The sequence below is a fragment of the Cupressus sempervirens genome, chromosome 7 (genome assembly GCF_028749045.1).
Source record: "Cupressus sempervirens isolate cs-2001-9-10 chromosome 7, ASM2874904v1, whole genome shotgun sequence".
NCBI classification, from domain to species: domain Eukaryota; kingdom Viridiplantae; phylum Streptophyta; class Pinopsida; order Cupressales; family Cupressaceae; genus Cupressus; species Cupressus sempervirens.
In genome coordinates this window covers 461,745,969-461,890,147 of record NC_143124.1, presented here as the reverse complement: position 1 = coordinate 461,890,147, position 144,179 = coordinate 461,745,969, and the positions used below count along the sequence as shown (strand labels likewise).

At 36.7% G+C, this 144,179-nt stretch overlaps 1 protein-coding gene and 1 long non-coding RNA gene across 2 annotated transcripts; both read left to right on the top strand.

Moving 5' to 3' along the window:
• The first annotated feature begins 40,897 nt into the window (after window positions 1-40,897).
• LOC149547547 (alcohol dehydrogenase-like 6) lies at window positions 40,898-135,692 on the top strand. Its single transcript, XM_089791693.1, has 10 exons — window positions 40,898-41,354; window positions 41,458-41,594; window positions 99,300-99,346; window positions 99,477-99,799; window positions 100,844-100,926; window positions 101,077-101,152; window positions 101,281-101,342; window positions 123,865-123,960; window positions 124,127-124,288; window positions 135,242-135,692. The coding sequence occupies exons 1-10, from the start codon at window positions 41,315-41,317 to the stop codon at window positions 135,350-135,352; spliced, it is 1,137 nt and encodes a 378-aa protein (XP_089647819.1). The 5' UTR covers window positions 40,898-41,314; the 3' UTR covers window positions 135,353-135,692.
• Window positions 103,619-104,459, top strand: LOC149547548 (uncharacterized). Its single transcript, XR_016353879.1, has 2 exons — window positions 103,619-103,728; window positions 103,972-104,459. It is a non-coding gene; the product is annotated as an uncharacterized LOC149547548 (long non-coding RNA).
• Window positions 135,693-144,179: the final 8,487 nt, after the last annotated feature.

The following is a 144,179-nucleotide window of genomic DNA, read 5'->3' as shown; positions in this document are numbered from 1 at the left end:
AGGGTTTAGGATCTATGTGGATGGTTACCTTAGTGCCATTATGTGAAAACTTGATGCACTAATAATATGTGGATGGGATGGCTTTCATGGTGTGAATCCATGGTCAGCCAAGAAGGATGTTGTATGGAAGGTTAAGATCAACTATGTGACAAACTATTTCCTAAGTGGTTGGGTTGACTCTGAGAGATAGCAAGATTGTTCCTTCAGTGGTGTGCTCCAAGTTATCATATGCTTTGATGGTAATGACCTCATTAGGGATATCTACCTTAGTGTATCTTGCCTATTTGATGAATTTTAACGTACATAGATTTAAAGCCAATCCATTATCTATCATGACCTGCTTAACCATAGAGTCAAAAACCATGATAGCTATGTGAAGTGGAAGTATATGGTTAGGTTCAACTATTGGGATGTCAGAGGCTTTGAAGGATAGAGCACATGATGTAGAAAGGTGGCTAACCAAGATGTAGAACTCGGTGGCATTTATGTTAGTGGGGGCACATGACTCATGGAGAGTACTATTAAGGATCTCTTGATAAAGTGGGCTTGTTCGTAAGAGATCTAGAATGGAAATTTGAGTTGGCATATTTCCAAGGTGTTGCAAGATATTATATTATGGTCCTAGTGGGGGTGATCCTAATGAAGGTGATCTCAATGGAGGTGGTCTTGATGGTATATATATAAACAGGCTAGCTATATTGAGTCAAGCTCATCGAGTAGTAATTGCACATTGGGCATCTCGGCCTTTGATATTTATAACATTGATAGAGGGCTCAACTTGTGAGATTCATCCGATAAGGTTTCCATAGTCCAAGTATGCTAAGGTGTAGTTCTAGGACTTGTCTCGGTTATCTCCTTGTTTTTTTTGAACATTGTTGGGTTTATTATTGATAGGAGTTTTGGTAAGTTCTTTTCCCGCGTTGGTGTTGTGAGGAGGAAAAGCATTTTGGTATATGAGTAATCCTAAATTTGGTGAGACTGGTGTCCCCACTATGATCTCTTTTTGATCAATAAGGTCTTGGACATAGTCCTTGAGTCGCATGCATTTGAGGATGGTATGTCCTTTGACACGATGGAATTTTCAAAACTTGTTATCTTTATACCAGGATGTCCTAGACTAATTTGGTTCAAAGGGTTCAAATAAGATTATCCTTGGCTAGTTTATCAAAGATTGCATCAAGGGGCTCCCCCAATGGGGTGTATACATGAGGTTGTCTTTGAATATGTGGTTTAGGTCTAGATAGCATTAGTCTGATTGTTTGGACATTGTGTTGATTATTCTACATAGGTGGTTGCTAATAGATTGGCGGTTGTTGTTGGTAAGGTTGTTGTTGACAAAATGTGGTGGGAATGTTAGCTGCTACCTTGATGACATGAACATATTGAGTGTCGTCAATGCCATTAGTAACTATGTTCTTTTTTTTATTCCAATAGCATGGTTTGTCATTTCTTGGACCTCGATCTTGGGTGTTTTCTTTCTAAATTTTGATGAAACCATCCTTGATGAGCCCTTGCTCAAGTCCCACACCTTTTTCCTTAATGACTTTATATGTTTGTAAACAATTCATAACCATGTGATGGGCAATACTAGGATGCACATTGTTAATAAACATTTTGACAAGGTTATGTTCAAGGATAGTACATGAGATTCTAGTTGTGAGAATTTTCCAATGTTGTAAGTTTTATGCAAGGATTTCACCTCCCTTTTTCTTAGTATGCACCAAGTCCACTACAAATAACTCAGTCTCAACTAGATGAGCATATTAAGCCACAAAGGCTTCAAAAAAATTAGCAAAGGTCTAAATGGTACCCTAGGATATATGGTAGAACCATTCAAGGGCAGGGCTCCCTAAGCTTTTCACAAAAATTCACATAAGGAACACATCATTATAGGCCACTTCTTGGTAGTGCATATAGAATTCCTTAACCTGCATAACTAGGTCACTTTTCCCTCTAAATTTATCAAACTTGGGGATATCAAAACATTTAGGAAAAAGTTTCATTCTGATGGTTTTGTTAAATGAATATGGGCAATCATTTTCAAATTTGAAAGTTTATATCCCATCCTTGACGGCTTTGAGAGCATTTTTCATCTCTTCCCATTCAGAGTTTACAAGCAGAGAAATGAGTGCCTCCAATCCAGGTGCCCCCGGTGTAGGATATGTAGCAAATTTTGAAGCCTGATATGGGAAACCTTGACTGCCATATGGTGGTGCCTAAAAAAGAGGTTACACTACTATTGGGATGGATGTTATGGGTGGTTGGAATGTAGTTTGGGCATATTGTTGCATCTACTGGGTAGATTGTTGTTAGGGAACATAGGTATGAGGTTGTTTCCCTACTAGATAATTCTATGGGAATGCCTAGGCATACTACTGGTGTGATGATTATGGTTGAAAAGATGGTAGTGTAGGTAAGACTTGGGCCATGCTTTGAGAGTGTATACCTTGCCTAATATATGTTGGTCGTGCTCCTACTTTAGAAAGTAACTACGTATTAATAGGTGCTAGGTAGTTGATGTGAGGAAGAGTGTTCATAGCTAGGTATTGCAATGGAAGGGTGATTTGGCCATTGATTAAGGGTGCCATACAAAAATAGTTGGTAATGGGTGGCAATGAATAGACTTGAGGAGGAAGGGATGAATGTGACTAAGATATGGGCATGGATGCAGTGCTAAAGGGGATACTACTGGTAGGCCCTTGTACTATACAAAAACTCCAAGGTCCTAAAGGAAATGAGGTTGAAGTACTTTGGCTAGTGACAAATGGATTGATAGTGATGTTGGGTGGGATGCAAGATGAAGTATTTGACCCTAATGGAGGCATTCTTGTAGTGTAATGGGATGTAGGTTGGATGTTTATGGTACTAGAAAATGGATTAGATGTGTTTTGAGATGGAAGGGAAAATTTAGTGTTACTAAGTAAAAAGGGGGTATGAAGTAGGGATAAGGATGGTGGAAGCAAATGTAGATGATACAATTATGGTTGGTTGGGATGTGGTGTGAACTAAGGGTTGATTATTCTGTGGAATGGAAGCAATGACCTAGGTTGAGGGAATATTCGGGTTTGCTAGTTCTACTTGTGTTGGTTGGTACCCACTATTTGGTGAAAAGAAAGGATCATGAGGAATAGATGACCTTGTAGATGGTGGTTGCCATCTAAATAGAGGATGTGTAGGATCTGTAATGTTGGGAGGTGGTGGTCGTCCAAAATCAAAGACACCAACATTGTCTCTTAAGAAGTTTGCCATGATGGTCTCCCTATTTTGATCTATGATGGTATTAACAATGGTTGTGTGTCCAGGTTGGCTCATGAAAGCATTAATATCTATTGAAGAGCTTATTTATTTAGGAGTTTTTGGTGGTGGATCCAGTGGTGTCATGGAAACTATGGGGCATGGTTGAGCCCTAGCTGTGCTACTACTAAGACTAGGATCCATGTCCCTCTCTTTTTGTTTATTCTTATTAAAACATGTGATAGGTGGCATGAAATTTTGATTTTACTAAGGATGATGATAAGTGTACTTGATAAGATGATTTATCTAGGTGTGACTAGAGATGAGGGATTGCCTAATATGCAAAGGAGGATGTGTGAAAATGTTTCTAGTGATATCTAGGAAGCCTAAGTGATATGGTACTAAGTAAAGGAGATTGTGTTTCCCTTAAGTGTGAGCTTGAGAATGTGGTGGTGATATCAAACCCTAAGGTAGCCTTATGACCTTTTGGAAGACAAATAGGGATCAAGTGTGTAGCCCAACCTTTTGCTTAAAATGATGTGGGACACAAATGATAGTTTATCCTAAACAATGCCTAGTTTAAGAATAACTATGATGGTGAGATGGATGGAGATTTTAATTAGGGAAAAAAAGCTTAAAGGGGTTATGCTAAATGCTTCTAAGTGTGGATTAAATAATGGAGGATACTAGGGTTTAATGATGCTTAATTTGGAGGATTCCTGAAAACCTAGGTTTGATAAAAAAAAGGGGAAGGAGATGATTCTATCAAATGCTTAAATGGGATGGTGGATTTATGTGAAAGACTAAGCCTATGAGGAGATAAGTTCACAAGTGTGTGTGGAAAAGGAAGGACCTAATCAAAGTAAGTAACACTAGAGTTATCGATAAGGCTAGGGTTGACACATCGTTGGAGGGTTAGGTTTTTAATTCTGTAATCCCACTTAGTTTGTAGTGCAATTTTTGTACCATTTGTCTCAACTTGGTCTAGTTTAGCAATCCTTGGGTTGGGAGTATACTTCTTGTGTTCTACTTCTATTTGCTTACAAACTGGTATTTGTGGAAGTTTGGCTTTTTTGAACTTGGTCTTGATTTGGCCTGACATGAGATAACTTGAGGAGATTTGATCACAACTATGGGTTTGTAGAGGCAATGACTATAGTTGGTATACCTTTTAACCTAGAGTTGAAAACATAAAATAGTTGAGGAGTAATTAGGTTTCAAGAGAATGGTGTGTTTATGCAAAAGGGGCAAAGTGCTTTGGGTTTTCTTCTTTAGGATGTAAGTAGTAAAGTGGAGCAAGCTAGGCTTAGGATTGTTGTGAATAAACTTTCCAAGAATCCTTTTGATCAAAGATAAGGATGACCTATTTTTGAAGATGAATGTTTTGTTTTACACATAAAGTTTTCGGTCAAGTAAGATGGGTAACAAGAGTATTCTGAAAAAGATAACTTTGGACCAAGGATAAAGAGGTTTGTTTGTAACTGGACTTTGTTAATGATTGTTTTTTAGAGATAATAAGGATAGTTTTGAAAAAGGTAAAGTTGAACTACCAAGACTAAAATTGTTGTGAATGGACTTGCTAACAACTATTTTTGAGATAATAAGGGTAGGACATTTTTGACGTGATGGATTATGAGCAAACAATTTCTCAAAGGACAAAGCAACTTTGAGAAAGAAAAACAAATGATCTCTTTAGCAAAAGGATTTGATAGTAACTATAGAAACTATGTAAGTTTTTACAAATGTTTTTCACGGGTCTTTTGCACAAATAAGACAATTCAAACACACTCTTTATCCCTAAGGTCAAATGTTGGTTGCAATATGCTATTCAATAACCCACAAATTGATGTCTCCTAATTCTAGTGCAATATGTCCCTCTCATCAAAGAGGTGAGTTGATACAAGAGTCGATCAACAAATGATACACATCAAAGAATCTTCAAGGCATGACAAATAGAAGTTCCCCTTCTGTGAGAACAACAACACTTGGAGATGAAACCCAAGTAGCCTTATGCCTCTACCAGGGGAGCACAATGGTGAGTAATCTTGGGGGATGTTGTTTCCCTTGCACCATGAATTAACATACCATGGATAAAATCATGATGACTAAAATAGGGTTGTAAATAGGTCTATGGATTCTCACCAAACGGTTGTTATGTATGTGATCCACTTAAGGATCTATTCTAGACATGTTGAAATTGTGGGAAAGTTTTTGCACCTCAGGCTACCCCCAGAAACACATTGCTCGAACTTGGGCAACAGAGCGAAAAAGTTTACCTTTCCCCTCATTTATATACCAGCCAAATTTTTACTAGTTTGAGCTTCTCACCAAAGGGGATGCACTTCCTAGAGGTGGATGAACTCGCTAGGAGCACTCCTAGGCTATTGCAGATGATCTTGCTAACAACTTTGGGTACATGCATCATGTACTTTAAGGTCTTAAGTTGTAGAAAATAGAGAAGAAAAAGATGTGCTAGAGGGCACAATCTCAAAACATGCAAGGTACTTGGTTCATTTCTATTTGGATGGTTTAGTGTATCCTAACAAACTAGTTTTTGAAGACACGTGATTTTAGTATTCAATTTGTTCATTTCCAACTTCACAATGATGGTCAATAAAGGAAATTATGTCAACAAAATTAAATCGATCAAGAAAGCTTTTAAAAAGAGATAATAAGAACAAGTTTACTCTTTGGACATTTGAGATTTGATGGATTTATTTTAAGCCCTAAAATGGAAGTGTTTTCACATAATGTTCTTTTGTAAATTAAATGAAGTGTTTATCACATTAGTTCAATTTTTAATACTTGACATTCAAAAGGGGATTTTTTTAATTAAACTATCCAAACATTCCAAACAATGTTCTAAGATTTAGACATGCATTCCATGAAAAAGTGAGAATTGCTCACTTTTAAGCATTTAAACATGGATTTTCTACCAAGCATTTAAGAAAACCTTCAAATACATGTTAGCATTCTACCCTAACAAATACCTGCAATAAAAAAATCAAAGTTTTGCAACTAGTTGGTCAATCCAGTGAACCCATAGGTTTAAACTGTGATCTCGTAGCACACAAACATAGCTAAAAAGTGGTGGGATTGAAGTTCAGAAAACTGGTGAAACTACCAAAAAATGGGTCACGGGAAGAAAGTAATAGAGTGATCCTACAAAACGACAATCTTGCAGGTTTATGGGGACATGTTCCCATTGACAGATTTATTTGTAGGTTCAATAGAGGAGGGAAAAAGTGGGGTATAATGGTTAACTAAATAGCTCAAGTATTTTTGGAGGTTTTTTTATAGTGATCCTCTTGGTAAAAAATGGCATACTACAAGAATGATGGGGGTTTTTTTAATGGCACGTTGTAGTGGGGTTTGGGGTAGATCCTGCCTTTGCAGGTTTGCATTCCTATGGGTTTAGGATCACGATCTTGTAGTTGCGAGTTTACAATTTCATGGTTGTGGGATCACAAACAAAGGGTGCTAAAATGTTGGTTAAACTGGAATTTGATCTTATGGCCGAGAGCACGATTCTTGGCAAGGGACTTTGGTGCCTACAAAAAATGTCAAAAGACCACCTGCATACATAAAAACACAAAACATTAGTTTGGTTAGTTCAAACATTAACAAGCAAAAGTGTGGTTATAGTGACTCGAATGTGGGGTCCCACTGGGCATGCCAAAATATATCATCTAATTTAGTAGTATAATAAGAGGAATTCTAACTAATAAAATATTCACAAAACTAAATAAGTTAACACTTGTAATAGGATGAGGCTATCACCAAAAGGAAGGCAAACCAAGAATGGCAAGCTCCTTGGATATAACCTATGATGACGAAGCAATGTCCTTGATGGATAGAGGATGTATGCTCATAGTGTGCTCAAGCTTCCAATGGATGGGTGTTTATCAAGTATGAGGGTGGATGGAAGATTCAACAATGGAGGTGAGGATGGATTTTAGTATGGTTATGGTGTAGAATAACTGAGATATAGTGGTCAATATAAGTTTGCATAAAAGCGGATGATATTTGTGAGAGGGAAGGGCTTTATTTATAGGCTAATGGGTAGTGAGATCGAGGGTTAGGATGAAAAGATGGAAGAATGGTGAGAGAGGGCTAGGATGCTTTGAAAGGAGAGCACATGGATTGTGCTTGTTTGTAGCCAATCAGGGAGTAACACTTGTCACAAGGAGGATGAGTGTGAGAGGATGGGATAATGGTTGGTCAAAGGGAGTAATGAGGGAGGAAGAGTGTGGAAGAGAGATGTAAGAGGCTTTTAATGGCATGTAAGAGCCATAAATGGGTTGTATTAGGGGTAAAGGTTGGGTTTAGGGTGTTTTTAGGGGTTTGGATAATATATTAAATGATTTATTTAATAAATGGGGGATGTGTGATTAAATTAAATAGATTTGAAGATTTATTTAATTTAATAGAGGAATAGGATTTTAATTGATAAATTAATTTTGGGTTATCATTTAATTTTATCACTTGGACTATAGTTAATTTAATTAATTAATTAAATACGAAAGATGATTAATTAATTAAATAATAAATATTTCATTAATAATGTCCTAGAAGATGACTAAATATGATTACCCAGTGGTGTAATCAAATTTAGGTGTCTACAGAGCCTAATCAGACTTGGAGGTTTATTTGTACAATTTCTCCCTAGATTATTTCTATGAGGGTTTGGGGGTAGCGCCCCCAAGACAAGGTCAATAGGTAATGCCCTAGGTGTGCTCCCTATTGTAGTACAGGGTGGGGTCGAGGGGCAATCCCCTGCAGGGGTTTTCGAGGGTAGTGCCTTCAAAGCCAAAAAATGACCTTCTATTGTAAAAGGTGTTGAATAGTATTTTTCTATTAGATGACTTATTCCAAACCTAATTTTTTAAGCATCAAAAAGCTTGTATAAAATGGCTAAGGGTAAGGGATTTCATAATGTATGGTGATATTGTAGTTTCTTGTGGTGGTATTGAGCTATAAGCGATTGTGGATTGTAATCACTAGACAATAATAATATTGGACTTGATATTGGTGGATGTATTCCAAGGATTGGGTGAACTATTGGCGCTCAAAATTGCCTTCTCGATTTTGAGCACCATTGAAAAAATCAAGCCCTTAAATGCTTTTAAAATGCATATGTGCTTGGTTGTACCCGGCTGTCCATTCGAGACCCCTAAGGTGTTTAATGCTTCTGGCACCTTCCATTCAGCCTGCCTACCTATTCCATATGGTCAAATCATCATTCTGAGCTATTCGGCAAAGTCCTGTTTTGAACAATTGGCAATCTTGCTTTTTCACTAAAGTGTCAAATAGCGATAGGAGGTTGTGTTTTCCATTGAATATCTCACACCCAGAAATGTATCATGACTTGTCATTTTGAGATTATCTAGTGTCCATACCCAAGAACCTACGTTTCAGATTTTGAGTCATTTTGAGTTTTTCTGACTAGGTTTTGAATCGCTCGAAGTTGGTCAGTTACTATTTTTCATGCCTTTGCACTTTGCACCTAATTTCGGGAATCCCTGTTTGACGTGATATAACTTTGACCCAATTGACTAAAATACTAAATTTCCTTTTGCATTGCATGGTAGACATTAAAGAGTTCCTATGTTTCAATTTTCAAGTCTTGATGAATCCGTTTGATCATTTTTCAAACGCGATTCCAAACGCAATTTATGACTTTTTACTGGTGTCAGCACTTGCAGATTTATCAGTACCCCTATTCGTGATGTTATAACTTGAAATTCATGATCGGCGAGATCAAATGGATTGTTCCCCTGTGTTTTCCACTTAAAATACTATAAATGTGTCAGTTTTTAAGCCTTGACGAATCCGTATGCACACTTTTCCAAGTCAATTCCATTCGCAAAAAATGCTTTTTGTCAGCATGTCCAGTCTGCAAATTCTGAGTAGTCCACTTTGAACGTCCGCCATTTGCGTTCTGTTATTTTTTATGAGCCCAAATCACATTTTCATACTATCCTCATGACAGAGAACCAACGCCCCGAGTTTCATTTTTCTGAGTGCTCATTTGCCTAGTTTTCTAGGCCAAATCCAAACCCAGTTTATGGTATTCTAACATGTTTGTTTGCAGGTAATTCTGAGCAGGCAACTTTAACAACGAATATCTTTTGACCCTGAATTTTTCGTAAGACAAGATTTGACAAGGTAGGAATATGAGGAACAGAGATTCAGTACTATTGATCTTAAAGCCCAGTTATCTGTTTGGATCAGTTTTTAAGGCCAGTCAACAAACCTTCTAGCACTAAATTGACAGTGTGCAGATCAGTGAAAAATGAGTTTTTAAGGATCAGTTAGTGCTCGAATTGGTTCCCAGTCAGTCTGGAAAGGTCAATGAATCAGTTTGAAGGTTCATTTGTTTGGGAACAAAATTTTTTTTAGCCGGACCCACTTTGGGGCCCGACCAATCTTGTCAGATTGACGTGATACTTGAAATTGAGATGTGGTATGAACAATGTTGTGAGCATCATATTGTTTATTTAAAAGATATGTTTGAAGATGGAAAAGTGAGGAAGTTTGTTCGTGTTCATCACTCTATTTTGTAGAAAGCAAACAAAATGTCTTTTCATGAATAGAAGGCCTCCACAAGTAGGCAGGCAGTTTGAAGAATAGGGGAACACGTAAGAGAAAGACTCTTCCCACTCAAGCATCCATTCCATGCATAAGGAGCCAAAGAGAGACTCTCACCATAAGGAGGAAACAGACAAGAAGCAGGGAAACCTCTGATAAATAATTTAACTCATGTTCTTATATTCAACGCATCAATGAAATTAACAATCTACCTGATGTGTTTGAAGTAATCAACGACAAGAGAAGGGTAGAAGTCAAAGCTAAAGATGCATAGATTTTCAAGCTTCAGGGGACATCAAATGAAATAGGAAGAAGTCTAACGCATAGAAGAGGTCAGCACTAGTAACAAAATGTATCACACTAGCCAAGAACAAAAAGAAGCCCCAACATGAAACGTCAGAGCAGCACCATGAAGGAGTGGAACAAACTGGTATGATAGAAGAGTAATCAATGCCTGTAGCGAGAAGATAGTTTGAGGCACCAATAAAGGACACTCCATAGCAAATGGAAAATGCAGCCAGTCAAAGAATATTTACACCAAAAATCTACACCATTAGCAAGCTGCCAACACAATAGGGAGAGCCATTTCGTGGAGAGGTGCTATGAAGACAGTCTACAGAGTAATACAAAAGACCAAGTCATCTATGAACAAAGAATCCACCAACACAAGAAGAAGACAGCATAGGCAATAAAGAATAATCAAAACAAGAAATGTATTCATTCATGCCTATGCCATAGCAGACTTGTTTAGTGCAAAAATGAAACATGAAGAACCACCCAGCCATAGCACATAAGAGGGAAAATGTGTTTTGTGGAAGTTCACCTTTTCGCAGGGGTCCTCACATTTTGCTTTGAAACCGCAAAAAGTAGGATGTTGACCTTGCAGAGGAGGCAGGCAACGTGCCAAAGGGACACAAAACCAGTCGTCCATGCATTCAGAAGAAGTTCCTCACCAAGAAAAAGCAGATTGGGAGTCGCCCATTCGAAACAGAGGAACCAAGATGAAGAAAAACAATGAGCGCAAGGGAAAACCTTTAAAGTCTTTTATCCCACATCGCCAGTGTGAGAATATTTTTTGATATTTAAATACTCAAACACATATATTATGTTGTGTATTAAAGACACGCATTTTTGAAGGGAAAGGGCGCAGACCTTGCCGTGGACCCCGTGGTTTGAGGATGACGTGGACGATGAAAAAGGTTGAATTTTGAGCAAAGACGCATGCGCGCTGAGGTGGATTCGGGAAAGGAGATTGCGACACGTGTCTTGATCGTCTGGCCATCGTTACCTTGCCATGCGAAGATGCTCGCTAGTTAACTATAGCGAAATAGTGAGGCTAACATGGCAACAGGTCTGGGAGATGATGATGTGGCAAGTGGTCCCGGAGTAGTTGGTGACATGGCGGATGATACAGATCGAGTAGCTAATCAGGAAGCGCCATGTGGCGCTAGTCAAAATAGGTTGACCCCAAAATCAGAGGAGGGAAGAGAAATTCAAAAAAGAAAAATAATAAAAAATATTATTTTTAATTTTTCTCTTTCAAGTTGGACATGCAAATTATTTTTTAATTTAAAAGTTTTTAAATTTAAAAGTTCTAACTTTAGAGATTGTTTTAAATTTTTGAAAAAATCTAAAGGATGTATAGACCTGATGTTCCTAGCAGGGGAGTCATTTTTGAAATGACTTTCAGGGGGTTTTTGATGAGCTAGATATGCACTCCAATATACCGCTAGAATCATGAGAATCCAAATTTTCCATTTTTGAAGTTAGTTTTTGCACAGGTGCTTCCTAGTTTGAGCTATAGCGAGAAACGTGAATTTTGGGGCTTCCTCAATGGAATGGGTAAAAATTTGAAAATCCAGTTAGGGGATTAGTAAAACTTGGTAAGAATGCAGTTGGAGTTCACGTTTCTCACATTCACTCAATTTAACCCGATTTTGCCAAACATTTCAATGGGTAAATCAGATATTGTGGTGACTCAGCAATGTTTCATCATTTCAACAGAGATATTGTGCAAATCAATTGCAGATAATGATGAAACAAGATCAGATCAGAATGGAGATGGAAGAAAGAAGTTTTTTAGTTACAGAGGATTGCATTTCAAATGGACACTTGTCACATGAAGATCAAATCCGAGATTCTTTCCTTTGCTATATCTTTCTATCTTTCATTGTTTCAAAGTTCCAATTTCTGGGAAGAAAAACTTCATTGCTGTGATACCATTAGGGATTCCAGTTTTTGCACTGTGAGACCATTGGTTCCAGTATTTTGACATGTTTCCATGACTGTGACACCATTTTTTCTTCAGCAAAACTCTCATGTGAACAGCATTGTAGAGATAATATAGATAGTTCTGAGATATTAGGTTGTTTCATGTTTTAATTTTATGCATCTGAATGTATAGTTTCAAGGAAATGAACACATATGAGCAACAATTTCACTAGTTTTTTTCTAGTTTTTGTCTCCTATCTTAGTAATCTGTAAGTCTTATGTGGTTTTGGAATAAAGATTTGAGACCCATTTGCATCCCTTTCAAGTTGTATGTTTGATGTATTTTGTTGTTGGACCAAAGGGCCAAGTAAATGCTCAATATGTTTAAACAAGGTTACTAGTTGTTTGAGAAGGATATTTTGTGAGAATGAGACCTGAATGAACATTGATGTCTGAATCACAAGGTAGTTGGATAGATCTGATGTCTGGGTATATGAGATACGTCCTGATGTCACAGATGTATGTTTTGAATTCATGGAATTGCCCAATGGATTAGCCACTGATCAGTTATAGGATCATTGGTTATACTATTGCATTTTTGAGGTTTTGTTGAATCAACATCTTTAATCAAATGAATTTCCCTTTAATGTTGAAGAGCTATAAACAAAATTCCCTCACTCAGCTTATGAATTTCATTGTTTTGCATCTAGCTACTGCAGATATATGTTATTTCATAAGTTATTAGGAGAAATATTGGTTTTGTCTGCTTCATAATAGATTCAGTGTATGCTTTGACAACTGGTACCATATAAGGAATCTGTAGGTTCACCCGCCTAGGTTTTGCAGAGCCTGAAGTGCAGAAGGAGTATAGCCTTACAGTTGGCCTGGTGTCTGAATGGATGTGTTGATAATGGGAGTTAGTTGCCCCTAGATGCGTTTTGTTCTCATCAGGGTAATTGGAAATGGGTAACATTTTCAAACACCAAAAAAATGGTGACTCTGTTGGGGAGTTGCATATAGAAAGAACCAAAATCTCTGCCATGAAACAAATTGGATATAGCATATCAATAGCAAGATGTGTTCCCTTTTCCTTGTTGAAGTTTCAGGTTCCCTAGTTAAGCTTTATTCATGATCAGCAGTAGGTTGTAAAATTGGATGAAAATTGTGTTCTATGACTGTCATAGGTCTATCTTCAATCAATCTAGTTTGTCAATACTGTTGAGAAAGTTTCAGAGTCAAAAATTCATTTATAAAGTGCAAATTCTTTTCAAGATGTCAGTGATCTGCAAGTTTCTCCTACATTGAAGGTTTGGTTCAGATTTGTCAAGTGACAAATTATGTTTTATTTCTCACCAAGTGTGAGTGGCGACTCTCAAATCTCTATACCAGTTTGTTCCTAGTTGATTTCATTGCAAAATTTTGAAGGACTTTCAGATGTATGGGTAGATCTGAGACTGTTGATAGATCTTGGAAAGGAAGTGTTAAATTCTTGATAAGTTTTAAAGTGTTGTTTAAAATCTGTTGTTATAAAGAATTGAAATATAAAAGTAGATCACAGGGCTAATTGTTATATTCCTCTTGCAAAGAGGTGGCAGCTCTACAAAGTTTTGACCAGTGGTGTAAAGGATTTTCAGTCTTGCACTTATGCCAGATCAGCAGATCGAAGTTTTCCATCAGCACTTGAGGTATTTTGGTTTTCATGTTTTCTTTTCATGAAAGTCAAATGTTAGAATCAGTGCCTCTATTCAGTGATTTTTAGCACTAGTAAGAAGAGGTAGAAACTTTGTTGTAAGATGGAGTCAGATCTCAGATTTGAGATTAGTCTACCAAATTCTGAGAGTTTAGAAACTGTGAGTAATAACATTACTATGTTGAATACAATGGTTTACAAAAGGATTGTAAATCTTATAAGAATTGAGGTAGGTGGTACTCAAGGTCTAAGTGTTGAACAATGTTATTTAAGGCTTGAATCAATAATCAGTAAGATGCCTTTTCATTGTAGACCTGAGGAATCTTCACTGCCTAGTGTTTTCCTTGATGTTCTAGTACCCAATTCAGTCAATTGGCCAGCACCTATTAGATTACAAAGAATTTTGCAAATTGAAAAATTCATTGAGGAGATGGAAGATGATGATTATAGATCTCATGAAATATCTCCTAATGATAATGAGTGTGCTGAAAGCCAAGGTAGTAATGAATACAATGAGTCCATAGAGCAAGATAATCTGTCTTCTGATTGTGAAGAGGTGGATTCAAATGTTAATGAATCAGGTAATAGCAATCAGCATAAAAAAGATGGATATAAAAGAAAAGATAAATTAAGTTACAGTACATATGAAGTTGAAGAAAGTTGTAACAACAATAGATCTAGTGATTGCCATGATAAGAAAGAATGTTGTAATAATTCTGATTTTCCAAATTGTTACACTAATGATATGCCTGTTGTAAGTTCTTCATGTTATCTAGATGACAATCACAGCCATGAGAAGATTTGTGAGGCAGTCTTCTTGAGTTTTGATGAAATCTCTATTTTGTTGGCTCGTGAGTTTGAAAAGCACGTAAGTATCTCTAAGGATCTTCATATGTTCTCTCATAATACTTTCTCATTTAGTCAAATCAATTCCCCAAAGTTTGATGTGGAAAAAGAGGTAGAATCTGAACAATCTTTGTTAGACTTTAGAGGTGTATATAACAGAACCTCAAATTTTTTTGCGCATGAAAATTTGTTGGATGTAGAGAATGTTGATGAAGGGAAGTTTAATGTTGTTTCAGATTCTTTTCATGTTGATCTTCTTGAACATTGTTTGATGTTTCATATGATGAAGTGGAAAATAGTGAGTGTTGTCCATCCGGTTATAGATTTTCTTCATGCACTGATAGGTCTTGTGAAGATAAGTTCGAGGTGTATTCTAATTTTCAGTTTGATGAAGAAGATGATGGTCATCAACATAGTTTGGATTAGTACTGTCAGAATGAGTTTTCAATTTTGGTGACTAATCAGTTATTTGAATGTGAAGAGGTTTCAGCAAAGGATAAATTTGATTCGATGAGTAACATGGTTGTAAGTAGGCAACGATCAGATTTCACATACTCTTCATTTATGGAGGCACAAGGTGAGTTACAAATTGATTCATGTAACTCGTTGAATGAAATATAGTACCAAGCTTTTGTGTTTCCAGTTGAAGGAATCCATGATTTAGTCAGTAGTGATCATTTTCAGTTTGATATCAGTTTTCATGGTCATGCTGATCCATATTTTCATAGTGAGCAAGGTGTAGATAGTATGTATGATTTTTATACGCACTATGAAGATGATAATAGCAGTTTTGTTTTGATTAACAAAGTAATTGAAAGTGTTGATATGATGGGTGAAACAAATAAGGATGAGAGTTACAGTTTTCCTTAGGAGAATGTGAATGAAAATAAGGTATATGATAGAGGTAAAAAGTTCTGAAACTTTTCAGTGGCCTGGGGCCATATCTTGTACATAGTTAAGAGTAATTTTCTTGTTTTCAATAAAGTTGTTGAGGAAGTTTTGCTATTCAAGTGTGTGGTCTGCTTCCTCCAAAGATCTAAAATCTTGCCATGACCGCAAGGGGCATGCATCCCCAGATAGAGCCATTATTGGCGCTCAAAATTGCATTCCCGATTTTGAGCACCATTGAAAAAATAAAGCCCTTAAACGCTTTTAAAAGGCATATGTGCCTAGTTGTACCCGGTTGTCCATTCAAGACCCCTAAGGTGTTTAATGCTTCTGTCACCTTCCATTCAGCCTGCCTACCTATTCCATATGGTCAAATCATCATTCTGAGCTATTCGGTGAAGTCTTGTTTTGAACAATTGGCAATCTTGCTTTTTCACTAAAGTGTCAAACAGCGACAAGAGGTTGTGTTTTCCATTGAATATCTCACACCCAGAAATGTATCATGACTTGTCATTTTGAGATTATCTAGTGTCCATACCCAAGAACCTACATTTCAGATTTTGAGTTGTTTTGAGTTCGTCTGACTAGGTTTTGAATCCCTCGAAGTTGGTCAGTTAATGTTTTTCATGCTTTTGCACTTTGCACCTAATTCTGGGAAGCCCTGTTTGACGTGCTATAACTTTGACCCAATTGACTAAAATGCTAAATTTCCTTCTGCATTGCATGATAGACATCAAATACTTCCTATGTTTCATTTTTCAAGTCTTGACGAATCCGTTTGATCATTTTTCAAACGCGATTCCAAACGCAATTTATGACTTTTTACTGGTGTCAGCACTTGCAAATTTATCAGTACCCCTATTCGTGATGTTATAACTTGAAATTCGTGATCGGCGAGATTGAATGGATTGTTCCCCTATGTTGTCCACTAAAAATACTATAAGTGTGTCAGTTTTTAAGCCTTGAGGAATCCGTCTGCACACTTTTCCAGGTGAATTCCATTCGCAAAAAATGCTTTCTGGCAGCATGTCCAGTCTGCAAATTCTGAGTAGCCCACTTTGAACGTCCGCCATTTGCGTCCTTTTATTTTTTATGAGCCCAAATCACATTTTCATACTGTCCTCATGACAGACAACCAACGCCTCAAGTTTCATTTTTTCGAGTGCTCATTTGCCCTGTTTTCTAGGCCAAATCCAAACCCAGTTTATGGTATTCTAACATGTTTGTTTGCAGGTAATTCTGAGAAGGCAACTTTAACAACGAATATTTTTTGACCCTGAATTCATCGTAAGATGAGATTTGACAGGGTAGGAATACGAGGAATAGAGATTTAGTACTGTTGATCTTAAAGCCCAGTTATCTGTTTGGATCAGTTTTTAAGGCCAGTCAACAGACCTTCTAGCACTAAATTGACAGTGTGCAGATCAGTGAAAAATGAGTTTTTAAGGATCAGTTAGTGCTCGAATTGGTTCCCAGTCAGTTTGAAAAGGTCAATGAATTAGTTTGAAGGTTCATTTGTTTGGGAACAAAAAAAAATTTAGCGGGACCCACTTTGGGGCCCGACCAATCTTGTCAGATTGACGTGGTACTTGAAATTGAGATGTGGTATGAACAATGTTGTGAGCATCATATTGTTTATTTAAAAGATATGTTTGAAGATGCAAAAGTGAGGAAGTTTGTTCGTGTTCATCACTCTATTTTGTAGGAAGCAAACAAAATGTATTTTCATTAATAGAAGGCATCCACAAGTAGGCAGGCAGTTTGAAGAATAGGGGAACACGTAAGAGAAAGACTCTTTCCATTCAATCATCCATTCCATGCATAAGGAGCCAAAGAGAGATGCTCACCATAAGGAGGAAAGAGACAAGAAGAAGGGAAACCTCTAATAAATAATTTAACTCATGTTCTTATATTCAACGCATCAATGAAATTAACAATCTACCTGATGTGTTTGAAGTAATCAACGACAAGAGAAGGGTAGAAGTCAAAGCTAAAGATGCATAGATTTCCAAGCTTCAGGGGAAATCAAATGAAATAGGAAGAAGTCTAACACATAGAAGAGGTCAGCACTAGTAACAAAATGTATTACGTTGGCCAAGAACAAAAAGAAGCCACAACATGAAACGTCAGAGCAACACCATGAAGGAGTGGAACAAACTGGTATGATAGAAGAGTAATCAACGCCTGTAGCGAGAAGTTAGTTTGAGGGACCAATAAAGGACACTTCATAGAAAATGGAAAATGCAGCCAGTCAAAGAAGATTTACACCAAAAATCTACACCATTAGCAAGCTGCCAACACAATAGGGAGAGCCATTTCGTGGAGAGGCGCTATGAAGACAGTCTACAGAGTAATACAAAAGACCAAGTCATCTATGAACAAAGAATCCGCCAACACAAGAAGAAGATGGCATAGGCAATAAAGAATAATCAAAACAAGAAATTTATTCATTCATGCCTATGCCATAACAGACTTGTTTAGTGCAAAAAAGCAACATGAAGAACTGCCCAGCCATAGCACATAAGAGGGAAAACGTGTTTTGTGGAAGTTCACCTTTTCGCAGGGGTCCTTACGTTTTGCTTTGAAACCGCAGAAAGCAGGACGTTGACCTTGCAGAGGAGTCAGACAACATGCCAAAGGGACACAAAACCAGTCGTCCATGCATTCAGAAGAAGTTCCACACCAAGAAAAAGCAAATTGGGAGTCGCCCATTCAAAACAAAGGAACCATGATGAAGAAAAACAATGAGCGCAAGGGAAAACCTTTAAAGTCGTTTATCCCACATCGCCAGTGTGAGAATATTTTTTGATATTTAAATACTCAAACACACATATTATGTTATGTATTAAAGACATGCATTTTTGAAGGGAAAGGGTGCAGACCTTGTCATGGACCCTATGGTTTGAGGATGACGTGGATGATAACAAAGGTTGAATTTTGAGCAAAGATGCATGCGCGTTGAGGTGGATTCGGGAAAGGAGATTGCGACATGTGTCTTGATCGTGCGGCCATCATTACCTCGCCATGCGAAGATGCTCGCTAGTTAACTATAGTGAGATAGCGAGGCTGACGTGGTAGCAGGTCTGGGAGATGATGATGTGGCAAGTGGTCTCAGAGTAGTTTTGACATGGCGGATTATACAGATCGAGTAGCTAATCAGGAAGCACCATGTGGCGCTAGTCAAAACAGGTTGACCCTGAAATCAAAGGACAGAAGAGAAATTCAAAAAAGAAAAATAATAAAAATATTATTTTTTATTTTTCTCTTTCAAGTTGGACGTGCAAATTCTTTTTTAATTTAAAAGTTCTGACTTTAGAGATTGTTTTAAATTTTTGAAAAAATCTAAAGGATGTGCAGACCTGATGTTCCTAGCAGGGGAGTCATTTTCGAAATGACTTTTAGGGGGTTTTTGATGAGCTAGATATGCACTCCAATATACCATTGGAATCATGAGAATCCAAATTTTCCATTTCTGAAGTTAGTTTTTGCACATGTGCTTCCTAGTTTGAGCTATAGCCAGAAACGTGAATTTTGGGGCTTCCTCAATGGAATGGGTAAAATTTTGAAAATCCAGTTAGGGGATCAGTAAAACTTGGTAAGAATGCAGTTGGTGTTCACGTTTCTCACATTCACTCAATTTAACTCGATTTTGCCAAACATTTCAATGGGTAAATCAGATATTGTGGTGACTCAGCGATGTTTCATCATTTCAACAGAGATATTGTGCAAATCAGTTGCAGATAATGATGAAACAAGATCAGATCAGAATGGAGATGGAAGAAAGAAGTTTTTCAGTTACAGAGGATTGCATTTCAAATGGACACTTGTCACATGAAGATCAGATCCGAGATTCTTTCCTTTGCTATATCTTTCTATCTTTCATTGTTTCAAAGTTCCAGTTTCTGGGAAGAAAAACTTCATTGCTGTGATACCATTAGGGATTCCAGTTTTTGCACTGTGAGACCATTGGTTCCAGTATTTTGACATGTTTCCATGACTGTGACACCATTTTTTCTTCAGTAGAACTCTGATGTGAACAACATTGTAGAGATAATATAGATAGTTCTGAGATATTAGGTTGTTTCATGTTTTAATTTTATGCATCTGAATGTATAGTTTCAAGGAAATGAACACATATGAGCAACAATTTCACTAGTTTTGTTCTAGTTCTTGTCTCCTGTCTTAGTAATCTGTAAGTCTTATGTGGTTTTGGAATAAAGATTTGAGACCCATTTGCACTCCTTTCAGGTTGTATGTTTGATGTATTTTGTTGTTGGACCAAAGGGCCAAGTAAATGCTCGATATGTTTAAACAAGGTTACTAGTTGTTTGAGAAGGATATTTTGTGAGAATGAGATCTGAATGAACACTAATGTCTGAATCACAAGGTGGTTGGATAGATCTGATGTCTGGGTATATGAGATACGTCATGATGTCACAGATGTATGTTTTGAATTCATGGAATTGCCCAATGGATAGGGCACTAATCAGTTATAGGATCACTGGTTATACTGTTGCATTTTTGAGGTTTTGTTGAATCAACATCTTTAATCAAATGAATTTCCCTTTAATGTTGAAGAGCTATAAACAGAATGCCCTCACTCAGCTTATGAATTTCATTGTTTTGCATCTAGCTACTGTAGATATATGTTATTTCATAAGTTATTAGGAGAAATAAGGGTTTTATCTACTTCATAATAGATTCAGTGTATGCTTTGACAACCGGTACCATATAAGGAATCTATAGGTTCACCCGCCTAGGTTTTGCAAAGCCTGAAGTGCAGAAGGAGTATAGCCTTACCGTTGGCCTGGTGTCTGAATGGATGTGTTGATAATGGGAGTTAGCTACCCCTAGATGTGTTTTGTTCTCATCAAGGTAATTGGAAATGGGTAACATTTTCAAACACCAACATGAACCACATGAAATCTTTGTGTCTTGTGGTCTCTTCTATGTGATCTATTATTTTCTAATATTAGTTATATTAGCATCTAATTGTTATTTTTGTCCATGATTAATCCTAACATATTAGTTTCTTGGCTAAGCAAAAAATAGGATGTATTTCACAAAGTACATCGAAAGCTGAGTATGAAGTAGCAACAAACAATTGCAATTATATCATGTGGATGAAGAAGATGCTAAAGGACATTGGAATAGAGTTTTCAAAACCTGTTATCATACATTGTGATAACACAAGTATAGTGAGTATGTTTAAGATTCTTGTGTTGCATATTTTGAGAGAGAAAGTTGCAGAGAAAGATCATATTGGAGTATGTGACTACAAAAGAGAAAATTTCATATATCTTTACAAAACCCTTTCCTAATACATTTGAGTATTTGTGAGGTAGGCTTGGGGTTATGCCCCTGCCTACTTCTGAGTAGTTGATGTAGAAAGTGCATTTTTCCAATGGTACAAAGCACTATTGTTTATTTGGACTGAATGTTGATGCTTCCAATATGGGGGAGTATCAATCATGAGCAGATTCATCAAGGAATCTTGGTAGTTGGTTTAGAATGGTGTCTTTGGACACTTGAGCTAATTAAAGACCTAGTGATGATTGACATGATGAATCCTTTGTCATTGATGCCAATGGGGGAGAAGTATTCATGAAAAAAATCCTCTAGCACAATGGGGGAGAAAGAGTACACGATAACATCTTCTATGAGAGATGTGTGTATGGGTAGAATTGTTCATGTATTTATTGATGTCAATAGTGAGAAACATTGAATGTGGAGAAGTTGTGAATAAACTCATAGAATATGGATTTCAAATTTGATTGATGAAGAGGATTCGAAAAGAAAAGAACACTAGCATTAGAGTTTGATTTGGTATTCTTGGAACTTAGATGTTTTTCATCTAACGGTATTCCTTTGGGGGAGTATCCTAAGAATTGCAGAGACTGTTTATGATTGACATGTTGCATTCATGGATGTGTTTGTCATTGATTTCAACATAGCATTGTCTCTCTGAATATTGACAGAGTAACAAACAAATAACAAGGTTATACAGACTATGTGTTGATGATCAGGTCAAGCACAGTTAAGGAAGTGTTCTACACTATGTCCTAATGAAGTAGACAAAAGTGTGTACATAGAATCAAAGATATGAAGGAAATATTCTTGATTTACAAAAAGATAGTATATAGATAGAGTACTTGAGAATCCATTTTTGGTGTTTGGATTATATCCCCAAATAGAGATAGAATCTTGATATGTGAAGTTGGATAGTGATAGTAGACAACCTAATGGTGATGTTAGTGAGTGTACAAGGATAGAGGTTGCACATATGAGAAGTTGTAAAAATTGTGAGCTGACAGTGTTGTGCAATTGTAAAATAAGTGTTTATCTTAAAGAGGTCATATTGTAATTAATTGGGAAAGCCTCAACGCCGACTCAAGGAATTATTTTGAGCACATGGTATAAAAGAAGGTTATTATCCTTATGATATAGGGTGGATTATACGAATTCAAGAATGTGTTATGAAAAGTATTTGGTAAATGTGAGTAAGTGATCCAAGGGATTATTGTATATGAAGTTCATCACCTAGTATTAAGATTAGAAGAGGTTTAGTCCAGTCAGGGAATAGAGAATGAGCTATACATTTCTATTATTCTATGAGGAATAATAGAGAGACCAGTTGGACAATGAGTTTAGTGGTCTTGCCCCTAAAGTTGTTTGGAGAGTAGGTCCTTCTGTCTTCTACAACTCCTAACAGGGTTGGAATCTCCTAAGAGGGATGCAAAGTCTCCTAATAGGGACTTATATGCACTGAATGTATTTCATTGGCTCCTAATATAGCCCATCCTTTTATAAGTAACTTTTATATTAGTACATCATTTTGTGGGTACCATCCCCACCGAGGTTTCCCTCTAATCAAGGGTTTCCCTAGTTAACATATCTGGTGCTATTGTGTATGAGTATCTTCTTATGGATGCTAATTATATTAATCACATGGTTAAGGATTAATAAGGTTGATAAATGTTTTAATAGTTGGGTAACTAATTCACCTCCCCCCCCCCCCCCTCCAATTCATCTTGATGGACTTTACTTTCTAACAAACCCCATTCTTTTGAAGGTGTACAAATTCTTCTTACCTTGATGGACTGCATCCCTGTCACACTGCCATGGTGTGCACAATAATAGATGGAAAGAATCTATAGGTACCACATCACAAAGTATCTTATCTTGATACAAAGCTATAGAAAATTCAACCCATGCTTGTTCATTTACCAGTATATTCTACCCTTTATTCAACCAGTTGACTCTATATGGATGAGTATGTGTTATTTTGTCAAGTTTTAACTTCTAGACTACTTACTGAGTCTATGATTACTTGATACACCTTTTTAAGGATATTGTATTGATCATAAATAATGCCCTTCTCTATTTAGGTTATTCTTTACTAGGTTCTCTAATCAACACCCTTTTGAATATGAGATTTTCTCCACTCTAAGATTCAAGGTTAACATTAGGTCGTCTTATGTTGCTAGGTTCCTCTTGTGCATATAGGATCTTCTTCTCACTTTTTCAAGATGAGGTCTTCTCTAGACACCTTTAGGTAGGGTGATCCAATTGACCACAATTATAACACTTCATATTTTTTAAGTGTGAGCTTCTTCCAAGGTTTCCAAACCTTCCTCTACCACCACTATTGGAAATTCTTCCTCTAATGTAATTACTCCTTTTACTAGTTTCACTACTTTGTTCCACAAGTTTGGAATCCCCTTGGTTCTTTGTTTCATTACTCCTTCCACCATACCCACCCCTATGAGTGCCTCTTGAATCTCTTCCTCTTCCTCTACATCTAGAACTAGAATCTTATTTCTTTTTGTTCTTCTCCTCCACTTTAAGATCTAACTGAAAATATTTATGGACAGTATTAGGATTCCACAAACTTATCTCCTCTTGTATGATCCATCTCAATCTACCCAAGCATCTTTCCACTCTAATGCTTTCATCTTCTTGAACCTTGGATCTCAGGCATAATTTTTGGAACTCTTCAATGTAGGAGACAATATCCATGTCTTTTCTTATGTAACTGTATCTCATAATCTTCAGGAAAATAATTCTCTTTGACTTTAGCCACCATAGCCTTCTAATTAGCTATTGACCTTTTGTTTTCTCTTTCCCTATCTTCTTGGAGGAATTTCCACAAGGTTGGGGTTGGTCCCCTCAACCTTGACTTTTCAACCTTCACCTTTTGAGCCTCTATGACTCCCTCACATTCAAAGTGGTTTTCCATTCCCTCTATCCATTCCATAGCTAGATCTGGATCTATTTTCCCACTAAACAAATGTATACCCTCAAGTGCTCTTCCACCTAATGCTTCGATGGATTTTAGAGGTTCTTATTGAAATGGAGGGACTAGTTTAGGGACCACATCATCAACATCTATAGCTTTGCCCTTGTTTTCACCATTATCCAACTTTTCCTTAACTTTATCACTTGTCTCTACAATTTCATCTAATTATATCCTCATAGCCTCTAGGGCTTCTTCTAGGAGTCTATTCCTCTCCTTTTGTTTAGTTACCTTCTTGGATAACTCTTCTTTAGTCACCATTATGGTTTCACTGATAGACTTAGACATATACAATGTCTTAGCCCAAGTCTTGTACTTGCACTATTCCTGCCTCTTGTAGGACTCTTCTTAGCTACTTCTAAAGCCACTTAGGGTTCTCTTAATGAACCTAACCCAAGAGGAATTTCTTCTTGATTCCCCTTCTTCAATGATCCTCACCTATCAAGTAGTCAATCTCCAACCCTTTCTTATCCCTTTCCAATTCCTAGGTTCAACCAACAACCAACAACCTAGGGTCAACACAAGTGACATATGGTGTAGTAGGGATTCTTCGCATGTCATTCTAATAGTTTTTAGGGTCTTTATGATTCCAAGACCCATAGTTTCATTAATGATCTCTACAAACCTTCTCTTGGCCTTGTAGCCTTGAGCGCCCAATTAAATCTCCTAATTGGCCTTTGCTACTATAACTAGAGAAACTTCCTAACAAGGTCCCAAACTAAGCCTAATTCCTAACACCCTTTTGGAAAACCTTTGAGATTTTCTTGGTTTTAGTTTCCCAACTCATATGTACAATACTTTTTCTAAATATCCCCTATTTCCAAGGATTTAAAGGATTTGGATCAGGTAGTCTTTACTTGTGATTTATTGGCACCTAAATGAACTCAACTGATCACCAAATATTGACCTAGGAATCTTGATTCATTACCCTAAACACATGTACTCCTAATTAGCACAAACCAATCCATTCACCATAGCTTCTAGCCTCTACAACTTCTTCAAACACCTAGCTAGGTACCACAGTCTCGCTTAGAGCTTTATTGGAAAATTGGCAAACCATGTCCAAATGCTCCCAAAATATTTACATGGTATGTACAATTCTCTACTTGATTCCAAGTGGACATAGGAGTTCAACTATTGGAAATCAAGATAAAGCCATTTCTTGACTAGTAGCTATGTATAATCTAGTAAATAGGGTTTTGTAAAAACAAATTACAAAACATATATCAAACCAATTAATTTTCAAAATCAAAAGGTGTAGGAAGAAAATAGAAAGAAAACACTAATTAACTATGCAACAATATTGCCAACTCAATCCATTGATGTGTGGAAAAGTGACTTGTTATTGGATTGAGAACATATTTCTTGTAGTGTTGATATCTCCAAACTAAAACTCCATACATACCAACACCAACCATTGTCCTCGGCTTGTAATTGTCTTACATAGTCTACTTGCATGTGCAAAAACTATAAAAACTACCATTTAACTACTTTTAGCAACGTTTCTCATTTGTTGTCAATGTTGTCATGACAACTTTGCAAAGTTGCAAATTTGTCATGAGCAACTTTTACAATTTTTACATTTTGAGTTCTTCTATCCTCAAAACCACTTCTAATGAATCAAGTTTTATTTAAATCTAGCCCTAAATACATTTTCACAACTTTTATAGTCCTTTTGAGGTCAAAGTTAACCTTTAAGCATTTGGACCCTATGTGAGCAACTTGTGCAAATACAAGCTTAATATTGCCAACTTATTAAACTACTAAGTGCCCATGATCTCTAGGTCTTCTAAACTAATCAAATGTGCTCTTGGGATTATAAAATAATCCCTTATTCACCTATGGTTTCACCATGACCACTACAAGCCAAAATTGATAAGTTAGAGGTGACCCATTCTCTACGTGCTCGCGCACCACCAACACTATGTTCTGACACTCAGTCATCACTATATGTTAGATTGTGGTGACTGATCAAGAAAGTACTATACATACTCCATAATTCTTTGGAGTTTGGGGCATCACCCTAGAAAAAATAAAATTTGAGCCCTATTTGATCGAGATTTTGGGCCAACATGTAATTATTAATTATAACCCTAAAATGACATAAAATACTTGTATAAAGGGGTTTAGGATTAAGTATTTTTCATTATGATGTGATGTGAAATTGGTTCTTGCGGTGGTATTGAGCTGTAAGGGATTACAGATTTTAATCAGGTTATAATCACTGGATTGTAATAAGATCGGACTTGTTGTTTGGTGGACGTAGCCCAGGGATTGGGTGAACCATGTCAAATCTTGGTGCCTTGTGTTCATTTATGTGTGATCTATTATTTTCTATTATTAGTTATATTTGCATGTAGTTTTTATTTCTGTCCATGGTTTAATCCTAACAAGTGGTATCAGAGCCTAGTTGTTTTTTAGTTATCCTCTGCAGGAAAGTTTCACGGTTGAGTGGGAGTCTCACAGTTGAGTGGGAGCAATGGCAGATGAGGGTAAGCTGAGGGTTGATAGGTTTAATGGGAAGAACTTCTAGTTATGGAAGATGCAAATGGAAGACTATCTATATCAGAAGGATTTATGGAAGCCATTGGAAGGCAAAGCCAAAAATCAAGGAACTATGTCAAATGATGAATGGAATCTTTTGGACAGAAAGGTACTTGGAAGCATTCGATTACGCCTAGCACCATTGGTGGCATTTAATATTACAAAAGAAAAGATGACAGAAGAATTGATGAAAACCCTAGTGACACTGTATGAAAAGCCCTCTGCTTCAAACAAGGTACTTCTCATGAACCGTTTATTTAATATGAAAATGGCAGAAGGTGGATCTGTTCCAGATCATTTAAATGAGTTTAATACTACTACTAGTTAGTTATCTTCTGTGGGTATCAACTTTGAAGAAGAAATTAGGGCTCTCTTGATTTTGTGTTCTTTGCCTGAAAGCTGGAATGGCTTGGTAATGGCTGTGAGTAATTCTATTCCTGGATCTAGTGCCCTAAAATATGATGATGTGATCAGTGCTATTTTAAGTGAGGAAACTTGTAGGAAAACCTCAGGTGGATCTACATCAGGAAGTTCTTTGAATCCACAAAGCAGGGGCATGATGACTAAGATAGGAAGTAATTCTAGAAATTATGGGAAATCAAGAGGAAATTCAAAGGGGAAGAGGTCTCATTCAAGAGGACTAAACAATTGCTAGTACTGTGGGAAACTAGGGCACAAAAAGAAAGATTGTTGGAATTAAAACAAAAATGAAGGAGATAAATCAAATGGAGACAAGGAGGCATATGTGGTAAGTAAAAAATATGAAGAGGATGCTTTGCTTCTGTCTTTAGAAAGTGTTGATGATTCATGGGTATTAGATTCTAGTGCTTCATTTCATGCTACACCTCATAGAGGTTATTTCATTGATTATGTTCAAGGGGATTTTGGGCTTGTTTATTTGGAGCATAATGAACCCTGTTAGATTGTTGGAAAGGGTAAAATTAAGAATAAGTTGCAAAATGGGAATCATTGGCTACTACATGAGGTAAGACATTCTCCAAGGCTGCGTAGGAATTTAATTTTAGCAAGGCAACTCAGTGATGAGGGTTGTGTAGTTACTTTTAATGATAAAAATTGGAAGGTTTCAAAAGGTTCCCTTGTAGTAGCAAAAGGTGTGAAAGTAGACACCTTATATCTTTGTATAGGTCATATTGTTCCTTCTACTTTGATTGTTTTAGAGAAAAATGAATGTTTAGGAACAATTGCTACAGTTGAGCAGGGAGAACAAATAACTACTGTAGATTCTGATACAGCACTGTGACACAACAGACTTGGGCACATGAGTGAGAAAGGTATGAAAGTACTTCATTCAAAGAAAGCTTTACCAGGTCTAAAATGTGTTAATATGGACTTTTGTGAAAGCTGTGTGTATGGAAAACAAAAGAGAGTGAGTTTTGCAAAGATTGGGAAGGAAAACAAAAAGGAGAAATTAGAGCTTTTGCATACAGGTGTATGGGGACCGGCTCAAGTATCTTTCCTTGGTGGCTCTCATTATTATGTTACATTTATTGATGACACAACTAGAAAAGTATGGGTTTATTTCCTTAGATAGAAATCTGATGTATTTCAAACTTTTAAGAAATGGAAATGCTTGGTTGAAAATGAGACTGGTAAGAAATTAAAATGTCTCAGATCTAATAATGGTGGTGAGTATTGCAGTCATGAATTTGAATATTATTGCTCCACTAATGGTATGTGTAGAAAAAAAATTGTTCCAAGGACTCCATAGGAAAATGGAGTGGCTGAACACATGAACAGGACTACAATGGAGCGCGCAAGGAGCATGAGGTTGCATGTTGGGTTGCCCTTATACATGTGGGAAGAGGCTATCAATACTTCTATATATTTGATTAATAGAGGTCCCTCTACTCCTTTGGGTTGTGGTATTCTAGAGGATGCATGGACTAGTAAGAAGGTGAGTTATTCTTTTCTCAAAACCTTCGGTTGTGAAGCATTTGTTCACATAGATTCTGAAAATAGAACCAAGCTAGAAGCTAAGTCAAAGAAATTTGTATTTGTTGGATATGGCATTAATGAATTTGGTTATAGGCTTTGGGATTTTGAAAATCAAAAAATTGTAAGAAGTAGGGATGTCATATTCAATGAGAAAGTGTTGTACAAAGATCTATTGCAGCAACATGAGAAGAAAGAAGATGATTATGTAGTGCTAGATGATACTCCAAAAGCTAATGTTCTAGCCATTCCTTGTGATGTGCAATAACCACAATAAAAAATACCACACACACCAGTGAATGTTAGACGGTCAACAAGGCAAATTAGACCTCCGCAAAGATTTTCTCCCTCTTTGTATTCTATTTTACTTACTGATGCTGGTGAACCTAAAAGTTATGATGAAGCTATGTAGGTGGATACTAAGATTTAGTGGGAGTCTACAATGAAAGATGAAATGGACTTTTATGCAAGTTTCCTACAGGTAAAAAGGCTTTACAGAATAAGTGGGTTTATAGGTTGAAAGAAGAGGAAGGAGGTAAGAAAAGATTTAAAGCCAGGTTAGTTGTAAAAGGATTTGCACAGAAAAAGGGAATTGATTTTGATGAGATATTTTCTCCTGTTGTTAAAATGACTTCTATCTGTACTATTTTAAGTCTTGTGGCTACTAAAGATTTGCATTTAGAGTAGCTTGATGTTAAAACAACCTTTCTTCATGGTGATTTGGATGAAGAAATATATATGGCTCAGCCATAGGGTTTTGAGGTTAAAGGTAAGGAGAACTAGTGTGCAACTTGAAGAAAAGTTTATATGGCTTGAAGCAAGCACCTCGGTAATGGTATCTAAAATTTGGCAGTTTTATACATGACCATGGATATAATTGGTGTCATTCAAATTACTGTGTTTATTTTTAGAGGTTGGATGATGATAGCTACATTATTTTATGTTTATATATTGATGATATGCTTGTAGTTGGGTCTAACATGGATCATATTAAGGGGCTAAAATGCCAATTAGCACATACATTTGCTATGAAGGATTTGGGGGTAGCAAAAAAAATCCTTGGTATGAAGATTTTCAGAGATAGGAAAAATAGAACATTAACGCTATCTTAGGCAAATTATGTTGAAAAGGTGTTGCAACATTTCTCTATGGAGAATGCTAAAGCTGTCAGCACACCTTTACCTAGTCATTTGTAATTGACTAAGGAGATGTGTCCGACGACACAGGAAGAGGAGGATAAGATGTCCAAGGTACCCTATGCTTCAGCTATATGAAGCTTGATGTATGCTATGGTATGCACTAGGCCAAATATTGCACATGTAGTGGGAGTCGTTAGCAGGTATATGAGTCATCCAGGCATTGAGCATTGGAATGCAGTCAAATGGATTCTCAGATATCTGAGAGGCACATCCAATAAGTGTTTACACTTTGGGGGCTCTACTATTGGTTTATAGGGCTATGTTGACTCAGATTTGGTAGGGGATATTGATACCAGGCAGAGTATTACAAGTTATGTCTTTACTATTGGTGGTGCAGCCGTGAGCTGGGTTTCTAGGTTACAGAATATTAATGCTCTATCCACTACAGAGGTAAAGTATGTTGCTGCTACAAAGGAAGTCAAGGAGATGATATGGCTTTAGTTCTTCTTAGTAGAATTGGGACATCCTCAGAAGGATAATTATTTGTTCATATATAGTTAGAGTGCCATTCATCTTGCCAAGAATTCAGCTCTGCATTCTAAGACCAAACACATACAGTTGCGATACCATTTCATTTGGTTAGTTTTGGAGGATAGGCAGTTAAAGCTGGAGAAGATACATACAAATGACAATCTAGCAAATATCTTGACAAAGGTTGTAACAAGGGAGAAGCTGAACTCCTCTTCAGCTTCGGTTGGTCTTCTAGATTGAACATGAATAAAAGAACAGTAGAGTCTAGGGTGGTTTGATCCAGTGGGAGCCCCATGTGGTAGTGCTATTGGTATAGGATCAGTCTCCAAGTGGGAGATTTTTGTTTAGTGTGGAGCCTAATCAGTCCCCAAGTGGGAGATTGTTAGATTGTGGTGACTGATTAGGAAAGTACTGTACATACTCCATAATTCTTTGGGGTTCAGGATTTTGGGCCCTATTTTATCGAGATTTTTGGCCGACATGTAATTATTAATTATAACCCTAAAATGGCATAAAAAAGGGTTTAGGGTTAGGTATTTTTCATTATGATGTGATGCAAAATTGGTTCTTGCAGCAGTATTGAGTTGTAAGGGATTACAGATTGTAATCAGGTTGTAATCACTAGATTGTAATAAGATCAGACTTGTTGTTTGGTGGATGTAGCCCAAGGATTGGGTGCACCACGTTAAATCTTGGTGCCTTTTGTTCATTTATGTGTGATCTATTATTTTCTATTATTGGTTATATTTGCATGTAGTTTTTATTTTTGTCCGTGGTTTAATCCTAACACTGTATTACTTATTCGCTACTATCTTTTCTTTCTTGGCACATACATTAATGCTCAATCAATACTGATGTTTATTCAACACTATATGTTATCATCTTATACTATCACTTGGTTGACTTTAGCATCACTCAACATAAACTTCAAGTTCCTTAATGTTCTACTCTTTTTCTTGGTCAAGCCTACGCATTTGGTTATTCTTTGATCACTTCTTCTAAGCTTCAATACTATTGCTATAAATAAGTATTTACTATTTACACTTACTTAAGTTTACTTAGGTTAATGCATATTTTATTATTTATTTATTAGTCACCTAGGAGCATGTGCACTTTTCTAAGTTGTCATGTTGACAACACAGGAGTTCACACCTTTTTTAAGCACATGGTGTCTACAACATCTCCACTTGAGATACACCTTGTCATTCTTATCCTATCATCTTGAATGATGGATAAGATGTGTGCTTAGTTGTCATGCTTATCTTATCTCCTAGCTCTTTCTAGAGACATTCTAGGTGCTTCCTGAGAGGCCTTTATATACATACACTCCTAGTGTGTTTGTATATACAATATAGAGCAATATACGAGGACATACTCTGATATATTGATCATACTCTTTTTTTGGTCTATAGTTGTGCTTGTATTTGAGTTCTACGATCTTGAGTGAATCTTGGCCTAAGGCAAACTCTTACATGGTACTAGAGCTATACCAAATTCTTACATGGTATCAGAGCTCTTGGAGAATTTCTCTTCACATAGCCATTCAAGACCATCTTCTTGCTTCAACACCTCAGCCTGAAAGTGGAATATCGCAAAAATTGGGAGCATATAGAACCAGGTCAGACCTCACCATTGTGTTTGGAATGTCAATTTGGTGAATTTTGACTATAATTTTGCCTACCATAGGCATAGTCAAAATTGAGGCAATTTTTTTTGCAAATTGGCACCCAAAGGACCGATTTGCAGAATTGGTATGATCATTTCAGATCTATACATTTAATTTTCAGATCTGCATTTTTTCATCTACATCTCTACTATTTTTTTCCAATTTGCATTATTTTCCAAAATTTTTTTGGCCATCGGACCATAGGAGAGATTTTTTACTGGTGAAGATTGGTGCTTGCTAGTGCAAATCAAATATTTGCATCACATTTAGAAGGTAAAAAAACCCCCAAATTGAATTTTGTTTCATCCAAATCAGACATCTGAGCAAAATCTAGAGCCATTTGATTTAAGGAGGTGTGATGGTAGTGATTCAAGAAAAATAACTATAGTAGTGATTTTCAAACATCGATATCTCCCTCATATAGATTCCTTTTTGCTAGTAGTTTTTTTTGTTTTGGGGTAGAATTTCATGATCTACACATTGGTGCAGGTGGTTTGAGAATTTTGTTCCTGAAGTTTTTTGAAATTCACAAATCCTAATTTTTGCCACTTCAAATGCTTAGTACAGGCTCATCTGGACACATAATCAAGTTCCATTTTTTTTTTAAATTGCCAATTTTTTTGTCTACTTTCCAAATTTGCAATCAAATTATAAGTTCTATGAATAGCAATACTTTTTTCAAAAATAGGCCCTAAATTGGGTCTTGTACATGCACTACCTATTAAGTGCCTAAATCATACATTAGGAGGGGGTTTCTTTGATTGTTTTTTTGCATCTTTGGGGGTTACATGGATTAGTCCATCATGGAAGAGGAAGATTTGATTATCTTGATAGTAGACAACTATTGGGAATGGAGTCAATTGGTTATCCCATATCTTAGTTAGAATAGTGCACTACCATATGTGAAAGGACTTTTATACGATTAGGACACACGTTCCATCCTTTGTCATGCACTCTTTCTATTCATGGATATGGAGGTTATGGATTCCCTTGATGACTTGAAGTCAAAAGAATTATATGATATTTGGATCTATCTTTGGGAGCTTTATGGGGATCCACAAATCCTCCATTCCCCAAAGATCTTTTACCTCCAGATGCAGTTGTATCCTCTCTAGATGAGATCACACCTCCAGATGCTCCTGTTGCTCCTACTGATCCTGTTCCATCCAAAGTTGCTTTGGATTGAGTGCAACAGGACACTTCATGTCTTCCTACTCTTCCTCCATGTGATGACTTCCTTCCCACCATTATAGGCCTGTTCATGGAGTCTCACATTGAAGATGTGGGAGACACTATTGATGATATTCGTCTTCTTTTTTAGGAAAATTCTTCATCTATTGTCACAGTGACAAAAATTCATGTACTTCATCATAGCAAGGTACACTTTGTCTTCCAGCTCCTGCCTCAAGTGATGACTTCTTGACTAACATTTCAGGTTTGTTCATGGAGTCACACATCACAGATTTGGGAGACTTCTTTGATGAGATATCGCTTCTCTTTACTGAGGACGATCCTTCTACAGTTGTTGCGAGGGCTCACTCTAACCCTCATGTCCATTCTCTACATGATCAGTCTTTACAGGTTGATGTGATTTTGGATCCTTATGTACAATAGTTGTAGGAGGTCTCTTTATCATTTAAGGAGACTATTGGTTCTTTGAAACAAGTTCTAAATCAATCCTTGCTAGATATGCACTTCTTCTCAATAGTTTTGGAAGGAGCCACCATCAGTATTGACACAGGGACAGTTGAGCAAGTTTAAGAGACACTTTTCATCATCAAGATACTTTCCACACATAGGGGAAGCATCACAACTATACCTCTGCCATTGTTCCTTCCAAAGGGGAGGAACATCATTCAACGGTCATGGATCAACTTCTACATTGGAGCATTTCTCATTGGTTTGCATACTACCTTTGGGGGGGGACTACCTTGTCTCCTTCTTCTTCTCCTTTATGGGGGGTGGGGGGGGGGTTTCCTCTTATCGGGTTTTGTCGTTCTCCCATTTCTCTTTTGTATATGCTTGATGTATGTCATAATGGGGGGTTCTTGATTACTCCATCCATCCATGCGTCCCTTTTCATCTCTCTTTTTTGGGGGAGGGCTTTTCCCATGAGGTTTTCCCTCTTTCTCTGCTTTATGAGAGATTGCATTTCGTTATGTACATGGGTACCTAACATGGCTTAGTAGCTAGGACCCATTATGCATTTCATCCTAGTTCTTGTGAACTTAAGTGCATTCCCCTAAGTTGCACTTAAGGGGGTGTGTTGGTGTAAATAAGTATTTACTATTTACACTTAAGTTTACTTAGGCTAATTCATATTTTATTATTTATTTATTAGTCACCTAGGAGTATGTGCACTCTTGTGAGTTGTCATGTTGACAACACACAAGTTCACACCTCTTTTAAGCACATGGTGTCTACAACATCTCCACTTGAGATACACCTTGTCATTCTTATCCTATCATCTAGAATGATGGATAAGATGTGTGCTTAGTTGTCATGTTTATCTTATCTCCTGGCTCTTTCTAGAGACATTCTAGGTGCTTCCTGAGAGGCCTTTATATTCAAGCACTCCTAGTGTGTTTGTATATACAATAGAGAGCAATGTATGAGGTCATACTCTGATATATTGATCATACTCTTTTTTTGGTCTACAGTGGTGCTTGTGTTTGAGTTCTACGATCTTGGATGAATCTTTCCCTAAGGCAAATTCTTATATGGTATCAGAGCTATACCAAATTCTTACAACTACAACTGTCTTCTTCACTTGTAGCATGATTAAACAATCAATTTATCTTGTCAAACTAATCAAGTGCCCATTGTAGTTCCTCAAAACTCAACCTTTCCTCTAGGTGCTTTTGTTATGTCCTCAAATTCTCTTCATCAATCATCTAGATATGACACTCTAATTAGATAGCACTATCTTACCAATAAGGTTTGATATCAATGACAACATAAAAATTGTCTCAGTTGTCGTTTCCAATAGAAATTTGGGCAAGACCAAATATTTTAGGTTTATTGGAAGTTTTAAAAAAAAAATCTCAGACTTTACTTGCGATTTCCACCACACTAAGAAACATTGATGCATTGTATGGTCTACATGATGAAACTCCATGCGCCTTCTCTACATGATGCCCTCTAGATTCAAATTTTGTTGTTTAAGATGAAATCCAAGGCATTGATTAAAGTGGAGTCAATGGTGTAGATTAGTCAGACCTTTAGAAGCTCTAGCTAGAGCATTAAAAACAATAAACTTATACAAAACATTAGAAATCTACAAACCCAAGCAAGCAGTTAGCATGAAAACAATTTTTCTTCAAAATGTCCTTTTCAGACTTGGTCCCAAAACTTGTTTACCCATTTAAGTAAAAGAAAGACCTAAACAACAAGAAAATATTTTTAAGGGATTGATGGAAAGATGAAACTTTTTTATTCTTACCTTATTAGTTCTTCATTTTGGCTTTTATTTAGATATTGAACACAAAACTTACAAGCAACTTATTTCTGGAGAGTTTGAAATAGAAAATAAGACCTGGAGTGATCTAGAAGCCATTATAATAGGTATGTCCTCATGTACCACACTCAATTGTGTTTGGTTGGATCCTTCTCCTAGTCCTTAAAGGAAACTACCAACAATACAAGACCTGTAAGAATTATATTCACAAATTTTCACCCTAAATCATTTTAGAACCAGACTAAAAATCAACTTTGAATGCCCTATTTCAATAAAACATGTTTATCTTGAGACTGATGAAGAAATAAGATATGTTAAAAGGATATGCTTTTCTAAAAGCTCTAGAAGTATAACCACCTTTTATCAACATGTAAACAAAATGAATTTTAGTGGCCATGTGCCCATACACCTATACCCTTCGATGAGTTGTAAATGTATTTCTGGTATAAATTTTTATAGGCTTAAGCACCCATAAGGCCAATTTTGCACAGACTCCTACTAAATAAAATGTGTGCTATTGAAAAGCATTGTTACGTGTCATTTGCATGTTGAAACAAAAATCTTAAATGCCAATTTTTTACAATATTTTTATGCAGTTTTCTGCCATGATTGCAATATATATATATATATATATATATATATATATATATATATATATATATATATATATATATATATATATATATATATATATATATATATATAGGGCAATAAAAAACTAACTCATTGTCAAAATTATAGTGGTAGAGACTTTGTTATTCTCATCCTTCCTATGAAGTTGTAACGCAAGGGAGTTTGGAGAATTAGGACCAAAGACACACCTAAATGTCCAAATGCCTTGTTAAGTAAACACAATAGAAGAAAAACATAGAGAACAACACCAGGGGGGGGGGGGGGGGGGGGAGGGAGAGAGAGAGAGAGAATGCCTTTATTGATTCATCAAATTGTCCAATAAAATGCCCAACTGTAAGGCCTTGCAGGTTGTGGCCAATAGTTTACAAACTACAAACTCAAAACTTGATCCTCATATCCTTGATTCTTCCTTTTGATTTCCTATTAATGCTTCACTGAACTCCCTTAGTACATACCTAACCTAAACCTAGAGACCTTTACTTATACTTTCCAAAATGGCTTATAGAAGATTCTAAATCTTCACATTAGAGAAGGTCAACACTACAATGGTCTACACACATCCCAATGCACAATCTTTACATTAAATGCATGACCCAAATTAAATGAACAAGTCAACTCACACTAGGAACCAATCACAAACAAAATCGATCAAAGAAGGAATCAAGCACAAACAAACCAATAAGATCACTAGGCACTTGAAAGAACTCGAGAACTACATGACTCAACCAAAAGAAGAACTCAACCAACATAGGGAACTTAGTCATCACTATAGTTCAGCAATAACTACACTCAACCAATACATGAGCTTGAAAATAGTTGGAACTCAATAATTACTAATAGAATGCACAAAAATGAACATGATAGCAAGGCAATCCAGGATGCTCCTGCATCAAATATCTTGGGTTGAAAGAAATGATTCTCCTAAATCATGAGTGTGACAACTTGAGCTAAATCCAACTCAGATTGTGAAATCCAGTAGCATCTTCCACTGGTGTAACTCCACTCTTATGATTTATCACAAAGGTGAAACTTTGCAAGTACTCAACCCACTTCATATGTCTCTGACTCAACTTATGTTGACTTCCCAAATACTGTAAAGCCTTATGATCAGTATACAACAAAAACTTCTTTGACAAAAAATAAGTTCTCCACTTTTTTAAGGCTTGAAAAATAGCATAGAACTCTTGAACATACACAAAATAATTCCTTTTAGCATCATTTAACTTCTCACTAAAGAAAGCAATAGGTTTACCTTCTTGATTCAACATAACTCTCATTGCACTACCACTTGCATCACACTCAACTTGAAATACCTTATTGAAATTAGGTAAAGCCAAGATAGGTAACTCAACAACATTTTGTTTTAAAGGTTCAAAACTCTTATCAACTCCATGTGTCCAGTTGAAATCATTTTTATCTTCTCTCATAGTCTCATTTATAGCATTACAAATAGAACTAACATTCCTTATGAATTTTTCAGTAGAAACTAGCTAAACTATGAAATGATCTTACCTCACCCACATTCTTAGGTGTTGGCCATTCAAGGATTGCTTCAACCTTCTTAGGATCCATCTTTAAACCATCAACTAAAATCATAAATCCCAAATACACAATCTCCTCTTGCATGAATGAACACTTCTTCAAATTAATCAACAATTTCTCCTCCTTCAATCTTTGCAATACTTGTCTAATGTGTTCAAAATGTTCTTCTTTAGTCTCACTAAATATCAAAATATTATCCAAATAAACAATCACAAACATACTCAAGACTCTTTTTATAACCTCATTCATCAACCTCATGAAAGTATTCAATGCATTAGTCAAACCAAAAAGCATAACCAACCACTCATATGAAGCATCATTTGTCTTGAAAGTAGTCTTCCACTAATCACCTTCTTTGATTCTAATTTGATGATAACCACTCTTCAAATCAATCTTGGTAAAAGATTTTGATCCACTCAAACAATCCAATATGTCATCAATCTTTAGCATAAGAAACCTATACTTTACTGTTATCTTTTTAATAACTCTAGAATCAATACACATTCTTCATTCTCCATTCTTCTTAGGTGCCAATACAATAGGTACAATACATGGATTCAAGTTTTCTTTGATCAAACCTTTCTACAACAACTCGTGCACTCATCTATTAAGTTTTTCATTCTTAGTAGATGCCAATCTATATGGTGCTTCATTCAAAAAATTGGCTTTAGGAATCACATCCATACAATGACTTATACTCCTTACCGGTGGTAAACCATCAGGATGTCTTTTGCAACAATCTCCTTGTAATCATTCAACAAGTTTTCAATTTTTACTACCACTCGGCTAACACTATTAGCCTCTACTATTGCTCACCCTCTACTATCTTTTGTTGCTCGACCATTGCTATTTTCTGTCACTTGATCATTACTATCACAACTCGGTCCTCTAGGGATCACAACAAAGAAAACTTGGTTCTTCTTCATCTCCTTCTCAAATTGTTTCCCATTAACCATACAAATTCTAATAGTAGTACAATTTATCTCATTTGGAACTTCAATCAAAGGCAACAAAGTGTTCTTGACTCTATTTATCCAAAAACTATATTGATTCAATCTACCATCATGCACAACATGTCTATCATATTGCCAAGGTCTACCTAACAAAATGTGACAACAATTCATAGGTATAATATCACTTAGGAATTCATAAAAGTAGTGCTCAATTTTGAATGTTGCAACACATTGCTCACTTACCAATAATTTATGTGCATCCTTGATCCATGAACATGGTAAGGTTTTGGGTATCTCAACCTTTGCAACTACAATTTTGTAACTAGCTCCTTTGATGGAAAATTTGTTGAACTTCCACTATTGATGATTACTTTACAACACCTCCCTGCAATCTTACATCTGGTCTTGAAAAGACTTCTCCTCAAGATATGTTCTTCATCAACTTTCTCACTAACAGAGTTCTTTACATCATCAAGTTTTCTCTATCCTTAGAAACACCTTGAGGATTTCCAAATTCACCTTGAACCACAATATTTCTATTACCGCTTTCACTTTTGCCAAAGTATTTACACTCAAAGGGTCTATATCCTTCTTCACCACAACTGAAATAATAACCACAAAAACTACATCTAGGGTAAGAATTACCTCTTCATCGGTAAGAACTAGTACCTCCTCAGTAATAATTACCACCTTTCCACTTGGTCTTACCTTTATCTTCACTCTTTTAATCAGATTTACCCTTATCTTGCATAGAATTGTCAGATCCTCTACTTTCTCCATAAGATCTACCTCTGCCTCTTTGGAATCTACTACCTTTACCTCTTTGTCTTTGCTCATGCTTCTTTGTCAAGATCTCCTTGACCTTTAGGGTATATTGGTATGCCTCCTCCACCTATCCAATTTCATAAAGTTATCTCATCCTAAATTCAAGACTACAAACAATTCATGTACACTACAACTTTCTCAACCTCATCATCCACATGTCTAGATCCAATGTCCAATCTATAGAATTCCTCAATGTACTCCTTCATAATCATGTCCTTTTGTCTCAAATTTTGCATCTTCTTCAACAAACTAACTTGGTAATTAACATGAAGGAACTTCTTTTTTACCTTGTTCACCATTTTCAACTAGATTTTGATCTTTTATTTTCCTCTTCCCCATCTATCAATTTGCAAATGCTCCCACCATAGTGAGGCATGACCTTTCAACCTAGTGATTGCAATCTTCACCTTCTTATTATTAGGAGTGCTTTCAAACTCAAAGAACTTCTCCATATCAAGATCCAATCCAACACAACATTGGTGTCCAACTTTCCATCATAAGGAGCAACTTCCACCATAGGCTTTGAATGTGCCCTAGACAATACACTCAACAATCTTTCCTCATCTTCATCTTCTTCAAGCTTTGGATTAAGGTTTGGTGTCACTACTTCATCATCACTCACATCATCAAGATGTACTCCTCTCCTTTTGCCTTTCATGACAACATCTAGTTTGACTATAATTTGTCTCAACATGTCCATTATGACATTATCATCATTTCATCTACCTCGAACCATTTTGATGAACAAGATCATAACCCTCTGCAAGTTATAAGTCAAATTCGCAAATTTGCCACCCTATAAGCAAAAACCAATTAGGATTCTACACGATCCAATCTCGACAAGGATGAACTTGACTTTGATACTCCCTGATGCAAGGGAGGCCGAAGAATTAGGGCTAGAGACACACCTAAATGTCTAAACACCTTGCTGAGTAAACACAACAGAAGAAAAACACAGAGAACAACACTAGGGAGAGAGAGAGAAAACAAAAAATGCCTTTATTGATTCATCAAATTATCTAAAAACATGCTCGACTGTGAGGCATTTTGAATTGCGACCAAGTTTACAAATTGTAGACTCGAAACTCGATCCTCAAATCCTTAATTCTTCCTTCTGACTTCCTAATAACTCCTCACTGAACTCCCTCAACACTTACCTAACCTAAGCCTATGCACCTCTACTTATATTTACCAAAATGACTTACAGAAGAGTCTACATCTTCACATAGAGAATGTTGACCCTACAACGGTCTACACACATCCTAATGCATGATCTTTACATTAAATGCATGACTTTGATTACATGAACAAGTTAGCTCACAATAGGAACCAATCACATACAAACTCGGTCAAAGAAGGAACCAAGCATCAACAAATCGATGAACTCACTCAACACTTGAAGGAACTCGACAACCACATGACTCGGCCAAAACAAGAACTCAGCCAATATAGGGAACTCGATCATCATTGCAACTCAACAATGACTGATAGAATGCACAAAGATGAACATGATAGCAAGGCTAGCCAGGATGCTCCTACATCAAGTTGTGCGTTCTCCTATATTGGTAATGGGGCTAGCCATCTACAGTGCTAATTAGATGTAGATAAAACTAGTTATTTCTGAAATACAATTAAAAAAATGCAACTTCTAAGATGTTCATAAGGAAGATGGAATTTATAAAGATAAATCATTCAATTTGATTGTAAGGACTCTAAGAGATTAATCACATATTAATATTTAAACCTTGACAATAATTATGTGTCATAGCAAAAACTATTTTTTTAAACTAATCAAATAATTAAGAAGAAAAACAACAAAGACCAAACAGTAAATAACCTATAACACAATAAACCTAGCAATTGTTGTCTTAAAAACAATTCTGTTCTTTCTATACAAGGCGATTATTCACTCCCACACTTTCTCTAAGAACGTTACTCCAAGGGACCGCTGTGGAGGACGACTCACGAGTCTTCGGATGCGAAGAGAAGAACAAGCCGAGGAGTGAGGAAGCAAAGACTAAATAGACCGAAAGATGAAGTTGACTCGAGGAAAGGGCATGAGCCCCAGGGTAATATATGTTCTTTACGTTTATTTTTTTACTTAAAAATAAATATAGACACTCCTACAAACATGAAAACCCACCCAACCCACACCCAGCTACCAAGTTCACCAACTCAAGACAAAGCCCCCTTCACTGGTTTTAAACCCACACCTAGCTACCAAGTTCACCAACTCAAGACAAAGCCCCCTTCACTGGTTTTAAAATCTGCAACAAACGGATGCACCCTGGCAGAAGAGTAAAGCGCAGAGTAACATGGCCTCCAAAAAACTTCCTCAATCCATCACTTGCAAAGGTACGTACATTCCTCTTATTAATGTGATACATGAACCTGGATCGTTGCCGTTTTTTAACATTTGCATATAACAATATTTTGGATTTATGCGTGATGACTGCAGCTGCAGTAGCATGGGGGCCTGGGGAAGCTTTGAAGATGGAAGAAGTCCAAGTAGCACCTCCACAACCTCTCGAGGTTCGCATCAAAGTCGTATCCACATCACTTTGCAGAAGCGATATCACCTTCTTCGATGCACAGGTCTTGGATTCGCTTTCAACCCTTCTGCTTTCTGTATTCCTTTACATATTTGTGGATACAATAAAGTAAAATAGAATGTCTGAAAGCCTTATCAGGTCAATGACAGCTTATGTGACAGTAGATTTTGCTAATTTCAACTTTTGAATTGTTGATTTTTGTAATTGATTTTGTTGATTTTTTTAAGCTTATAAATCGTTTGATTATATAAATTATATAAATATTCAAGTTTGAAATGTTATACAAACTTCACTTATACTTTCCTCTCATTTTTCTTTTAAGCTCTTCGAGGCTCCAGCCACCTATTTATACTGATGTGAAGCTATGAATATTTGCAGAAAAATAACAATGTAATAAAAATAATTTAATTTTGTTTCAGTGTATTCCACCTCGTTTTGGTTTATCTGTCAATATTTTAAGTTTGTCTAAAGCAAACCCCGATGTCTAGGAATTGTTTCCTAAACACTTGATCAGTTACATCCAAGTCTATATCCTTGAGCAATGAATTAGTTGAAAGTCTTTAATATAGGAAACCGGTTTTGTGTGGGCGGCTTTTGAAGCTTGCTATTATATATTGTGGTATCCCTCGCCAAATCTGATCTCAAAATGCTGATTGGAGGCTCAAGGACTATTATCAAACACTTTCCATACAACCTTTTTATTTTCTGTTTAAGTGTTTCAGTCCAATAATGATTGCTTGAAATGATGTTAAATATGACTTAAATGCTTTCAAATGGTTACTAAGATGTCCGGGCAAATAACCATAATGCAAATGCAATTCTTTTGGTCTTTTGAATGCACATAGATAACCCACACCAGCTTGACATTAATTCAAATAGTTGGCATGCAAACTAAATACAAGAGAGATGATTCATGACATTCAAACTCCTTGTGACTAGTATTCCGAAGCATTAAATGCTGGAGCTTTATTTTAATGTAAACATTTACAATGCATACAAATGCATATACTGGTATTGTAAATTATGATTGCAGAATTTGAAGAAAACTATGTGATAAGATGCAGGCATGCAATTGCCGATTTTTCTTCAATCTCTCGATTGCAGATATCATTTCCAGCCAAACATCCAATCAAGCATGAAATAGTGGTGATAATGCTTGATGTTTCAACCAAGAAAACTCACGCCTATGCTGTCAAAACCCCCGCATGCCTTGATATTCCTGTACAGAAGCCTTTGGGTAGCCCATGGTAAGTTCTAGAGGCAGCAATCTTTCACTCTTAGCCTTGCAGCAGTTTTAATATGCAATTATCCTTCAATCTGGTTCCAATGTCTACCAAAATCTATGAATTTAAGCTCATTAATGATTCCTGGATGAAGTCATCTCCAAAATACACAATCTCATTGGATCTTTCAGCAATTTAGAGTGCTCACCAAGTAGCTTCACATTCACTTTTCACGTAACTTTAATACACTTGCTTTTGATGAAGGTTGACTTTTTCATCATCAATAATTAATTCATTAAATGGCTCTCATGTGAGTACTTCTTGACTTTGGTTTTAAATCATAAAATGATATTTGCTTTTCTTGTGCTCACATTGACTTAGGAAAATATTAAATAATTGCCCACCTTCGATATTATAATCATTTAATGCACTTTTAAAGCTGGTTGGCACCAATCATTAAATAAATTTATATAATGATTCCCTTTCCAAAATTGGATTTTAATACTATATATATATTAAATAAATATAGAATCAGTGTAACTTGGGTGCATGCACCCACCCTAAACCCCCTCGCACCGGGTGCACGTATGTCTAGGGTGCGGGTACATTGCGCACGTGAGTACCACAACCACAACCATAACGCGACCGCACCAGTCGGCACACCCAGGCGGGATGTGAGGATATGGGTGCATCCCGGGTGCCAGGGTGCGGCCTATGACTAGCTAGAAAATTCAAAAAATTAATGTATGAACAATGAATTTTGAATATTTCATCTTTGTCATTTGATAAATTGGTAGTCAATGGTTGACTTACATGGTACTATGTATGGTTTATATTTTTCATTTATCATTATCATTATTATGTTGAAAGTTTTAGTATTTTACTAAGTTCAATGGTCATTGGTAATGGTTATGAAGTTTCAAGTTTCAAGTTTGAACTTATGGTTCGTGAATCACATTTCAATTATCTATATTCAACTATATTTGGTATGTTATATTAAAGTATCATTTTATAATTAGCATTTTTAGTCATATATGTTTACTATGCAACCTCTCCTCACCTCCTCCCCCCCTCTGCACCCTTGCCGTCCCCAAATTGAGGCCCTTTTTTCCCCCACACTCAAAACTCATCTTGATGTCACCCCGCACCCGAAATTCATCCTGATGTCGCCCCGCATCCCCGCACCCTTGCGTCGGTGTACCGTGTAACAATGTATTTAATAATAAACTATGAGAAGCAACAAATAAATAATAATTATAATAAAGAAAGAATAATAAATTGTCATATTGATTGATTACCTCATGAACGTTATTGATGAAAGGAATCATGATAATTCATCATAGCTTGGTGAGTCATAAACATGTTCAAGTCTCTCAACTTGATTGGTGGGTCAAACCTTAATTGAACCATTTCTTAGCATCTGTGGTGATAAACAAAGCTCTGCTTACGAACCGTTTGTATTAGCAGAAATATATCTGTTGAGACATTAATCATGAATAGACGACATCATCAATTGCTTGGTTTCGCAAGTCAACATCACATGCGTTGAGACTAGTCAATGAAGACTACAAATATCGGACATCTTCTTTCCATTTACATAAGATCATTATGAAAAAGTTTATAAAACCACATTCCAACAACACAAGGATAGGCAAAGATCATGTACCATGGTTGAGGGAAATCGATATAATCATAGAACATCGATTAGGGCCTGTTTGGTTCATGGAATTGTAGAAATCGAGATTTCTACAAATCTTAGTTTCATTCTTATTTTTGGGATTTTACTTGAACCGTTTGTTTCACTCGGAAGATGAGTGTGAAGACACATTTTATACGTAAGCTTGGAGTTGTAGGAAGACTTCAAAAAAGTAGTCCAATCTATTATTTTTACACTCAAAAAACATAACTAGGTTTTGGTTTTCAATTCCTACTTGCTAGTAGGAAGTCGGAAAACCTGGTTTTGAGACAAAATTAGAAGTCCGGTATTCTAATTCCATTTTGCCGATTTTGAAACAAATGCAAAAATTTTCAAATCTTGGTTTTGAAAAAGCCAATTCCTCTCATCTTCCATGAACCAAACGGATCCTTAAGGAAAGTCGATATAGGAAAAGGATTTGTAATTAATTTATGGAAAACACACCATCATTAAATCCTGATAGCAATACCATAACACCATCATTACTAAAAAAAACAATGAAAGTTGTAGGAGGAAATACATCAATTTACAACAGAAACCGTTCAAGGTATACTAATCTATGAAATTTTAGGAACCAGAAAAGCATTTTACGAAATAGCGAAACTCAACAACAAAAGAACACACAAACTTATCTTGGGAAAACCCTCTCCTACTTGAGGGAAAAACCCAACCACACCAAAAGATAGGTCCTTTATTCTGTTCTCAAATCAGTTACACGATTTATGCTTATGATTGATGTCTTTACATAGTCAATCAATAAGCCCTCAATTAGAAAGTCTCAGAATGACTAATAAAATAACAGACTATAAATAATCCACATCTCCTCACATGGGAACTACACGATCATTTATGGATCGTGAACAATAAGGCTTGAACACATAAGGAAGTTTCTGCAATAATATATTCTACAGATCTCATTGCTGTATATACAGAACCACAAAATTAATGTCATCTCACTGCTATGTGATCTCCAAATCACAATACATATATAGTTCTGCTCATACGCTGAGCATGAATACGATACAAATGACTTTTCTAATACAGCATATATCACTGATTGACGCTGATACAGAATCAAGACTTTTTAACTATCTTGCAGATACAATAATCAATGAGAATGATTTGTATATGCAACTTTATTACATACTGTTAAATATGGTAGCATAGGTCAGTATGGAAGGATATAAAACTGATGACTGGCTATGCATACATGTTTTGTGAACTGGTATATATGCATACATACAAAATCATATACATAAACTAAACATCTATTCCTTTCCATCAGTGATCTGACTGTGCATATTTTGCCAATGATGAAACCCTCAATTATCTCTTGAAATTGATCAAGCATTGTTCACATTGCTTTATATATAAATTGATCTCCATTAGTTATTCAAACTAACACCAAATGTGATTGGTGCTAAATTAGTTTATTTGCTAAACACCATTAGGATTGGGACTGTTTGATAACTAATCCTGATTGAAATGTCATGCCTCCTCATACAGAATAGACATGACCGCCCTTTCAAAGGGCTGTATATTTGGTTATACTTGCAAGAGATAGAACTATCGAAAACAATAAATAGTTCTATATTTGCATTCAGATATCAGAAGCAATAAAAGCATTAAACTACAAAATTACTTGTCAAGTCTGGACTATGTAATGGGCACCCCTCAATGCCCCAAAAACTAAACCAAATTGCTGAAAGGAATTATGTCAAACAGTTTGCATTCAACTTCTTATTTCTCCGTTTAATGTTTTAAACCCCTTATAACTCCAAAAATCAAACGTTTATTTGTTTGTTGTGTTTTGTGCATGGAATTGGTATCATACAACATAAACAAGAAAGAAACTACAATAATATGCAAAGTGGAAATGAACTACAGCCAAATAAATGTTATTTTCAAAATTCATAAAACCAAATACATGGCAGATTTATCAACTCACTAATTACTTCAGCATCATTGACATAATACTCCAGCCCATGCTTTCGAACTTGCTGCTACAGTACTTTGTCCTTCAATCAGTCCACTACCTTCGTAATATCGTTCCCTCAAAGCGGCATAAGCGTCGGACAAGTAGTGAAGAAGATATGAGCAAAATACCAAATCCGCCTGTAGCTGGAAATGTAACTAAACTGCCTGATAATGAAGCTGATAACAAAGAATTCCAAAGGCCAAACCCCAAGGGAATGACGTCTAGAATGTTACAAGAGAGGATAAACGTCCTCAAATGCCAAGAACAGAGCTCCAACTCACACACCAATTTCTTCTTATATTCAACCTGTCTAATGAAGCCACAAATGCTTCCTTTTATTCTATTTCCAAGGGTCCGCTCAACTCATATGGGCAATGTGGGATAAAAGATGTGTAATATATAAAACATATATTAAAACACCCCTTATGTCTCCCTTGGGTACAATTAAATTAGACGTTACTTTAATAAAACTTCAGGCATTAAAATGTATTAGCAATCGGACTCCGAATAATGCGAGTGATAGCTCATCGGAAAGCTCTTACCGAGGAGTATCGAATCCAATCACCAAAATTGACCTGCACTGTGTCCTGCCGACTTACTAAAAATAGTAAGTATGCTTGAAACTGAGTAAATCAACTTCGTTTTGGCCCAAACTGGAAATGACTAGGTCAAAACACTCCAGGATCCCATTAAACCCTTCGTTAGCCCTCGGGACCATGTAGAACAAGGCTAACGCACACACACTTGGTCAACTGCTAAAATGGGGACATTACAGTCCGCCCCCCTTGAAATTGCTTGTCCTCAAGCAATCTCAATCCAGCCTGCTGAATAACCTGCTCACTCTCCCATGTAGAATCTTCCTCCGACAGGTCTTTCCATCTGACCAAATACTCCTTCACTATCCTGTTTCTAAGCTTCCTCTCTCTGGTGTCCAGAATAGCCTCGGGTACTAACACAAGCTTCCCCTCCTCATCCAAAGGGGGTAAATCTGCAGAAGGCACTACACTCTGACCAATGGCTTTCTTAAGCCTAGACACATGAAACACATTGTGCACTCGATTGCCCTCTGGAAGCTCAAGCTCATAGGCGACTTTGCCCACTTTGCGAATCACCCTGTAGGGACCATAAAATCTAGGTTTCAACTTTTTAGCTCCCCGCTTCTTGAGCGATGACTGTCTATATGGTTGTAGCCTCAAGTAAACCATATCCCCTACCTCGAAGCTACGCTCTATTCGGTGCTGATCAGCATACAATTTTTGTTGATTCTGGGCCTATTGTATATTCTCTTTGAGCACTTTCAGGATGTCCTGACTATCGTGCAATAAGTTTTTGGCTTTGGGCACTCTACTGTCTCCCAAAACTAAATCCATGAAGCTAGGTGCTTCATAGCCATAGAGTGCCATGAAAGGAGTCATCTTGATGGACATATGATAAGTGGTGTTATAACAATACTCTCCCATATGCAACCATCTGATCCAAGCCTTTTGTTGTGCAGTTACATAGTTCCTCAAATATCCTTCCACCCATTTATTCACAATCTCTATTTGCCCATCTGTTTGTGGATGATAACTAGTGCTAGGTGTAAGATCTGTACCACACAACCTAAACAACTCTTGCCAAAAAACACTCATAAACTTACTATCCTGGTCGCTGACAATGAATCTGGGCAGCCCATGTAACCTGAATATCTCTCTAAAGAAAAGATCTGCCACCTGTGCTGCTGTGTAAGTGGATGGAATAGCAAAGAAGTGAGCAAACTTTGTCAAGCGGTCCACCACCACATAGATGCAATCCCTTCCCTGCACTCGTGGTAAACCAGTGATGAAGTCCATCGAAATACTTTCCCATTTCCTATCAGGAATGGGCAAGGGCTCTAATAAACCTGCAGGAAATGTGTGCTCTCCCTTATTCTGTTGACAAACCACACACTCCCTGACATATCTCTGAACATCATCCTTGAGCCCTTTCCATGAAAACCACTCTCGGATTTGCCTGTAGGTCTTGAAGACCCCCGGATGTCTAGCTGTGGGTGTATCATGAAATGCCTTCAGTATCGCCTCTCTCAAATGTGATGACGGAATCAAATAAACCCTGTCCTGAACTTTGATCAATCCATCTATCACCTCATAGTGATCATCCTGTATGGTACCTGAAATCAATCCAGAAGCCCAAGCATCTCCGACATACTCTGCTATAATCCGATCTCTCCAATCTCCTGAAATCTCTGCCAAAGCACATAAGTGAGGTCTCCGAGATAAGGCATCAGCCACCACATTTTTCTTACCTTTGACAAACTCTATGTCAAAGTCATAAGCCTGCAATTTAGTCACCCATTTTTGTTGCCGGTCATTAAGATCACGCTGGCTCATGAAGTATTTAATACTGTTGTGATCAGTCTTGATCACAAAACGTCCACCTACCAAATATGATTGAAATTTGGCCAATGCATGCATTATGGCCAACATCTCTCGATCATAGACAGAATAACTTTTCTCAACTCCCCGGAGCTTCCTACTCTTGAATGCAATGGGATGCTTCTCCTGCATCAATACTGCTCCAATCCCATCACCTGATGCATCACAATGAAGCTCAAAAGGCTTCGTGAAATCCAGTAGAGCTAGAACTGGACATGAAGACATTACCTGCTTGAAATGCTCAAAACACCTCTGTGCTGCCCCTGTCCACACGAAGGCTCCTTTCCTGGTAAGATCTGTCAAGGGTGTAGCAATCTGTGAGAATCTCTTAACAAACCTCCTATAAAAACCACATAAACCAAAGAATCCCTTAAGCTGTGTAAGGTTTGTGGGAGTAGGCCACTCTACAATAGCTCTAATCTTTTCGGGATCAACCCGAACGCCATCTGCACTAATGATATGCCCAAGGTAAAGGAGCTCAGTCATGCCAAACTCACATTTAGATTCCTTGGCATACAATGACTCTCTCTCTAGAATAGATAACACCTCCTCCCGATGATGTAAGTGCTCCTCCCAGGTCTTACTGAAGACCAAGATGTCATCAAAGAAGATCAAGACAAATTTCCTCAGCTGCTTCCTGAATACCTGGTTCATACAACTTTTAAATGTAGCAGGTGCATTGGTTAGACCAAATGGCATAACCATGAACTCAAAGTGGCCATAGTGACATCGGAAGGCTGTTTTCTCAATGTCCTTTGCTCTCTTCCTGATCTGATGGTATCCGGATCGCAAATCAATTTTGGTGAAGAAGCATGCCCCATGCAACTCATCAATTAGCTCATCAATCCTAGGAATGGGATACCTGTTTTTAATTGTTTTCTTATTCAGTGCCCTGTAATCAATGCACATGCGCATCGTCCCATCCTTCTTCTTTACCAATACTACTGCTGAAGCAAAGGGGCTCTTACTGGGCCTGATATGCCCCATCTCCAACAAATCCTTAATCGCCTTCTCTATCTCATCCTTGTGTTTCTTAGGATGACGATAGGGAGTAATCATAACTGGTTTGGCTCCCTCCTCGAGCTCAATAACATGTTCCATCCCTCTGTCAGGAGGAACCCCATGAGGAATATCGCTAAATACTTTAGCATGTCTATCAATTATCTTCTGGATATCTGGTGGATGACTCTTTTCTTGTGGCTCTGGTGAAGTTGGCATAATGTAGCACTCTGCCGCCCACTCTATGTCATCATGACGAAAAAGTCTCTGCATTCTCCTCAAGGACACTAATCTGCAACCTCCATCTGAAAGTCCTCTAAGTACCACAGTTCTGCCCTCATGCTGGAATCTCATCTCCAATTTCGCTAGATTGAGTGTGAACTCAACTAGTGAAGCCATCCATGTCATGCCGAGGATGACATCATAATCTCCCATGTCCACAACATAGAACTCATCCTCCAACTCGTAGCCATCTCCAAACCTGATGCGAAGATTAGATATCTTCCGAGTGCATAATAACTTATCACTGTTAGCCACCATGACTCTAAACCCATCATGCTCCTCTATCTGTAACCCTCTCCTGGCTACCAACTGTGCATCTATGAAGTTATGTGTAGCCCCAGTGTCAATAAGAGATATCACTTTCTGCCCCTGGATAGTACCCCTGACCTTAAATGTGATTGCCTTTTGGGCCCCTGTCAAGCGTGCCAACGATCTATCATCCTTAGGAATGTTGCTCTCCTCTATAGTGTTACCCTCATCTGAATCGGAGTGCTGATCCTCCCCTTCTGACTCTGACTCTTCTGCTGAAAAATACTCCATTTGATTTGCCTTAGCCTTGAGAGAACATTTATGAGATAAGTCGCAAGGCTCTCTACAATGGAAGCATAGCTTCTTCTTTCGAAGTTCATTCAAGGTTTCATTGTCTAGTCCTTTTGATCCTTCTTTGGGTTTGCTATACTCTTTCTGAAATGGTTTTTTGTCTTTGTCCTTGCGGTAGGAAGAATCTGTTGAATGGTTTTTTCCTTTGTATACCGAAGGGGCTAAATCTCGTGCCTTTTTAGTTGCTTCAGCTAAGGTGAGTGGATCATGTCCCTTCACCCAACCTTGTAATGGATCAGTAAGACCATCACAAAATAACACCACCAATCTCCTAGGAGAGATATCAGTAACAAGTACAGACAAGCGCTGAAACTCGGCAATGTAAGCATCCACAGAACCTGACTGTTTTAACTGTGCTAGCTCCTTGAAATGTAACTCGGGATCCTTAGAGTCAAATCTCTCAATCAATGTTTCGGTGAATTCCTCATAGGATGTAATCTGATTATGCCCCAAAGTCACCATGCCATGATGCCACCATTCATGTGCAACGCCATCCAAGTGCATAGCCGCATACTTGATAGCCTCCTCCTCAGGCATAGGATTTAGTTGCAAGTATGTATCTACCTTCTGCACCCAAGTTCGTGCAGTCATCTTCCCTGAAGCATCATAATAAGGTAAAGAAAGTTTTCCAACTTTCTTCCTCAGCTCAAAGTTTTGATTCCTCCCTCCTGCTTTAGGCATGTGTCTCATCCTCAAGTCCATATAATCTCTAAGAGAAATATCCGCCTGAAACTCCGGTCCACTAGCCTCCCAGTCCCTCCTGAACTGATCCTGTAACTCGGTAATCTGCGGTTCGTTTACTGGTTGAACCGGATCTCTGGGTGGGAAAGTGGGTAGAAGAGGTCTCGAGCTCGCAGTCCGCGCTGGGCGTGCAACGTGTCTAAAGTTATCAGCCTCATTCCCATTGTTGCCGTGTCCATTATTACCATTAATGTTATTCTCAGGACCATTGTTGTTGCCTTGGCCTCCATGGTTATTGTTTCCCCCATTGTTATTGTTTCCCTCATTGTTATTGTTTCTGTTGTTGGCATCACCTGGATTAATATTGACACCCATCTGTCTAGCCATGAGCTGCAACATCATGTCCATTCGCCTATTCTGCTCCTGCTGCATACGCTGCCCCTGCTCTAATGTATCCAGTAATTGTCTGAACATTACGTCCCCCCGATCTGGACCGGCATTCCCACCTCCGCCTAATCCTGTATTCTTGTCATCTCGATCACCCATATTGTTGCCCGGATCAAAGAATATCTCCTTTGTGTTTGTATGGCTGGATTCAATGTCCCCCTGCACAGATGTACTAGACTGTTTGCTTTGCAAGTCTGAAATCCTATTTTGTCTTGCTCTGGTATCGCGGAAATTATAAGGCCCCTGTCGCATGCTCAATGCTTAGCCTGTGTTTTTTTTCTTATTTCTGATTTTAGTGTTTTGACATTTCATCAAACACTTTTCCTCTATCCGGCTGTTCCAAATTCCCTATAAGACCTCCACAGGATGACAAGACTTATAGCTCTGATACCACTGTAATGGGCACCCCTGAATGCCCCAAAAACTAAACCAAATTGCTGAAAGGAATTATGTCAAATAGTTTGCATTCAACCTCTTATTTCTCCGTTTAATGTTTTAAACCCCTTATAACTCCAGAAATCAAACGTTTATTTGTTTGTTGTGTTTTGTGCATGGAATTGGTATCATACAACATAAACAAGAAAGAAACTACAATAATATGCAAAGTGGAAATGAACTACAGCCAAATAAATGTTATTTTCAGAATTCATAAAACCAAATACATGGTAGATTTATCAACTCACTAATTACTTCAGCATCATTGACATAATACTCCAGCCTATGCTTTCGAACTTGCTGCTACAGTACTTTGTCCTTCAATCAGTCCACTACCTTTGTAATATCGTTCCCTCAAAGCGGCATAAGCGTCGGACAAGTAGTGAAGAAGATATGAGCAAAATACCGAATCCGCCTGTAGCCGGAAATGTAATTAAACTGCCTGATAATGAAGCCGATAACAAAGAATTCCAAAGGCCAAACCCCAAGGGAATGACGTCTAGAATGTTACAAGAGAGGATAAACGTCCTCAAATGCCAAGAACGGAGCTGCAACTCACACACCAATTTCTTCTCATATTCAACCTGTCTAATAAAGCCACAAATGCTTCCTTTTATTCTATTTTTAGGGGTCCGCTCAACTCATATGGGCAATGTGAGATAAAAGATGTGTAATATATAAAACATATATTAAAACACCCCTTATGTCTCCCTTGGGTACACATCACCAAAAAATAAATATTAAAGTAACACTTTAATATTTTACAATTAAATTAGACGTTACTTTAATAAAACTTCAGGCATTAAAATGTATTAGCAATCGAACTCCGAATAATGTGAGTGATAGCTCGTCGAAAAGCTCTCACCGAGGAGTATCGAATCCAATCACCAAAATTGACCTGCACTGTGTCCTGCCGACTTACTAAAAATAGTAAGTATGCCTGAAACTGAGTAAATCAACTTCGTTTTGGCCCAAACTGGAAATGACTAGGTCAAAACACTCCAGGATCCCATTAAACCCTTCGTTAGCCCTCGGGACCATGTAGAACAAGGCTAACGCACACACACTTGGTCAACTGCTAAAATGGGGACATTATAGATTAATTTTGGCATTGTGATCGCTTATACCTACAAGGCATTGCAATCAGATCATTATTCCGAAAGTGAATAAATTATAGTCCGCTATTAAGTTTACCAGTGCATTTAAATGGTATCGGAGCCAAGTTAGAAAGATCAAAGGTAAAACTATAGAAACCGGACTACCTACGTTGATAAAGTTCTGTCACACTTCCATCATTCAAAATGACAAATCCAATTAGATTTGAGGATCGCCTTGAGGGAACCAACAACTTCATAGTGTGAAAATTAAGAATTATGATGATATTAGATGAGCACAAAGTAGATTCATATATAAAAGATAGAAGGACAGATCCTGAGGATGAGCTAGAAAAATTTCAATGGATTGAAAATAACAAGAACGCTATGAAACTAATAGTGGATTCTGTGAGAGACCACATAGTACCAATACTGGCAAAGCACACAACTGCATACCTCATGTTAAAATATTTAGAGAGCACCTTTGAGATAAATAATACAGGCAAAAACCTTGCACTCAAAACACAATTGAATCGCATAAGTATGAATAAAGGAGAATCAATGACTGCCTACTTCATGAAAATTATAGAATTAAGGAATCAACTATCAAACATTAGGTATGAGATAGAAAGCAAAGAACTATCCCTTACATCCATAAGTGGACTACCCAATTCATGGGAACCATTCAAACAAGGCATAAGTGCAAGATCAAAACTCCCAAAGTTAGGCCACCTAAGGTCTGACTGTCTACAAGAAGAATTGAGGCAGTTACCAAAAGGAATCAAGCAAAAATCCATAAATGAAGACCTTGATGTTCTAAATGCCAAACACCATAAGAAAGGAAAGAACTTCAAAAGGAAAAAAAATTTCAGGGAAAGGGCAAGGAGAGGAAGGATGCTTCACAAGTCCAATGTTTTAGATGTGATGAATATGGACATTATGTTGCCAAATGCCCTGACAAACTTAAGAAGCAAACATCCTATGCTAAAGTCAGAAAAACAAATACAAAAGATCCTAAGAAGTTTTATTCTATTTAGCACTATCAAATCATGTATCAAATAAAATCGATACGTGGGTGATTGATAGTGGGTCTTCTAGACATATCACCGGATTCCGAGAAAATCTAGAGACAATGGTTGAAGAAATTGAGGAAGAGGTAACCATTGGAGGTGACTCTACACATCTTCTAAAAGTAGTGACGACTTGTAACATCAAATTAGATTTGGGCATCATTATTCAACTACAAGATGTATAATTTGTACTAGGAATTAAAAGAAACTTGGTATATGCCCTAGAAGATAATGGATATAGTCACTTTCATGAATGGAAAAGTCTTGGCATTGCCAAAGAATGCTACCTTTAAGAAGGCTAAAAAAATAGGTGTTAGACATGGAAGATTAGGGCATATACATTTTCAAGTCCTAAAATTTATTGTAAATTAGTGACAAGACTTTCCAAACTAAACACAATCCATAATGGAACATGTAAGGGGTGTGCATTAGGGAAGAATAGTAAAGGATCCTTCCAAGATAGTTTAAGAAAAACTGAAAATGTATTGGAATTAGTCCACTCAAATCTATGTGGACCTATTTCAACCCCATCAATGGGAGGATCTCTATACTATGTATTTTTTGTGGATGACTTTGTTGGCAATTCGGCTAAGGTAGATATTGAATGTTGTCATTTATGGCAACATATCTTTAGTATGAAGAAGGCAAATCTTGAAAATGAAGTAATGACATTCATACTTAGAATATTGTCTAAGTATCAGTTAGTTTATTTGGTAGAGTAGATACAATTTTGATATGCGTAGTTGACAAAGGAACTATTGGCACATGCACAATTAGGTATGGACAAGAGAGAGTTTCAAGATGATGTGTTCAAGTGCGCGAGTCAATATGGAAGAAGAAATAACAGTTTTACTAGTTGCGGCAGTATACAGATAGGAATAGAGTATAACAAGAAATGGGTAATTACGGATCAAGGAATTATTTTATTTACAAAGTAATTACTTAATTAATTAGGGACGACATGCTAGATGTTAACCCTAAGATAGCAAGTTGTAATAACATATTTTGTCAAATGTGTGAAAGCTTGAAGTTCAACTGGACAATATTTTGAGAATTACAAAGTTATAAAGGAAAGTTTGTAAATGTGTTGTTAAGTGTGCTTCTAACGAAGACTATGCGAACTTTATGTGATGCAAACTTTGATGTATGATCAGAGGATTGTGAGTTTTCTGAAGAGCTGCAAGTGTTATATCAGATATTGAAGATATCAGCAGCAAGCAGAGAGGTTTTTGTATCTATCTTTTTGTATCAAGGAATTACATTGTATATTACATGTTAGGGCAGTGGGCTCTTCTTGCATATATTTTGTATTTATATATAACAACTCCTAACAGGGTTGAGGTTTCTAACAAGGCCTAAGTCCTCTAACAAGGACCGAGATACTATATGCATGTTGTAATAAACTCCTAACAGGGTCAATATCTTTAACTTGATACTTTTGATTAGTGATCATTTTGTGGGTACCATCCCCATTGGAGTTTTCCCTTGGCTAGGGTTTCCCTAGTTAACAAAGTATGGTGTTTTGAGTTCTCTTATTGTATGGTTATGTTTATTGTTCAACATAATTAGTTTGCTTTCATATGCAAGTTATAAGACAATTAATAATATCCATTTTTGTGTTAAAGTTTGTAGAATATTGATTCACCCCCCATCTCACTATTCCCTATCTCTAACAATTGGTATCAAAGCACAGTTACTTAGAAAAGGCTTAACAACTTGAGTAAGATCCCTATGGATATGTAATAGTTACAAAACAGCCTAGAAGAAGCCATTGAGAAAATTGACATTCTCACTGAAGAAAGAGATAATCTGAAAGAAAGATATGAAGATGCAAAGACTATATTGGAAAACTAAAAGATAAGATTGATCATCTCAAATCCAGTAAGGAACCTAAAGATTAGACAAAAGATAGTGATGGAGTTTCAAGATTGATGAAAGAAAACGAGATTCTGAAACATGAATCGAAGATCATTGAACTAAAGTTAAGTTTAATGAAAGATGATACCAAAATTGAGTCAGATTTGAAATTTGAGAATGCAGATCTAAGATCCCATCTTACAAAAGTTACATCTGAACTTGAATCCATCAAGTTACAATATGCAGAACTTGAGAAGTACAACACTATTGTGAAATGAGAGTTAACCCAGACTAAGCAACAATTAGAGAAGTTATATTCAAGTAGTGAGAAAATTGATGAGCAACTATATTATCAGAGATCTTATGATAAGACTGGTCTTGGATATTTTATTGGAGAAAAGTCAGCCAAGAAATCTGAAGTAAGAAAGGAACCAGATCCAATTGTTGAGCATCCTAAACATAAGAAAGATGACCGGAATAAGATTGAATCAAGTCAATCTAAAGATGCATCAAAAGAAGTTGAGCAAGCAAATCAACTTGAGAAAATTGATGAAGCTAAGCAAACTGAGCAAGCTGAATCACCAAAGGAAGTAAGGTATGAATTCAAAGGTATATGCTTTGCATGTAATGAAATTGGTCATATGAAAAGGGATTGTACGGGTAAGTCATTCAAATGCATTTCTAATTTTTATTGTTATAATTGTTATGGTTTATGTCATAAAGTAGTTGATGGGGACACAACCCAAGAACAGAATAGACACACCAGAAAAGGGAAATTGTATTAACTGAGAAAATAAGCTAGTACAACAGCATAGAGAAAATAAACTTCAAAACATGCCCTAAGGGCTTACAATAGCATAAATCTGGAGATAATTTCTCTTTTCAGTACCTCCTCTCAAACTCCACTCCGAACTGCCTTTTACAATGCCAGAAATCTCTTTAAATAGACCCCGGAGGGTTAAGGACTAGGAGTACATTTTAGAAAGTGCTAGTAGGCATCCACCGACCAAATAGAAGGTTCCGGAAGCTGCGGTAGAAGTTGGCACAAATCTAGAAGAATCTAGAAACGGTAACCGAATTTTCGGGAGGCATAACTTTTGAACCGTAGCTCCGATTGACGAACCGTTTACATTTCCGAAAAGCTCTCGAAGCGCTCTATAGCCCTATCGACCAGCTTCGCTCGTCCCCCATTTTTCGGCCCTTTTCAAGGTCATTTAATGCCCCTAACCTGACTTTGAAGCATTCTTAGGAGGTCTCCAAAACTCGAAAAACTGCAATAACTTTCAAACCGTGGGGCCTTTTGACTTGATTTTTTTTCTGGAATGCTCTAAATCACAATTACATTCATCTGGCCAACTCACACCTTCTAGGTCACCAAAATGATGTCCAAATTGCATGCTCCTATTTTTTTGAGATTTTTTAGCACATTGATAGTTGAACTGTGAGAGTTGGAACCTTTATTTGACCCAAATGGGTATCCAAAAATGTAAAGACATGAAACAGAAACTAAGTCTAAGTACATTTTTTTGGGTGACACAGGATTGCCCTTATACCTCTGGATGCTCCTGCATTAGACACCCAGGGTAGATTGAAAAGTGACCCTGTCACTTTATGGATGGTAGAGGAAATCCCAAATGGGAAACCTCAGCTGCTGAAATCTAAGTTGAGTCCTCGATCGGCCGTCCTTTCCATTTGACCAAATACTCTTCATACTGCTTGTTTCTGGTACTCCTACCCACACGATGATCTAGAATGTCTTCTATCTCCTCCTTAGAAGTAGGAATTGGACATGGCTCTAACACCAGCTCCTCATCTGCACCATCATCATGATACTCTGTTAAATCTGCAATGTTGAAAATGGGAGAAATGTGAATACCATCTGGCAGCTCCACCTCATATGCATTTCCTGAGTCATGTTTCTTCAAAATTTTGCAGGGGCCAAATTTCTTCATTTTTAGCTTGTTGTAAGTACCGGTTGGAAATCTTTCTTTTCGTAAGTGCACCATGACTAAATCTCCTACTTGGAATTCCTTATGTCTTCTCCTTTGATCAGCCCTAGCTTTATACTCTTGATTCATCTTGGTAATGTGTGCTTGAACCTCCTCATGTAGACGCTTGATATGTTCAGCAAATTCCTCAGCTTCTGCACTTGTCCTCTCCCCTTGTTCTATCTTCCTCAATTCTGGTGCAGTCCTTGGGCTATTCCCATATACAATTTGGAATGGTGATTTTCCAGTACTCCTATTTATAGAGTTATTGTAAGCAAACTCTGCTTGTGGTAGAATCAAATCCCATCCCTTGGGCTTATCCTCAACTAAACATCTTAGCAAATTGCCCAGACTTCTGTTTACCACTTCTGTTTGGCCATCAGTTTGTGGGTGATGCGTGGAACTGAATTTCAAGTCTGTTCTCAACTTTTTCCACAATGTCCTCTAGAAATACCCCACAAATTTAGTAGCTTTGTCAGAAACTATACTCCTTGGAAGACCATGTAGTCTTACCACCTCTTTGAAAAACAAGTCTGCAATATGGACAGCATCATGAGTTTTGTGGCATGGAATGAAATGTGCCATTTTGGAGAACCTATCAACCACCACAAATACTGAGTCATTACCCCTTTGTGTCCTTGGAAATCCAAGAACAAAATTCATACTTATGTCCTCCCATGGTCTTGATGGAACAGGCAATGGCTGATACAGGCCAGTATTGTGACTAAACCCCTTGGCAACTTGACAAACTTGACAACTTTGTACAAACTTCTTCACATCCTATGAAATTTGAGGCCAAAAATAATGTTCTCTAAGAATGACAATGGTCTTATCTCGACCAAAATGTCCTGCCATCCCTCCACTGTGTTTCTCCTTAATCAGATTTTCCCTCATGGAACTCCTTGGAATGCACAATTGACTACCCTTGAACAACATGCCATCCTGAATCAAATAGTCTAACCACTTGGTTCTATCTACAGCAACAGGCTCTTTACAAGCTTTCCATGCTTCAGCAAAATCAGGATCCTCGGGGTACAATTTCTTGAGTTCATCAAACCCAACTACTTCAACCTGCATTACTGTAAGCAACAACTGTCTCCTACTTAGTGCATCTGCAACCCTGTTAGATTTTCCACTTCTATGCTTCAACACAAATGTATAGCTCTGCAAGAACTCTACCCACTTCATATGCCTCTGATTCAATTTACCTTGGCTATTTAGGTACTGTAATGCCTGATGATCAGTATACAAAACAAATTCCTTTGGCAATAGATAATGCCTCCATTTTTTTAAGGCCTGAACTATTGCATAGAATTCTTGATCATAAACAGAATACTTCTTCTTTGCATCATTCAATTTTTCACTAAAATATGCAATAGGCTTATCTTCTTGGCTTAATACAGCCCCAATAGCGCTGCCACTGGCATCACAATCTACCTGGAAAACCTTTCTAAAATTTGGAAGTGCCAACACAAGCTGTTCTGTTACCTTCTTCTTCAGCAATTCAAAACTTCTCGCAGCTGCTGCAGTCCATTTGAACTCTTTTCTATCCCCTCTTATTGTATCAGTTAGGGGTGCACATATGCCACTGAAATTCTTAATAAACTTCCTGTAAAAACTAACCAGACTATGAAATGATCTTACCTCAGTAGCAGACCTTGGAGTAGGCCATTCCAAGATGGCTTTTACCTTCTCCGGATCCATTTTGAGACCTTCAGGTGATATGACAAACCCCAAATAGACTAACTCCCTTTTTGCAAAGTTACACTTTTTCAGATTAATTAACAGTTTCTCTTCCCTTAGCCTTTCAAGGACACTACGACTATGCAATAAATGTTCTTCCAAAGTCTTGCTGAAAATTAAAATATCATCCAAATAGACAATAACAAATTTTCCCAAGAACTTCTTAAGTACCTCATTCATGAGCCGCATGAAGGTACTTGGGGCATCGTCAGTCCAAAGGGCATGACTAACCACTCATAAAGACCCTCCTTGGTCTTGAAGGCTGTTTTCCACTCATCTCCTTCTCGAATCCGTATCTGGTGATAACCACTCTTCAGATCTATCTTTGTGAAGTACTGAGCTCCACTCAAGCAGTCCATAATATCATCCATCCTTGGCAAAGGAAACCGGTACTTGATGGTGATCCTATTTATAGCTCGAGAATCTATACACATCCTCCACTCTCCATCCTTCTTTGGTGCGAGTACTGCAGGTACTGCACATGGACTTAGGCTCTCTCGAATCAAGCCCTTCCTCAACAGCTCTTGAACCTGTCTATTTAGCTCCTCTGTTTCAGTAGGAGTCATCCTGTGAGCAGCCTTGTTCGGCAAACTAGCTCCTGGAATCAGATCTATCAGATGACTGATTTGCCTTACTGGTGGCAATCCATTTGGAACATTATCAGAGATAATATCTCCAAACTCCCCTAGTAAATCTGAAACTTCAAGTGACATTTCACTACTACCTTCTTTATCTTTCCTAGGAATCAAAGCATAGCACATATGCTGATGTTTCATGCCATCTAAAAACTTCCTTTCATCAACAAGACAAATCCTAGCACTGCTACATACCTTTTCACCTTCCTTTTTCATGGGCTTTAATTTGTGGCGAACTCCATCCTTTGTCAGAGAGTATGTGTTTGCATGTCCATCATGTACTGCATGTCTATCAAACTGCCATGGTCTACCCAACAATAGATGGCAAACATCCATCAAAATAACATCACAGAGAACTTCATCATGGTAACTCCCAATTTTGAATTTCACTAAACATTGTTCACTTACCAGGACCTTATGATCATCTTTTACCCAAGCAATCCGATAGGGCTGGGGATGTTTCTCCCTCTTGAGCTTCAGCTTAGAGACCATCTCTTCTGATACCAAGTTATCAGTGCTACCACCATCAATGATCACGTCACAACATTTATCCTCACACTTGCATCTGGTACGGAACAAACTCCTCCGTTGTCTTGGTTCAATCTCACCACTTAGTAGGACTCTTTCATTTACCAAGGTCTCTCCTCTTTCTGCATCCTCTGAATGTGATGATTGTGCATCCTCATCCACATGAGCAACCCTAGCTTGGCCCTCAGCTCTCCTATCTGTCCTTCCTTGTCGTTGAGGGCATTCAAAGGCACAATGACCACCTTCATTGCAATGGAAACAGGTACCATGGAAGCCTCCTCTTCCTTGTCCACGTCCTCTACCTCTTCCTCTCTGATTTCCAAAGTCTTGGTCACGGGAGCGGTTGAAACCCTCATTCCTCTGGTTCCTGCTAGTACCCTCATCTTCATTTTTCTTTTGGGTTTCATTGCGGTCTCCAGATGACCTACCGCTTCCCCTTCCTCCTTGACCGCGCCCTCTTTGTCTTCCTTCAAACCTTTTATTCAGCTTCTCTTCAACTCGTAGGGCAAACTGGTATGCCTCTTCAACATTGGTCATTCTTACCAGACTTAATTCCTCTTGGATGCTAGGTCGTAACCCACTGATATAACGAGCAACCTTCTCCTTATTTGCTTCTGCATATCCCGCTCTAATCAAAAGTCGATTAAATTCCTCTGTATATTCTTGGACTGATCTTCCTGCTTGCTTTAACCCATGCATCTTCTTAAACAAATCAAGCTCATAGTCCACAGGAATGAACTGCTTCTTCAATTTGTCCACCATGCGATCCCATCTTGTGATCTTCTCCTTTCCTCTTCTATTTCTTTCCAATTGAACCTCTTGCCACCAGATTTTGGCATGGCCTTTCAGTTTGGCCTTTGCAAACTTAACCCTATCTGGGTCCCTTATATCCTCATACTCAAAGTATTCTTCCAGTTCATTGATCCAATCGATCAACTCATCTGGTTTCAGATTTCCTGAAAATACACCCACTTCAATTGTAGGTCTTTTCCCAAACTTAGTAATGGCCCTAAAAAGCCTTTCCTTTGCATGATTCAGAACTTCCTCGTCAAATTCCCCTTCTGGTCCCATAACTTCTTCTTCATTGTCATCCTCACTGTCGTCACCAGCGGCAACATTTGCTCCTCTACGGAGCTCCTCTTGCAATGCCTGCACCTGCCTTTGGAGGGCTCTAACCTCCTCAGGATTAATAGCTCTGGCCCTTCCACCACGCTCTCTTCGTGGAGGCATCTTCTAACTCGATCCCACAACCACACAGTCCTGGTGCAAATTGCCTCACAGTCGGCGCTCTGTCTACACACTCAGGAAAACTAGCTCTGATACCACTTGATGGGGACACAACCCAAGAACAGAATAGACACACCGGAAAAGGGAAATTGTATTAACTGAGAAAATAAGCTAGTACAACAGCACAGAGAAAATAAACTTCAAAACATGCCCTAAGGGCTTACAATAGCATAAATCTGGAGATAATTTCTCCTTTCAGTACCTCCTCTCAAACTCCACTCCGAACTGCCTTTTACAATGCCAGAAATCTCCTTAAATAGACCCCGGAGGGTTAAGGACTAGGAGTACGTTCTAGAAAGTGCTAGTAGGCATCCACCGACCAAATAGAAGGTTCCGGAAGCTGCGGTAGAAGTTGGCACAAATCTAGAAGAATCTAGAAATGGTAACCGAACTTCCGGGAGGCATAACTTTTGAACCGTAGCTCCGATTGACGAACCGTTTACATTTCCGGAAAGCTCTCGAAGCGCTCTGTAGCCCTATGGACCAGCTTCGCTCATCCCCCATTTTTCGGCCCTTTTCGAAGTCATTTAATGCCCCTAACCTGACTTTGAAGCATTCTTAAGAGGTCTCCAAAACCCGAAAAACTGCAATAACTTTCAAACCGTGGGGCCTTTTGACCCGATTCTTTTTCTGGAATGCTCTAAATCACAATTACATTCATCTGGCCAATTCACACCTTCTAGGTCACCAAAATGATGTTCAAATTGCATGCTCCTATTTTTTCGAGATTTTCTAGCACACTGATAGTTGAACTGTGAGAGTTGGAACCTTTATTTGACCCAAATGGGTATCCAAAAATGTAAAGACATGAAACAAAAACTAAGTCTAAGTACATTTTTTTGGGTGACACAGGATTGCCCTTATACCTCTGGATGCTCTTGCATCAGTAGTCGATTGTAAGAAACCTAAATTTGATAGTAATAATAGCAATAGTAGAATGTTTAAAGGTACTAACCCTGTAGGAGAAAGAAGGAGATCCTATGAATGAACTAATGGAGCAAGGAGCAATATCGTGTGTTACAAATGTAACAACTTTGGATACATTGCCAGAAATTGTAGAGCACCTGTTAACCAGCCTAGACCTAATTACAGAAACAATGGACTAGTATGTTAGCTATGCAATAACTTCGGACATATAGCAAGATTTTGCAAAATGGATATGAGGAACATCAATAGGAACCCAAATTTTAGAAGGAACAACATAAATGTCAGAAGGAATGATAGCATCAATAACAACCAGAAAGATGAGTTGAGAGAGCATGTGGAAGAATTCAAAGATGTAATGTCCCCACTTTAGCAGTTGTCTAGTTGTGTGGCCGTTAGCCTTTTATTTTATTTATCCCACATAGCTTGTGTAAAATGGTCGATCCTATGAAGTAGGAATAAAAGGAGAGCTTGTGGCTATTGTAAGGCAAGGCTGGTTATGAGAAGAAAATAGATATGCGAGTTATAGACCTGTTTTGGGCATTAGAGGATGTCTATCCTCTCTTGTGACATTTTAGACGTCATTCCCTTGGGGTTTGGCTTTTGGAATTCATTGCTATCAACTGCATTAATAGGTAGCTTGGGCGCATTTCTAGCTATAGCCAGATTGGGTGTAATTAGTGAGTTGAAGAGTTTGTTATTTATTTGATTTTATGATGCTGAAGTAATTAGTGAGTTTGCTATGTATTTAATTTTATTAGTTTGAAAACTAATATTATTTCAGTTGTATTTCAATCTTTAGTTTGCATAAATTCCTTCTTGTTCATGTTATGTGGTTTCCAAATCTATGCAAAAGCATTAAAATCTTTATCAACAGTTGGTTTAGTTATTGTGCATTTCCAAGATGCCCATTACAGTGGTATTAGAGCTATAAGTCTTGCCATCCTGTGGAGGTCTTATAGGGAATTTGGAATAGCTAGATAGAAGGAAAAGTGTTTGACGAAATGTCAAAACACTAAAAGCAGAAATTAAAAAGGTTAAGCATTTATGTTTGAGCATGCGATAGAGTCTTTATAATTTTCGCAATGCTAGAGCAAGACAAAGTAGGAGTTCAGACTTGTAGAGCGAACAATCTAGTTCATCTGTGCAATACCAGAGCAAGACAAAGTAGGAGTTCAGACTTGTAGAGCGAATAATCTAGTTCATCCGTGTAGAGGGACATACAATCCAATCATACAAACACAGAGGAGATATTCTTTGAATAAGATAGCAGTATGGGTGATCAAGATGACAGGAATACAGGATCAGGTGGAGGCAGGAATATTGGTCTAGATCAGGAGGATGTAATGTTCAAACAGTTACTGGGTACATTAGAGGAGGGGCAGTGTATGCAACAGGAGTAGAATAGGCGAATGGATATGATTTTGCAGCTTATGGCTAGATAGATGGGCATCAATATTAATCCAGGTGATGCCAACAATGGAAACAATAACAATGAGGGAAATGACAACAATAGGGGCGATGGTAATGGAGGCCGAGGCAACAACAACGGTCTTGAGAATAACATTAATGGTACTAATGGACATGGCAACAATGGGAATGAGGCTGATAACTTTAGACATGTTGCACGCCCGACTCAAATAGCAAGCTCGAGACCTCTTCTACCCACCTTCCCACCCAGAGATCTGGTTCAACCAGTAAATGAACTATAGATTACCGAGTTACGGGATCAGTTCAAGAGGGATTGGGAGGTTAGTGGACTGGAGTTTCAGGCAGACATTTCCCTTAGATATTATATGGACTTGAGGATGAGACACATGCCTAGAGCGGGAGGGAGGAATCAAAACTTTGAGTTAAGAAAGAAAGTTGGAAAACTTTCTTTACCTTATTATGATGCTTCAGGGAAGATGATTGCACGAGCTTGGGTGCAGAAGGTAGATACATACTTGCAGCTAAATCCTATGCCTGAGGAGGAGGCTATAAAGTATGCAACTATTCATTTGGATGGACCGGTGCATGAGTGGTGGCACCATGGCATGGTAACCTTGGCGCATAATCAGATCACATCTTACGAGGAGTTCACTATGAAGCTCATAGAGAGATTTGATACCAGGGATCTCAAGTTACAGTTTAAGGAGTTGACACAGCTCAAGCAGTGGGGATCAATTGAGACTTATATCAGTGAATTTCAGAGGTTAGCTGTATCAGTCACAGATATTTAAGAGAGGAGGTTAGTAGTGTTGTATATGGATGGACTCTCAGATCCCTTGTGGGGTTGGGTCAAGGGGCATGACCCAACTACATTACAGGAGGCTATTAAGAAGGCTTGTGACTTAGCACCTTCTTCTTTTAGGAGCAAATTTCAGCACAAGGATTCATATATGAAGAAGGACAAGGAGAAGGAAAGAAAATCTTTTCACAAGGATGCTCAGCTAAAAGGGGATAATAAGTTGAATAATGACACCTTGAATGAGTTGAGGAGGAAGAAGCTATGTTTTCATTGCAAAGAGCCTTGGGACTTATCTCGTAAGTGTCCTCTCAAGGCTAAGGCAAATCAAATGGAGTATTTCTCAGTAGAGGAGTCATAGTCAGAGAGGGAAGATCAACACTCCGATTCAGATGAAGATAACACTATAGAGGAGAGCAGCATTCTTTAGGATGAGAAGTCATTGGCATGATTAACTGGGGCTCAGAAGGCAGTCACATTTAAGGTTAGGGGTACTATCTAGGGGCAGAAAGTGATCTCTCATTGACACTGGGGCTACCCATAATTTCATAGATGCATGATTGGTAGCCAAGAGAGGTTTACAGACTGAGGAGCACACTGGGTTTAGAGTCATGGTAGCTAATGGTGACAAATTATTATGCACTCGAAAGATATCTAATCTTCACATCAAGTTTGGAGATGGCTATGAGTTGGAGGATGAGGTCTATGTAGTAGACATGGGAGACTATGATGTCATCCTCGGCATGACATGGATGGCGTCGCTAATCGAGTTCACACTCAACCTAGCAAAATTGGAGATGAGGTTTCAGCATGAGGGCAGAATTGTTGTACTTAGAGGACTTTCAGATGGGAGTTGCAAATTAGTCTCCCTGAGGAGAATGCAGAGACTTTTTTGGCATAATGACATAGAGTGGGCAGCAGAATGTTTCACTATGCCAACTTCATGAGAGCCACAAGTGAAGAATCATTCACTAGATATCCAAGAGATATTTGATAGGCACACTAAGGTATTTGGCGAGATTCTGTATGGGGTTCCTCTTGATAGGGGGATAGAGCATGTTATTGAGCTCGAGGAGGGAGCCAAACCAATTATGATTACTCCCTATCGTCATCCTAAGAAACACAAGGATGAGATATAGAAGGCAATTAAGGAGTTGTTGGAGATGGGGCATATCAGGCCTAGTAAGAGCCCCTTTGCTTCAACAGTAGTGTTGGTAAAGAAGAAGGATGGGATGATGCACATGTGTATCGATTGCAGGGCATTAAATAAGAAGACCATTAAGAACATATATCCCATCCCAGGGATAGATGAGCTGATTGATGAGTTGCATGGCGCATGCTTTTTTACGAAGATTGATTTAGAGTTAGGGTATCATCAGATCAGGATGAGGGAGGACATTGAGAAGACAACTTTTCAGTGTCACTATGGCTACTTTGAGTTTTTGGTAAGCCATTTGGGCTAACCGATGCCCTTGCTACATTCTAGAGTTGCATGAATCAGGTATTTAGGGGTTAGCTTACGAGATTTGTCTTGATTTTCTTTGATGACATTTTGGTCTTCAGTAAGACTTGGGAGGAGCACTTACAACATCTTGAGATTGTGTTGTCCATTTTGGAGAAAGAGTCACTATATGCCAAGGAATTTAAGTGCAATTTTTGGGCATATCATTAGCGCAAATGGAGTTTGGGTAGATCCCGAAAAGATTAGAGCTATTGTTGATTGGTCTACTCTTACGAACTTTACACAGCTTAAGGGGTTCTTTGGTCTTCGCAGGTTTTATAGGAGATTTGTTAAGGGATTTTCACAAATTGCTGCACCCTTGATAGACCTTACTAGGAAAGGGGCTTTCGCATGGACAGGGGCAGCTCAGAGAAGCTTCGATCATTTCAAGAAGATGATGTCATCATGTCCAGTACTAGCTCTTCCGGACTTCATGAAGCCATTTGAGCTTCATTGTGATGCGTTAGGAGATGGGATTGGGGCAGTCTTGATGCAGGAGAAGCATCCCATTGTTTTTGAGAGCAGGAAGCTCCGTGGAGTGGAGAGGAGCTATTCCATCTATGATTGGGGGATGTTGGCTATTATGCATGCATTGGCCAAGTTTTGGTCCTACCTAGTTGGGGGAAGTTTGTTATCAAGACTGATCACAACATCAAATACTTCATGAGCCAACGCGATTTGAATGATAGACAACAGAAGTGAATTATGAAGTTGTAGGCCTATGACTTTGACATTGAGTTTGTCAAAGGTAAGAAGAATGCGGTTGTAGATGCTTTATCCAAGAGACCTCATATTTGTGCTCTAGCTAAGATTACGGGAGATTGGAGAAATAAGATTACAACAGAGTATGCGAGGGATACGTAGGCTTTTGGAGTGATTGCAGGCACCATACAGGATGATCGTTACATGGTGATGGATGGATTGATCAAGTTCTAGGGTAGGATATATTTGATTCCTTCATCATAGTTTAGGGAGGTAATACTGAAGGCATTTCACGATGCACCTACAGCTGGACATCCAAGGGTCTTTAAGACTTACAGGCAGATCCGTGAGCGATTTACATGGAAAGGGCTCAAGGATGATGTTCAGAAGCATGTCAAGGAGTGTGCAGTTTGTTAGCAGAATAAGGGAAAGCACACATATCCTGCAAGGTTGTTACAGCCTTTACCCATTCCGTATAGGAAATGGGAAAGTATTTTTATGGACTTTATCATCGGGTTACCACAAGTGTAGGGGAGAGATTGCATCTATGCGATAGTTGACTAGTTGATGAAGTTTGCTCACTTCTTTGCTATTCCATCCACTTACACAGCAGCACAGGTGGCCGATCTTCTGTTTCATTGTCAGTGATCTGGATAGTAAATTTATGAGGTTTTTTTGGCAGGAATTGTTTGAATTGTGTGGCACAGATCTTACACCTAGCACTAGTTATCATCCGCAGACAGATGGGCATATAGAGATTGTAAATAAATGGGTGGAAGGATATCTGAGGAACTATTTAACTGCACAACAAAGAGCTTGGGTCAAATGGTCCATCAAGATGACTCCATTCATGGCAGTGTATGGTTATGAAGCACCTAGCTTCATGGATTTGGTCTTGGGGGATATTAGACTGCCCAAAGCCAAAGACTTCTTGTAGGGTACTTAGGATATTTTGAGGGTGCCCAAGGAGAATATACAAGAAGCCCAAAATCAGCAGAAATTGTATGTTGACCAGCACCGGATAGAGCACAGCTTTGAGGTTGGGGATATGGTTTACTTGAGGCTACAACCATACAGATAGTCATCACTCAAGAAGAGCGGAGTAGAGAAGTTGAAACCTAGGTTTTATGGTCCCTACAAAGTGATTCGTAGGGTGGGCGAGGTTTCCTACGAGATTGAGCTTCCAGAGGGCAGTCGGGTGCATAATGTGTTTCATGTGTCGAGGCTTAAGAAAGCCATCGGTTAGAGAGTTGTGCCTTCTGCAGATTTGCCACCAGTAGATGAGAAGGGGAAGCTCGTATTGATCCCTGAGACTATTCTAGATACCAGGGAAAGGACTCTGCGGAATAGGGTGATTAAAGAATATTCAGTCAGATGGAGAGACCTGCTAGAGGAAGATGCTACTTGGGAGAGTGAGCAGGTGTTACAGCAAACAGAACTGAGATTGCTTGAGGACAAGCAATTTTAAGGAGGGCAGACTATAATTTCTCCACTTTAGCAGTTGTCTAGTTGTGTGACCGTTAACCTTTTATTTTATTTTATTTATCCCACATTGCTTGTGTAAAGTGGTCGACCCTATGAAGTAGGAATAAAAAGAGAGCTTGTGGCTATTGTTAGGCAAAGCTATGAGAAGAAAATAGATAGGTGAGTTACAGATCTATTTTGGGCATTAGAGGACGTCTATCCTCTCTTGTGACATTCTAGATGTCATTCCCTTGGGGTTTGGCCTTTGGAATTCATTGCTATCAACTTCATTAACAGACAGCTTGGGCACATTTCCAGCTATAGGTAGATTGGGTGTAATTAGTGAGTTGAAGAGTTTGCTATGTATTTGATTTTATGATGTTGAAGTAATTAGTGAGTTTGCTATGTATTTAATTTTATTAGTTTGAAAACCAATATTATTTCAGTAGTAGTTCAATCTTCAGTTTGCTTAATTTCCTTCTTGTTCATATTATGTGGTCTCAAAATCTATGCAAAAGCATTAAAATCTTTATTAGTAGTTAGTTCAGTTATTGGGCATTTCCAGGGTGCCCATTACAAAAGAAGTATTTATCAAAGCAAAAGATCCATCAAACTCACATGTAGTATCAGAATAATAGTCATTTGATGCACCTGAAGGAAGACTGAAGTCAACAATTATATGCGATTCATCCTATTTGAATTGAGCATCTTTTATAACTGAATTAGCATCAGAAAGATAGAAAAGGTAGCAAATGGCGTATCATGACTTGCGCATTTAGTATGAGGTACTGAATTCAAAGGTAGCAGCTTATAAAGTTTGCATTGAGCAAGAAAAGGTTAACTTGAGTGAATTTTTAAGAGCGTAGTTGGTTGTGAATCTTGATAGGATCAAGAAGGTTAAGAACAATCAATTTAGATTCCAGTCATTGATAACACACATGTTTTTCCATTTGATCAAAAGATTTCCTTTTATTTCAGTAGCTGAATTACTTAGCAGTGATGAGTGTACCATGGAGAAGATATTGAGAGATGCATAATAAGCATCCTATTTATAAGATCAATGACAGTGCAAACCTTATCGTGAAGACCTTTCAGAATGAAATGAAAGAAAGATATAGAGTACCACCCCCTATTATAGTGCAGTTCAAAAATGATATTTGTTTCATGATTGATATTGATTTCACATATATTAATGTAATTGAGCCTAGAATGCTATATGTTGAGCCACTTGGCTATGAGGTTACAGAAGAAGAAATTGAGGGATATGTAGAGATAATCCTTAAATCTGATAAGGATGAAGAATTTGACAGGCTTGGAACCTATGATGAATTAATACAATCAACAAGTTAGAAACCCATGCATAATCTAATATCACCATTCTTCTTTTTGATTGGTACTAGGTTAGAAACCTAGGTAGAATGTCTAATGGGTTTAATGATGCCAAGATACCTTAACTTAATCAAGTCCTCCTTCATTTTTGGAGCTAGAGTTGGGTTAATAGGTCTCTGTCTTTGCCTAAAAGGTTAAGCTCGGGCTTCAAGGGTATTTCGTGTTGGAATAAATCTTCCCTATAAGCCTTCAACTCATCATAACTGCACGCGAATACATGCCTATATTTCCTTAAAAGGGCAATCAAATCAGACTTCATTGTTGAAGGCAATTTTTTCCTATAAAAACATTCTTAGGAGAGTGTTCATTTCCTAGGGTAAATCTTCGAATGTCATTCTGCATTTTAGTTGACTTGTTAGGTTTTAAACTTTCTCTCTCATCAAATATTCTTCCTTAGGTATTTTATTCGTTTGCAATTGAACTACTTCCTTACCAAATAAAATTTCCTTACCATCTTGTTCCTCTATGCATCCGTTCCAGTCAATGTTTTGGTTTTCATAATCTTCTTTGCAAGTCAAAAAACTTGATAAGATCCTTATCGTCTTCGAACACTTGCTAGTTTTGCACGCTATCAAGTATTGATGGTCTATTCTTCATTTCTACTTGCACGCCATCAATTTGTCTAATATTCCCGTAGCCTCTGCAAGACCATCTCTAGATGCCTCTAGTGTTCTTCCTTATTCTAAGAGTAGATGAGGATATCATCAATAAAAACTAACACAAATTTGTCCAAACAATCTTGGAAAATGCTATTCATAAGATTCATAAAGGCTATAGGGGCGGTGGTTAGCACAAAGGGTAATACTTTGAACTCATAGTGGCCATAGCAGGGTTTGAAGACAATTTTGTGAATGTCCTCTTCCTTGATCCGAAGTTAGTGATAACCCGATCTTAAGTTAGTCTTGGAAAATACCATTACTCCCCTCATTTGATCGAATACATCTTCAATTCTAGGAAGTGGGTATCTGTTCTTGAATGTGACCTTGTTAAGCATCTTGTAGTCTATGAACAACCTCATAGTTCCATCCTTCTTGACGAACAACACTAGAGCTCCCCAAGGTGAGACACTTGGTCGAATGAGTTTCTTGTCCAGTAGGTCTTGTAAGTGCACTTGTAATTTCATTAATTCGGTAGTAGTCATTCGATAGGGCGCTCTTGATATGGGTTCTGCCCCAAATCTATAGTAAAACCAAATACTCTAGACGAAGGTAGGCTGGGAAGTTCTTCTGGAAATACATTTGAAAAATTCTTAAGATATGGATACTTTTCTTCGAAGGATTCATTTAGTTTTTCTCTAATTTTCATGTCTTCAAAGATGTAATCATCTTGATGAGTGGTTTTTAGGTGGTTTCTAGGGGTTCCCTTAAGTCTTCTATCTTTACAGCGAAGATTTCACACCCTTTTCTTCTGCATCTTTTAAGCTGCATGGCTGAGATTTGACAAGGTTTTACGTCATGCATTATTCCTTGAATGTTTATAGGGTTTCCCCTATCGTCTAGACATTCCGTTGTCTTGGCAAGACAATCAACTTTTTCAAGACAATCAACTTTTTCTTTGTGTTCACTGAGCCAAGTTATCCCCATGATGATGCCATAAGATCCTAGAGGTGCTACATATAGATTTAACTCAGTAGAGAAGTTTGGAAAGTCTACCCAGGCCTAAAACAAACATTGCTCTACCCTAGCCCTTGTCTGATTTGCATACTCGACTATCCAAGATTTTGTTATAAATCTAGTTCTTTTAGGAAATCTACACAATAATTTTGGGAAGATAAAATATTTTGTTGCTCTTGTATCAATTAATATAGAGACAGGGTTTCTGTAAATCTTACCCGAAGTTTCTAAGGGCCCAATTGATGTTCGCCGTAATGGTTGTCCAGCGCTGCATGAATCCTTTGTTGATAAACGACCTACTAAGGGGGTAGTGGGAGTTGTGGCTGTTGGTATTAAACTTGTTGGGGCATTGATTGGCTTAATAATCCCCACCACATGTAAAACAACCTTTAGGTGGTCCTTTCATTTCATTCTCTTTGTTGCCTCCATTAATACTAGAGTTACCCTTAAACTCCTTACCACTGTTTCCCTTGAATTCTGGTTTGCTAGACTTGAAGTTCTTAAAACTCTTTTTATGCGACCTTGAATCTGAACTATTGATGTTGCAACTAGTCTTCCTCTTATTATCTCAAATAGAATCATCTGTTTTGATTTTGTGCTCTTGTCAAATGGCTCTCTCGAAAGCTTCTTCCATGGATCGTGGAGTAAGGACATCGACAACTCCTCAATCGTATTGTTTAAGGCCATGATGAACTTCCTAACTTTCAGGTTTTTTGTGTTGCTGTTAAGGGGGGACATACTTTAGTAAACAAGTGAACTTCTCCCAGTACTTGTGCATAGTCAAACCCCCTTGCTTGAGATTAATCTAACAGTTTCTGGTCATAAAAGGTATGGGGTAGCCATCACTTTTTGAAAACAGAGATGAACATGTCCCATGTAATTTCAGTTGTCTTAATGTTGAGCTCTATTTTGGTGTTTCCCCACCAAGTGACTACTTCTCTGGAGAGATGATATATTCCCCATAGTGCTTTGGATGTTTAAGAAAAGCTCCTAATTTCGAAATATTGTTCCATTTCAGTTAACTTGGCCTCAACATCTTCTCTGGACTTGGAGCCTGAAAAGCTAGGAGGTTTGATCTTCTTAATATCGGTAGATAAGTTACTATCCTTTGTTTCTTTTTTTTTATATTGAGTTACTGAAGCTTGATTTTCTTTTCCACTGTGGCCAGGATTCTTAGGTTCAGTCATAGGAGGAAGCAAGGAGTGAGTCTCCTCCTAACCAAGCCTCTTCTGGGCTGCCATTTTGTTCATTCTCTTTTCATGTTTTCTAACTTGGTTTGCGTATCTCGTAAAACTTGGATCAATAGATGCGAGGAGTTCCGAGGGTTGACCCCACCGGTCACCTCATTCTTTATAGTGTTGCCATTGTTGGCCATGTTTTAAGTTTGGGTTTCCTGAAATATACAGTTGTTTCTTATATAGTACCATGCTCGCATTTGTTTACATATAAAAAGTATATGATTTCATAGAGAGATTAAGTATACGATTGCTTACTTTATTGTTTTAACATAGTTTTGCTTATTGCAACTACAACTACATTATTAACACAATTTCCTCTCCCTGAGGACACAACAAAAATAATAACTTAACATAAATTGGACATTAAATTCCTGGGTATTCTATCCATTTTCATCACTGGGCTTCTCCTACCCCTTACGTGGTTTATGATTGATCATAAGAAGATTGGTTTGCCTGACATTCCATGGCTCAATAAGTTTGTTTCTCATTATTGCTTTCTTGGTTGGAGTCCACCTAACCCTTTCTTTATTGATTCACAACAATTCTTGCGCTAAGGTTTCATTATCCTTGGGTTTGGAGCAGTAGGAGTAGTCATGTTTCAGCATTTTTCTTAATTAGGTAGAATATGGGATGCCGTGGTTTCTTGCGAGGAGTCATTTAGTATACATCTTGCGCACCATTTAAATCTACATTTTTCAATTTTCTAGTTTGGTAAAAAATGTGATAAGCCCAAGGTTCAGAGCTGAACCCAATGCTCTACTACCATATGTAACTTGGTAATTTTCCGTAATCTATTTAACCATTAATTAGATGGATTACCATTACAATCTTAACTGAATGAAAGGAGTGCCAGTTATATTTAATCATTCTACTCATTTACATGAAAAGAAAAATACAAGTTAACTATAACTTACAATTCATATAACTAAAAGATAATCTAACATTTAAACTTCTAGGTTCACATGAAATTCAGTGAAAACTACCATATCCTTTGCATTTCCATGTAATTGAATCATGGTAACTAGTATAAAAAAATAAAAAAATTTAAATACATGTCTATATATCTATATACACATCAAATGAAATGTAGAAACATGAAATAGATGCTTGAGAAAAAAGAAGATAATGTCCTTGTGCTGTGCAAGCCTTGGCATCTGGAAGAGAGGAGAAGCATTGCCATGGGCTTAACCTCCCATGAATCCTTAAGGATCCCCACACAATCTCTATCGAGAAAGATCCTCCCCACCCTGGGATTAGGCTTGGGACACCACTGTCTTGCCACTGAGCATTCTGGTGTTCGAGTGTTGGCTAGTTAGTTGACGAGGCTGTAGACACCTTCTATCAACTTATCTTCTAACTGCTAGCACTCTGGCCTCTAGTGATCACAACAACATTCATGCCACTAACCTACCTTGGCCAAGGATTTTAGATGGGCATCATATAAACTTGATCACCCACCGCTTGACTTGACAAAAGAATATACACAAAAGATTACAATGAGAGCGGACATAGTTAGATTTGAATGATTGTTACTGCTTAATGTTTACTTTATCTTGCAGAGATATTCCCATTCACACCTTCATCTTGAACATTCTGGTTCTCATGGATGAATTTTTGGGCGATTCCTTAAGTGATATCTGGTTTTTGGGATATTAACATTGCCATCTTATCATGCCCAAATTGGCCTATGACACTATATATGAGAATCATAACTCCCTTCAGATCAATCCATTATTGTACAAGTGTTGTAGTCATCTCAAAGGGTATAGTGACAATACCCGTGTATGAGCTAGCACTTTTGTCAAAGATTTATTAAGATTGCAAAATCATTTTTGATTAACATATCTTTCTAATAATATGATGACTCCTTATTGTATCAGTTTCAGAGGAAACAACAAAAGAATTACGCAAGCTGATAAGCATTTCAAATCCTAGACTAAGAAAGAATAATGAAGCCTTTCTTGATAGCCACTCGGTTGATTCAAATGCATATTTTCGAAAAGATGCAAAGAGAATCAAATTGTAATGCATGGCCTAGTGAATGGTATAGCTTGACTTGCAAAAGTAACCAAATGGAGCTGAGTATGCTGGCTCTCCCGTGCAATTCAAACTTATGTTGTCCTGTTTAATGATGTTGGATATCTAGTCCCGTACACAACACTCTTAGAGCAACATTGATGATGATCACTCAGTAGCTTTAGATAGAACTGACCAAACACGAATGGTTCTCATCAAGAAGTAAAATGAAACTTGAGTGTTGCAGAACAAAGAGGTAAGAAGCAGTATTAAAAGTCCATCAGTGAGGGTAAGCGAAGATATGCAAAAGGGCTACTGCATACATGCTTAGTTACACAAGAAAATTCTGAGTTGGCAAGATGTTCCTCTAAGTAATAAGGTCCGATGACTTAAAAATAAAAATAGGAAGGTGACCATCCAAGGCAAAATGAATAAGCTATCACCAAGGTCCAAAATAATAATGATAGAAACAACAATGTTTTCATAATCATACCTTAGTATATGATATCACCCTTTAAATTCATGCTTGTATCAATAACCTTTATATGTACATATATATGCATACGCTTGATTGGAGACTACACACACACACACACATGTATGTATGTATCTATATGTATATGCATATGGATATGTATATGTATAGACATATGTACATATTTGATACCCGCACAAGTATGAGCATAGATATGGTATTATTATACAACATGATAGAAATTGCAAGATATATAAAGATCATCCACATATGAAGGTAATCTTTGCTTTATATAAATTTTAATGTTATGATTCAACTGGTTAGCTCATGGCCATCCTTTGTACATTCTTGCTTGTCTAGCTGTTTTTTCCTTTTATCAAGGTGGTAAGATTTCAAACCTAATGATCTGATAGTGGGTTTGGTGTCCCATTCCTAACTCCCATTTTTGCAAAACTCCCTCCCTTCATCGTGCTCTTGCAAAAGAAAGAACCTTGAATAGTAACACATTTCCACAATTTCCAAAATATCAATTAAATTTCAATATATCACATAATCATTTTTAATTTCATGTATAATGATTAACTAACATATCATATGAAATTCAAGTATAACAATTAACTAACATGTCATGTGGTATAACAACAAACAACCATTGATTCCATTTCACATGATCAAATATCTCAACAATTTTATCGGCCAACTAACATCACATGAATTCTCAATAGCTAGGAGATCATTTTAAATTAAGCAAACATTTGGGATGTAACAACAACCAATAGAAAACTTGGAATACTAATCCAAACAATGGTAATGTAGTATTGCCTCTCGACAATCCACTAGCTGCAGAGAATAGGAGTATGGATAGGATATTCTTAGCTGAAGCAGCATTATCAACTTGGTGCAGAATACATGAGACAAATCAACACTCTGATCTACAATGTCTCGAATTATTGAAAGCCACATATAATGTTCCAAAAGGTAGTAGGCGAGTCTATGAATCAAGAAAATCCTCTAGTGATTGGACTTGAGATTGTCCCCACAGTGAGATATGATTGATGTTTGAGTTTCGAGGAGTGTTCTTTTGCCCCAGAGTTTTACAAGGAGTATGTAGGGAGGTTTCCACTTACATCAGCCAATGGTCCATTGGAGATGCCACTTGTACAATTTCTGCCAGGACCGAGAGAACCCACAACGCAAGTGGACTATGCTTTTCCACCATAGAACAATAGTGTCATTGTCCAAGGCACGGATAAGTACAAGCATTTCAACAATCACAAGGGAATGGGCCAAGAGTTTATCAAAAGAATTATAGGCACAATGAGCCCCTGATTTCCTCCATTCCCCCAAATAACTTCAATACACCCATGCATCCAGATGTTAGCAACATACTTGGCTACCAGAGGGATTCTCTTGAGTATGGACAAGGTAGCAATAATGATCAAAATAGCAATTAGATTACTAGCAATGTACAAGGCGACAATCACTCAAAGCACCAACAAGAAACAGGCAAATAGCAATCCTCCAAGCGGTGACAATTTGAAGAAGTTAGGACAGAGCATGACAAAAAAGTTGAGGAAAGTAAAGATAAATCTTCCATTATTTGAATTGATGAAATTAATAGAAATAAGAGACATTCCTCGACATTTTGAACAACAAAAGGGATTGAGGGTCTTCCAACTAGAAAACAACGAGCACATGTCAAGGTGTTTGGAGAAATGCCCATACTACGCCCCATCTCACGCAAAATGTGAACTTGGCACAAAGCATCTCACGTGATGATCAAAGTGGAGTCCTCTGCCAAGAGCTATCACACCTAGTTTACGGGGTTCAGAGCACTATAGGTAAAAATCATGAAGCGACCAAGGATGAATGTGACTCTTAAAGACAAGCCCATACCAATGTGAAGTGGGATGATAAAACAACAAAGATTGAGACAATGCTAAGTGGGGGTTCAACACTCCAGTTGTGTTCTATCGAGGAAAAGATGAACCAGCTCCATTTTTACTATTAGTAAGGATATTTGGGAAACTATTGCACATGTTTAATTGATTTAGGAGCATCAAGTAATGTCATGCCTTTCGCTCTCTATAGAAGGTTAGGGATCCACCCAACGAACACAAACAAGAAAGTCATGCAATTTGACTGAACTGCATTGTCAGTCGTGGGCTAATTGAACAATATACATATGCAATTGGCATTTGATCCCCGAATAGAGAAGCATATTGATATTTCAGTCATGGATATCCTAGATAGTTCTGGACTCTTGTTGGGTAGAGATTGGACTAGAAAGCAAAATGGTTATGTGGCTACTGGTTTCTCACATGTGGTTGCCTTAAAGGGGGTTGCCAAACGGAATTCGAATTGAGATTACTCTTAAGACTGAAGTTGACCATAATTGAATATGGAGAAGCAAATGTGATTTTGTTTTTTGGGATGGACTTGGGCCTCTATAAACCAAAGAATGTGGAAGTTTTAATGTTTCATATTTCAAGTGGCGAAAGGGGGAAAGAGTTATCAGAAGATCATAATTCTACCAAAGTATTGATTGAAAGTGAGCATGGCTCCTCTTCTGATGAAGGTGAAGGGATGTTTGAAAATTTCAAGAACTTTGTGTTGAGAATAGTAAGACAAGGGCTTGAACTGGGAAGTCAAACATTGGTAAGAGATTTGTTGTTAGTGATACCCAACATGTGTAGGATTCATAAACATTCCATTCGGAACTATCATGCTCCATGTGCAATTTTGCGTTGGAGCAAGTGGAAAAGGATCCCAAGAGCATTGAAGAAAGACAAGGGACAAGATGTCCTAATCAGTGATTCTAGGCAAAAGGATATACCTTCGCAAATAGAGGATGCCGAAAGTAGTAGGATCTGTGAAGAAATAATCTGAAATCGAGTTGTATCAGAAGACAATGGAGAAAAGGTAAGGGGAATGTCCAACCCATTGAAATTTCCTCAAAATGGCGCTCAAGACGATAATCAAGTGTGGGCTTTGACATTTGATGGATCCAAAACTAAATTGGGAACAAGTGCCGGGTATGTTTTGACTAATCTAGTAGGAGTGAAATTTATGGCAACACATAGTCTATAGTTCCCTTGTACGAATAATATGGTTGAATACGCTTTGACCTTAGGTTTATTGTGTGCCACCAAGAAGGGAGCAAAAGTGATACATATATTAGGGGATTCACACTTGGTGGTTTCCCAAATTCGACAGAATTATGAATATCATGATGAGAGATTGAAAAGACACTGGAACAGATAATGGGATTTAATAGAAAGTTTTGATGCTTTTGTGAGCAGATTTGGGTATAGTGCTAGTAATGAGGTGGCCAAGGCTTTGGCACAAGTAGCTAGCTCATTGGCATCACTTTTGTTACAGGGTTTAGATAAATTCAAAGTGGAGTTTGCGTCAGTTCCATCACTACCAGATAATGTGATGAACTTTCAGATGTTTGAAGACAAAAAACACATATTAGACTTCGTAACCAACTCGAATATATTCACCGCTCAGATAATTGATGAAGATGAAGTTGAGGAGACAGATTAATCCAGATGGGATCATGAACTTGAAGATGAATACTATACCAAATCCAGTTGAAGAGATTGTTCGATATGGACCAATTTAGCAAAGTCAAATACCAACCCAATGGAGGGGGTGAAGCTGAGAAAGTTAACTTGGGGATCAAAAGAGGGCCCCAAGATAGGGTACATTGGGAAGGTCTACACCCTTGAAGAGAAAGAGGGTATTGTCAAGCTGATGAATGAATTTCCAGTTGTAATAGCTTGGGGTTACCATGATTTGAAAACTTTTGATCCTTCTATTATCACACATACTATAGAAGCAACTAGCTTGTTGGCATCACTTTTGTTACAGGGTTTAAAGAAATTCAAAGTGGAGTTCGTATCTGTTCTATCATTACTAGATAATGTGACTAACTTTCAGGTGTTTGAAGACAACAAACACATATTAGACTTCCTAACCAACTCGAATGTAGTCACCGCTTAGATAATTGATGAAGATGAAGTTGAGGAGATTGTGATTAATCGAGATGGGATCATGAACTTGAAGACGGATACTATAGCAAGAGGCATGATCTAGTTGGAGAGATTGTTTGATATGGACCGATTTAGCAAAGTCAAATACCAGCTCAATGGAGGGGCTGAATGTGAGAAAGTTAACTTGGGGATCAGAAGAGGGTCCTAAGATAGTGTACATTAGGAAGGTCTACACCCTTGAGGAGAAAGAGGGTATTTTCAAGCTGATGAATGAATTTCTAGATGTGATAGCTTGGGGTTACGATGATTTGAAAACTTATGATTTTTGTATTACCATTGAAGGAAGGATGCAAGCCATTTTGACGGTGCCAACGCCCTATCAACCCCGTGTTGGAACCATTGATCTATTGAGAGGTGAAGGAGTTACTGACAACAAAGATATATTTCTCGTGTGCCACCCAACATGGGTTGCCAATCTGGTCCCAGTGAGAAAGAAGAATGGAGAGATAAGGCTATGTGTGGATTTTCAAAATTTGAATAGAGCATCGGAAAACGACAACTATTGATTACCGTCACTAGATGAGCTATTGCAAATTGTGAATGGATTTCAGATGATGACTTTCATGGATGGGCATTTAGGATACAATTAGGTCTTGGTTCAAGAGGAGGATAAAGTGAAGACAACATTCACCAACAAATGGGGTCCTGTCATTCAGCCTGATCAATGTGGGGGCGACATTTTAGTGGGCAATGGATTATGCCTTTAAAGATCTAAAGAATAAGTGCATCATTATCTACATGGATGATACTACAATGTTTTCAAAGAAGAGAGGAGATCATGTTGGGGATTTGAGGAAAGTCTTCATAAGATGTAGGAGGTTTGGCGTGTCACTCAATCTGAAGAAGTGTATATTTGGGATGACAGAAGGGAAACTACTTGGACATGTCCTTTCAGAAAAGGGGATTATGATAGAGAAAGGGTGGAGGCCATCTTGAAACTAAGCTTCCCAACTAGTAAGAAAGAATTGAAATCTTTCTTCGAAAAGATTAACTTCATAAGGAAGTTCATTTCAAGTGTAGCGGAGATAGTGACACCAATGAATGACATGCTCAAGAAGGATGCAAAGATGGATTGGACCCTAGAAGCTAAGAGATCCTTCAAAGAAATCGAGCAAGGGATTGCCACAACACCAGTTCTTACAAGTCCAGATTAGGAGAAGTCCTTCTACATATACTCATTCGCTTTGGAACATGCCCATGCAGCTATCCTTACTTAGTAAACCTAGGAAAGTGATGAGCACCCTATAGCCTTCATGAGTACACCTTTGAAGAGTGCAGAGTTGAATTACCCTAATGTGGAGAAATAAGCCTATGCTTTGGTTAAGGTTGTGAAGAAATTTAGGCATTATATTTTGAGGAGCAAGGTATATGCAATCGTGCTTGATATTGTAGTAAAGACATTAAAGCAAAATGAGCTGGAAAAAAGAAGAAAATGGGTCGCCACCATTAAAGAATGCGACATAGATATACAACCAATGAAGCTAGTCAGTGGACAAAAGTTAGCACAAAGAATTGCATATGAGAGTTTAGGCTTGATGTAGCAAGTTCATGAGTTGGAAGACGTGTACCTAGATCAGTGATACACATATATCATTTTCTACCTGTTGAACAATAAGTGCCCTTCACATTTGAATTCAGTGTAGAAGGTGTTAAAATTGAAGAGCAAAAGATACATTGTACAAGGCTCAGTGTTGTACAAACAAAATCATGAGGGCATATGCTTTAGATGTGCTGGCAAGGAAGAGACAAGAAGGATTTTGGAATAGTTCCATGATAAGTTTGGAATAGGACATGGAGCGAGTTTGGCCACATCGCACAAGATTTTGAGAGTTGGATATTACTGGCCAACTTTGTTCAAGGACAAACATAAGCATGTGAAAGCTTGCCACAATTGTCAAACTGCTGCTACTAGAGAAATGCCGCTACAACTAGTGATCAAGGTGAGGCCGTTCACAAAGTGGGGACTCAACTTCATTGTTACGATCAATTCACCTTCCTCGACACAGCATAGGTATATTCCAATTGCTACTGATTACTATACTTAGTGTATAGAGGCCCAAGCTTTAAAAAACTCTATTATTGAAATTGTTATCAAACTACAAGAAAAGATCATTACAAGGTTTGGATTTGCATATGCTTTGGTTTGTGATAATGGTTCTTCTTTTGCCTCATTGAAATATCATAAGTGGGCTTTTGATCATGGGATTATTTTGAAATCTTCATCTAATTACAACCCTCAAGAGAACAACCAAGTAGAATCAACTAATAAGAACCTTTTGACTGCCCTAAATAAGCTTTTAGATAAGAGCATGAGATTGGCACACTCAACTGAAATTTTCCTTATCGGCAGATAGAACACAGATAGAACAAGAACAAAGAGCTCCCTAGGGACTTCTACTTACCGTCTAGTATATGGACAAGATCCTATCTTCCCAATTCAACTACGGATTGTCAGAAACTTACAATTGGAACAATTGTTGTTTTGTCATTAATGTCAAATCTACTAATGAGACATTTTGCTATTTGATCTAAATGTCATATTTATTTGATTGATGAAGAAGAGTGAGAGCAAAGCAAGAGAAAGGAATTACTTGCACAGATGTTGCTGAAGTTGATAAGTAAATCTAAGTAGAAGGCTTAAGTTTGTTGAAAGGAGAAGATTGATTGCTTGAAGGGTTGCCAAGCGAATCAAGAACAAAGGTGACAATGGGGACTTATCAGTGAATCAACACATGAACCGAACAATGATCTGAACTTGCAAAAGTGAGTTGTAATCATATAGATCAAACCCTACTGTTTTCTTTCTAATAATTGTAAATAGTTTGTACTGAAATCCTTTTAATAGAGGTTGACCAAATAGTCATTTTAAGGACTTAACAGTCTATGTAAATTCTTTAGCAAGGTGACATTCTAAATGGAATGATCAAAGTCCTCTAACAAGGCCACTCCTAACAGGGTGATTAAATCCTCTAACCAGGTCACATGCAGCAATGTGTATTATAACCTTTAACAGGGTTGGCTCCTAATAGAGGTCACTTCGAAAGAGTGAAAAAGTGGTGACATATTGCTGGTGGTTTTTCCCAAATTGGGTTTCCACGTAAAATCCTAGTGTCAATCTTGTGATGAATGTTTTATGATGTTTTATATTTGATGAAATTTATATTCAGCAAGTATGTTATGTTTAGGACAGTAATTTGTTTATTAGTATAGTAGAGACCTAGCAACAAGAAGATAAGAACAATGAATGCTTAAATGTTTAATTGTTGAAATTGTACTTATGGACCTTGAGTAACTGATTCACTCCCCCCTCTCAGTTATTCTAAACATTTCTAACAAGAATTTCCACCCTACAACTTATGCAAGAAATCTATGACAAAGAGGATAGAGTCGAGACAAGGTTATCACAACTGATGCAACTAGATGAGGAGAGGGATAGCTTGGACAAATTTCCAAAACACCAAGGGGTAGTAAAGACGTGGTTCGCTAGGCATGCTAGAATCAAAGCTTTTAGGATCTTAGACATAGTTCTTTACTGGGATAAAGCACATGAGAAACATGGAGATCATGGCAAGTTTGACTAACTATGAAAAGGATCGTATCTAAAAATATTAACTGGAGAGGATGTCCCATTGCCTATCAATGAGCAATTCCTAATGCATTACTTCCGAACCTAGGGCTTCTCTTGGGAATCCTGTTGGTTCCCAAAACCATAGATTGGAAATCGAAGGCCCTGCACTTCTCTGGTAGGATCTCTCAATCAAAATTTGGCCAACGAATGGAAATCACTTAGATTCCCCTGCACTTTAGGCTCCGCTACACCCAGGTGGGTAAATCTTCACCTCAAATGCTGACTGCTAAATTCAAGGGTTTTCTATAGGGAATTAAACTTTTGGAGTTCTTCGGCTGGCAAAGTCCTTGAACTCGATCAAAATGAAATTGGATGTTGGATAATAGTTGAATATTTTGTGTAAATTTTGTTAATAATGAATTTGATGCTTGCAGAAGGAATATACGGATTTTCTGACTTCAATAAAAAGACCAGTGCCTTTGCTCATCTGGGCAATAGAGTCAACTTCGGTGAATTTTCACATACAACTTCATAATATTCAATGCACTTATACTGCCAACAATTTTAATAATCCAGATGCGACAGATCAATTATAATGCAATCTTAAATTAGTCCAGATTGAATTTTAACTCCTTTGGCTGGGAGACAAACTGGACATAGATGTGGAAACAATTTAATATTTCACGACATCTATAATGGTCAAATCTAAAATGCTAATTGACCATGTCCACTTATCTGATATCGAAATCATATACTAAATTCTAAAATATAATTATGAAAGACTATTCGCTTGCAGTTTAAATCTCCACGCCATTAAAGGTAAACAAAAGACATTTTATTTTATTAAAATAAAATAAAATAATAGACTTTATTACAAAATCATAATATTGCCCTTATCTCTCCATACAAAATAATATAGATATTTTATCTCCTCCTGTGAATATCTGAATGAATGTTATTGTTCCTCTTCAAATCAAAATATCTCCATTTATATTACATCTAATGGATGACGTGACTTTTCAGAATAGAAAGTCATACTTCTTAAAATACTATTACACTTTCTAATCGCACCCTTTCTTTTAAACACAGACTTAGACTATTATTAAAACTTGAATGGGATGATATGGATTTACTAAAATATTTATATTAGCCTTCGTATTTTTCCTTATACTTTAGGGGGCTTTGAAAAGCTGTTTAATATTTGATAACCATTGACGGTAAAGACCCTCGAATGCCCATTATATTATTCAGTGTTGAATGAATACGGAGATGAATGTGGGCACGAATCAAGACTTTTGTATAGATGAATGGCCATAAAAATGAACCCTATGGCCGCCTTGTTCTATATCCGAAGGGAGGAGGTAGTTCTTGGAGCCCTACTATTCTAATGGGCGAATGGTGATTATGGTTATTCCGAAACATGCTTCTTCATTAATCGAAGACATAATCCGCATCAAAAAATCTTGAATATTATTTTTCGATGTGGTGGGGAAAAAGATATGTTGCTCTGTATATTTTACTGAATCTTATTTGTGCAGGTTGTTTAAAAGAAAATATGGCATGAGGCTTCCAAATCGATACTTGTCTCTTCTACAATGGCTACTGTCTCAATCAAATACTTCAACGCTCCTTGTTACAACCTTTCCATTTCAAACAGTGGTTCGCAGATAGTGTTCATTCATTCATTTTTGTCTTCTAATGCTGTAGGAAAACTTGTTTTTGAACAGTGATCAAGGCATCCGAGTATGCCCACACCCACACCCATCTTCGTATATTATCTTTCTGGTGCATGCTGTTTTAGATAGCATTGTGTGGTAGTGCTGCCTTCATCAAATGACATCTTCAAGGAAATATCTCATGATGTTATCACATATATATGTTTAGAAATCAATATAAAAGATAATTCATCCTGATATCAGGCATTGGCTGAATGACTATGCAAAAGAACTCTGTCACACACCATTAATAGAGGCTCTAATACAGTAGTCCTACGTTCAAATGGTTTTCAACTACAGTGCTCTCCGTTTACAATGATGCCTCAGATGTTGTCAGAAATAATAATAAAAAATGCTGAACCATCTTCCACTATTGAAAGAAAGTATCATGGGTGCCAATTCACCCACACGATCGTGGAGATTCCATAACAATGATGCTCGCCCGGCATTATAAGTAAAAAGATAACCAAGGTTATTGGCCTCAAGAAGTGTATTTTGAATCGATGTAGATGCTCCTTATTATTCTCTCATACGCTCCAATAAATTCATATATAGCCATCTGTTATAAATATTTGAAAAGCATGATCTGAATTTTATACTCTTGGCTTGTTCTCAACTTAGCTTCCACTGGTAGTGACTCACAACATTCTTTCCTTTAGAAAGTTTCAATGATAATATTTTGGCCTCGAACTATTGATTCTGCCGTAGTATTTATAATTTTAAACTCAAGCCTTTATAATATTCATATGGATTTCAGAAACAGTTCTGATCAAGTCCATCTTTGAATGAATCAATTGGCCAAAAAGTAATACGATGCCCTGCTGTGATGATTCTCCTCATAATGGTGCAATGAAACCATCAACTAAAAATCTCAGTTCGTTATCCCCAGCATGTGAGTTTACTATAGATCTCAGATCATTTGCCAGCTTATGATGTTCATCCAACCAACGTGCATACTCCATATCAAAGGCTAAAGCTCCTATAGCAAGATAGGCATCATATAATCATGATTCTCCAGCGTTCTCTCATTTAGTTTACTATTCTAATCATAATTAGTGGGTAAGACTTGAAGATTTTCCTTTTGGCATCATAATTGGGACTCGAAATTTTGCCAAAATTTTGGAGTCCCATCAAGTCCTCCGTTACATAGTTAGAGTAGGTTTTGCTTGTGTTTGACCATTTGGTTCAATTGTCTTGTCTTAGTTGGTTTTCTTTTGAGTTGTAGGTTTGGGTAGGCATAGTTGTGGTTGATGTTCTTTTGTTAGTGTTGGGCTTTTTGTTTCGTTTGGGATCCCTTCATCCCTGGTTTTTGTGGTTATGGGGTCTTGGTTGGTTTAGGTTTGGTTGTAGGTTTTGTTGCGAGGTTGGTCTTGTGTGCTTCTAGGGTTGTGGGTAGAAGGGTGAATCTTATTTGTGACCGAGGAGATCTATGTAATTTTCACACTTCCAAGTGACTCAAGCTGAGAGTTTGTCTTGTTCATTTCTTGAGTACCTCTTACAAGGTTTCCTAAGTTGGAAGTTTCCCTAATAGCCAACTCTTCAAGGAGGATTTGTGTTAGATTTGGGTTGGATTCATTAGTTGTATGTAAGGTGTCCCAACCTTTCAGTTACAACATTTTACTCACACTTAATTGCTCTGAGGGCTTTGAGAATTCTCGAGGTGAAATTGGGATTAGTCAAAAACCATACACCTGCTTCAGCGCAATTGCGGTCTTCCAACCCCTCTATGAGCTTCATTGCAAATAAGCCAAACAAAGGCTCAAAAGAAAAGAAAGAAAAGAGAAAATGAAATGAAAATGCAAAATATGAAAAGATGAAGCTGCTTGGCTTTGGGCGTGCAAATATCTCTACCAATGCTATAAAAGTAATTACTAAAGGTAGAGCAATGTTCGTGGTACAAGAATAACCTCATCAGGGCTATGGATGCCTAACTAGCAATAAGGCTCTATCCATGATGCTATTAGAGTAAGGACATCGAAATAGCTAACTCAATGGATCTGAAAGGCCTTCTAGGTTCTTGTCAAGCGAGGAATTAATTATTTGCACACATGTGAGTAACAAAGGACTTGGATCTCCCTTTCGCTCAATTCATTGGTCCTCCCATTTTGAGTGCATTTCCTAGTCGTTGAGAAGGTGAAAATGGGATTAACCAAGGTTTTGGATCTTGAGAGGTTGTGTTCTTGAAATATTTAGGAGCATTTCTTTAGTGGAGTCGCTAGATGTTGTGAAGTTTTCACACCATAGCTCCATTGCAAATGCGTCCCCCCTCGCTTTGGTTTTCTTTTTCAGGCTGCTATGGTAGTATTGGGGTTATAAAATTTTGGCATTGTGTTTAAGTTTAAAAAGAATCATTTTTTATCTGGGTTGAAATGGGGATTTGGCTAAACCTGCGAGATGGAACAAAATTGGGAGTGGTGCGATGCTATGTTGTTATGTGGAGCCTAATTAGACTCGGAGGTCAATTTTTCCCTACTTCATTCAGTGTGGTTTCCCCATAGATTTGTCTACAGGGGTCAGGGGCATCGCCCCTTGCAAGATCCTCAATTGACTTTATTATTGTAAATGACGTCGACTGCTATTTTTCTATTGGACGACTTATTCTAGCCCTAATTTTATAAGTAGCAAAAAGCTTGTATAAAATGACTTTAAGGTTAGGGATTTCATAACGTATGATGAGTTTGTAGCTTCTTGCGGCAATATTGAGCTTTAAGGATTGTGGATTGTAACCATGTTGTAATCACTTGATAATTAGAATATTGGACTTGCTGTTTGATGGATGTAGCCTAGGGTTTGGGTAAACCATGATACATCTTTGTGTCTTGTGTTATCTTCTGTGTGTTTTATTATTTTATGATATTGCATATATTTGCATGTAATTGTTATTTCTGTTTCATTAATCCTAACATGCTAAAGAAGAGTTGAATTCGACCAAGTATAGAAAATCATCTTGAGCTGAGACATGTTTTTCTAACTGAGTAAAAGTTGGTTTAGCTTGGTCGGGATGTGTTCTGCTTCCCAAGTAAAATTTGTCTTACCTTGGCCGGGACGTGTTTTGCTACCCAAGTAAAAGTTGTCTCAGCTTGGCCAGGACGTGTTTCGTTACCCAAGTAAAAGTTGTCTCATCTTGGCTAGGACATGTTTTGCTACCCAAGTAAAAGCTGTCTCAGCTTGGCCGGGATGTGTTTCGCTCCTCAATCAAAAGTTGTCTCAGCTTGACCACGGCGTGTTTTGCTACACAAGTAAAAAATTGTCTCAGCTAGTTTGCGACATGTTTCTCTACCCAAGTATATCAAGGTTTACGATTTGCAACCTAGTTTTCGGCAAAATGAACTTGTCATTTTTGAAAGGCAAAAATGAAGTCTCGAAATCTGTCCTATATGAGTAAATGGCTGTGTTAGGCTCTCAAGTCTAACTTTATACACAGTGATTTGTGTTGAGACTAAATATCAGACCTTAATAAGTAGAGCTGGGCTGAAATCCATTAGTTTTCGGCCCTCTATCCGGGATTAAAGGGCTGCACTCTCAAACTTGAGGACCTAAATAATGCAGCATGTGGCTCATTTGGCTATTTGTATGTAAATCCCTAAAAAGGGAATGGTTCTATTTTGCAGTATGCAGGCTTGAACTCTGCAATTTGATGTAGAGGAAAGGGTGATGGACCTTTTACACAAGATGAGTTACACAAATTTGCTTACAAACCAACTTACTCCCCTTAAGTGCTTAAATGGCTTTAAGAGACTCAACCCAACCAAGGTGACTGTAAACACAAACCAATGATGGATTTAAGGTATTTGAGGCATATAAAGATAGATTAAGGTGATTTCAAGGTTCTTGACCTATCTCCCACTCAGAAAGGCAAAAAGACTCCAAAATGGCCTAATGAGGCCTAGAAATCTGCAATTAGCCCTTTTTATCTTCAAACACAAAACTTTCCCAAAACACATGGAAAACTAAAACCATAGATACCATTTTGACCATTATATAACATACCTTAAGCTCAAGTATTGGTCTTTTGGACGAAATAAGAGTATTCAGCTTTGTACCCCTGCAAATACACTAAAAAGTTGTTGATTTTACAAATCAACTACCATTTAGACATATCCCCAAGTTATCAACTCTTGGATGGTATCAAGAAATGTTCCAAAACCTCTAAATCTAAAATGAATTAGACTCAAAACACATAGAACACCAAAAGCCCCAATTTGGTTGCTTCAAACCCTTGTTTTGAGGGTTTCTCCAATCTCACTCTCCCAAACCTTTCCAAGATCAATTGGTGATTGATTCACCATTAAATCCACCATATAAAACTATTCCAATCATAAAAAGACCATGCTATTCAGCCCAAACTCCTGCTGCTACACTTTTGCCATCATTTTCAATGGGAAAACACCTTGCTACAGCCCTGCGATCACACTCTCAATCAATTTTCTGTAAGTACCAAGTTAGTTTCATATGATACAAGGTTAGTAGTCATCATTCCATGGATTCTAGACCTTTGAGTCCATGGGATGGCTATTAGTTACCAAGAAAGCTTCAAAACAATGAAAGGAAAACTCAGAAATTCAAACTAACTTGCTCATCATGAAAGTACAGTCATGGAAAATGTAACAAACGAATTTTCATAACCAATTTAGAACACCTAATGAACTAATAATTGATTCCATTTCACATGAAAAGACTTCCTTTAACTATTTTTAACTAGAAAGGAGTAACTGCTTCCTATTCAGTTTAGAAATTATAATCATCTATTGAAATTAAATAAATAAATGAATACACTGCTAACAATTTTAATCATTCTAACTGATAACATGCTCAGCTGAAACTAAAATACAACTATCAACTAATATCTTCAATCTAACTGATAACATGTTCAGCTGAAAGTAAAGTAACAATTAATATCTTTAATCTATCTGATAACATGTTCAGCTGAAAGTAAAGTGACAACTATCTATTTAATCTTCTATGAATCTAAAGGTAAAGGTGCAAAAGAAACATACAGAAATAATGGAGAAATCCCTTTTGTCATGTTGTTCAAGCATGAGAGGAGAAGCATTGACATAGGCTTAACCTCCCAACTGCGGACCATACTTATTCCCACACATCCTAACTTAATAGAATGACCCTCCCTACCTCGGGATTGGGCTTGGGATGTTCTTAAGTCCAGCCATCCGAGCTACCCGGTGGTTTGAGTGCCCCATTAGTTATTCCTAAATAACTGAAACTTATGGACAAACAAAAAGATCTCATGATTGGCACATATGCCTATATCTACCTTGGCCAAGGATTTCCAATTGGGTTTGTAAACCCGATCTCCACCACTCGACTTGATAACTGATTTTGTCAATAGGACATGCATGAGCTATTATATGTGTTTATTACTTAGTTATCTGATTTCAATCTTGATTTTTGCAGGTTATCTTCACCTCTTCACCATTTATGGCTTCCATGCCGGTGAATCCTAGGTGCTTGAGAGATTATATCCTCTTTATCTTGTTTTACACCTCTTCACCATTAATGGCATCCTTGCCGGTGAATTCCTTGGTGTTTGGACTTCATGATATTATTTACACCTCTGCATGATGTATGAAAAGAAATAGAAATAAATTCGTACAGGATCATTGACTCATGGTTTTCATTATAATTTCTATCTTCCATATCCATGGCTAAGACAATCTCATGGTTATTAGTATAACAAGTGACATGATACCAGGCCCTGTGAAGTTTCGGCTAAGGAAGCTATGTTTATATATGCATATTCCATCCAGATTGTATATAAATTTGACAGCAAAATTTACATTAAAATGGATAGATGAACATGACAAAACATTGACTTGGTATAGCAGTGAGAAAAGAGGAAAAGACAGATCATATACGTATCGAGATGGACTGAGCAAGACTCACGTGACTCGTAGCAAGATGGTCTTTCCTCCCGCAGTCGGAAATGATGATTTTCCGCATTTCCCTTGCTCTGTATTCATTGACGGTTTAAGATATGAAGGAGGAAATTAACGGGTTGGCAAGCTATGAGAATGATAATGTTCTTAGACTCACTCAGTTTTGCTTAACGCAATAGTAGGTGAATGGAAAGGTAGAGGAAATTGCAGAGAATAAGAGTTGTGTCAAGTACGATCAAGAAGGCCATTCGAAAGCATCACAAATTTCGAATTATAAAAGAAAGAATTAAAGAGGGAAAAGAATAAGGAGTTGAAGAGTTTTTAAATCTTTATTTTATTATTATTATGCACTCTTATACATGTTCATGTGTATATATTGGTGAAATGACATCATTAGAATATAAAGTTATAATTTATTGGTGTCACTTCATTTTTATATATATGTGTTCGTATTTTAAGGGTTTATAATAATGATTAAATAAGAGATTTCAATAATAAATCTTTAAAGGTATGAATTTTATATTTTTAATTTAGATTATTTATGTTTTATTATATTGTTTTCCTAATAGCTCATGCGGTCCTATAATGCAATCTGTGGTCAAGTCTTCGTATCCTTTCCAAGGTAGTCTTAGGTCATACTTGTCGATCTTGATTATTGGACCAATCAACCATCCCCTTCCGATGATCCTGTTTAGCAATGCTTTCCCTCTCTTTAGTCTTCTTCGTGCAATCACCCAAGCAAAACATTCTCGCCAAGACATTAATTCAAAAATATATTGATTGTTAATTCCAATCAAACAATTGCCAATCATCTAATGACAGTTATAGGTTGCTTGATTATTTTTCTCAATGTCTATAATAACTAACTCATTTCACATGATCATGAAAGAAATAATTCGTTATCAGTTGATACAACATATATATAATTAACTAACTTGGTTCACATGATCAGGAAAAAGAAATAATTCGTTAAACCAACATTTATGATCAAATAAAAAATTAGGGCAAAATTAGGGATGTAATAGAAAATGACTCTCAAACACTCTAGAACGTGTAACAATGTCCTCCAATAACCTACTGAAACTTCCAAATCTATTCTATGATGGATCTCAAACCAAAACAAAGAACATTAATGCTTAAAAACAATGAAAATGTTGATCCAAAACATGTATTTCATTAACTCTTTGGGCTGCCCACACACTTTAGGCTTTCTTCCATACAATGGAGTTTCAAATACAGAAAATAATCAATATTAACTTCCTCAACCTTGTTCAATCAGTTTGAGGGAGTAGTTAAGTGTTTAAACTATCAAAACTCCATTTCCCTCCTAAATGACTACTAGTCGTTATGCCTTGAACATTTGAACTTTTAAACTATGAAAATGCATTAAAACTTATTAAATTTTCTCACTAAGGTGTTTCCAACACTTAGGAGACTTATTTAAACTTATTTAAAACCCTACTAACCTCCTAACTCCTCCTAGACACATTGGGACACTAATGGTCCAAATTATATTCATTTAATCCTTTCAAGGATATAATTTATTTAAATGCCATTTCATGGTATGAAACCATTATAGGAGCCAATACATCATAATTAATTTGATTTTCATTATTTAGGATCCCTTTGACCTCCTTGGACCTTTGATAGCCATTAGGTATCTTGCATTCCTTCATATTCTTCATGGTTTGCTTGTTGTTCCAAATGGTTTGCTTGGTGTTCCTAAGTGCCCCTGCACCACAATTCCTACATAGATCTGATACTAATTGCATGAATCAGACCTAAATTTGAATGGGTCGATTCCAATAAGATGGTGTCAACCACTGAAATGTAAAATCTGGGTTTGGGGTTCCCTTTTCCCCAATATCCAAGCATATAGGCCCAGCTAGGTCCTAAATCTGGGTGCCAAACATGAATTGGGCCTGGCAGATGTAAGACTGGTTAAAACTAAGGCAAATTGGGCTTAGGTCTGACTCAAAATCCTAAGAAATAAGTCCTTTAATGCAGCATGCGGCCTTGAGCTTGTTAGAACAGGCTTCAACTGACCGGAGTAGACACTAAATATATAGTACATGGCCTCAATTCTGCCTTAAATTGAGCATTCAATTCAGATGCAGACAATTTTAATTAATTAAAGCACATCATTTAATGAGGGGATCCGAATTATCCCAGGTTGGTCCCCTTTTAGATCAAAATTGGTGCTTATAAAGGGACAGGAAAGTCAGTCATTTCAACTCCAAATCCAACTGAAATCACCCTTTACTCTATAGCAGCGAATTGTGCCCTAAATAACAGTGAATTCTGCTCTATAACAGTGAATTGTGCACTAAATAGCAGTAACTTGGTCCGTGAAAGGCAGTGAAAAGGATCCTAATCATAGCAGCAAATTTAGCCTCAGCTGCAGTGATTTTAGCCCCTATTGAAATTCGAGCAGTAGCAATGTTGGCAGCAAAATTTGTCTCCAGGAGGCAGTGACTTTTATCAAGAGAACGGGCTGCAAACTATGTGTGGGATGCAACATACCAACTTATTTCAGTCTCTCAACAGTCAACTGTAGGAAATTTCCATCGAGATGACTCCAGTTTAAGGCTCCAGGACTCTGATTTTGATTTCTGAGTGGCATCAAACAGTGAATGTGGTTTTGCTATCGAGCAGTAGCAATGTTGGCAGCAAAATTCGTCTCCAGGAGGCAGTGACTTTTATCAAGAGAACGGGCTGCAAACCCATGTGTGGGATGCAACATACCAACTTATTTCAGTCTCTCAACAGTCAACTGTAGGAAATTTCCATCAAGATGACTCCAGTTTAAGGCTCCAGGACTCTGATTTTGATTTCTGAGAGGCATCAAACAGTGAACTTGGTTTTGCTACAGTTCCAAAAACTATTATAATTTCACATAGTGGCAATTCAGTTCAAGCCTATAGGCTGATATCAGACCATTCCAATCATGTTAGGGGTTTCAAATATTAAGAGAAAAGGGTGATTCTGCTTCTCATGATTAATTTTATCATTCTTTGTGGGATGCAATAAGTCTCAATTAGTTCATGTTTCAAGTCTGATATGAATAACAGAGATTCTAATTTCCAATGATTTGACTTGTACTAACCTCTGATTTTGATATCAGATTTACTAGAGAGTGGAACACACTAATGGTTATATCTTTTGTTGCAGGGCTAAGCATAGTAGGAGCTGAGGGCATTCGAAAGATACAACTTCAAGCTGAGACATGAGGTGGCTAGGAGTTTGATGAACCAAATACAAAGATGATGTTCCCATGATGAGTTCGAGAAGCAAACCAAGATTGAGATTCGGTCTCTAATCAAAGATGGATAAGAACTCCAAGGTGATCGAGACATGAAAGAGGAGATCAAAACTTCCAAGGAGGGCAATTTAGAAAATCAGGACAGTGGTGGTCCATGAACCTGCCATCGACACCAACACAGGTTTTGTATTGAAGGAATGCTGGACTAAAACTCATTCCTTGGAAGAACTTAAGAGACTAGGACAAGAAGAGGCTCCAAGGCAAAAGGAACAAAGAAATTTCAAGAAAATGAAGTGATTGAGAGGGGAAACCATCACAAATAGAGGAGTAACAAATGATCTGTCCTGAGCAAGCAACGGTATTTATCATGTTCAAAAGGATAAGTTAGCTGAAGTGGTGGGCCTATCCCCAATCAACAAAAACATGCCAAGTGTCATATTGAGACGATTTGCTGAGATGGTGTCTAGGCTTATTGAATGTGAAGGAGGATGCAGATAAGGAACTCATTTCCCATGGTGATGAGGTGGCATTGTCTACAATGAACTCTCTTCTCATTAGTCCACGTGTCATTCATCCTAATCAAGTTGTTACAGATTTGAATTTTTTCATTGGTCCAAGGAGACAATGTTACTTTTTCATTGGCCTACATGGTGCTGCTTAATTGTAATTGGGTGAACATTTAATGCTTGTAGCAGGAGGTTATTAAACCCTAATAAGGGCTTACATGGCTTAATCTAGGCCCTTAACTGCAAATCAATCTTTGCCGTCTGTTGTATGTGAGCTCCCTATATAAGGAGTGCTCCCCTTATTTGCAAAGAGATGCTGGAGAATTATTGCAAAAATAATGCCAAAATTGCTGTACTTGTCATTGTTGTGTTTTGCATGCTGATAGTTGTGATCAAGTTGGTCTTACTACATGGTTATCTTCATCCTCACTTAGAGCAGATTTTCATTTCAAGGCTGTTTTTCCATTCTAAATTGTTAAGACAAAGAAGAGTAGAATTTGCTTCAAGTAATTTAGTTTAAGAGAATGAAGGTAGTGGTGGATGTTTACTTGCATGACTCGAATGAATCCGGGCCACTAGCTTCTTATGGACTGTAAGAGTGCCTTATGTGGTTAGCCGATGAATATTGGTAGTTAACTTCAATTGGTATTGAGTCTTGGACTTGCATCAGTTTGAATGGATTGAAGAGGGGATGTCAATATGAAAACAGTTCGAGTATACCTTAGAAGTTTGCACTAGATGAGTTGAGTCGCTGATTAAGCTCCATCTAGTAGAGTTCAATTCATCCACAATTCCTCGCATTTGATCCTAGGAATAGAGGTAGTAGTTAGGAACTTAGGAGTAAGCAAGTTAAGAAGGTCAGCGTAAAAAATGAAGAAACCGTATTTTCATTACACATTGTGAAGCCTAATCATTAGAGTCAAGTTGATAAATCTTGAGTGAACTAGTGTAAGTTTGCTTGATGATCTAGTAAATCACATCATCTTCACCAAGCGACTATCCATGCTAAAAGTACCTTGAAGTCACCTCGTGATCTTACTTTGTAGGATTAGCATTTGAAGTGTCTTTATATCAAGAGAGGTTTGGATTTTTGGAGTTTCACCTGAAACTTTACGTATTTGATTCTGCATGTTGAAGTCTGAAAAAACTCACATCAATATGATCCAGGTGGAGATAGGATTGATCTACAGATTGGTTGAGTCACCATTGTTGGTATGGTGACATTATGTTTAGGATAGTGTTACCATCACAAGAGTTTGCAAGTGACGCTAGAGACACTATACATATTTATCCTTGGGATCCAGGTGGATTATTGCGTTTCATCGATTCCTTTGATTGCTCAAGGACAAGTAGTCTTGGGAAGGGAGGATTGTAATGTCCCCTTTTTAGCATGACCATGGTAGTGGATGGATTTAGCCTATTAATAAATCCTTGTAGGCTAATATTGGTGATTAGAGGACCTTGTTGAGGGTTATGGCTCCATTCGATGGGACTTACTATTTTTAGTAAGTCACAGGATGGTTCCAATAGCTCAGATGAGTTAGAGGAGTTGAATGATGCTCTCAATTTTTATTTTTGGCTTTTGGTTTGGATTCCAAGAATCTTGGAGGGAGCGTCTATTTTTAGTAAGTTATCCTGTCAGGTTCATTCATCTATTAGAGTTCGATTCTGATGCTTCTTCAATCATTTTCACAAGATGGGTTAGTTATGATTATTATTTAAATATTAGCCGAGGTTGCTATTTTTGCACGTACTGTATATTGGTCACTTTAGTGTCATAGCTCGTTAGAACTAGGTTGAAAAATTGTAAGCCTTGGGCAGAGGAAACAATGACTTTGTGTTTCATAATATCATGATATCGATGAAAATATCCTTTTTGAAGACAAAGGAAGTTAATAAATTATATTATTCAAATATGTGCCAAGTATTAAGTAAAGGGCATTTACATGAAAAGAGTCTTCATGAAGCTAACTGTTGGAGTGATAAGGAAGATCTGTTTTATTATTATAAAGGCAATGACTTGTTGCAAATGAAATAATTTTTGGATATCTTTTGTTTGCATTTTGCAGTGTAACATGGGGATTTACACCCCCCTCCCAAACTTCGAAGTACCCATCCTCAAGACGTCCCTGCACCAGGTACTTGAGTACCCAAGTACTCCCACCTCCGCCATTTCGCAACCATGCCACTGCTGGGATGAGTACTTGAATTTCTATTTGAATTTTGATTTTTGAATGTTACTATTGGGTGTGTAATATGTTACTATGTTGAATTTTCAATGGTTCTAGTTCATGTTACAATTTTTCTATATTCAAGTACTTTAATTTGGTATGTTCTACTAAAACATCATTTTATAACTAGCATTTCAAGTTCTATATGTATGCTATACAACATCCCTCGCTGCCTCGTCCACCACTTGCTGCTGTCCCCTGGCCGTCCCCCCTCCGTCCTGAAAATGACACCCATTTCCCTCATCTTGGGAACTCGTGCCAACATCCTCCTGTCCCGACGTACCCCAGTACTAGGGTTACATTGGCATTTTGTGAAGTTGGTCTCGAGGGTTTTGAGAAATTTGGTGCCGAAAGAATTGTAAAATCTTTTCAAATTTTGCACTTTGAATTGGTTTCATTATGCCAATGAATTTTGCTTGAATTAGCTGCTGGAATTTAAAGTTATTGTTTAAGGAGGAACTCTAGAAATTATTTGTGATTGGATGTTGGGGTTTGAAGCAAAATCACTGCAATTAACTGAGGCAGCGTTGGAGTTTATTAATGCAGATTGGGTCCTTTAAGAATATCGGACTGTGAATTGGGGAGGGCTGTGATTCCTATCAGACAGCTTTAATTATCTTTGGATCAACGTTATTCTTTAAGTGGTTAGAATTCCATTGTGCTGGGCAACGTCAAATTTGCTGGTCTATCATAAACGGCTGGGAAGGAGCAGAGTTAATTGGTGTCATAAATCAGGTGCTTGCATTTTGAAAATAAATTATGCAACATAAGTTTGGCATTGTAAATTTCTGCAACTTCATATAGAAAATAATAAGGGTGTGAACATTGTAATTTTTAAAACTTTCCATGCATTAAAATCAAATAGAAACTTTCAAAAATAAAATTCTTTCGCATAGATTGAGAGTGAGCCAACATGGCTCATTACACCAAGATGTTTGCATTTTGAAAATAAGTTATGCAACATTAGTTTAGCATTGATACTCACCAAATGTGAATTATCAGAAAGAATATGTCAGTTACAATTAGTTGAAGTTAGAGGTCCAAAGGAAATTTTAGGTCAGTTACACTCTGGCCTTTGAGGCTCAAGTGAAAGGCTTTGTTTTCTTAATGTGAAAAATATTGAGCAGAACTCTGTAGGACTGTATATGGCCAACTGCAACATGTATACTGCTTTTAGATTGGTCTTGAGTTCAAGAACATTTGTAAGATTTTGCCTGCTGTCTGGAAATGCTTCTTGATGTTTCTCTTTGAATTCTAGGATTTTAGCTGTTTTATAGAAGTTTCATGCTTCAATATCAATTGAGAAAATAAAAAACACTTAAAGATTCTTAGATTTCAACTCAGGATTTTTTCGTTCTTGTTGTTGTATTTGTTTTCCATTTTATCTGTTCTGGTTTTCAAGCAGAAAGGTTCTAATTTTTATAATTCTGTATAGTTAAGCACAAGTCAAACAATCAAGAACCACAGGAGAAATATTTAGTGTGCTCTTAAATCAATGTCAGCGTATATAAATCACACGATGAGTGCAGAAATAAAGACTATCTGAAAACTACATTTATCAACAGAAGGATTTCTTCAAACATGGAAAACAAAGTATAATTGCAATACTGGACTTCTAATCCCCGTGATTTTTGATTTTGTATATCATCTGACCTGAACTCAACTCCTCCACATTCCCCAGTAAATATTTGAATTATCTCATGAAAATACAAAGGACAATATGAATGATAAATTTGGCCAGAAGAAATGTACCTTGAAGCCTATGGGTTGGTGTACGAACACTTTTTTCTATTTTGATGTGCCATGCTGTATAATTAATGCTCCGAGTCTGAATATAAACTTGGCATTATAATCCATTGGACTTATTGCTTAAGTCAGTTGTCAAATTTGACATTGTTTGTAGTATTTACTATATTCGTGAAGGTCCAAGCAGGAAAGGTGTTTTATATTTCTGATACTCTCCCTGCATGCTGTTCTGAGGGCTAATTTCCCTCATTTATTTTTTCAGGGGCACATTCCAATCTTCCCACGCATCTTTGGCCATGAGGCAACAGGGTTAGCTAATCGGACCCTACTCATATATTCTTTTTGATCATGGGCTTGTTTTCTTCTTATTGACACTGTTTAGTAATTTGAATATCCCAATATATCTGTTTTTAAGTTCTAACCATGAATTGGAATGCAGGATCATTGAAAGTGTTGGAGAAGATGTAATTGATCTACATGAGGGTGATCATGTGCTTACCGTTTTTACTGGGGAATGCAAGGAGTGTACTCATTGTAAATCTGATAAAAGCAACATGTGCAAAACTTTAAGAATGGAAAGAAAAGGTGTCATGCACAGTGATCAGAAAACCCGGTTTTCAATAAATGGCAAGCCTATTTATCACTTTTGTGCAGTTTCGAGCTTTAGCGAGTACACCGTTGTGCACTCTGGGTGCATTGTTAAATTGAGCTTAGATGTTCCCTTGGGAAAAATATGTGTGCTTGGCTGTGGTGTTGCAACAGGTATGAACTGATGAATCCTTTAGTGATAAGTTGACAAAAATATGTATCTGGAATTAAGGATGATGGAACTCTGAATATGGAATCTTATCAAAGCAAGTGCAAAGCATGTTGTAAATAGGATGGCTGCTTAGATAGAGCCCTCAAACAAACAGATTAAATTCTCTCTTGGAGATAGGCTAGTTTTCTTTTAAAGATATTGCACTACAATTTTTTCTAGATCGTGATAAATACTTATGATATCATAAGCTCTGGGCCAGTAAAATCTTGTCATTGAAATAAGTATTCCATATTTTAATAACTTATGTGGCCCTTTGTGAAAGTAGGTATATATAAATTATTAACTTTATTAGGTTATGTTATGGCAGAAGTTAGAACTATTTACTTTTCATTGGATTCGATTGCATGCAGAAGTTTGTATCGCTACTAAATGAATTTTATTGTTCAACTATGAAAATGACTTTTGTCAATCTATAGTGTCTTGTAGATTTATTTTCTTGTTTTTCTAGTATCTTTCTAATGCGCATTTAAATTTTTTGTCTATTAACTCTGCTCAGGGAAGTTCAGGTTGCAACCTTGGATATGATCTAGCATATCACATATAGATCATTGGAAAGCCTACTTATTTCTTTGTTTTATACTATGAGGGTCTATGAATTTCTAATCACTTAGGCTTAGTTGTGATTTTTATTTTCTAATTTTGGCATTTGCTCTCAATTTTACTATCATTCACAGTAAGACACTGAAGATTAATTTATTTTGAAATGATTTTCTTGCACAAAACTATAAAATGTCTTTCGGGAAATGTATTGCTGTATTAGATAAAAAATGTTTAAAAAAGTGTAATTGAGACAAAAATAAGAACTAAGAAGGCAATACTTGGATGGGGCTTGTCAAAAGAAATTTAAAAAACTGACTTGGAAATTAAATTGTTCATTGTCTATGGCTTTAAAATATAATCATGTCTCTGAAAATTGTAAACATCCTTTTCTGAATCTTTGCACTGCATATCATCATATTTTATAAGTGAGTTCATGTTTTCTATAGGATTTGGAGCAGCCTGGAAAGTAGCTAATATTGAGGCAGGATCAACTATTGTAATTTTTGGCCTTGGAACTGTAGGCTTATCTGTAAGTGCAAACTACGAAGAACCCAGATACGAAGGCTCTGAAATTTATTTGAATTCAAATAAAAACATTCTAAAATTGTAAGGCTTTCTTAGTAAATTCCCTTTTTGGCCATTAAGTATTTGGATGCTTTGTTCTTGTTTGAACAAACAGGTGGCTCAAGGTGCAAAATTAAGAGGGGCATCTCGAATAATTGGTGTTGATATAAACCCTGAGAAGTGTGGAAGGGGTAAGGTCTTCTGTCGTACATTATACTAATGTTCTTGTTTTCTGTCTTATTTCAATATGACTGTTAGTTTGAAATTCAGGAAAGATATAGATTCTGAGTCTGCGCTCGGCATTATTTCATTTGTGCAGGAAAGGCATTTGGCATTACTGAATTTATTAATCCTAATGACTACAAGCAACCGATTCAACAGGTAACCTTCTAAGTTAAGATGTGAATTTGGAGTGCATTCACTCACCACTCATATATGTCAGAAAAAAATGGCTTTTTGATTTTGGATCAATGGAAATTGCTCCACACAACAATAGGAACAAATAATAAAGTCAGAAGTTCTGGGGCTAGGTATCCAGATATTCAACTAAGCCCAAGAACAAAAGCTGATGGCACAGATGGAGGCATATCATATGTAGAGAGAGTGTTCTCATCACAAATTGGGTAGATCATAATCGGATAAAGATGCCGAATTAGGGAAAATATCAAATGATAATTATAATAACAGGGTCCCTTGATGGAACGTGTTGGCCATTAGTGGTGGTGATCACAATATCTAAGCACAGACATTTCTCCCTAGTGTTGAATTGTGGACACTAACAAATAAAGGTTTTTTGACTTTGACACTCCCCTTCTGATAACTTCTCTCAAACATAGAATATATCTGAATTCAATGAACTTGGCTTGTGAAAAGGCTTTAGTAAAGATGTCTGCAACTTTTTCAACATCACTCCTTTTGACCCACAAAAGCCTACATTAATTGTTGAAACAAATGCTAATCGACCGAAATAGACTTGGCTTTGGCATCATACACAAGATTATTTTCATATTGGACCACACTTATACCTTAGTAATTCAACATAGGAGGCTGCTTGGTGCAGCTACCAAATGTGCATTGAATACATCTTTGATTTATTTATCAAATATAGAGTTTGACTCCTTTATCAGATCTATGCATTGGTGCTTTTGGGAGTCGAGAAGATATCTACGCTGTATACTAATACCTGGCTGTACTGCAGTCACATTGCTGTAGCAGCATAGTCGTACTAGTCAAACACTTTCATCCTTGGCCATGTTTCTTATTGCTGCATTTACATATATGCTTAGCATGGGACTGCTGGGCTTGGTGTTTGAGGATATATGGGGTCTATAATTTTAACTTGAAGAACTTCTATTGCTGATACCAATTAGTTGTAACACCTGGTATATTGAATCTACAATCTAGAGTTTTGATATTACTTTCTTTGGGGTGTTATTACATTGCGAGTGACATCGATAGTAAGTTCCTTAGATTATTTTAACAGGATCTCATTAGGTTGAGTTGTATTGAGCTCACTCCTAGCAATAGCTGTCAGTCGCAAACTAATGGCCAAGTAGAGACAGTAAGCAAGTGGTTGAGGGTTATATGCAAAATTATGTGTCAGTATAACAAAAGTTTGGGTCAAATGGCTGCATTTGGGTGAGTAGTGTAACAATACCACCTACCACATGATTGTTAGGATGACTTTGTTCATGACGTTGTTTGGGTGTTGTTGATGTGCGTTTTATGACCCACCAACACTAGAACAAAATATCGAAAAGTCTTATAATCTCCTGATCAAAACCATATGTATGCTAAGATTGCGGAAGATCATACAATGGATTGCAAGGTTCCTTTTTTGTCAGTTCGTGACAGTGGATAAGCTCAATGGTAAATGTGTTTTTTTGTTTATCATGAGGGGCCTTACATTTGCATGTCTCAAGTTGATTTCACACATAGTTACACCGCCCTGGTGGACAAGGGGAGAGGTGATGTAGAGGGCCTAGGGTTCTATCCAATAACCACTCTTTATTAAGGTTCTAATCTTTAATCATCCAATGTTTCTTGTTTCTTGTCCTTTCCACCAATCCAAGCCTCCAAGACTCTTCCCCCAACTTCCCTCCTAGGTGTAGTTGCTCTGGTGTGGACTTAATCAATCTCCCTTCTAAGGCACTAGTCCTACTAGCCTTTCTTTCCCTTAGAACCCTAACCCTCACTTAGGATCTTGTTCTTTGACTTCCTTGGAGTCTACTGATGTTGTAGATACCGTCCATAACCTTCTTGATCTCATTCAATACTTTTGGTCTCAGATACCGATTCATGCCAGTAGGGCCTGGCTTCCGCATCTGATGCGGACGGATGCGGGAAGCCTTCGGATGTGCTGCGGGTGCTGCCTGGAAGCCACCCGCAAGCATCCGGATGCGGTTGGAAGCTAATACTTCCAACCGCATCCGGATGCCTGCGGGTGGCTTCCGGGCAACACTAGCAGGGAATCCGGGAGCATCGGGACGCATCCGCGGGAGTTAGGCGGGAAAACAATAAAATATAGTATATTTTAACTTAAACTTTCATAACAACATGTGACTAAAAGCATTTTTTAAAGTGTTTTTTCACAATAAAACCCTAAAACGACCCTAGAAGACAACATAGAAGCATTCACAAGAGTCATTTTAGAATTTTGTTTGCACCTACAGCCACTCCTTCATTGTGAAGCTAAGTTCAGCATTTTCGAAGAGGATCGATCGAAGAGGGAGAGATAGCTTTCTCAAAGAAGTTTAAACCATTCAAGGTAAGTGATCAATTCTTTTCTTGAGTATTTAGATGAATTTTTTTGAGTTTTTGATGATTTTTTTCAAGTTCTTGAAGATTTTTTTAAAGTTTTTTTTCAAATTTTTTTTTTTGAAAGATATGTAGAAGCAACTTTGGGTATCTATTTTAGTAGTTTTTCTCACTTCTTTCCACTTGTATGCATGATCATTGATATTCATAGTTGTTAGGAACTAATTAAAATTTATTTATTTTCTTATAAAAGAGGCCCATTGGACACCACATTTAAAATGGGGGCAAGAGACCGCGCTGAAGAAGCTATTTCACGTTGCCTCTATGCGAATGGGCTTTCTTTCAACTTGGTGAGATCACCATATTGGAAGGAAATGGTGGCAGCAATCAAAGAATCACCAGCTGACTACACAAGCCCGAGCTATGTTAGTGTGGCACGTGGTGCATCTAGCATAAGTGGAACCATGCTTGGTTCAAATGATCTTTCAGCAGTTGGAGATGACAATGAGAATGTGGATTTTCTTGTGAATCCCTATGATTCAAAGTCAGACTCTGATTGATTGAATCTTCAGACTTCAATCATTTACCATGTTTTAAATTTTATTTTGTTGGAATCTTGAACATGACCTATTTGAACTTATTGTTTAAGAGTCAAGACTAAACGCTAATGTTGGACAAGCACATATTGATATTGATATATGAATATCATATGAATTTTGAAATATCTTGAATTTTGTTTAAGGGTTCTAGTTAACTGTTTAGTATCATAGATTCATAGTCATATTATGATTTATCAAATGATTTGTTTTTGTGTATTTCTTGCATTTCTTTGCATATGTTAATATTATAATATATATATATATATACGTTTCCTCTCGCATCCGCATCCTTAAAAAACAAAAATCCCCGCATCTCGTATCCGCTTCTGGTATCCACTTCGGAATCCACATCCGAATCGGTAACTTAGCTTCTGGTCACAACAACAACCAAAGAAAACTCAATTTCTTCATATAGGGCTAATTAGTCCTATTAGCTTCTAGGTCCAGAAACCCTTTTTTACACCCTTACTTCAAATTCTTCCAAACAACCCCATGAAAAACCTTAGGAATCTGAAAGCTGTCTCCTAGCCCTCCAAGATTCCAAATTTTCAGAGCTTCAAAACACCCATAACCCTATTCACCCTTAAGCCCTAGTTTCTAGCCTATGTTTTAGGCCTCCAGTCCAGTCAACATTGAAAAACTCCTAGAACTCTTCATACCTCAACTCAACCTTCCATTCCACTTGCACATTCAAGGTAACATCCTAGGGCTTCTGGACACTCCATTGGTTTGACCCAACTTGATCATGGGCGTACTCTGCAACAACTTTTCTAAACTATCCTAGCTCACTTACTCCCAGCAGTTAGTCTAGGGCATCATTCCATGGCAAGGTAACCAAACACGAAAATGGAAAACAAAGCAAAAACTCTTATGTACAATGTCTAACCTATCATCCCACAAGGTTTCAACCATTTTCCACCGTGGATGATTGGGTTAGGGCCATGTCTGTAGAAGCAACCCTGTGAAGGAAGTTCTCAGACCAGTTAGCAAGAAAATGCTGCAACTTGCAAACTTGATAACATCAACCCAAGTTTGAATATGGAAAAGAACGAGGGAAACCTATTCTATAAAAATCATAAGCTTAATCTCCTGTACCAATCTGTACACAGTCGCACTATAGCATTAAACAATGAAAAACTCAGTAAATTGTTTGTACAACAGGTCCACATGTGCAAAATCTGATGGTAAACCTTTGAACCCTTCCAAATATGATCCCCCATTCTCATATACTCGAGCATTGGTAGTTACAACTTCCCAAATCACTAATTGCATCTTTTTGCAAAAATTGCAAAAGTTGCTCAAGCAACTTTGCAACTTTTGAGCAATTTTTGCTCTTTACATCTTTTGGCCACATGGGTCCATCTAGAACCATTCTAGGACCTTAGATAAGATACCTAGGACCTATTTAGGTAATCAAACACCTTAGTTGCCCATTCCTAATCAAATTTGATCTATTAAGCAACTTTTTGCTCATTGAGCAACTTTTGAGCAACCTAGGACCTAGTGAGCAATTTGGCTCTTACGTTTGGACTAGTTGTACTTCAAGGACTCTTGGAACTTATTTATCACACACATACCTAATTAACCCCTAACAACTCCAAAAACCAAAAATTAGGGAGGTGCCCTACACCAACTGGGGAACGGGGGGACAGAGGCACCTTAATTTGGTGACGGCATGGGGACGGCGGGGGGACGGTGATAGGGGATCGGGGGGGGGGGGGTTGTATATACTATACATATGGTACTTAAGATGCTAGTTATGAAAAGATGTATTGAAATATAACATATAAATATGTAAAAGAGTAAATATTTGAACGTTGCATTGAAGGGGAATATTGAACATTGAACATAAATAGTCAAATCGACAAATAGTTAACACCAGGATGTTCCCCATCCTTGACGGAGGTGGTGGAAGCCGTTGGTGCTATTGGGGATGGGGGAACGGAGTCGCTAAATCCCTAGTGCGTTCACGCCCCTAGTGCATGGTGCAAAAGTGGGGGGGGGATGGGTCCTCGTATTATGATTTCACATGAAATTGGATGTGGGAGCTATAGACATATATTGCAATGTAGTACTTTTTTTGGATTTTCACAAATATGCGGGGAGTAAAGGGGAAAGAGTTTAGGAATTCTATTCTAATCCTAGGGTTAATGACAACAATAAATAGTGCTTTTATGGACAAATCCAAAATAACCAAACTTTCACATGAAACTGGATGTGGGAGCTATAGAAATATATTGCAATATAGTACTTTTTTTGGATTTTCACAAATATGCGGGGAGTAAAGGGGAAAGAGTTTAGGAATTCTATTCTAATCCTAGGGTTAATGACAACAATAAATAGTGCTTTTATGGACAAATCCAAAATAACCAAACTTCGCTTCGCCAAGATAAACTAGAACCATACAAGAACTAGGACAATCTTCAGTGGGTTATGCAAATGATTTTCATACCATAATGAACACTATCAAAATGAATAATGCACATTGAATGATAGAAGTTAACTATCCATAAAAGTGGTGTTAAAGCTAACTCTACATAATGATTTACAATCAACAAACCAACAAACTTATGAACTATGAAATTCATCAAAACATCATTGTACTCTTCATTGAAATCAAAATACTTTATCTAACTAGTCTAATCTAAATGAGGGAATAAGAGAACAAGCAAGCACTAAGACAGATCAAGTGATCACCAAACTTCAATGATAACTTTATTGACATCGTAGCTTATAGCAACAGTCTCAAGATTCTGTCCTTTACAAATGAGAAATGAGGCCTTTATATAGTTTCTTGATTACGATGAGTGGCTTAGATCAAATAGATTTTGCCACCTTAGTCCTTATTAAGGCCAGGGCAAGTAATAAGGGGTCCACATGGACCAATAAGGAGAGAGCCACTACCTTAGTGAGGTAATAAATACCCACTATGCAATAAATACATCTATGCCCAGAATAGCCTATGTTTGACCTTGTCATTTGAATGCATGGAATTCGCTCAATATGATCTCCAACTCATCCACATTGATATTTGACATTGATTCCTATTTGAATTCATGGGCATCATCTTTGGCTCAAACTTGCCCAAACTAATTTCCCAATCTAGCATAATGTCTTGGGTTGTGTGCATAACCTTCTTCAATTGAGTAGATTCCTTGCTGAAATGCTAAAACATCCCCTTTTCCATGATTACTATGCTATACCACTAGGCAAAGTCATATGCTTCTTTCTCACCAGTCCATCGTCACCCAACATTTGTTTGGGAGTCTTAATTAGATTCTACAAGTGTGAGATCACCTCATCTCAATAGGTATGTTTCTTCTTCCCATGACTCATCCATGCAATGTATCCTAGAAAGGATGACCAATGCCCTTTCATGAATTTGTTCTAGATCTTCGTCAAATCTGTATGCCTCATTTTAGATTCGCTCTACCCAAGCTTTTGCATGATGAGAAATCTGTTCGATTCTTTCGATATCCTCCACTGGCTCAGCCGAAAAAGCCATATAAGGAACACAAGCTTGACCTTTTCTCATCAGATGAGATAGACTATTTAGATATTCTTACAAGGCCTTGTTCTTGCCTTCCATTTTCTGATATTTCACTTCTAGTTTTCTCATCTTATCTTTGATCTCCTGTGTAGAATCCTTGATCTTTTTAATAACTTCTTCTCGAAAGGGATGGTCTAGATCAAACTTTGTCATATTGTACTCATCAATACTAATCTGATCCTTTGTCTTATCGATTGTAGACACTGCAAAATATAGATTTTTAGATGTGGGCTTTCCTTTGACGCCCTTTGTAAACTTCTTGGTCTTCCCTTTTTGCATTGGTTTGTTGACTTAGTTCATTTTTTCATGCAACTTGAATTTTGGGTCAACCTCTTTCTGCTGACTTCTCAGTGACCTTTTCCTTAACTACTATAGAATGGTAACATCTCGATCATTCCAGGATGACAATTGCTCTTACTTTTACATTGCTCTCACATCAATCTCTTCCTTGGCTATAAGACTTTCTACCGTCATCTTGTGGGCCATCGCCTTTGTAATATGAATGTTCATCTCTATAGTAGGAATTTTTGCTTCTACTATAGGAACCTCTATTTTCATCATTTCTCGTTCTAAGATGGCACTGAGACTTTCCTTAGTGGCAACATATTTCTCTCTGCTTCTTTCTTGGGTAGTTTCTTGATAGACTGCCTTACACTAGCCTAGTCATGTGATCTTCTTGTTCTATCCCTTATTTTTGGTTGTTTCTATTTCCCCGTTGAAAAGACCCATCTCTTGTAAATGTGGAGTCCGAAAGGGTGAAGATAAAGAAGTCCCCAATGTTTTCCTATTGTGCTAAGTTCTTCAATATGAAGGTTAGGCCTACTTATTGCTTGCACTTCTTGAGCAACACCCTTCCCTTTCTTTGCTCGACACTTCCTAGCGAGGTTCCTCCTTCAATTCTTTCTCTCGGAGGTCGCCTTCATCTCTCATCCCTCAATAGATGATGACCCCTTAATTTATATGTCAAAGCTATCCTTCAGAACCTTTAGCTCGTTGATCTATCGATCAACCCATCATTTTTTTGTGAATTCTAGAACCGATGCAGATAATGAATTAATATCTGATATATCCTACTGTAACCAATCATATGGATGGATGGTCCTTTCCTTTTTTGGGTTGTATCACTTTTGGATCATATTGATATCCACTTCCATTTGATTAGGCACTTGTAGGATCTTGCATGCTTTGATCATATTGAATGACAACTTGGAACACACCCTCTTTCTAATCTCATTTTCATTTGTAGCACTGTCACAAAAATTGTCGAGGTGCATCTGGTGCTGTTTCTATAATGTCCACAGTTGGGACCTTACATACTTTTCCCTCAAATCCACAATTAGAATAATGAAGCACACTTAGAAATGCAATATTTCTATTATATAAAATTAATTGTAATTACCAATACTGTGGTTTGGACATTGCAAAGATGGACAACCAACAAAAGAAGAGAATGGGGAGCCCTAAAAGCCTATATTTATCATGCTATATGGATATATACTCTGGTGACACTTTGCAATTCTCCTTCCTCACTGATTCCATTTGCTTGTTGATTGTGATATAAAATCACCCCTTCCTTTTTAGTCTACGGTGAAGGCTATTATATATTCCTCCAATAGGCACAACTATGAATTCGTTTTTGTTATGTTATTATATATATTCTTAATTTGCAATAACTATTAGGTAAATATAGGGCATTTATATTTCTTATAAATATATTCTATTATTATAACATGTTTAAGATTTATGCACTCATTGTATATATACAATACATCTTATATGTAATAATGTAATATTTGTATTTATAATGATGTTTATATATAAAATATATCTATATTATAGTTTTTTTTGAACAATAATATTGACTTTTTATTATATCAATAAAAGTTTTACAAAAGGTGCCACATTTCTTAGCAGATACAACTCAAAAAAGGCTACAACCCATATCATCTATTTGCATTCATCTATGATAGATAAAGATCCATAAATAGATCATTAAAACAACAATCAAAGTAAGAGAGCAACCAAAGGTCCTACATTTTGTCTCTAGCCTAGGTATGTGAATGAAGGGTCATATCAAAGGATTGTTCCTTTGACCTCTCCTTTTTCCTTTTCACAATCTATCATCCATCTTCCAATCGAGTAGCTTTAGTCTCCCAACCAATAAAGCTATTCTCACTAAACCACTCCTAATCCTCTACCTCTGATACTTCTTGTTGGGCAAGTCCTTTCTTAGCGCTATTTTCGGTCATGCACTTGGGAACTCAACAACTTACTTTTCTCTCTGCCCTCATGAGTACCCACACCAGTATTATGTTGTAGTTCCCTTCCCACTCCCATCAACACGGAGCTAGGTTTCCTGGAAGCATCCCTTGCTAAGTGGACCATGTATCATTTTGTATTGTCTCCCCCATAACAATTTGAAAGAAGCTCTTTTGTTTCTCCCCTTTCTTCTTTACTGTATAATGTTGCAGAGTCACATCTTTCCACCACAAAACATCCTTCAGTGGTCTCACTTTGTCACATTTCACAGTCATATGACTAGTTTGAAAATAGATTCTGCATCTAAATAATATACCTTCCAATCATTTAGAGGTATCAATCTTGATATTAACAAGAAGCCCTTCAACAATTTCCATTTCCACTAAGATACATGCAAAAGTAGAGTGATATAGATTGGAGGAATCCTCATCTAGAAAAAATTTCCTAGCAAGTCCCTAATGCCTCAAGAGAAGTATTAAACCATAAATGAAGGGGAAGGTTAGGGATCCTTACACAGATTGAAATTTTGTCACACACTCAAGCAATTGGGTTGAAATTTGTATCCCAAGATTTCAACTTCAACACAAACTTCTCTTCCCAATACCAAACCCAATCACATAGAATATTGCTCCTATCTTGAATCTTTTTAAAAACTATAGTGAAACCCTTAGCTGTAGGGTATATCTGAACTAGACTAGAGAGAATGGGCTCCTAGTTGTTAGCTATCTAGGTTTGCAATTGCTGCAAACTTGGCCAAAGTCCTCTAAATCGCTCAATTAATCCCATCTTAGAAAAAGATGAAAGATTGTGAGTTAATTCCGTGTTTGCAGGCTCATCGAGAATCAATGAAAGCTCTTTGGTAGAAATAGGTAAGGGCTTTACCTTTGGTGGACCCAACTTCTTACCAAACCCTAGCTATAACGGGACAAGATGTGAATAGAACTATGACCCCACTTTGCTAGCCTATTTGTCTCCATTTTTTGTGGGTTGAGCCTCACCAAAAGCCAAGTGATCGCATCCAAAACAATAATCTACGATCCATGTGCTATAATGGAAGGGGACACCATTGCGATAGGACCGCTCTATTCCAAGAGCACCCAAAACCCAAAGCGGGCTTGTTTCGTGTCATGCCCAAAAATCGGGGCAAAAACACAACAATTTTAAAAAAAAGTAGTTAAATAACACCATGTTTAACACATACTAAAAGGGTAATGACAACTATGTTAACACACATACTTACACAAAATGTATATCATCATGGAGTAGTTAGTAGAAGGGTGATAACATGGTATAGTAGTTTCGAGTTATAGGGTCTAGGTACAAAGTTGAGTTCTAGATTATATCATATAAGAATGTAGGGTCGGTATACCATCCTATTGCATGGGTTCAAAAACCTAGGTTCCAGTACTACAGGAACACCTAGGTCGGGTTGAATAAATTGGTTGATTAAACCATAGTCAAACTATGACATCATGTTCGAGGGTATTTAGGTTTCATTATTTCTTCGGTTGAATTTATTTAGGTTTGAGTTAGGTTAAGTCCAAGTAATTCATGTTCTGACATCTCAAAATTTCACCCTTATAGGGTGCATTCAAGTTCAAACCCTAATTATTGACTAAGTCAACCTTACTTTGACCACGTAAGGCACATTATTATGTTCATAAAGTTTCATAAGTTCTATTAGGTTATCAAGTTATTTCATATTCATTTGATGTGCCGGTTCAATCTCCTAGGTGAACTGGTTTTGGATCTTCGATAAGTTCATCAATTACCTTAATACTTAACTCCCATTATTAAAATGAACCATTATACTAATTGAAATCTTTAAATATTGATTATTAAGTTATCCGCAACGTTCGTTTCATCCTTAGATCATATTCCTAACCTCTATTAGGTTATCAACCTAATTCTGCATTTAAAGGTTACCCCATCATAACATACTAATATTTAATTCCGGATATTATCATAACCTAATTAGAACTAATTAAAAATGTTAAATATTTATCATTAAACTAATCACAACATGAACTCATCTTCTAACATACCCCAAACGTCTTAACAAGTTATCATGTTAACTTTTGTCCTATAAGACTTTTGAACATTTATACCCTTAAGGATAAAGTTACTAGATCAAGCCTTAAATAATTAATTATTATTTTTTGATAAATATCCTATCTAGACATATTGAAATCTCAAGTCATTGATTAATAATTCAACATTATACAACTTAAATCCACAATCTCATTGACATTCTTTATTACTATCCCATTTTAACACTACATCTAAAGATACTATTGCTAATGACCCTTGATGGAAACCTTATTTAAATATTAAATTATAATTTTTAACATACAAGTTCATTTTCTAGTATTATCATCTACTCATTTAATAAATATATGACTCACAAAACACTTTTTTCCTAATCCAAGAATTACCATCTTTTAAAACTATAATAACAAACAAACAAACACTAAATTAAGTCTATAGCACCCTTTTTACTCAACTAAACACAATCTTCTAAAACATAATTATAAAATTTTTATGACCACCTACATGTTCAATCAATATACTCTATTTACAACTAAACTTAAATAAAATTAATAAGAAACTAAACAAAATTAATCATAACTAAACATACCTCTATTCCTAAACCCTACTTTCTTATCTCTAACTATCCAAACCCACACCACTTTGACAAGTGGTCCCAAACCCTTACACACACTTCCCCATGCTATTGCACGTCACCCAAGTGGCTAGGATGCTTCCCAAGCTGCAAGCCCATCCTTGCTGTATGTCAGGTGCATAGGGGATGGTGATGGATGAGGTGGACATTTCTTCCCCAATCACCAACAAGGTAAGATATTAAATGCTGCATTCCTCATGAAAGATCTGCCCATTGTCCAAGACAACAAATGGGATGTGGAATGATACGCATGGCAGAGGTCAGAAGGAAAATCAATGTATTGGGAAAGGAGGAGGAAACATTGGTGTTTGGGAAAGAGTGAAGGTGGTGGGGAAAAGTTAATACCATTGTATTGGCTTGCATTTAATTCAAACTGCCATCCTAACAAAACGTCCAAAACAGCAAGAGGGGATGATGGGTGGGTATGCATGGTAAGGAGAAGATAGGTGATGTCATCACATTTTTACGCTTCTTTATGAGCTTTCTCATCACAATGGTATATTTACAAGAAAGGAGGGGCAATAAAGGTATGTTGAAATGGTATACACTTTGCAGTTTAAATTTTGTTTGACTTATTACTTGCCTACTTGCAGATCTGCATCCCAATTTGGGGAGGAAGGGAAATGTGAGTGGGGGTGGGGACCATGGATGTCCCATCCCATTCTTCTTAAATGTTTTCAACTATACATATGATTTTTTTTATAAGTCTTTTCCCTCCACTTGCAAAAGTGATGATGGGTATTTTATATTTACTTAAAGATGTCCCCTAATTTTGAATTATTTGTATTTTACCTTATTGAAAAAGTTAATTTGAAATCAAGGTGAAGGTATCTAGGGAATATTCCCTGTTACCTTTTTGAATGTAAAAAGCTCCCATGTATTAACCAACATCCTGTGGATGCTCATTTTGGGTAATTGTATTTTTTTGAAACTTTTTTTTTTGTGAGAACTTTTCAAGGGGACTTTGTGGTAAAGTTTCAACAAAGCTAAGTGTTATTAGGAACCTTATTCATTTGTTTAGATTATTCACGTGTTTAGATTATGTTAATAGTGTGTTAGCTTATATTCTCTTCTTTTGTTTAACCAAATTTTGATAATCCAATTATTTCAATTTGGCAATTTTAAATACAACCAGGGTAACCCTACTAATTGAACATCAAATTTGAATCCAATTTCCTATAGAACATAGCCATAACCAAATATAAATAGCTTCATATAACATCAATACCTATAATACAATTGAGCACTTTGCATTTAGAATTGAATTTTCAAAGGTACAAGAAGTGAATTGTGAAACAACTACATTTCTGCATTCATCCTATACCAATCAATTACAAGAGATTTACAATGAATTCCGTTTAACATGTTCTCAATTTTTACTATCAAATTTTATACATCAGGATCATATTTCCCCTTATTATGATAACAACTACATTAGGAAGATTGAAATCCAATAGATCCAATAGACATTCAACTTTCCTTTTATAGCATATAACAAGATTCAATGGAATCACAAGGGGAAGTCTCCATGACAATGAACTCAAGAACACCATGACAATTTTGAGTTCGGTTTTGCTCCATATCAAGGTACTATCCAAGCAATCTGCAAATACAAAAAGACAACCATGGAGAGCTCACCTCCCAACCAAGGCCTCGATGTGAGGCCACACCCCAAGCTTAGGAGAACTAGTAATTGACTGGGTGGCATTCAGACAATCACAAGGACACACTTAACAAATAGTTCCCATCCAAGGTTTGCACAATAGGTTTCAAAATGAACCTATGACTAGGGAGAAGGTGGATTTTTTCAGGTAGGAGATGTCAATCATGAATACAAATCATATGCCTCTTCCAAGGCTAATAAATCACAATGAACTTCCATTCTTTGTCTCCCCTTATCTCCCCAAACCAAAAATCATTTTGTATTGACAAGAACCCATAACACCTTACTTTCTCCCTCTACTCAATATGAGAAGAGACTTTGCATTGACTCAGAGTCCAACGAAAGCCCCTCTCCTGTACATGGCCACTTTTGCCCTATCTGAGGGTGAGTAATGCCAACACACCCTTAATAGTTTTCCGAACAAAACCAAAAGGAAAATATGAAAAGAAAGCAAATAGAAAATCCACAAATACCCATCCCTCACATGTTCCAACACAAACACGAAATACACACATGCAAGAGATTTACATAAGCAAGCAATGAACAATGCATGAATAACATGGCCACGAAGAATCCTACCCTCACAAAGGTTATGGCAATGGAGTTTTGAGATGAGCTAAATCTTTCTTCCTCTTCAATTCCAAGTTTGACTTTCTCTAAATGTAGAGAATGGGTGAACAAATTTCAACTCTCAAAATGGCCATTAAATAGGCTTCTAAACTCACCCACCCAAAATGGCAATAACTCTAGACTTGACTTAATTCTTCTATGGTCTTCCCACTTATTCCTACCATCAAGACAACTTTTTAGGAGAAGTGTAAACTTGACAAACCTCATGAAGATGGTCAAAATTTGCACTAAAGGAAAATGAGATATTTTAGGGGTCATAAATATTGCTAGGAAGTCCTAGAAGGGTGGAAAAGGTTCTCAACCCATACACATACCACTTAGGCACTTGGATTACATTAAATTTGGCCTCTGGGATCATTTTAGGACCTATATAATTGACTTGAAATATTTGATCTTTAAAAAACCCTAAGAATGTAACCTTTCCACTAAACCCTAATTAGGGTAATTAATATAGATTGCTAACTTAATCAATCTTTGGGTAACGGGTTATATTGCCAATCCTAATTAACATGCTAATACACATATGCGTATTACGAGTGTCAAGTGACACCCTAAGATTCACTGTTACATAACATTCAACACATTACAAAATACAGAATGATACACACATTAAGATTATGATACAAATAAAACAATTGACAATGAGGTTCGAATCACTTTATTGGATTCAACTTTAGTCTTATAGTTTGCACATAAGGTCAATTACTGATTCTCTGATAAATGCCATGGTTAATTATCCTGCACACTCATTTCAAATATCAATAGTTTGGTAACATCAAATTCATATATTTAAACCAAATTTGCATTATCACATTGATCAAAATATTAAAACTTTCATTTAAATAATGTTAGCCGACTGGACGGTCCGACGGTATTTTGTATTCTGTAGCCGCCGGTTCGGCGGTGTTCTGTATTTTGTAGCCATCGGTCCGGCAGTGTTCTGTATTTTGTAACCGACAGTCCGGCGATGTTTCAGTATTCTGTAGCCGACGGTCCGAAGGTGTTTTGTATTCTGTAGCCGATGGTCCGGCGGTGTTTCGGTATTCTGTAGCCGACGGTCCGGTGGTGTTTCGGTATTCTGTAGCCGACGGTCCGGCGGTGTTTTGTATTCTGTAGCCGACGGTTCGGCGGTGTTTCGATATTCTGTAGCCGACGGTCCGGCGGTAAATAATTTGTAGCGGATAGAATAATTGTGGCCGACGGACTCCTTCGGGAAGGTTCAGCGGTAGTATTTATATCCCGTCTGGGATCATTGTAAAGCATCATGAATCTACTATTGCGAATATAATTCTGCTGTTCGTGTTCTATTGTCTGTATGCGTTGATTTACTTTACCTGTACGATAAACAAATAACCTTTCTCATTTGTGCACACATGTTTAATCATCACAAATCTCATAATTGAATCATCATAACATATCCATTAGTTCGAATTGAAATACTGAAATAATCATCGTAATGCAATGTATACCTAAAACATCATAAACATCATCAATAGAGCATACCGAACTATTTGAATGTATATAACCTAATCATCAAGGTACCGTAATCAACATCATTATCCTAAGGTGAAGTGCCTCATATCATCATTAGTACAAATCAATGTTTAGATAGTCGAATCAATGTTGTAAGTCTCGAATCATGGAGTGACAAACATGAATGTATCAACTGATCTCAATTTCCATTACGACACCTAAACCTAAAAACGTTACTTCCTATCCATTCAAATCTCCTATAACGGATTTAACGGAGGAATTCATATTTAATAAGTACATACGAGGAGGGGTCTCACATTTCCTGCTAATGGCTGTGAAATGGAGGAAATCTCTATTTTGAAAGAAGCCTCCTGTCATTGTAGTCATTCCAAAAGAATGGACCCGTTATCCTTCAAATTCTCTCCTAACAAAGGAAAACTTGATTGTGCTGGTCTAGATGGGAAGGATTTAGATGGTTTGCTCAGGAAGAAAAAGCCCTAGCCCCTGCTGCAAAAGTGTTTGCAATATCTTGCAGAGCCATTAATTGAGTATTAACAGAAAAATAGCTAGGGATGTTATGCATTTATATTATTGTTATTTATCAAATATATGTATTATTCATTTTAATAATATAATTGATTTGATAATAAACTATATTATATTTCGAATATGTGAGGTTTGGTTTATTTATTGGAATGTTATTATTATTTATTTTTATGTAATATTTGTAGGTTGCTTAGTTTATTTATAACAATATTATTATTATTATTATTTTACTATTATAATCTTTGTCTATTACTAGGTATTATCCAGGGAAGCAGTCATGCTAGTCTGCCCTTGCCAAAATTGCTTGTCCTCAAGCAACTGATGTGCGAGGCTTCTATTGTGTGATCATGATAGGTTCATAGCATACACAAAGTATACATATTAATGGATGAATACATGAGGCATGCACAATGTATACACATGAATGTGGAAGCATACACAATGTATACACATAATGCAAACATTGTTCTAATGATCAAACCCTGTAATCAAATAAGTTGAGGCTGGGAAAGTTTAATTCATCATCGTGCTCTTCCTACACAAAGGGAACACAAGTTAGCATATCTATATAATTCCAAAATGTGTGTATACATATTACTATCATTCTTAAAGAATTTGAATATAAATAGTTATGAAAATCAAAGTTTGGAGTAACTATTTTCCATTATGTATTATAATACTTATGTTTATTTCTTATAAGACCAATATGAATGTATAAGCTAGGTCATCTAAGGTTGGCCGAGGTGATCTCACTAAGCCCCTGGGTAGAATTTCGGCCCCTTGTCCAAGGCTTCCCCCAAAGTGACTTTATGGGTGCTCACCTTCCCTCATTATGCCTAGGTGCAATACTTTATAAGAACAATATTTATGTGTAGGCTAGCTCATCATGCCTAGGTGCTATACATCATTAGAACAATGTTAATGTATAGGTTAGGCCATCATGCCTAGGTGTTATACCTCATTTAAACAATATTTATGTATAGGCCAGGCTACCATTCTAGGTGCTATAGCTCATAAGAACAAAATTTATGTATAGGCTAGGTCATCATGCCTAGGTGCTATAACAACAATATTTATGTATAGGCTGGGTCATCTAAGGTTAGCCAACAATACCTCACTAAGCCCTTGGGTAGAGCCTCAACCCTTAGTCCAATAGCGTCCCCCAAAGTGACTTCAATGGGTGCTTGCCTTCCCTCATCATGCCTAGGTGCTATACCATACTGGAATGTTATGACATTGTAGTGAGGTCCCATAGCTTGGCTAGTCTAAACCCAAGAGGGAAACATATCCCTCTTGCCTTGGAGATCAACCCTATACCTCTTACCTACCTGGTCCTTCCTCCAACTTTGATGGATGAATTTATTTTTAGAATGTTTTCATCATTAAGGAATGTTAATATGTCACAGCAAGGTCCTTGATTAGTCTGTCCAAGAGTGGAATGCATTCCTGCTACTATTATTGTCTTCTTGCTTGAATTTCCTCATGTGCACTAATGCTCTATGACCTTTTTCTCCATATTCGAAACAAGGTCCCTTGAGAAAACTCTTATCTTCTCTTCTCATTTCTTTCTTTTTCCCTTTTCTTGTTGTTTCTAGTCACCGTTTGGTGCTCTTGCTATTGGATTTCTTTCTTGTGGTTCCCTCAGTCCCTTTGATCCGTTCTGTGGTCGCTTGTTGGCCATTAATAAATTTCTCTTTATCTAATCTTATCTATAGTAATTATTTGTAGGGTAACCTCCTCTTCCTTAGTATGAACTTTCTTCTTTCCATTCGGATTTTCCTTTGCTCGGATCTGAACAAGATTTTCCTCCTTTGGTAAATGTCCTACCTCTTTGAAATCTGCCATCTCTTCCACTTTATGTTCTTTTCTCTTGTTCAATGTCTCGTCAACCTTTATGGAAAATTGGTAGCTTCTTCAATATTTTACATCTTAACCAAACTAATCTCATACTGTATAGATGTCCTCAAACCATTTAGGTATCTTGCAATTCTCTGAACGTAATCTTCCATGTGTGCAGATCGGATATCCAACCTACAAATTTTTTTGGTATACTCCTTTACAGTAAATTCTTTTTTCTTTAAATTGTGCATCTTTGTCAATAAACTGCATCTTCGTCAACAAACTAACTTGATAATCACCAGACAAGAATTCATTCTTCAACTTATTCACCATCTTGTCCCATGACTTGATCTTTTCCGTTCCTCGCTTCTGTCTATCTATTTGCAAATATTCCCACCATAGTAATGCGTGTCCTCAACTTAGTGCTAGCAATTTTCACCTTCTTATTTGCATCTGTACTTTTATACTCAAAAATTCAAAATACTTTTCCATCTTAGTAATTAATCAAGCAATTCATCTGAATCTAGCTTACCATCATATTTAGGAAAATTGAAATGTGATCTTGCATTATCTCTAGTTCGGGCTCTCAGGAATCTTTCACCCCCTCGCTCAAGTACAGGTTCAACATCCCCTGCAACTGCTTCCTTAGTCTTTTCATCACTCACATCTTTAAAGGTCTTCCTCTTCTTTGGGCAATTTCTACTGCTTCAAGTCTAGCAGCAATTTGTCTCAACATATCCATAACTGCAGGATCTACATCTCTCCTTCCATGAACCATTTTGCTACCCTCTGCAATTGTGGGTCAGATCTCAATTCTGCCACCCCACAACAAATCAACTATGGCTTCTCCACTTCTGGTTTAGCAACTCAATTCGACAAGAACACAAACCTTATCCTTAGATGGAGGGACCTCAATGAGATCTGTCCAAGTGTGCATAAAGAGTGAACACAACAAAACAACAAGGAATGGATAGAACAATGCCAGATCCGCCTTTATTCAATAGGAAATCGAATTATATTTAGTTGGTAATACACATGCCTTCCTACATGTCAGGCCAATAAGTCTGATTGCTCGAGAAACTTTGGAGGTTGATATTGAATCCAATCTTCCTATTATAACTTCTACCACAAGATTACTCCCACTCAAGCGATCCATTACATCACATGTATAGGCATCATGACATACAGACCAGCCTTAAGATTGGTAATATCCCCCAATAACAGGGAACGTAATACAACAAATAGGTCTGATCCTAAATCATAAGGAACTCATGGCATAAACTGTTTTAGAGCTTGTGATTTCGGATTTAGGTCCTCACATGATCCAATAGCCTAGTTAGACATGCCACTAAAGATCACAACCTGTAGATCTCCATCGCAAATCCAAATTCCACGACTAGGAGCAAGAATAGATAAGAGCACGCTACCCGAGAGAGAACGATTCATAACTTGAGCAACACAGATCCAAATAAGTTGCGAACCTAGGAACATGATCCAAGATAGGTCCCGAATATAGTCCGATTATCGCAAAAGCTAACTCCATAATATGAAGAACTGATGGATTGATCTCCCAGATTGTACAAACTGGCAAAGTGGCACGAATTGGAAACATAATATTTTTGGTTGATGCCAGATTGCTCCAAACCCAAGATGCTCTTGCATCGACCTAAGGGTGTTGAAGGAGAATATCTAGCATATGCAATACCAATAGAAGTTGTGCGTTCATCAACATAAGGTTGAGAAAAACTTTGAGGTGGGAGATCTGGTTTATCTTAGACTCCAACCTCATAGACAATCTTCACTGAAGAAAACTGGTGCTAAGAAACTCAATCCACATTTTATGTTCCATTCAAAGTTTCACAATGCATTGGGAGGTGGCCTATGAGCTAGAGTTACCAACCAATAGTAATGTCCATAATGTATTTCATATTCCCAGGCTCAAGAAGGCTCAACATCACAATGTGATGCTATCAACAGAGTTACTATCATAGATACCAGGGAAAGGCCACTTCAAAAGAGAAGCATCAAGGATTTCCTAGTCCAATGGAGGATTCTATGAGTGGAAGATGCTACATGGCAGAGTGAATAGATCTTGTAGCATTCAAAGTTGAAATTTCTTGAGGACAAGCAATATTGGGGAGGGCAGACTGTAATATCCCCTTTCTAGCACATATTGTATGAGTTTGTCATTAGACTATTTCTCCATGGTCTCTTAGGCTAATTAGGAAATTTAAGAGACTTTGAGGCCATTGGGCCTAGGCACTTTTTGTTACTCTTTAATCTGATGTCTCTGGATATAGTATGACATACTATTTATAGTACAGTAAGTTTTCTGGGTAGGGCTAAGATCATCGATGACAGTCATGTTCATGGTTAATGGTTAATATTGGTAGGAGATTTCATATCATTGATATGATTTATTTATGCATAAATAAAATTAAAATACATATTTAACCTAGTTAATGTGGGACTATAGTTAAGCGGAAAACATTTCTGTAATAAAGGCCCCCTTATTAAATAACACATTTGATACATAAAATGTAAATAAGGAGTTATGTTTCTTTATCCCACATTGGTAAGATGAGTGGTTGAGCTCTATCAGAGAGTTATAAAAGGCTTCGAAGAGTTCACTTTCATGCGTACTGGATGAAATGAAAAGCCTATGAAATGTTGGAGAGATAGGGTTTGTGAGTACAAAATCCCTCATGAATCCCATTCTCCTCATTGTTGAAAGACACAGCCAGGAGGGTCACTAAGTGATACAGTTTGCAAAGTCATTGGTTACTATTTCCAGGAAACAAACAATACACCCTTGATATGTTTATCAGTTATAGAGTTGAAATTCTTCAGATCTGTTCATTGAAGGTCTTGAAGATATCTACGTCTGTGTACTAATGCCTGGCTGTACCACATTCATATTGCTGTAGCTGCATATTTTATATTTATAGTTATACTGACCATGTACTTCTGGCCTAGGCAGTGCTTCTTCTTATTGCTGCATTTATATTTATGCTTGGTGTGGTATTCCTGGACTTGGCGTTTGAGGGTATATAGGGCCTGAAGCTGTAACTTGGAGGACCTCTACTGCTGATGCCTGTTAGCCGCACCGCCTGGAGTATTAAATCCGCAAGCTAATGTTGAGATATTAGTTTCTTTTGGGCGTCATTAGGGCTGTTGAAAGTCTGATGCAGACTTAGGAAGTCATAAGTTATAACTAAGTTTTGAAGACAATTTCTGGGTCTGCAATGCTGTTGAATCTGATTTGTAATGCTTGGACAATGTATATGAAGCGTGAATGAACTTATGTATTTTCAGCATTTAGTCTTCTATTGCAATTATTTATTATGTATTGTTTTCTATATTGAATGAAATCTGAAAATTTCTAAGTAATGCAATCGGGAACAAATTAGAAAACTCAGTAATCAGCAAAAACACTGTTTGATTAAATTGCAGTGAGTTAAAAGGTACAAAAAATATCAGATCAAGGGAGCATCTTATGCTGCTTCCATCCCAGTGCAAAACACAAACCTCCATGCTCACTTGCATATAATCCCTACCTTAACCCTCTATCTTTGAGACAGCAAAGCCTTAGTACATCCCCATCAAACTGCCAATGCTTGAGTGACTACACCAATAAGCATCCCAGAAACAAGCAGATCTACCATCATGTATATCCCATGTTAAATGATAACAAACGAGAGGTCTACTCTCCAACATGAAATTCTGCATCCATGATCCTTTTGGAAGATTAATTGTTGTTTAGAGACTTGAATCTGCATTATCTTTCAAATATTATGCTGTAGAATATTTAATCATTTCAACCATGGTCCCTTAAACATTCTCCATATTAGCTTAGCGCCTAATTCTTTGTTTTGGAGATTTGGCTTCATACTATTGCTAAATGGTTCCGTCGTCTACCGAAAGCTTGTTCTTTAATCCTCAAGAGGTGTCAGACATGGAGATCCACGTTCCCCCTTTCGCTTTTTTAAATGGTGGAGGTTTTAGGCAGATCTATTAAAGGAGCATTATCCAGGGAAGAATTTGAATGGATTACCAGCAGTTTTCTGATCATAACTTACGTTTTTGGGGCTAGCTAAGCACCTATAAGCTAGGGTAATAAAGGGAATCCTTAACCTTTACTTGAAAGCATCAGGCAAGAAGTTGGGGCAAACAAATCAGAGATTCTCTTTTTATTTACTCCAGTAAGGAAGGAGCAAGAAAGCTTAAGACTGCTAGATTTCAAGAAGGGACATGTTGCACATTTGCGGGCATGCCTTTGGACAGAGGGGTTGGATCTAACAAATGTGGGTTTCTCTTGGCTATTATCATATTACGTTTTTTTAATAACTCAAGAACTAGGTACTTGAATTTTTTTTTCCCATCTCACCATCTTGGCTCTAGCTTAAAATCATTTGGTAAAAATTTAGCTTCAATGAGTTTGAATGCTTTTCTGCTCTTAAAGCTAAAATTTCATTACATATATTTGTAGGACTTTCTATCATTGAAATCATCAATTTTCATGCTATGCTGTTCTTGAAGCTAAACTTTGGTTCATATCTATATGTAGGAATTTCTGTGATTTAAATTATTAATTTTCATGAAAAAGTATAACATATATAAATTTACTGCAATATATGTCCTTCATGCTTGCGCAAGTGATAGTCAAATTATGTATTTCTGCATAATACATGAATCATGACTGCTCTTTGGCTCTTGAATGGCTATAAATCCCAGGATCGAGAATCTTACCATCCCATTTGTAAATATAACAACTTTTGGAAGTATGTTCTTGTTTCCAGTTCCCAACAGAATATTCTTTAGAATTAGTTTAATAATTGAAAATTTTCTCAAAAGAATTTGTTTTTTTGGCAGTTCTTGCCTTATGTATTTGATTTTTTTGGCAGGTTCTAAGGGAAATAACTGCAGGGGGAGCGGATTATTGTTTCGAATGTGTTGGAAATGTTGACGTGATACGGACTGCTTTAGAATCCTGCTGTGATGTAATTTCTTTAGTACTGATATTAATCATTGTGTTCTTTTTGGATACCTTTTTTTCGCAGATAATACTCTTACCAGTTGTGAAATTGGTATATATAGGTTAGTTGAATTTTTACTATTTGAGGAAAAGACAACCCTTACTAAAAGCTTTTGATTCTTTCGTTGCAGGGGTGGGGATTGGCTGTTGTAGTTGGAGTTCCAAGTGGTAAAATGGAACTTTCAGCACATTATGGTTCTCTTCTTAGTGGGCGTACTTTAAAAGGCACATTGCTTGGTGGATGGAAACCTAGGTCTGAGTTGCCCATTTTAGTTGATATGTACCTAAAAAAGGTAAAACTCAAACTATTACTATAATTTTATAATATTCGATTTTTTCTATACATGAAGAGATACATGGTTTTAGTTTTGACACTGCTTCATCTCATCTATTGGACATTGCATTCATTTACCTGATATTATTTAATTAAAAAACTTCATCTTAATTATAAATAAATGCATCAGTTATATAAAGTAGTTTCTGTAAGTTCAATTTCAGATCTGTAATAATTTTAATCTGGGTTTCAGTATCTTTTGAAACATCATTATCTGATACCATTGTCTTCTAACGATTGATTTCTTCCAAACCACACACCAATTCTGATCAATCTCATCATCTTATTGCTGCCTGATTCACCATCCCTAGAATCCGTAGAGCAAGCCCCTAAAGGCATTAACAAAGTTTCATAACTATCAGAATCACAATTGTAGTTCTATCATTCTTAGCACACAAACTTTTCTTGTTCTTTGCAAACCTCTTTGATTTGTGAGCAAATGTTTTCTTTTTAGAATCCTCTTCCTCATTACTGCTAGAATTAGGATACTTTGTAAAAAAATGACCACTTTTTCCACAATTAAAGCATTTCATAGGTGATTTCCCTTTATTTTTATCTAACCTTTTAAACTTTTAAACTAGGTTTGCTAGTTCTTGAAAAACTTCCTCCACATGTACCTTGACAAACTATCTCTTGTTGCCGCCACAGAAGATTAGTTATTAATTTAAAAAAAACATAATTGGGCACTTTATTTTATCGGGCTAACATACAAACAGGTAGCTCGAAGATGAAATGTCACCCCTTTTAGCCTTGCCTGATAAGAAACAAAACATAAGAAGTCTTACGTGTTAATCCATCCACATTGAATACCTCTGAATATCAGCCTCCAGACACTGTTTTCAAACCTTGCAAAAACTAAATAATAAGGATTCGATAAATATAAAGACCAGTCAATGGCTTCCAGCAAACATTGTGTTTGAGTACTAACGTCCAGCATACAAAATGGCATTTGGTTTGAATGCAACCTCGAATACAATCATCCAATGAACAAAATGACATTTGATTTGAACACCACCTTATATTCTGTCAATTCTGAACAGAGATACACGACCACCATACTTTGTCGCTGCTGAACATAGGATTGTCTGTAAGTATCGATCGTATACAACTCTTGCTGAGTTCTCAATATGCCATATTTATATATGTTGAATGTTTGTCACAGACAGTTTTCGCTGAGGTCTCAATATGCTGTGGTTATATATATTGAATCTGAAGAATAACAAATACAGACACACACACACACACACACGCACATGATATTGACTTTGTAATTGATATCCTCTGCCTCAATTTCGCCATCAATGACATTATTGACCAACAGTAGCTTACCCCTGCCTCCGGCATCTCCCCCTCCCCCCCGCCCCCCCCCTCTCTATGTATATATTCCTGATTTCACTATTATAACTGATATCAATACTACATTATATATATTAGACCATATATTGGACCCTTATTTCTAATAGCATTCTGATATAATATTCTGTATATCAGTACTGATTTAAAGATAAGTCATCGCATATCAGTATACTGTCACACAATGCCCACCATCAATAGAATATGATTTATATTCCTTTCTAATCTCTTCCTTCTAAGGAGCATCAAATACATTTCAAACCTCTATTCCCTCCATGATGATTGAATGTGTTTAGGTTCCCTCTTATATCTTATTTCCTTAGAGATATCTCTTGTCAAATAGACACAAACACACATGATTACACCTCAATTAATCATATATTTTCATAATCACTGTTTGTCATAGTTGCTTTCTCTATGATTAGTTGTTCCTCCCTTTAGAAATGCTGTCCATTCTCTAAATGTGCATTTTAATCATCGAATAGATATAGATGAGGAATGATGCTCACACTGCTGAGAAAAGTCTTTGTACTTAATGCTGCCTATGATCTTAATAACATCAGGGATGTGTAATTTATATGTTTACTGTTATCTCTATTAGTTGGTATTGAGTTTGCACCATCCATACTTGACAATGTTGATTATTGACTTCAGCAGGACATGAGATGATCAACTTACTATAGGAGCTTTGTTGTTGTCTCAAGTACCTTTGCGTCGGTTCATTTAAAATAGTTGATTATGTCATTTAGTCTATAATTCTTTATATCTCCATACCAACTCTAGTATTTGCTTATGGATTAGTAGCTCTCAATTATGCTTACTCTCTTGCTTGAAATGATAATTGATCTTTAACTAGACTATCTGACTAGATACACTATAAGTGACTAGATAGGTAGGAAGTCCCCTCTAACCCCCCTTGCTCCCCTTGAGAAGTCCTAGTCATAATAGGAAAGAACTCCCTAAGTTCAACGGAATGGATTCAAGGATCTTGTACAACACTGTAAGACAGGTGAAACCAAATGGTTGGTAAGTGGTCAGATGGACAAGGATTATTGGCCGAGGTCATTCCCTACCACATTATGGGGAATAGTCATCGAGTGGTTTATACGCTTGGATGAGGAACACATAGAATCCAGGGAAAAGTTAAATAAGGCATTCTGTTGGTTTTTCATATCAGATTGTAGATAAACAAAAACAAAAAATAATGTACAATAATATACAAATAATGATCCTGGGACAATTAGTGCTCACATAGGTTAGGAATATTAGGTTGTATAAAACAATTTAGTGTTATAATATTAGTTTGTTAACAAACAATTTAATATTATTAACAGTCACAAGGTTATTTCATTAGAGGTTGTTAAAACAACTCAACATGTTTGAGAATGTTGTTTCCTAAAAAGTAGGATTGAAGAATCCTGTAAATATGTATTGAATGAAAATCACAATAATAAAGCATGTTATTCTGTGTTGTATTATTTGAAGCTTCATTAGTCTCTGCTCAAATTTCTGATATGGTATCAGAGCTGTACCGACTCTATGCCTATTATATGGTGATGTAAAGATATTATAGGCATTGAGGTGAACTGAAGCTCCTTATTTCAATAAAGTCTGAAGCCACAATTGGTAGCTGATATACCAGAGGAGTTGGAGATGCCTCCGGCTCAGGCACATCAATAGGAATTGAAAATGCTTATTATCTCCATGCCTATCATTCTCAGCATTCAATCATTGTTTGCGAGGCTCCAATCCTAGCGGTGTTCAGTTTCAAACCTTATTTTTGTATTAATTCTTTTAAGATATTATCATATTGTCTGTGAGATTATGTTGTGGGGCTTCTTTAGTGAAGACCTTTGTAGTATTAAAGGTTCGAATTCCTTTGAAAGCGATAAACTATCATAGAGGAAGACATTATGATATTAGAGAAGCTCGATCATTGTTAGCAGAGATTTACGATCTGAAGCAGCGATTTCTCATTGTTTGGACTGGTTTTTTATAGCATTTTTAGATCCTGAGGATTGCTGGTTTTGTCTGAAAGTAGGGGCTTAATATGCCTTTTGTTTATGGAGAATGATTGAATCTATTTTCTCTAGAGAATTGCCTTATAATTTAAGTGTTCAATATAATCTTCAGAATTTGATTGTATTTTATATGCAAGAGTCTTGAATATGGTTATTGAACTAAAGCCAAACATGGGTCTGTAGGTGTCAAGATAGGCAAGATAGAAGGTGCCTGCTCATTTATATTCTTTCCTAGTTCAATGAGGAGGAAAATAATAAGACACTGATTCAGATGCTTGGCATCTCTTCCGAGGTACCCCCATCTCACAGGCAAGAGCAAGTCATGTGATACAACCCAATTTCTCTCAAATTGCTCGAGTACCCGACCCCAATACATGGGACGATTACATCCTACACAGGGCTGTCAAATCAGAGTTTATTTATGAGATCTAGAGCCCTTGCATAACCAATGCTACTGTCATGATCATGTACAAGGCAACAACAAGAGTGGAGCATTTGGGTCTTTAAGAATCAAAACGATCATAAATTTGTGTATTGGTTTTTAAAATTGTATAAATTGAGTTAGTTATTTAAGTTAGAAGTTTGGTCTTATGTAGGTATGTCTTAAAAATTCAAACACAGGTGGTTTTATTTTCTTTGAAATAGGAACCGTATTTCAAGTTATTAATGGTCATGTTAAAAGTATTGATAATAATAAAAAATGTAAAAAATAATCATTATAATCGGATGTATTCTCGCTTGCGACATCCAGTTTGATGGGGAGCATTCTGAAATTGAGCCTCAAAGTCAAATCTACTATTTAGCCAACATATTGGAGGATGGAGGCAACAGAGGTTGGAGGACAATCATTGTCTTTTTGTCAGTCACCAACAATGGGTTCGCTTATCAGTTCTGGTGGAATTTTCTATTATTTTCAATATTTATTGGAACAAGTGGAAATTTCACAATTTTGGGAAGGAATAGTAACCAATGTTCAATTCTCATATCGTGCCAAAAAGACTAAAGCCAAGATTCGTTTCTAGGTTGTAGTAGTAACCATCTCATATCATTTGTGATCAGAGTGGCATTAATTTATAATGGTGGCTACATACACAACAATGAGAACTTGGTTCTCTTCTTTTTATATTGAGGTTGGATGTGTATGCTCCCAATCACAATTATTGATTGTTTGTGAATGAATGTGTTTGTCCCTATTCACAATCTATGGTGTAGGTGGATAAATGTGTTAGTCCCCATTCACAAGATGGTGAAGTGATCGAAAGTATTTGTCCCCAATCATAATTGTTGTGAGAAAAAGTGTGTCCTTGTTTAATGGATAGATGTGTTTGTTCTTATCCAAATTTGATGTAGAACCTTGGAGAGACGTGTCAGTCCCCATTCATGGTTCCATGAGTAAAATCATGGAGAGACGTGGTAGTCCCCATCCTTAGTTCCATGAGTAGATGTGTATCCTTACTCTTATTTTATAGTGTTTGGTGAGCTATTGTGTGTGGTCATCAAGTATTGTGATGTACAATCTCCCCATATTCACACTTAGAGGGGTGTTGGGAATTAATGTTCACATAGGTTGGGAATATTATGTTGAATAAAATAATTTGGTGTTATAATTTATTAATAAACAACATAATATTATTAATAGTTGCAAGGTTTGTTCAAAAGCTTATTTAAATAGATGTTGTGTGTGAGTTGTTAAATGAATTCAATTTATTTTTGGGAATGTTGTTTTCTAAAAAATAGGATTGAAGAATCCTATAAACATTTGTTGAATGAAAATCACAATAATGAAGCATGCTATTTTGCTTTGTATTATTTGAAGCTTCTTTAGTCTCCGCTCAAATTTCTCATAAATCATTATAGAAATTGCTAACACTTAAAAACTATAAATAAAATGCTTTTGACAATAAATAGACAGAACGACAATCTCTTCCTTGAATTCCTACATAAATCTCCAAATTTAAATCATGATGGATGACCAATCGTTGTTTTAGAACAAGAATTCCAATATAACTGATGTCAAACATGCATAACAAATACTGTTCGAGACTCATACTCGTCACACAAAACGATTGAAACTTCATGTTCTAAATTGTGATGGCACATAGAGAACTGCCATTATTCGAGAAAGGCGACTCTTCAGTCACTTGAATAGACTAACTTTTCAATGCTACTATTGAATAGGAATATGAAGTAATAACCACATCAAAAGGTCGAGTGAAAGAGTATAATAATTGTAGAAGAGTAAATGAAAGACAAACAATTGACTAGCATAATTGTTGCCAAATAATACCATTCATGACATGATTAAGAAAGAATTGAGAACTTGTGCACAATGGCAATCTTAGATACAAAAGATAGTTCCTGCAACTACAAATCGCCATCACTCCCTCTTAGCAAAGGTTATATCTTTTCAAATTATTATGTCATCGAATCTCTCAACATGCACTCACATTGGCGACACCCATTTGCAAGAAAAAGAAGATAATAATCCTAGATTATCTCAACATGATAATGTTATGAACTCATTCAACATGACGTCCACTATGCCTACTCCCTTGTGTGGAAAGAAACATAGAAGCTTTCGTCACAAAATCGCTCAACATGATGTAATCATTGAATCTTTTAGAATGGTGTCCATCATGGATACTCTTGTATGTGAAAAGAAACATGTATACAAGTGCCCATTGCAAAATCACCCAACGTGATGTCATGGAATCTCTCGACATGGCGTCCACCATGGTTACTACGATGTCTGGAAAAGAAACACATCTCAAAGGTTCTCATCTTATATTTCTTTCTAATAGAGAAATATGCATTACAAGGGCTTTCACGTCATACTTCTCTCCCACATATCACATAATAAGAGCAATTGAATGCTTAGATTTCTTCTCACCAAGGGAAACATTCTGATAGTATTGATTATCACAACCAGATCAAGGAGACCACGTAGAGACCACTTGCACCACCACCAACAACATACCTCCTCTACTTGGCATCGGGCTTAAATTTCTCTACACACAGCTAGCTATCCTTCTGTTTGAGCTACTTTTCCACTATTATGAACCACCAGTTTTGCGGTTTTGTAAACCCCTTTCTATTGTTATTTCTCTTTCTTTACTTCTTGGTCTACTTGTTTCCGTTTTGTTTTGTTGTACTCTGACACTATTTGGTGGTCTTATTGCCCTCTGGCTCCTATTTGTATTCACAATCCCTTAGACCCGTTTGTGGTCTCTTGTTGGACATTAATATATTATCTTACCTTATCTTAGCTTATCCTTAATTTTGAATTCACAGAATTTAACAACCCTACGCAATTTTCTCATGAATTCGTAGGCAAATTTCTCTAAGTTTGGTGTTCCAAATGATGTTTTACGGAGGCAATCAATGATCCCTTGAATTGTCCTAAGTCTTACATCTTTCAGATGCCATTTTTGAAGATTTCCGTGAAGTTCTTCTTTGTCTTTCTTTCTATGACAAGTTTTTCTTTCATGAATATAGGCACTCGATTTTTAATAATCTTCAATTGCTTTTTTATTTTTTACGATTATTTGGTTTGTTCTCGGTTTACTTTGGTCCAAGGTTTCTTGGTTTTCATATTTCGCTTGTTTTGAGTTATCTTAGGCCTAAATCAAAGCTATATTTTAAGAGATAATGAGGAATTAAGTAACCTATAGGTGGGGCTTTTAAGCTTCCAATACAAAAACAAAAGTTCACCATGGCCTCTTAAGTCATGAAATAAATGCTTTTTATCAATCATTACTTACCATCTTAGGTGTCATTTACTTGCAATTTGGATTTAAAAAATTTCACCATTTTATGTGAACTTTTGTAAGATTTTAATGCAGTGGTAAGTCTTTTAAAGCCCCATTACATGCCTTTTCTTTTAAGTTAAAATGCTTGACTATGCATGAGAAACCCATCCTTGGGACAGAGTAATGTTTTTAATAAACTTGTACTTGACAAGGGGCTTTTAAAACTTTTTGCAAGTACTATTTTAGGTTTAAAGTAAAGCATCCTTTATTTGTAATGTTTCAAAAACCCGTTATAATAAAAAGGCATGAGACATTATTTGCAAAGGCCAATATACAAGTTCTTGCTCTTTTTGAACCATTTGGGACTTGCAAACATATTCCAAACGTCATTATTATTGCCAAATCACATTGTTATTGTTTCAATATAAAAATTGATTCACAAAGGCAAAGGACAAGTATGTCATTGACTATGTAAAAGAAAGATAATGAGTTTATATGCAAACACATATATGAATCTTGTGGAAATGGGAAAATGTCTTGCAAAAATAGTGCAGAAGCCTCTCATAAGCTATCATAGAGAAAATGTAGTGATTTTAGATCATAGGATGTGTTTAAACATACTAGTAACTTCCATTCATTAAAATATCTTTAATAATCAATGTGAAGTCAAGACCCTCTTATATTCAAATAATTATCTTCATTCTGTATTAAGCATTACTAATTAGGATTGTAAAACTAATATAACAGTTAAGTCTATAAATATTTCATTTTAATGTTTAATGATTCCTTACAAATGTTGGGCATAATACAATAGCTCTAGAATACATGGGAGTAAGTTTGGTGAAGCTTTGTTTGGGGTCTATTCTTTTTATTTTTTGGGTGTCATTTATGGATTCATTGATAAGATGGTGATAGTTTTTTGACGTTTTCTACTGGTTCCAAACCTTTTGAAAAGACAATTGTATATAAGGCTCTAAAAAAATTCTTGTCAATTCCTTATTTGTGAGCAAGATATTTAGATGATATTTTATAAGTTTTTGATTATGGAAAAAAATAGGTTTTGAAGAGATCTTAAAACCTTGTATATACAAAATGAGGGGAAGACTAGACCCCACCAAGACAAAATACTACCACCAAAAAAACACTTACCAACTAGCAACTGAAAAATGACTTACAAAGAAAAAACTAGAAAGGATAAAGCAAAAAGCACCAACTAAACAAGAAGTGAAAAAGGGGACAGTCATAAGAGGAGGCAAATACAACTCAAACTGTCCCTGGGATTTTGAATGCAGGCTCCCACAACTTGGAAATAAATGAGCACTAAATGGACACATTAAGATTTTCCTTTGGCTCTCTTCTCATGAGAACGAAGGGTCATATTGAAAGAAAGCGAACAACACTTAGAATGTTTACCTTAAATTAAAATCCTATCATCTTCAACCTTAACAACCACATTTTGTAAGGCCAACTAATCCTTCATGTATATCCCAAGGCCAGATTGAGGCCTAGCAATAGTATCTTGAATATAACCAATAAAAGTAGGTGTAACATGAGTAGATCTAATCGAAACAACTAAGGGCACACAAGAAGCACTAATAGGAACAACCTTATTAGCATACTTACTAGTGAGAGCCAAGTCATTCACCACAAGTGGTGCAATAGAAATAGGTCCAAGAGAAACGACTTTAGTGACACCATAAGCACCAGTAGACCCAGTAGAGATCAAATAAGAGCCAACATAAGAGCTAACCTTGATATTTGAAGTGGCCATATGAAGAACACAACCTCTCCATTAGAAGAAACAAGTTTAGAACCAACATAAAAATTTTGAGACTCAAAAAAGGTGTAGAGCCAACAACAAGAAAAAAGGTATTGACTAATTCCAATAGAAAAACACCCAACCAAGGGTTCAATCCACAAAATAGAGCAAGACCACATGGCATCAAGCATATCTCCAGCCAAAGGAAACCAACCCTCCTCGACAACCTGGCACTACATGACCAAAGCCATACAAAAAAGCCCAACAACCATCACCAATAGAAATGCACCTTCCATTTTAAGCCCAAACTATCCATACCCATCATGATATGCTCAACGTCACAACGGACAAAGCACATTTTAGATAAAAGTTGAAAAGCCCCATCTCACAATAGGGGGACCTCACCTCAAGTAGGGAAACTAAGAGAACTTGCCAAGAGAAAAGAGGCATCTAGAGAAGGGAAACATACACATCTATGGCCCCAAGTTGAACCAACCATATCCCACCACACCAATGCAAAACAATTCTATAGCCATAAGGAAAGAAAGACTGACAACCAAGCCTCCACATTCTCACCTTAGCCTAGAGCTTCTCACATACAGGAGTAACTTCTTCAATCATAGAAGGCTACTCTGAAATAGAGGAGACTAAATAGAGGAGTGAAACACCTTTGTTTAGACCTGTAGCTACAAGAAAGACACCTCTACACCAAAATACATCTCCAATACCCAAAGGAACATCACAAATACAATGGTAACATTTAGCATCTGCTGAGACACAACCCCTTCCCACAACACCTATGAACTGCAAACCCCCCCCCCCCCCCCCCCCTCTAAAAATAATATACCAACAAGAGAGGACATGCACAATTGGATCATTGTCCTCATCCGATTCCTCCTCTAGATCCCCTTCCAAACTTGTTGCAGAGCTACTTCGAACCCTAGTTGCAGAGCCGTCGCGTGCTTCCATTGCTAATGTTACAAAAATAACACAAGTTACCATTAATAATATTGTTACTGACATAAAATCACCTACAAATTGACCATAGACAATTGTTTAATCCTCTTTAAAGTCCTCACAAGAAAGTGGACAATGTGTCAGCTATTCAAGTCTATATAAAGGGTACTCCTATGGATCTCTATAGACAATGTCTTGTTATCCATCAACCTGAAATTAAAGATGTTTAAGAAGCTTGCCACCAAGACCATCAAAATTTCTAATAAAAATGATTTTGGAATAGGAAATAACACTTGATAAAGAATTTGAAGAAGAATGACTATTGTGAAAGATAACCATCAAGGCATTTAGGCATGTGAGAAAAAACAAGTGTTGCCAAGGTTAGATAGATTAACCTTAGTTTTATGTGGCATTACTTCCTTGAATATAGGCATTTCCAGCATTATTTTGAACATTTTAAGACACAAAAGTTTAAAGACATTATCCTTTTCTAAAAATAACCTTAGAAAACCCTTAAAATCTTAATAAGATGAACTAGAATCAAGACAAAGTTGTTTTAATATTATTATTATTATCAATATTTAACATTTTAGAAGAGAGCCCTTCACCTTTTGAGAAATGTATTTGATTCAGACTAGGATATGATTCCTTCAATGATCGGTTCAACAAGTTTATATATTGTTTTCTTCATTGGTTGGTCTAGTCGGCTTCCAATAATTGTTTAATCATGTACACAAGGAGCTCTAAGGGCAAATTTGGACACTTTTTCTAAATGATATGGATAATGTGGTTGGATTCAAAAAGTCAATTTAAAAATGGTGTACATATTGTTCCTTTTTCTATTTTTAATATTTCACAATGTCAAATTTGATTGCAATGAATTATGCTCTTATAGATGATTTCAGCCTTGCAATTCTTTATAGAATATATTAAACTAATTAGGAAATTGTATTTCAAGTTTATTTATTCGATGATCTATTTTGATGAGATGTATTGCATTATCTCAATATTTAGTGTATATGAAGAGATTGTTTATTCATTTGATTCTAAACTTGTCTATATGATAATCACAGGAAATTCAAGTTGATGAATATGTTACACACGAGTTGCCTTTCTTTGAGATAAATAAAGCTTATGAGTTGATGAGAGAAGGGAACTGCTTGAGATGTGTTATGCACATGTAAAAAATGAACATTTGGGTGTTCAAATTTCTTGTGAAGGAAAAATAAATGTGCTTCAATATTTGAACATGTAATAGACCTAAATTATATTATCTTCTCATGGCATTCCCTTTTTCACATGGAGATAATGTGTTGAAGTCTTATGCCATCATTTCATTTTTTTATGTAGTCTCCTTGACACTCTAATAGAGAAAAAATAAATTTAAATATTTCTTATTCAAGTCTCACAAGTTCAAACTGGTTAATATGGAGTGGAAGAAAGGGGGTAAAGAGGTTGAGTCAAAACTATGTAATTTGGTGACAAGATTGAGTTGTTGCAATCTATTAGCATTTATTCTCCTTACTAGGTGTAGTCATTGCAAGCACAATTTTCGAAATAGTTGTGTACATGTTCACATGCACACTACCTACTTTTATAGTTCTTGTTGCTAATTAATTGGCACCATTGCATATTATTAAATGTTTTCTAGAAATTTTTTATGTAGATTGTTTCCTCCCAAAAAATAACATTGGTATTGGTGCAATTTTTTTGTGAGCATAAGACTTGTATGAGGCTATTTTGAGGTAATGATATAGATTACTATACATTAATGAATATATTGTTTTGTTGAATCCCTCATGCTAAACATATCAAAGAAAATTAAATAATGGATATCTTTTCTATTTTGAATGAATGAAGCCTAGTGGTGCAACATATTTCTATCCTAGCTACTTCAAAATCCTTTAAAGATTACATCACAAATTTCATCCCCTATTGTTTGTTTATGCAATCATTTTATCTGCATAAGATCCAATTGAATTGAGGAACTCTTGGGATCATAGACTGGATTAGGTGGCTCAATTACCCAATTCCCTTGCTCGTTGTGAATTGTCAAAGCCCACATGCAAACCTTTGCTTCCCTATCAAATGTGTGCGCCCAATTTGGTTGATATTTTTGTAGTCATACAATCAATTAATCTTATACATTATATTGATAATCTCAAAATTTATTATAGGTTTTTTGGGATTTGTTATTTTGAATGCTACAATTGCTAATTACATTTTTTGACATTGTTTGCACTTCATAGTGTAGTGTTGACAAAATTTTGTTTTAATTATTATAAAGGGATGTGAAACATCCACTTATTGTTTAAATTACATGCATGTGGTGCAAAATAACTTTCTTCTTTCAAGTTAGGTCTATTTGTAATGAAAATGAATTGTGCAACACAAAAAAAAGTTTTTAATAATTAAGTATTCAAGATGTGGTAAAATTCATCATTTTTTTCATCTTCAAGATTGACATTTGGAGTAAATGCAATTTGTTTTATAAAATAGATAGAATTGAGGAAATGAAGCCTCAAAGGTTGTCCATGTGAATTGTAATGACAAACATATATGATTTCAAGTTTTTACTTTACACATACCTTTCTTGCTCATTCTTTGGTTCAAATGTTGATTGGACAAGCTTGTTTGAGTATATTGTCGTTTGACAATATTTATTAAGTTTGTCTTATTATAAATTGCAAGTCATAATATGACATTCTACGGGCTAAAATCTAAAAGCAACATCTTAGTCAAATAAGGTTTGTATAATAATTTTTTTAATGTTGTAAAGGCTCTTGAGCTAGGATCAATGATTACTACTATGTGAGATAATATTTTTTCCTTCTATTCATATGGTGAAACAAGTTTGTATACAACCATAAAAAGATAATCCCTCAACCCGTTGAAAATGATTGTATTGCAATCATTCCATTTCTTTTTTATAATTTCCCTTGCTTCAACTAGAAACCTTGAAAACTTGTTCTCTAACACAATTACTCTATCTAGACGTTGGTTGACAAATTTGTCACCTAACTTTATATTGTCATGCCCACATACGTGACAAATTTTACCACAACTAAATTTATAGTCAAATAGCCATTCCATGATTGATTCTTTGCTTAATTTGAAAGGTGGTAGTTACCTTTACATAATTATAAACAAAATACTTTCTTTGCTTTTAACTAGAAAGCAACACAAGGATGGCTTTCCACTAGAAAGCTTATAAGGTAACAAATCATCCAACATAACTAAATTAAAGAAAAAATATGAAATATAGATCATCACCATTGAAATCATATTATTGCACTTTCATAGTAATGTAGGAACCCATTAAAGGAACTTCAACACGAAGCATACAATGTCATCTTTCCAAAATGAATGCAATTGGACATCATAATTCAAAGATCATAAATGAAAAAAAGTTCACCAAAACATTTCGATTAATTTTTTCACTTTTTAGCACATCAATAATATAATAACGTTTGTTTTTATGTTCTTAAGTGTAAAACACAGTAAGCCCAAAAGATCCTAAAACATTCGAATGTCCCAGTATTTCAAACAAAGTAAGTAGTTTCTTTAATAACCATTTCAAAACCAAGTCTTTGAAATTGACATAAAAGAACAAAACTTAAAATTCAATAAAATTTTGTCTATTTCTTTATCTCTCAATATGCAAGCCTCCACCACATTGGTGTCTTCGTTATCCCTCACTGCTTCAAATTCCTTTATTTTCTTACAGTAATCCTTAGATCTGGTAACATAGCTTGTGTTGTCCCTACTCCATGGCACAGTTGTGATTTGCAGCTTGGTTCTCCACTTAGCTAGATCCTTCTTAACCTCATTTGAATCTTGGTTAGTATTTGTGAGATCTTCAAGTGATTTCATGACCATTTGCAAATTAATTCATCTTAAAACAATATCTGAATTATAATCTTGAGGGTTACCTCTTTCATCGTGAAATACTCTTCAAATTTCTTTTTGATTTTTACAAATTCCTTGGTGTTCTCATCAAATCCATCTGTCAAATCCTCTTCCAAGGTGTTAAAGTTATGATCAAGGTCTACCAGATTCCTAAAGTAGTGTTCAAGGATTTTATTGATATAGCTCATGTAATAATCATAAATGGATAACTTCCATTCCAAAATGTCTAGCTCTCTTAGATCCTCTGCTATTTTCTCAGCTACAAAAACAATGAGATTCGGTGCCATTGTACCTACAATCTCTCAAAAATACAAAGGTAGTACTCTATTCCTTCCTCATTTGATGTAGCTCCTCAACAAATTTCTTCCTTTTGATGGTGATGCCAACAAAAAGATGTTAGTGTTTGGTGGCATAATCCAAGCATGCATCAAACTGTTTCTCCACCCATTCTCTTATAGCTTGAGCACTCCCCACACTTCCTTTGACATTGTTAAGAATATCCGAATCACTATTGAACTGGCTGGACCTTAAAGCTTCCCCTTTGACCAAACTAACAACCATGGAGACATATTCTTTAAGAGGTTGTAGTTGATTTTTCATCTCATGATTCTTTTTCTATCTTTTTCCAACCCTTTCTATTAGTGCATTGATAGAGAAATCAATGTGATATACTTCACCCTCTAAGTAGATGGACCCATGTCAATTTGAGTGATTTTTTAATCAACTTCTATTATTCCATACACATTTCTTTCATGGGAACTTCTATCTTTTTCTAGCCCTTTCGATTAGTGCATTGACAGAGAAATCAATGTGATATACTTCACCCTCTAAGTAGATGGACCCATGTCAATTTGAGTGATTTTTTAATCAACTTCTATTATTCCATACACATTTCTTTGATGGGATCTTCTATTTCTTGCACATAGACACAAGGTCAATGATGACTCTTGACATCATCTTGGATCATTTGGCCTTAAATGAGCTCTAAAATGATAAGAAAACTATGTCAACTTCCTTAGTTGTAATGGTGGATTTCCTCTTTTTCTTGTCCATTTCTCTCTTTGACCATGTAGGAGAAGCCATAGTTGACATTGCATTCTCATTATTATTTTGCACTAGTTTTTGCTAGACTATGTGGGGATAGGAGTTCCTTTTGTAGGGGAAGATGGGATAATCTAAAATGGGTGAAAAAAGCTATTCTCCATGTTTTTCTACAATATAGTAGCGAGGTCATTAAAAGTCGCTTTCTCTTTTGAAGGAGTGGATGTCTCATTCTATTCATACAACTTTTAATTTTTCTTTGTTCTTATTAGGTTGCTCTACATCAACTCCACTTTGCGAACTCTGTCTTTTTGCATCTACTACTAGGCTTACAACAAGTTTGTGAAAAGTAGTAACACTTACGTAGTAATTTCACCTTCATTAGTACATGATAAGGTATATAAAAATTTATTACAAAAGATTTAACTTTCTAAAAGGTGAGTCTCATAAAACTTCTCATGAATACTTCAACATCTTCTAGGAAACCTTCATAGAAATCTTTAAGACTAGGCTTATGTAAATAGCTCCTAGATCCATATATATTTATTCTAGCATATTCTTTGCTATCAAATTTCACCCTTTCTAGTAGAGACAGTAAATGAAAACTATTGCATGTTTTTTCCACTTCTTTTTGCAATTATTGGGGTTTCACAAGTGTAAAAAGACAGATAAAATAAAAGAGCATCCTTTCTTTCCCATATTGAGATATTTTACTTTCACTACAAACATTTGGTAATGAAATTCCTAAAATAGTTTGAGGGAAATAAAATGAACTTAAATGGTTCTTTTTCAAAACCTCCTATCCTCAAATATGTGAATTTATTAATATAAGTATAGAAACTTCCAAATTCTTTGATTATGTTTGCTAACTCTTGAGAGATTCTCATTCCAAGATTCCTATCTAAGTCACTAGCAACTTTTGTCAAAATTGTATCATTGATGTGGGAGTAATTTTCTATCTATTAATGATGGTAAGATGATGAAATTTCTTATAGTTAGTTAGTGAGTAAGATTGAGACTCTAGAGCCTCCAAGCCATCCTAGGAGTTTTGATGGCTAGCCAAAACATAGGAAAATATTGAGTATAGGTTAAAGACCATTGTTTTAGGAAAATTCTTTAGTCTCTCATCTATGTAAGAACTCATTATATAAGCCCAATCTATGTGATCTTGTTTTCCAAAAATAACTAGGATAAATTTACACATCCAAAATTCAAAATTCTCAAAGCTAGTATTCCCAACTACCTAGTATAGTAAAGTGGTTTATCAATTGGGTCTTTAAAAAAAACTCTCTTTAATTTACTCCATAATTGGGATTTACCTCCTTTCTTAGCCTTTAGCCAACACTTAGATATGGTGTTCCTATACCTGTATACATGCATTTTGTAATAATTCTCCCCAATGCTCATATATAACTTTTCTATTGTGTCTATGCTTGAAATATATAAAGATTGAGTGATACTTTTTGGATAAATCTTTTCCATTGTCCCTGTATCAACTATCTGCATTTTATGTGCTTGAGGGTTGTATTGCATGGAGCATGCACACACTATTTATGGACAAGAAATAGAGACAGGAAAACCACCTGCATGCACCACACCACTCTAAAAGAGATTCTTCTTTCAAGGCACCCAACTTTCTTTCTAAACACCCTCAAGAAATCTCCCAAAATCACAGTGCTCGGCCTCGATATCCCTCACCCCTGACAACTAATTTTGGATTATATATGAGCTCAAGATGGAGTAGATAGAGTAGAGTGTGTAAGAAGCCAAGGTGAATGTTAAACATTTACCACCTTGATGATATATTGATTTCATGGGATGTGTACTTAATTCAACAACATTAATTTTCTTAGAAACTAAACAAATCCTATGTAAAACATATTTCCAAGAGGAAACAATGCCTTGACATGTAAGGGTTACCCGAGAGATTTGTATTAGGGATCCAATTACCTGACCACCTAGGAACCTAACCTAACAACTAGTAGTCAGGGCTTATGAGCTTATGAGAACCTAAGACCTAGTGACTAATGCACAAAGGATGTTAGGGTGTTAGTTGATAGGATTTTTGGAAGTATTAATCATGCTAGTATTATCGCAATAGATAGGAACCATACCATCAACCATAACCTTTAAATCCATAAGCATCTACTTCATCCACAAAACTTGCATCCAACATGCAACTGGAACAATGTATTCAACCTTAGTGGTTGACAAAGTATCTTGTTTCTTACTTAACTAGGTTACTAACCTATCACCTAAAAAGAAAACTTCACCATTTGTATTGCATTTGCCATCCAAAAAAATTGTAAAATTGGCATTAATATATGAAACAAATTAAAAAATTTCCTTAGTTGGTTTACATAGCCCATAATGATATGTGCCCTACAAGCGTTTGAAAATACATTTTACTACATTAAGATGAGAAACTTTAGGAGAAGCCTACAACCAAGCAACCATACACATTAGCATAATGTTTGATCAAGAAGCTACTAGATATCATAGACCTATAATATGTTTGACCTATTGAAGGAGAATCACCATCTTTAATTAACTTACATTCTGTAACCATTTGAGTATTGATAGGTTTGCATGTTCCCATTTGACAATTTTTAAGCATTTCCTTTATGTATTTAGTTTACAATAGAAAAATGACTCATTTGATTGAGAGACTTGAAAACCAAGAAAATATGACAACTCCCATAATATAGACATTTCAAAAGTTGATTGCAGATGATCAAAAAAATCTTGACATACTTTATCATCTCCATGAAAGACTATGTCATTAGTATAAACAACCACAACAAAGACCTAATCTTCAATAGACTTGAAATATAGGTTACTACCTGCATTACCTTTATGAAGACCCTATTGTAGGAGATACTCATCAAGCCTTGAATTGCAAGACTAGGGTGTTTGTTTAAGGCCTTACATGGCCTTTTTGAGCCTCCATGCATATTATTTCCTTGCACAAAAAAAACCCTTTGGCTTTTCCATATAGACTTCCTCTTCTTAATACTAATTCAGAAAAGTTGATTTTACATCCATTTTCCAAACCTTAAAGTTCTTTTATGCTAAAAAATACCAAAAATATGTGAAAAGCTTCCAACCTGGCTAGAAGATAAAACTTCTCCTCAAAATCTACTCATTAAATTTGTGCATAGCCTTTACACACAAGCTTAGCCTTATTTCAATCAGTTTTTCCATCTTCTTTAAGTTTTTTTTTAAACATCCATTTGGAACCAATTACATTATGATCTAATGAATGAGGAACCAACTCCCAAGATTGAATATTCTCAATTTGTGCTAATTCCTCTTTCACTACATTAATCCAATTATTATTAGTACTAGCTTCCTTATATGTTTTAGGTTCCATCACAAGAATTAAAGACACATATGCTTCTTCATTATAGTTCTTGACAACTTTTTTTCTATTTTGAATTCAATTATATTTGTTAACAATTATCTATTGTTTAGGATGATTTCGGTATACAAACTTAGATTGAATCTTCTCAACAATATTCTCAAAAGAGATTTTGCTAGCATCTTCACAATATATCTCAGCATCATCATTTAAATATTTGTTATAGAAGTGGTTTTAGAAACATTTGAAAATTTGAAAGTAGCTTCAAACACATTTTTTAAATTAACAACATAATCATTTGAATTGTCCTTGTGTAATTGTTCATTGCTTTTTACAATGACATATTCAAAAATTTTATTTAATATATTTTTATAACATTTATATTCTTTGTTGCGAGTTGAATAACCAAGAAACAACCCTTCATCACATTTTGAATTAAAACTACTTAGACTTTCCCCATCTTACTTAATATAATATTTTATTCCATTTTAAAAATGTATTTAACCACCATAAGAAATTTTCTCACTATTAGGTATGAGTTGAACCCTGTAATGAACATTAAATACTATGTACAATAGCTTGTACCCAAAAGTTGTCAGAAATATTTGATTATTAAGTGAGGTTACAACCATTTCTTCTACCATTTTGTTCCTTTGTTCAACTACCCGATTCTATTGAAGTGTCTTAGATGTAGAGTACTATCTTATTAAACGTTCTTCGTAGTAAGCAATAAATTTGTTAGACATAAACTCATCACTTCTATTAGACCCAAGGAACTTAATTTTATAATTAGTTTTATTTTCAACCTTAGCTCTTAATTTTTTAAATCTTTCAAAACCTTCTAATTTTTCTTTTAGAAATCTTACCCAAGTCATTTTAGAATAGTCATCTACAAAAAACATGAAGATCTCTCATTTTTAGACCTTTAATTCTGGCGAGTCCACAAAGAGTAGTATGAATTAGTTCAAGAAGTTGTAGACTTGAACATTCTTTGGACATAAAAATTACTCTACTCTACTTCCCCTATTAACATTCCTTACAGACAATGCTTTTAGGCTTCACAATATTATGCATGCATCTAATTGAATTTTAGAGGTAATCCTTGCAAGATTATCAAAATTAACATGACCTACCCTCCTATTCCATAACCAAATCTCATCAGTTTGACTCAACAAATAATTTATGCCTATTACCTCTCTTAAATGATAAACATTTCTATTAGTAGTTTTACCTTTTCCAAATACTTTTCCAGAATCAAGCTTTTTTATTTCACAAACATTTACCTAGTAACCATTATCACGCATCTGAGTAACACTCAAAAAATTGTACTTTAAACCATAAAAAAACCATATGTTGTTTACTTCTAACATACCATTTATGCTAAAGGAACCTTTACCTTGAAGTGGTATCGAAGATTCATCTCCAAATTGTTTTGGACCTCCATTCAAATATGGGAATGTAGGGAACTTTCTTATGTTACATGTCATGAGGCTTGAGAAACCACTGTCAACAATCCACACATTTTCTTTTGTAGCATGCAACATTGTATCAAAAAAGGACTTGTGCACTTTTCTTTCTTCATATTTGTCTCTTTCTTGTTAAGTGACTTATTTCCCGAATCAACATTTTTTAATTGGAAATTTCTTGTAGTGTGTCATAGATTTTGACATTTTAAAGAAAACTAAATTGGAATTTCTTAA

Bases quoted from the DNA above. Each gene is read 5' to 3' on its own strand.
- LOC149547547 (XM_089791693.1), top strand. From the start codon at position 41,315: ATGGCCTCCAAAAAACTTCCTCAATCCATCACTTGCAAAG. The intron at 99,800-100,843 runs GTATGAACTGAT...TGTTTTCTATAG, and splicing joins TGGCTGTGGTGTTGCAACAG to GATTTGGAGCAGCCTGGAAA. The intron at 100,927-101,076 runs GTAAGTGCAAAC...TTGAACAAACAG, and splicing joins TTGGAACTGTAGGCTTATCT to GTGGCTCAAGGTGCAAAATT.